At 39.3% G+C, this 135552-nt stretch overlaps 1 protein-coding gene and 1 pseudogene across 4 annotated transcripts; one reads left to right on the top strand and one right to left on the bottom strand.

Annotated features, from left to right (window-relative positions):
- Window positions 1–27565: 27565 nt before the first annotated feature.
- Ark2n (arkadia (RNF111) N-terminal like PKA signaling regulator 2N) lies at window positions 27566–117810 on the top strand. Of its 4 annotated transcripts, none has more exons than XM_076836785.2 (5): window positions 27566–27868; window positions 73355–74139; window positions 94554–94724; window positions 106313–106439; window positions 113822–117810. In XM_076836785.2, the coding sequence occupies exons 2-5, from the start codon at window positions 73425–73427 to the stop codon at window positions 114009–114011; spliced, it is 1203 nt and encodes a 400-aa protein (XP_076692900.1). In that variant the 5' UTR covers window positions 27566–27868; window positions 73355–73424; the 3' UTR covers window positions 114012–117810. The 4 variants fall into 4 exon arrangements, with proteins under 4 accessions (XP_076692900.1, XP_076692899.1, XP_076692898.1 ...); XM_076836784.2 differs by lacking the exon at window positions 27566–27868 and adding an exon at window positions 28183–28436; XM_076836783.2 differs by lacking the exon at window positions 27566–27868 and adding an exon at window positions 28183–28460.
- A 4817-nt stretch (window positions 117811–122627) lies between these two features.
- Window positions 122628–123010, bottom strand: LOC143382791 (ubiquitin-conjugating enzyme E2 D3-like; annotated as a pseudogene).
- Window positions 123011–135552: the final 12542 nt, after the last annotated feature.

The following is a 135552-nucleotide window of genomic DNA, read 5'->3' as shown; positions in this document are numbered from 1 at the left end:
GCTATCTATTTATTTTTTGAGGTAGGATTTCACTAACTTGCCCAGGTTGGCCTCAAACTTGGAATCCTCCTGCCTCATCCTCCTGAGTAGTTCTGATTACAGGCAGGCATCTCCTAAATAGTTAGGATTGCTGTGCCTGCAAGTTTCTGGCCTTTTTCTTAAAATTTATAGGAACTCCTTATAGATTAGATAAATTAATCCTTTGTGATTTGATTTATAAATACTTTTCCAAGTTTTTTTCATTTGATTTAATTGCTGTGCTTTTGCTAAATTAAGGCAATTTGGTAGGTTGATTACGGAAATGACCGTGTGACTTTTTTTGGCCAATGACACCATAGCAAATGTTACAAAAGCAAAGGAATAAAAGTTTTGTACATTGGAGCTTCTGAGCCCACCATGTAAAGAAGCTTGGACCAGCTGTGTGACTAAGACCTTCTTAGACTATTTAGACCTGATTGATCCACCAGGAGACTTTAAAGATCAACCAAACTGGCCCAAGCCAGAAGCTGAACTGATTTGGAATGTTAATTACATTTGCAAAATCTCTCCTACAGCAGCTACAGACTTGTGGATGGCTGAGTAACTGGAGAAAGGTAGGTACATGCCACAAAGTATACCTGCCATTCTGTGCCTCATTCCTCCCCCAGCAGTAACTCTAAGCACCTGTTACCTCGGCTCCTGGAAGTCTAAGCATGAAAATCTTAAGTTTGAGGCTACCCCGGACAATTTAGCACGACCCTGTCTCAAAATAAAAAACAAGGCTGGGTAGGTAGCCCAATGGTAGAAATGATAGTGTTTGCCTAGCTTGCATGAGGCCGTGGGTTCAATCCCCAATTACCACCACCCCCCCAAAAAAAAGGTGAAATAAAGATATCAGAGAAACAAAAATGGATATGGAGTATGGAGACAGTTCATTGTCAGCAGACTTACACCAATGGGAATTCTAAAAACAAAACAAAACAAAACGTAAGGAAAATCATTTCAGATAGGAAGCTTAGAGCACATAGATCTAAGAGCAAAGAACATGGCAAATATGTAGGTAAATGTAATACATACTGACCAAAAAAAAGAAAGAAAGAAAAAGATGAGTAGGAGATTAAAAAAATAAAAGCACTGATAAAAAATGCATAAATAGAAAGAGAAGTAGAAAAACATTGGTCTGAAAGGAGAGTGAGAGTTTATATTAAAGCCAGACTGTTGGTACATACCTGTAATCCCAGCAACTCAGGAGACAGAGACAGGAGGATTGCAAGTTGGAGGCCTGCATGGACAACTTAGCAAGACCCTGTCTTGAAATAAAATATAAAGGGGCTGGGGTTGTGGCTCAGTGGTAGATCACTTGCCTTGCATGTATGAGGCACTGGGTTTGATTTTCAGCACCGCGTATAAATAAATGAATCAAATAAAGGTCCACCAACATCTAAAAAAATAAATAAATACAATATAAAAAGAGGTGGGGATGAGCACATGCCTGTAATCCCAGAGACGCAGGAGGATCTAAAGTTCAAAGCTGCCCCAGCAACTTAGTGAGGCCCTAAACAACTTAGCAAGACCCTGTCTCAAAATCAAAACCAAAATGGTTAGGGATGTAGTTCAGTGGTTAAATGCCCCTGGGTTCAATGCCTGGTACCAAAAATAGGGGTGGGGGTGAGACTGAGGGACATAGCTCTGTGGTAAAGCACCCCTAGGTTTAATTCCCAGTACTGAAAAAAGAGTATGTTTTGATAACTTATGTATATGTCATAGTTTCAGTTTCATGTAATATGTATGTATACAATTTTAAGCTCATAAAAGTAGAGAATGAGATGCCAAAAATATTTAGACAGCCAGACCATGTCTCAAAGTGCTCCTAGGTTCCATCCTCAGTACAAAAAAATTCAAATGAATAGAAATAATACAAAGTGTTATTTCCTACTATGTGTCCCCACACGATTTTTTTTTTAATAGGGGAGGAGTAGCATTGGAGAGTTTTGATTTTGTTTTTTAAGAGAGACAGAGAGAATTTTAATATTTATTTATTTATTTTTTAAAATTCTTGGCGGACACAACATCTTTGTATGTGGTGCTGAGGATCGAACCCGGGTCGCATGCATGCCAGGTGAGCGCGTTACCGCTTGAGCCACATCCCCAGCCCCTGGAGGGTTTTGTTTGATTTTGTTTCCTCTCCTGACTCCTAGTCTGCATTCATGCAACCATCACTTGACTCATAAATAATCCCTCACTGATCTCCTAACAGAGGAATTGTAATTAAGCACAGTAAAATGATCAAATTCAGGAATCTATCATTGATGAAATATTACTACCTAATATATAATCCATACTAAATTTCTCCAATTATTTTGATAATGCATTGTACAGTTGTTTCTGTAATACACCAGCATATATTGTGAGTACTTGTGTCCATCTTGAGCCAGCTTTGAATGCTTGGCTTTGACCGCTTCAATTTTAACTGTTTCATTAAACCCCTAATGCTAGGTCTATGAAATGTGCCCAGATTCCGCTATGTGAACTAGTCAGACAGAATGGCACAAACTTAGGAAACATTGCATATTGGAGTCCAAGTCCTGAAGGGTCACTCTCCTTGGCCCCAACATTCTGCCCCTGAGATAGGCAGTACTATCAATAAATTATCCTGTAGCCGGGCACCATGGCACATGCCTGTAATCCCCAGGGCTCAGGAATCCGAAGCAGGAGAATTCTGTCTTCAAAGCCAGCCTCAGCAACTTAGTGAGGTCCTAAACAATCCAGTCTCTAAGTAAAACACAAAAAAGGATTGGGGATGTGGCTTAGTGGTTAAGTGCCCCTGAATTCAATCCCTGGTACCAAATAAATTAATAAATTTGTCTTTGCTTTTACTAAATTAAGAACCCTGACCTAGGCAGGCAGGGGCTTGAGTTACCAGCAGAATGGAATGAGCTGACAGCTTGTGCTCCTTGAGAAGCAAGCCAAGCTGGATATTGGGTAAGACATGCAGCATGAATGAGAAGATGTTCCTCGTGAAAATGTGTCTGATGCTATTTTAGGAGTAGATGGAGGAATGTACGTGGATGTCCTTGGAGCCTGTTTGATTGCCAGGGAAATTTTTCATATGGGTTGTCACAGGAACACGTGACAGATGGCTCACCCCAGGCTGACTGTGGCCCTGTGCCTGGACTGCTGATGTTGCGGGTTGGCTGGGACACCACCCAGAGAGGCCAATCTGCCGGCTTTATTTGGGATCATCACGCACACACGTCCTTCTGATCTTAGCACAGCTTCCTCTCACATTGTGCAGGTGTGTATTTTTAGGCTTATCTTGCAGTGCGCAGCTCCCACATTTACAGTTTTCTTTAAATTCTGCAGTAGCAGTTGTGGACTGACAGCTCGCTGCCTCCACAGTGCTGGGAGGGAGAACTGCTCTCTCCACCTCTTCAGAATCCAGATTTTCTGCAGCATGTTCAGACACTGAGCATGGAAACTAGCCCTATTGCTACCTAACAATGTGACCTTAAAGACACCATGTAAACTGCTAGGTGTCAAATGGATAGCACAGTTGCCCACCTTCCTCACCCCTCATACACTTCTTCCTGAACGGTATTGAACACTATGTGTTAGGTAGTGGGGTTATAAAGATAAATACGAATTCCCTTCAATCTCAGAGAGGCACTTTATAAATTCACAAACAACTGGATCAGTAATTTGTTCAACACAAAATTTAGTGTTATACAGCAGGAAAATAAGGCTCAAAGGAGGAAAATGACTGCCCAGATGTCACATCCAACCTGGATTGCTTATTTCCCAGCCCAAAGATCTTTCCTCTGTATTACTTGCTTTTGACTACCTATAAGGTCTCAGTTACCCTATTTAGCTTTTAACTACTTTAGAAATTTCAACTGGGCATGATGGCCCATGCATATAATTCCAGCGGTTCAGGACGCTGAGACAGTAGAATTGCAAGTTCAAAGCCAGCCTCAACAACTTAGCAAGCTCTAAGCAACTCAGCAATACTCTGTCTCTAAATAAAATTTAAAAATGGGCTGAGGATGTGGCTCAATGGTAAAGCGAACTGGAGTTGTCCAAGCTCCTCAAATGAAAAAACAGTCAAACAGGGCTGCGGAATATAGCTCAGTTGATAGAGTGCTTGCTTCACATGCACAAGGCCATGAGTTCAATCCCCAGAGCGCGCACACAAAAACACAAAAGCAGCAGAGCTGGGTCATAGCTCACTGGAAGAGTACCTGCTTGGCACGTGTGAATACCTGGGTTCAATCCCCAGAACCCAAAAAAGTAAATACATGAACTCTGAACTACTCTTTTCCCCCCTGTAGTCCTGGGGATTGGAGACAGGGCCCCTAAGGCTCTGAAAGAAAGGTAGGCAAGTGCTCTACCACAGAGCTAAATCCCCAGCCCCTTCTGTTTTTTATTCTGAGACAGAGACTTGCTAAGTTACCCAGTCTAGTCTCAAATTTGCCATCTGTTATGTTTTAGATATTGGGTGTCCCCCAAAAGCTCATGTGTTAGTGCAAGAAAGTTTAGAGGTAAAACGACTAGGTTAGGAGAGCATGAACATAATTAGTGATTTGATGTAGTTGAATGGATTAATTGGGTGGTAACTGTAGGCATGCAGGTGTGGCTTGAGGAGGTAAGTCATTGGGGTGGGCCTTTGGGGTATGTATTTTGTCCCTGGTGAGTGGAGCAATCTCTCTGCTTCTTGGTGGCCATGTCCTGATCTCCTTTCCTCTGTCGCACTTTTCTGCCACATGTCCTGCCTCAGAGCAATGGAATTGGCCATTTATGGATTGATATCATGAGACCCAAAATACACTTTACCTCCTCTAATTATTCTCTCAGGTCTTTTGGTTACAGCAGTCAAAAAGCTGATTAAAACACTATCCTCCTGCCCTAACCTTCTGAGTGACTGAGATTACAGGCTTATACAATTTGGGGTTTTTTTTCTTTCCCACATTTTTTTCTTTATTGATGCATGAAGGATATGGGAAATGACAACCCCCAAGACAGTGTGACCAGGGACAAGAGAGAGAGGAAGAAGGCAAAAACATTGATCCTTCCCCAATAAATCCTTTCCCAGTGACAAGACTGACAGCTCGCTGGGAAGGAGGCAAAAACATCAATCCTAAAATGGCAGTCCCTGGGAAGAGAGCAAACATTGATCCTTTCCCAGTAAATTCTTTCCCAGTGACAATGAAGCCACACATGAATCCTGTTCCAGTGACAACATGATGGCCCCCAGAGGGAAAACATGAGCGCTGAGCTTTGGACCCTCCATCCTTTGCCAGTAAGAAACAAGTTTCAAATTTTTACCACCTTTTTCCTGAATGCCCAGACACATACTGTTGAAGTCTCCAATGATTAAGTCACCTCTCAGTGCAACCTGTAAAAACACAGACCCCTCCTGTAACCAGTGGCCATTTTCTACCCAGAAAATGAGCCCCTCCGATGCCTGACTGATTGACTCTGCAGCTCAATAACAGCATCTCTGATCTGGGAGGTATGCTCTGTCTCTGTCATTTGTGCTTACAGTGCATTATAATTGTATATAATTATGTGTGTGTATGTTACATATATATATACATGTACATATTACATATGTATGTATATATTATATATATGTGTGTGTATGTGTATAATATATATATATATCACATTTTTGTACCAGGGATTGAACACAGGGGTGCCTAACCACTGAGCCACATCCCCAGCCCTTTTTTACATTTTTTAGAGATAGAGTCTCGCCAAGTTGCTTAGTGTCTCACTAAGTTGCTGAGTTTGACTTTAAACTGACAATCCTCCTGCCTCAGCCTCCAGAGCTGCTGGGATTACAGGCGTACACCACTGTGACAAGCTATTATTTGTATTCTTGATGACCGCCATTCTAACTTATGTGAGATGAAATCTCAGTATAGTTTTGATTTGCATTTCCCTAATAGCTAATGATGTTGAACATTTTTTTCATATATTTGTTGGCCATTTGAATTTCTTCTTTTTGAGAATGTCTGTTTAATTCTTTCCCCATTTATTAACTGGGTTATTTGATTTTTTTTTTTTTTTTTTGGTGTACAATTTTTTGAGTTCTTAATATATTCTAGATATTAATCCTGTCAGAAAAGTACTAGCAAAGATTTTCTCCCATTTTGTAGGTTTTCTCTTCACATTCCTAATTGTCAGAAGCTTTTTAATTTGAGGCCATTGGGGCTGGGGATGTGGCTCAAGCGGTATATACCCTATAAAGTCTCTCAGTCAGAAGGTGATCCCTCATCCAATTCATGTTTGAAAGGTAGGAGCAATGACATATATAATTTTAGCCACCAGAGGGCAGTCATATCTTTAAAATACTTTCAAAGGGTGTGTGTGGGGGCGGGAGGAAGGGGCACCTAAACCCAGTGCCTAAAGATCTGGAGCCAAAGTCAAATCACTGAGGAGACTCACTACCAGAGCGACACAAGCCTAGTACCCAAACCACTGTACTCAGGCCTAGGACTGTATCAAATTGTCCTGAAGTTCTGGTCCCTTAAAAAATGGAGGATGATATAATGAAACAGGAGGAACTAGATGATAGGGTCTCCCAAACCAAACACTTCCAAGGAAGTTAACTGCACAGGAACCCCTGGAGGAGGCCGAGGGCACCCACAAACCTGCCACCAGTCAAGTACACTCAGGTGTCAGTCAGGGACCACTTACTGAGCAACATCTATTCTATTCAATAATCAGCTCTGCCCTTGGGCTGGAGAGAAATAGATTTATTCCACAAGGAGAGGTCTGGTTTGCAAAACACTATAAGAAAGCAATAAAGGAGGGCCTGAGCTTCCAGCCAGAATGTCCCTTCCCTCCATTAGGTGGTGCACCTGCAAGCTGAGAGGTGCCCAAGACTCCAGCCTGACTAGACACCACACACAGCCCTAGTCCTGGGAGTCCTGTCAGCTGAGGATTGCCTCCTTCTCCTTCCACTTCTTTGCCTGGTATGGAGGATCTACTTTCAGTCTTTGGTTGGTTGGTTAGTTGATTGACTGCTTGGTGTTTCCTTATCTAAAGGGTTTTGTCAACCAGGCTCTGTGAAGCACAGTTGTAATCCCACTGACTCAGGAGGCTGAGGCATAAGGATCACAAGTTGGAGGCCAGCCTGGGCAACTGGAAGAGACCCTGTCTAAAAAATGGGGAGGCTGAGGATGTGGCTGAGTGCTGAAGTACCTGGTTACAGTCTCTATTACCCTCCCCCCCTCCAAAATTGGTGAGAACCTGAGAGAGAGAGAAAGTCCCACATTCTCTCTGCAATCTGGGACATCAGCAGCATTGGGAAAACAGGATCTGGTTGTGCTTGTCTCTAATCCCAACACTCAGGAGGCTGAGGAAGGAGGATCCCTTGAGATCAGGAGTTCAAGAACCACTTGTGCAAAATAGCAAGAGAGACTTGGGCTCTACCCAGCCTCTTCCCACCTCTATGTCAATGGTGCAGAGAGCCTACTTAAATGAGAGGAAGGGAGGGGGAGGAGATACAGGGAGGAAAGTGGTTTGTATGTCCAAAGTATTATTCCCCCACAGGGCTGTGAGAATGCAGCTCTATTGGCCCAATTTGAGCAAATGAACTCTATGAACATCAGTTATTATAGGTTCACAGTTCCTTACTGGAATTTCCAAAGCTCCCCAAAGCTCTAAACACCCAAAGATTTCTCATAATTCATTTGGCAAAATCTGATCTGACCTGAATTTATTTGGAAACAAAACCTTACCTGAGCCACCATTTGGTCTTCTCCAAAGCGTGTGAGGGGGACTGGTGCCAACCCAAATGCCAAACGTGGTTATGGGTTTATGGTATAATCATCTGCTTTCTAGACTCTGGTCTGAGGACCTGCTTCTACATACAATCGGGGTCTCTGCCTTATCTCTGCTGTTTTCTATCTGTGTGATGCTAGACATGGTGACAGATTCCAGGGTGCCCACAAAGTCCAGGTCTCCTGCTGCCTATGCCAGTATAACCCCTTCCTCTTGAGTGTGGGTGGATCCTTGTGGAGTTTCATTTTAGGAGTCACCTTGGCTAGATGAAGGGGCAACTAGAGAACTGGTAGAGCTCTGTTTCTGCTTGTGTCTGTGAGGCCCGTCTCCAGAGGAGTCTGGCACGAAGGTGGGGCACTGAGTGAGGAAGATCGGCCCTCACTGTGGGTAGCTACCATTCCATCCACCGAGGGTCCAGATAGAACAAAAAAGTTAGAAAAAACACTGCCCTCCTTCTTTTCTTCCTCCTTCCCTCCTCTTGAGCCAGGACATTCTTGTCCTTCTGCCCTTGCAGGATTCCAGGCTCTCTTACGCCAGGGTTGTCAGACCTTCAGCCTTGAGCTGAGAGTTACACCATCCTACCCTACTGGAAGCTTTCCAACTTGAACAAAGCTTTTGGGATCTCTGGGTCTATTGTGGGACTCCTCAGCCTCCATAATCACGTGGGCCATTTCCCCTAATAAATCCCCTCATCTAGCTAGGGATGGTGGCACATGCCCACAAACCTACAATCCCAGCTACTTAGGTCATTAAAATAACAGGGTCACTGGTTCAAGGACAGCCTCAGCAACTTAGTGAAACCCTGCCTCAAAATATAATAAAAAGGACTGAGTGGACTGGGGCTGGGGCTCAGCGGAAGAGCATTTGCCTAGAACATGCAAGGCCCTGGGTTTGATCCTCAGCACCACATAACAATAAATTAATAAAGGTATTATGTTCAACTACAACTAAAACATTTAAAAAATAAATAAAAAGAAAAGACTGAGCACTTGCCTAGCATGCATAAGGTCCCTGGTTTGATTCCTTAACATTGTATATATATATATATATATATATATCATTTTGTCTGGGGCTGGGATTGTGGCTCAGCGGTAGAGTGCTCACCAAGCCAGGGCGGGACCCGGTTTGGATCCTCAGCATCACATAAAAATAAAGGCATTGTGTTGAGTTCATCTATACTAAAAAATAAATATTAAAAAAAACATTGTGTATGTGTGTGTGTGTGTGTGTGTGTGTGTGTATGCCCATATATACATACACACATACACACACATATACACATACACATATTTTGGTGGGCCTGACTTAATCAGGCAAAAGCCTTTAAAAGAAGAACTAGGCCTTCTCTGAGGTTGAGACTCTTAGTTGTTGGCTCTGAATAAGATGCCATGCTGTGGAAGACCCATGGAGAGGCTGCTTGGCAAGGAACTGCGGCCCAGTTAAAGACCTGTGACTGCACCCAGATGAGCACCAGCAATGAAACAGTCCTAGAACTGCAAGAAGATGAATTCTGCCAACAGCCTGAGGGAGCTTGGGAGGAGATGTTCCCCCACTTCAGCCTCTAGGGAGCCTGCAGCCCCGGCTGACACTTGGATTGCAGTCTGGTGAAACTGGGAGCAAAGTCAGTCACCGCTTCAGGCTCCCCATTCACAACGCCAAGCTAAGTGTGTGTTGGTTTCCATTTGTTTTTTGTTTGTTTTGCAGTGCTGGGGATGGAGCCCAGGGCCTTGTGCATGCTAGCCATGTGTGTGTTGTTTTTTATCTGCTAGATGGTGATAATCGTCAGCAACATGGAAAACTAGTACCTTAGAGAAGTCACTTCACCTCCCTGGGCCCCAGGTGGTCCTCTGTACATGAGGGAGATGGTTGGACTAGGCCATACCTAGGAATCATCGGGCTCTAGCCTTTGCAGACTGTGTGTAGGTGACAGATGCTGAGCGCTGTACGGTTGAGACAGGGAGAATGGTCTTCCCCCGGGTGGGCGAGCAGACGGGCCAGGGCACTGTAGGTGCCAAGGAGGTTTGCTGTTGATGTGGCTGGTGCACAGACAGAAAAATGCAGGCAGCTGAGGACTCACTGAGTCCCCAGTGACCCATTTGCCAGGCTGGACACCGATCACAGCTGGCACGGGTCCTGGCTGCAGAGGCGATCAGCTTTCAAGAGCAGGAAAAACAAGCGTTCTCTTTTCCCAGCTTGTAAGGCAAGCTCCACCATGCTGGACCTCTGCACCTGTCTCTGTGAATTTAGGAGGGGGGGGAACAGCCCCCATTAGGCAATCTTCGTCTTGAGGCATCTGAAGCTCTTGGGCTTGTGACCTCTAGAACTTGGGGACCTGGTGGGGAGCTGAGTCAGGGAGGGCATCAGGTTTCCTTCTGGCTCTTGGCAAACTTGGAAACAAATGAGGTTGTGCTTCTGTTTTATCCCACCCAATCTGCCAAGCCTCCTTGCTTCCCATGTCTCCTGCCATCTGTCCCAGGGGTCCCCAGCGTACCCCAAGGTGGAGCATCCACGTTTTGCCCTCCCTCCCCCAAATCCTCGCTCACTTACACCCGCTGCTCTCATCTGACTGTCTAAAGGAATTGGCCCTTATTAAATTCCTTGGGGGATGATCTCATTAAGCCTTGTTATGGGTCACTTCTATTTCAGGGAGAATAAATGTGCTGCAATCTATGGGCAGCTAGTTAATTGAAACCTGAGGAAGGGGTCGGGGGGAGGGGGCCCCAGTGAGGTGGCAGAGAAAGCCTGAAAGTGTGGGGAGTGTCTGGCCCAGTGAGAAGCTGGGTGCTGGCTGGAAGGAGAAGGCTGGGGGGTACCTGTGAGCGAGCCAATAAGGAAAAAGACCCAGACCTTGGAGTGGGAGGGGGTCAAACTCTGGGTCAGCCTGATTCACTGAGGTAGCTTCAAGCCACCCCCCAGCCCTCTTTGCTCACCTCTGCTCAGACACACGAGTCCAGACTAGCGCCAAGTGATAAGGACCTGGGCCAGGATGTGGCCACAGTGATGGAAAAGAAGGAGATATGAGAGAACTTGGAAACAAATTTGATATGGGGATGATGGAGAGGAAAGAGCCCAAGATGACCTCTAAAGATCCCTGGAGAATGGAGATTGGTGCCACAATACAAACCCAGCAGAAGCCTCAGATCAATGCCAAGTTTACTGCTCTGTTTCAAGAATTCTTCTCCACTAGTTTAATTTTTTTTTTTCCTTTCTGCGGTTCTTCCAGCTCTTTCATGATTCATTTATTCCTGTGTACATTCAACCCAGAGAAACTGAGATCTATGGTAGGTAAGACCCAGTGCTGAGCCCTGGCAAATATTAAAAAACACATTTTTTGGGCCAATCACCTTAGTTCTTTTAGAGTAGTTAGGTGCTCTCAGTATCTCTCACTTGTTTTTGGCACTACCAAAAGTCACATGTTCATGTGACTTAAAGGCCCCCCTGACCCAAAGCTTTATAAACATCTTTGTATTCTTTTCTCGACATTAGCTCTCCGGAAGATTAGCACAACTGTTTGAAGAGAGGGCATTGAACCCAGGGCCTCAGTCATGCTAGGCAAGCACTACATCCTCACCATTTATTTATTTATTTATTTTAATTTTCAGACATGGTTTCACTAAGTTGCCCAGTTGGTCCTCAAACTTGCAATCCTTCTGCCTCAGCCTCCTGAGTAGCTGAGATTACAGGTCTGTGCCACTGCACCTGGCTACCTTTTCTTTCTATGCTCTTATTTTAAGGATGTGAAAGTGTTTTATGAAGTTTGTTTTCAGGTAGGTGTGCATGCCTGTAATCCCAGTGACTTGGGAGGCTGAGGCAGGAGGATAGCAAATTCAAAGCCAGCCTCAGCAACTTAGTGAGGCCCTAAACTACTTCGTGAGAGACCCTATCTCAAAAAAATAAATAAATAAAAGGGATAGAATATGGCTCGGTGGTTAAGCACCCCTGTAGTAAATCCCCAATACCAAAAAAATTAAAAGTAAATAAATTTTAAAAAAAGTTTGGTTTCAGGATGGGGATGGCAGTTCAGTGGTAGAGTGTGTTTAGCATGAACTAAACCATGGGTTCAATTTCAAGCACCAGCAAAAAAATAAGTTTGATTTCTAAGTAAATGTGGGGTAATTCTCTATTTCAGGAAACAATAACAATGTGAGTTTCCACAGAGTGGATGTGGGTTGTGACACAGAACCTCTACTCCTGACTCCTAGTATTTCCCTGGAGAGAGGGCTCCATTTGAACCCCATTCCTGAAATCTCTCTGGCCTGTCTGCCTTGGGAAGAAGAATGACTCTCCTGATTTGAGAGTTGCCAGGAAGGAACTGCGCTCACTTAGCTAAACTGCTGGGTCCTCTCTTTAGGACTTTGTCGTCTACAGAGAGGGTCTGTTCTCACTGTGCAAAACACCTGCCCTTTGTGGGAGAGCCAGTGTTGTTCAGCACCCGAGTACATGTCTGTCTGCTTTAGCAATGACAGAATAGGATATGCCTAGGGATTATACATCTACATTATGTCCTCCAGTGGAGCTTTATCTGCCATAAATTGACATTTAAATGCCCACCCACACCTGTAATCCCAGCAGTTGGGGAGGCTGAGGCAGGAGGATCATGAGATCAAAACCAGCCTCAGCAACTTAGGTAGCCCCTAAGCAACTTAGTAAGAACCTGTCTCTAAATAAAATATTTTTTTTAAAGTCAGGGGATGTGGCTCAGTGGTTAAGCTCCCCTGAGTTTAATCCCTGTACCAATAAATAAGTAAAAAAAAAAATTTTAAAAATATAAATGTTCACTTGTTTTCTATGTCTTATTTCTCAGTTGGTTGCAAACTTGAGGAGAGGAAGGGGGGGGGGTTATTTATTACACACCCTTCCAGATCATCAAGGAGAAAAGAAATACAACCCATCATAGTCCAAGTTGCCCATGAACCTTCCTTAGGGAGTTCATTGTTTTTTCGGAACTCCTCTCTCACCAGTGCCTCCAGCGACTCCCAAATGGGCATCTATCCCCAGGCACACTCATTTCCAGAATGGCCTGACTCTCATTCCACGTGAATCTTTCTAGTCCCCACTCCTTTGTGCTGCCAAATTCTCTTCATTCTTGGAGTCCTGGCTCAGAGCTCTCCTCCCAGGAGAGAAAGGCGCAGGCCACATTGGCACTTCCTTGTCTCAATTGCTAAGATTCTGGGTGCATATTTCTCTTATGCTGTCAGACAGTTCTAATGTTAGGTGACTTCATGACTGTCTTCCCCACGAGGGCAGACCAGGTTGAGGGCTGCACTGGAAGGACTTCCTATGGTTACATCTATGTCCCCAGTGCCTTACTTGGTGCTTGGCTCCAAAGCAGGTGCCCTGAAATCCCTGCTTCAGTGAATGAGTAGTAGATTGACTTTTTTTTTGGGGGGGGGGTTACCAGGGATTGAGCTCAGGGGCACTCAACCACTGAGCCCTGAGCCACATCCCCAGCCCTATTTTGTATTTGATTTAGAGACAGGATCTCACTGAGTTGCTTAGGGCCTTACAGTTGCTGAGGCTGGCTTTGAACTTGTGATCCTCCTGCCTCAGCCTCCTGAGCTGCTGGGATTCAAGGCATGTACCACCATGCCCGGTGGGGATGACGTTTTTGATATTTTAAATTAAATTTTTTCTCATAGCATTCTGCTCTACCCCTTCTATTTCAATCATACTGCCAGGCAGTTGATTCCCTGTGTCAGGGATTTGGACTTGGTATAAAAACAGAAGGAACTAAAGACCAATGATTCTTCTTGTCTTTTTAAAAAGAAAGAGAGAGAGAGAGAGAGAGAGAGAGAGAGAGAGAGAGAGAGAGAGAGAGAGAGAAACAACTAGGGCTAGGCATGGTGGCATACACCTGTAATCCCAGAGGCTTGGGAGACTGAGGCAGGGGGATAGCAAGTTCAAAGCTAGTCTCAGCAGTTTATCTAGGCCCTAAGTAACTTAGGCCCTGTCTCAAAATAAAAAATAAAAATGGGGGATTGGGGATATAGCTCAGTTGGTAGAGTGCTTGCCTTGTATGCACAGGCCCTGGATTCAATCCCCAAATAAAATAAAATAAAATAAAATAAAATAAAATGGCTAGAAAGATGTGATTCAGTGGTTAAATGCCCCTGGGCTCAATCCTCAATACCTACCCCCCCCCAAAAAAAAGAAAGAAATAGCAAGTACCCCCTTCTCTCTTCTCTTTAGCTTCACTCTGTCCCTAGTGCCCTCCTAGTGCCCTCAACATTGAGACCTAAGCTCTCAGGGATCACATGGAGACAGAATCTCCTTCTTCCTCCCATGCATTCTGCCCGGGACGCACAGTCTGTCTCCGAGAAGACCAAGGAGAAGAATTACACTGACAGAGAAGAGATCAGAGCCACAAAGAACGAAAGGCAGAGTGGAAACCGGGGACTAAAGGAGAGAAGGAGGTGTCTGTCTGGGTGGGAGCTGTCAGCCTGGGGGTCCCTCAGAAGCAGGCCTGAGATAAGAGCTTGCCAACTGGCTGCGACAAGTCCTTCTGTCACAGTGACTTTGCTGGCACTCCCTCTGGCACTCCGCAGGCAGGGATGGTTAACCTTGGCAGTGAGTGCACAGCCTCACCCCCTGTAGCTGGCGGGTAGTCTCTTTGTCTTCCTCCTGGAAAGACAAACTGTTTCCTTGGCATTCCTGGCTCTTCAGGTTCAACAGCATCCCTGGAGTTGTTCTGACCAAGGACACACCTCTCTGAAGGGACAGATGTGAAGACACATCATTACATGAAAGGATCGGGACCTGCCAGGACAGGAGCAGCTTCCTGCAGTTCTATGGCAGAGGGACCTCCAGCTTGAGTCCCGGTTGCCTGCTCCTGGTTGCCCTCATCCTTAGGTGGATTGGAGATAAGTTCTTAAAGGTCTCTGGGGAAATTCTGGGAAAAGTAAGTGTTCCCGGGAAACTTCTTCAGTGCTTTTTGAAAAGATCTAAACAGTCTATATTTGGATTCTAGCTATGCTTTATTGTTATTTTATTTAATTTTAGCAGAACTAGGGATTGAAAACAAAGGCACTATACCACGGAGCCACAACCCCAGCCCTTTTTATTTTTTTGAGATAGAGTCTCACTAATTTTCTGAGGCAGGCCTCAAACTGGCAATCCTCCTGCCTAAGCCTCCCAAGTACTTGGGATTATAGGAAGTGCCACCATACCCAGTACATCTATACTTTAAACCTAGTCTTATCCTTTCATAGAGGGAAAATTTGCCCCCACAACAGAAATCTTTTCCTTCTCTAAATTATGACATCAATAATTTTATATCAAAGATTTATCTGTGTTTTTTTAAAGTTATTCTTGTCTTCTTAGATTGTAAATACTAGAGCTTGTTATTTTCCAGCTTTGGAAGAGTTGGGGTTGAGGATTGATATGAATACACAGATGACTGTGTGTTAAATTGGCCTTTCTATGCCACCAGAATGTTATGATTTGAGGATTCTGTTTTTGGCATGGGGTACTGGAGATTGACCCCAGGGGTACTTAACCACTGAGCCAAGTTCTCAGCCTTCTTTTGCATTTTTATTTACAGACTGTGTCTCACTTAATTACTTAGGGCCTTAAATTGCTGAGGCTGGCTTTGAACCCCCCGATCCTCCTGCCTCAGCCTCCTGAGCCACTAGAATTATAGGTATGCACCAGTATGCCCAGCCTATGATTTGAGGATTCTGTAAAGCCTGGCTCAAGAAAAATATCTACCTCTCCCTGTCCTGTCTTATTATGTGAATTTCCTTTTTCTTTTTTGGTACCAGGAATTGAACTCAGAGGCGCTCAACCAATGAGCCACATACCCAGACCTATTTTGTATTTTATTTAGAGACAGGCTCTCACTGAGCTGCTTAGTGCTTTGCCATTGCTGAGTCTTGCTTTGAACTTGCAATCCTCCTGCCTCAGCCTCCTGGGATTACAGGAGTGTGCCATCATGTCCGGCTCCTACCTGTCTTGTTACATCACTCTGACAGATTTCAGAAATGTGTTTGTATTTGTTGAAGAAAAAATATTCCATCATGGGAGGGGTAATAGATAAGTCAGATATCACTCTAGTAAGAATTAGTTTCCATAATGAATTGCTTAAATATGGAGACTTGGAAGGCTTAGAGACTGGGTCCTAGGCCAGGAAGGTTTGGTTATTGAAAGGAGGAACAACAAGGAGAATTGAAGTTTTAGGGTCTTAAAAGATGAGAGAAAGTACTGGCTGGTTAAGTACAGTCTTGAGTATAGTGGGGAAACATACACTAAATAAAAACTTTGATTTCATAGTTTTGCCTTGGATAAGGATTCCTCAAGCAAAGGTAACTCATTTAGGAGATAATGTTCTATTTCATTAACAAAGTCTTAGCTCTCTGAGGGTAAAGACCAGCTCATGTACATCTTAAGTGTCCCTCAATGTAAACCAAAGTTTTCATAAGTGTATATTCTTTTTTTTTTGGTCGGGGGGAGGGACCAGGGATTAAACTCAGTGGCACTGGAACAGTGAGCTACATCCCCAGCCCTATTTTGTATTTTATTTAGAGAAAGGGTTGCTTAGCACCTTGCTGATGCTGAAGCTGGCTTTGAACTCTTGATCCTCCTGCCTCAGTCTCCTGAGCCAATGGGATTACAGGCGTGCGCCTGGTGTTCTGGAGGCCTGCCCAACTGGCTGGAGGCCCCACCACCCACCCTGCTGCCTCGCCCAGTTCTGTAAATCTCTGCTTTGTCTTTCTCTGGAGTGCCCATCCTGGTACCCCAAGGACTGACGCCTTTGCCCCAACGTTTCAGGAGAGGGCTCACATGAAATACTTTGCTTTTTAGTTTTAGGACATTGTTGCTATTTTTAGTCTATTGAAGTACTTCGATGAATGCTTGAATTGTTTTTATGCCAGGAGTTTTTTCAAATGATCAGCATATTATAAAACATAATAATGAGTCTAATTCCCAACCTCACAACACACACACACACACACACACACACCATGGCATTGCTAAATCATATATGTATGTATATATAAGTATGTATATGTATATATACTTTGAACCAGAGATTAAACACAGGGAGCTTAACCACTAAGCCATATTCCCAGCCCTTTTTCTTTATGTTTCTTCTTTCTTTCTTTCTTTCTTTTCAGGGGAGGGTACTAGGGATTGAATCCAAGGGCACTCCACCACTGAGCCACATACCCAGCCCTATTTTGTATTTTATTTAGAGACAGGGTCTCACTGAATTGCTTAGTGCCTTGCTGTTTCTGAAGCCGTTTTTTTTTTTTTTTAATACTTATTTTCTAGTTATAGGTGGACACAATATCTTTATTTTAATTTTATGTGGTGCCGAGGATTGGACCCAGTGCCTCACATATGCTAGACGAGTGCTCTATCTCTGAGCCACAACCACAGACCTCTGAGGCTGGCTTTGAACTAGGAATCCTCCTGCCTCAACCTCCCAAGTCTCTGGGATTACAGGCATGCATCACTGCACCTGGCTCCCCAGCCCTTTTATGTGTGTGTGTGTGTGTGTGTGCGTGTGTGTGTGTGTGTGTGTGTGTGTGGTGCTGGGGATTAAACCCAGGGCCTTGTGCATGCAAGGCAAGCACTCTACCAACTGAGCTATATCCTCAGTCCCTCCCCCAAGCTCTTTTTACATTTTATTTTGAGACAGGATCTCACTGAGCAGCTTAGGGCCTTGGTAAGTTGCTAAGGCTGGCTTTGAACTGGCTATTCTCCTGCCTCATCCTCCAGTCTCATCCTCCCAAGTCATTGTAGCATGCATGGGATTGTAGCATGCACCACTGCACCTGGCTACCCCCAGATATATTCTGTAGTAGAAAAAAAATTGGGAATTTGGAGGCACAAGAGAAAAGCTAGCTCTCCTATTTAGTGCTGGTGGCCCTGGACAAGTCATCCATTCACCCATTTGAGGCAGGATAGAAGAAATAAAAATAGGTAAAAAGGAAGCAAAAAGAAAGAGGTACTAACTGGAAATCTAAAAGCTCCATAAGCACCATGATCAGACTAATCTTCAAACCTGATTTTCCTTCAGGCCAGTCACTCTCAAATTTCTGGAAAATCTGAAAATCTTACAGTTACTATAAAATCACTTATTTATGAGAATTACCCCTCCTCTGCTTTTTTTTTTTTTTGCAGTACTGGGGATTGAGTCAGGGTGCTCTACCACTGGGCTATATGCTCAGCCCTTTTTATTTTTTATTTTGAGTCAGGGTCTTGCTAAATTGTTCAGCCTGTCCTTAAACTTGCAATCCTCCTGCCTCAGCCTCCAAGGTAGCTTAAATTTCCTTATTTGATGAAAGCTTGTATTTAAATAAAGCTTGTATTCTGTTCACCTATAAAATATTTTCAGATTAGAATAAAGGAGATGTATGGGGGGTGGGTACCAGGGATTGAACTCAGGGACATTCAACCACTGAGTCACATCCCCAGCCTTATTTTGTATTTTATATAGAGTCAGGGTCTCACTGAGTTGCTTAGTGCCTCATTGTTGCTGAGGCTGGCTTTGAACTCAAAATCCTCCTGCCTCAGCCTCCCCAGCCGCTGGGATCACAGGTGTGCGCTATGGTGCTGGCAAAGGAGGTATATTTTAAGAAAATTCATAATATAGGCATATTCTAAACCTTACTTAGATAGAGGAGACAATGCCAACTTGAAGATCCTGGAGAGTGCCAGACCACCATAAAAGTCTTGTGAACCATGATCAAAGAACTGAGTTTGCCAGGCTGACTCCTTCTCACATACCTTCCTTGGCCTATCTCTCAATCCCCACTCCCCATTCCCTGCCCCATTTTTTTTTCTTTTTTTGAGACAGGGCCTTGCTAAATTGCCAAGGCTTTTATACTTTTTTTTTTTTAGGCTCTCATACCTGAACTTGCAATCCTCTTGCCTCAGCCTCCTGAGTAGTTAGGATTATAGGCATGCACCACCATGCCTGGCTCTAAATTTTCACTTAAAAAAACTCAAGTTGGGTATGATGGCGCACACCTATACTCCCAGTGGTTTGGGAGGCCGAGGCAGGAGGATCATGAGTTCAAAGCCAGCCTCAGCAACAGTGAGGTGCAAAGCAACTCAGTGAGACCCTGTCTCTAAATAAAATACTAAAGAGGGCTGGGGATGTGGCTCAGTGGTTAAGTGCCCCTGAGTTCAATCCCTGGTATCCCCCCCAAAAAATGCCCTGAAGCTCCCCAAAATGTTTCTTGCTCCAGAGAGGGTCTGCATTCTTCTCTGGGAATTTAAATGCATATCTTCAACTTTTACTTTCTAATAAAGCTCTTGCTCTTTACTAAAATCTGATGCATCCTTAAATTTTTTTCTCTTTTTCCTCCCATATTTTACTGGTGCATTATAATTAAACATAACAGTGGGATTCGTTGTTACATATTTGTACATGCACAAGGTAGAACCAATGTCATTCCCCAGTGTTTCCCCTTTCCCTACCCACATTCTTCCCCCTGGTCCCTTTCCGCTACTGATCTCCCATTTTTATGAGCTCCTCTCTGGCTTTCTTTTCCTTTTTCCTATCTTGATCCCACACATAGGAGAAAACATACAACCCTTAACCTTCTGAGTTTGGCTTATTTCGCTTAACATAATGTTCTTAAGATCCATCCATTTTTCTGCAAATGACGTTTTATTCTTCTTTACAGATGAATGAAATTCCATTGTGTATATATAACACATTTTCTCTATGCACCATCCATTGATGGACACCTATGCTGGTTAAATAATTGGCCTATTGTGAATCTTAAATTCTTTTCTTCCAGGAGTCAAGAGTCTGGAAATTGCTAACCCAGCATGGTGGCACATGCCGGTAATCACAGCAGCTCAGGAGGCTGAGACAGGAGAATCAAAGACAGGAGAGTTCAAAGCTAGCCTCAGCAACAGTGAGGTGCTAAGCAACTCAGTGAGACCCTGTCTCTAAATAAAATACAAAAAATAGGGCTGGAGATGTGGCTCAGTGGTTGAGTACCCCTGAGTTCAATTCCCAGTAACCCACACCTCCCCCCTTCCCCTGCAAAAGAAAGAAAGAAAGGAAGGAAGGAAGGAAGGAAGGAAGGAAGGAAGGAAGGAAGGAAGGAAGGAAAGAATGGCTGGGGATGTGGCTCAGTGGTAAAGATCCCTAGATTAAATCTCACTTCCACACCTACCAGAGGCAGAGTCCCCAGATTATAATTATGTACAGAAGATTGCAAATCTGGGGGTTCCTTTGACTGCCCTCTCAAATCTGATAATTCAACCATTCTTTCCCCCAGCGCTGGGGCTGGAACCCAGGACCTAGGCCATGCTAAATTCAATAATTCTCTAGAATGAGTCAGGATTCAGGGAAGCACTTTACTTATTACCACCCACTTATTATATTTTAATTTATGTACTTATTTTTTGCAGTGCTGAAGCTCAATCCCAGGGTTTCATGCATACTTGTCAAGTGCTCTATCACTGGGTCACATCCTCAGTCCCACCAGTTAATTATAAAGGACACCACTCAGGAACCCACAATGACGTGATGAAAGAGGCAAGGGGGTGGCAGTGAGCCCGGGGACATGCTTGTTTGCTCCACCTGTAAGGAAAGAAGGCAATGAAGGAAATTAGGAGAGAGCAGAGGCTGCCCATCAATAACACAGGTTTATTCAGGACAAAGCTGCAAAGGAGGCCCAGGGGAGATTGAGACCCATCTTCTGCTTACAGCCTGGGGTAGAAATCGGGGAGATGTGGGGGTGGGGATGGTGTGGTGGTTAGGCCATTGCTAGTGGGCTGTCAGGAAAGGGTCTTTGTGGTGTCACCTTCATAAGGAACTAGGTGTTTTTTTAGGATTTAGCCCCAGATAACAGCTTCCTTTCTTATGATGATGGACTGTTTGGGATTTCTTTGCATGATGGTGGAGCATTGTCTGGGTTTAGGTCAGGCTGAGTCAGTGTGACCATGAGGTGACTCTTGTTCTAAGATAGAGGATATATTTCAAAATGGCGTTGCATATGTCAAGTTTTACCTAACGCCACGCACACCACCCTCCCAGCACTTCACCATGCTCACCTACAGGAAGTTCCCCAATTCCCAGGTTTCGTTCCACAGGCAGGCATGTGGTTGAATCATTGACCTTTGGTCCTTGAATTCAATCTCCATCCTCTATCTTTCCCACAGTGCAGGTTTGGGGTTGCAGATGGGTGTAAAGATGGGGCTGAAAATCCCAACCCTCCTCTGGTGACCATCCTCTCTCCCTGAATTCTGTGGGAACTTGCCAAGAATCACCTCATTAGCATCAACTCTGAAGTGGTTAAAAGGGGCTTTTTATGAATAAAAAGACTCCTGTCAGGGACTGGCAGTTGTGGCTCAGTGGTAAAGTGCTTGCCTGGCCTGTGTGGGGCCCAGGTTACATCCTCAGCACCGCACAGCAATCAATCCATCAATTAATAAAGATCCATTGACGACTAAAAAATATATTTTTAAAAAAGAGACTCCTATTAGGAAGCTCCTAGAGTGTGAGAAGCATGTGCCAGCAACTGGCATAAAATTCTACCACAGATCTTCTGACTTCCTTATTTAAATACCATAGATGTTAGGGATGGAGAGGGAAGGTGGTGGCCAGACTGTTTCAAAGTCTTTAAAGCTAATAGAAGGGACTGGAGATATAGCTCAGTTGGTAGAGTGCTGGCCTTGTATGCACAAGCCCTGGGTTCAATCTCCAGCACCATAAAAAAGAAAGAAAAGAAAAGAAAAAAAAAAAGCTAATAGAAGCCAAAGCTTGAACTTGGTGTCTCCTGCTGCTACTCATGTGGAAGCCTCCTAGGGCTGGAGATACTTCCCTCCTTCCCAGTGTTTTCTTCTTCTTCTTCTTCTCCAGCCTGTTTCATCCTTTTCTTCTCCTAGTAGCCTCCTGGGGTGGTCAGCATGAAGTCCTTCGCTTTCTTTCTCTCCAAGCTGTCAGTGGGCTAGGGGAGGATCTCTTTTTCTGCTGGTCTTGACCTTGACAGGTGGAAGTTTAGGTTAGGCTGAGTGCCCATTGTACACACTTGTAATCCCACGTACCTAGGCGGCTGAGGCAGGGGCACTGCAGGTTTGAGGCCAACCTCAGCAATTTAGCAAGACTCTGTCTCAAAAATTAAAAAGCTGGGGATGTGGTTCATTAGTAGAGCGCTCCTGGGTTCAATACCCAGCAGAGGGGAAAGTCTAGGTAAAAGTATCACAACCAGTATTTAAAAAGAAAGCCCAGGGACCAGTGGTAGAGGGCTTGCCTCATGTACTGCAAGGGCCTGGGTTCAGTCCTCAGTCCAGCCCTGGAAAAACGAGAAAACCCCGGGGGCTACGGGGATTGCTTTAGTGGTACAAGTCTTGCTTAGCATGCATGAGGCCTGGACACAACCCTCAGCATCAAAAATAAAAATAAAAGCTGGCCCTAGTGGCATACACCTGTAATCCCAGTGGCTAGGGAGCCTGAGGCAGGAGGATCACCAGTTCAAAGCCAACCTCAGCAACTTAGTGAGGCCCTAAGCAACTCATGGAGACCCTGTCTCTAAATAAAATATAAAAAGGGATAGGGATGTGGCTCAATGGTTAAGTGCCCTTGGGTTCAATCCCTGGTCCAAATAAATAAATAAATAAACAAACAAATAAAATAAAATAAAAATTAATTAAATAATTGAAGCCCAGGCTTCTTATGTTCACATTCAGACCTCAGACTTCCCTTCCAAGCCTCTCTTTCCTCATGTTAGGTAGGGGACAGACAGGTATGAATGGAGGGAACATGAGATAAAGAGAATAATTCTATGAAATGCTGTATTTTCCCAGAAGCAATTTATCTGCTGTCCTGTCTTGCTTAAGTGGTCAGGATATATCACATTCGGCAAACTGCTTGCTATCTGCAGGAGGAAAGCAGACCGGAAATAATGTTGATAAGAGGAACCCAAGTTACCATGAAGGGGATGAAAGGAAAGCAAGGAACCGGGAGTCGGGCAAGCAAAAAGTGAAAGATGCAGACCAGGCAGAGATACACATGAGAGTTTGTCAGAGCTGATAAATAAAGGCACAGCTCTCCATAGACAGGGAGAGGCAAAACAGGCTTGGGGTTTGAGACTTTTATAGGGCAGGCTCAGGGATTAGAGGTGTTCAGGTCCTAGTTGGGGAAGGGGTTAAAGGATGGGGTTGGTATGAAGGAGTGGCAGGCTGTTCTCAAAAATGCCCTTGGGTGGGAAAGGGAAATTTTTCTTAAAATAGTGGTTGTCACTTAAAATGGCAATCCAGAGGCTAAGCAAGGACCTTACAGGGGAGATTTTGTGACATTTAACAGACCAGATTCCAAAACTCACAGCTGTAATGGGGATGATTCCTCCCAATCACAAAATCTGTAAGAATTTATGGTTCCAATTAGAAAGGGTCAGCATGACCTACTTTAGGTCACTTTTTTCTCATGCTGACCCTGTCATGGCAGTGAGTATTTGAAAGTCTGATGTCATCTTGCTGTCAGTCAAAAGTCAAGAGGCGAATATGGGCAGGACTCTCTGGAAATTTCTCTGGGATCCCCAATAATACTGGGTGCAGGGCTGGACATGGTGGCACACGCCTGTAATCCTAGCAGCTTGGGAGGCTGAGGCAGGAGGATTGCAAGTTCAAAGCCAGCCTCAGCAATAGGGAGGCACTAAGCAACTCAGTGAGACTCTGTCTAAATAAAATACAAAATAGGGATGTGGCTCAGTGATCAAGTGCCCTTGAGTTCAATCTCTAGTACCCCTTCCCCCAAAAACAAACTAGAGTGCAGAGAGACATGATGTTCCTCTCTCTGAGAGAACCTGTTCTCTCCCTTGAGAGTGCCCCCTTTCCCTTTTGCTATCCCTTCAATAAACTTATTCCTGTTACTTTGAGCAGTATGTCTGAAATCTTTTTGACTTGATCGCAATAATTGGGGTTTGAAGGGGGATTCTTCCCTCTGACTCAGTTCCTCTGAAGTCCCCAACTCTGTAACATTGACTTCTCTGATCAGCCCTGGGCAGTCTGGCCCTCAGATCATTGTCCTCCAGATTTCCCAGGGACTCTTGCTCCCTCCTAAAGACATCAGCTGCTCTGCATATTAGTTTCTCCAAAGTGTATCTTTTCTACCAAGTCCTTTGCTAGACAGCGAGGGGCTGAGGAGGGGCACATTTAATCAGGTGGCTCAACCGACAAGACATTCCCTGCAGCTTCTTATCTACTTGCCACCTGACACTGCATCCTTGTAGTTTCTTTTCTTCCTTTCTTTTTCTTTCTTTCTTTCTTTTTTGCAGTACTGGAGGTACGTACCAGGCAAGTGCCCTACCATTGAGCTACATCCCCTGCCCTTGCCATTTTTATTTTTGAGACAGTGTCTCAGTAAGTTGTCTAGACTGGCCTAGAACTTGCAATTCTCCTGCCTCAGTCCCCTGGGTCCCTGGGACAACAGGAGTGTGTCACAGTGCCTGGCTCATCCTTGCAAGTTTCTGAATCTCAGACATATTTCTTCCACTGATCAGAAGTGCACTCAGTGTTCCTGGGACATGGTGTGAAGGCCTGAGCAGGACAACAGAGTCTGTCCTGTGGGGCTCTACTCTGGTTGTCAGAAGCATGAGAAAAAATAGGTCCCTAGAACACAGGAGGGGGAAAGTTAGGAGGTAAACACACAGGTGCTGTGATGGATAGTCAGGTGCGAGTTTGGATGGGATGTCAGGGGTCAGGTACCATATCATACAGATCACAAGGTCAGGGTCAGGTACCATATCATAAGGCTGATCCCTTCATTAAAAAATGAGAGGAAGCTTGGTACGGTGTCTACACCTATAATCCCAGCTCTCTAGGAGTTTGAGCCAGGAGGATCTTATTTGAGATCACTTTGGGCAATTTAGTGAGACCCTGTCTCCAAAAAAAAAAAACATGTATAGTGAACTGGCAGTGTAGTTCAGTTGCTAGGGTGCTTGCCTAGTATGTACAGGCACTGGCTTCAATTTTCAGTACTACCAAAAAAAAAAAAAATGCAAAGATAAAAGAGAGGTGAATTCATACTTGCTGATAAATTTATAACTGTTCTTTACATTTATTTCTACCTGTTTAAATTACAGACTTTTGCCAGGCGTGGCAAATATATGCCTGTAATTCCAACAACACCAGAGGATGGAGCAGGAGGATTGCAAGTTCAAGGACAGCCTCAGCAATTTAGTGAGGCCTTAAGCAATTTAGTGAAATACTGTCTCAAAATGAAAAAATAAAAATGGCTGGGGATATAGCTCTGTGGTAAAGTGTCCCTGAGTTCAATCCCCAGTACAAAAAAAAAAAAAAAAGTTAGAGACTTTCTATATGCACCAGGTTTTAGGTAGATCATCTGATTGGAAAGAGGACATCGGAGCTGGGTTCCAGAGTCCTTTACTCAAGACAGCAGAGACTCCAACATCCATCCCAGAGGACAGGAGAAGTCCAGGGAGATGCCCTTTCCTGCCACCTCCTGGCTCCGCTTTCATGACATCTCTTTGCACTATCCCATTCTGGTTCTGGTTCTAAGGGAACTTATTGCTCTGGAAAAATGAGCCTGTAGCTTGGCGCAGTGGTACATACCTGTATTGTAATCCCAGTCTCTCAGGAGGCTGAGGTAGGAGGACCACCAGTTCAAAACCAGCTTCAGTAATTTAGTGAGGCCCTAAGCAAGTTCAAGAGACCCTGTCTCTAAACAAAAAAGGGCTGAGGATGTGGCTCAGTGGTTATTTTCCTTTCTCTTTTTCTCCTGAAAGAGCCTGGGCCTTTGTCAGTACCCCACAACTTCTCAAATTCCTTGAGAACTAAAGTAGCAGAAAATGAATGAACGAATTCATGAAATAACACAGATGAAATATTTGTCTGGCACATAGTATATTCTCAGTGAATCTGAAGAAGGCAGTTCGTGGTTATGGTTTAAAAAGTGGGCTATGGAGTCAGACTGCTAGAATCCCATTACCAATGTGTCATCTTGGGCAGGTCACTCAGTGCTTCAGTTTCCATCTTTGCAAACTGGGATTAGTAATAGCTTCAAACTCACAGGGTTGTTATGAGGATTAAATGAATGAATCCATTTTTTGTTGTTATTGTGGTGGTGGTGTTGGGCAAACACTGATAGGCAAGCACTGTACCACTGAGTTACATTCCCAACTAAGGTGGATGTAACTTCTAATGTTTTGTAGCAGAGAAGTATGAGTATGATTGATAACAATTAGTTGAATATTTCAAAATAGGTACTAGAAGCCGTGAGCAGGCATGCAGGTAATCCCAGAAACTGGGAAGGCTAATGCAGGAGGATCAAAATTTGGAGGGCAGGCTGGACATGGTGGTTACATACCTGTAACCTCATAAGCTCTGGAGGCTGAGACAGGAAGATCCCAAGTTCAAAGCCAGTGTCACCAATGTAGGGAGGCCCTAAGCAACTTAGTGGGACTCTGTCTCAAAATAAAAAATAAAAAGGGCTGGGAATATGGCTCAGTGGTTAAGTGTCCCTGGGTTTAATCCTTAGTACTAAATGGGGGAAGGGGAAAGTTGGAGCCAGCCTGGGTAAAATAAAAAAGACAGGAGGGCTGGGGCCCTGGATTCAATACACTGTGGTGATGGTGGTGGTAGTGAAGGATCTCAAAATAGCTAGTAGTGAAGATTTTAAATGTTTTCAACACAATAAGTGTCTGAAGTAATGGATATATGATTTACCTGACCTGATCATGACACATTATTTTTTTGAAATGTCACACTGTACCCCATAAATAATACAATTATCATATGTTAATAAAAATATATTTAAGCCTGGTGCAGTGGCACACACCTATAATGTCAGTGGCTCAGCAGGCTGAGACAGGAGGATCACAGGTTCAAAGGCAGCTTCAGCAATAGTGAGGTGCTAAGCAACTCAGTGAGATCCTGTATAAAAGAAAATACAAAATAGGGCTGGGGATGTAGCTCGGTGTTTGAGTGTCCTGAGTTCAATCCCCAGTACCCAATCTCTCTCTCTCTCTCTCTCTCTCTCTCTCTCTCATATATATATATATATATATATATACACACACACACACACACACACACACATATACATACTAGAAAATATATTTAAATTCAGCTTATTGGGGTGAGGTGGGGATTCTGAAGGGCTAGGTCTAAAGAGAAGACTGTTAAGGGGCTGGAGAGTTGTGGGATTTTCAAAATTTCTTCCAACACAACACACTAACATTCCGTACTGGGGATAAAATCCAGGCTCGCTCTATCACCGAGCGACATCGCTAGCCCTTTTTATTTTTTCTCTTGAGACAGGGTCTCATAAAATTGCTCAGGCTGGACTCAAAACTTGGAATCTTCTTGCCTTAGCCTCCCAAGTAACTGGGATTACAAGCATGGGCCACCACATCAAAATCCAGCTGTTTAAAAGGGAAATGTATGAATGTCATAACGAACCCCACTACTATGTATAATTATAATGCACTAACAAAAAACAAAAATATCAAGGTAGGAATAATAAATGTAGCAGAAAAATATAAATGATAAAAAAAAGGTAAAGACTCTTGATATTTTCTCTCCAGTCGTTTATTTTGTCCCCTTTCAGAACTTTGTATTGCTTGTAGGGAGCCAGATATTGAGTAGTGAGGTTGTGCTTTGCATCTCCTTTTCCTCCTTTGGAAGTCTTCTACTCTCCAGACGGCTGTGATCGCTTCATCTTTCTCCAGGTCCCCCAACAGGAACTAACCCCTCCCCCGCCCCCCCCCGCTCCCCCCCCCGCCCGCCTCCCTCCTCCGCCCCATCTCTGGAACGCGCCAGGAAAACTCTGAGACAGCGCCATTGCGTCACTCTTCCCAGGACAAGCTGCAAATGCAAGGAATGACTCTGCAGAGGTGGAATTTGGGGCGTTTGGAACGAACATAGGGGCAGAGCGGGGTCTCCCTGGCGAATCCCATCGTACCAGCAGGTGGCGCGCTATCTGCAAGGCTCGCAAGGTTCCCGTGCAGAAACTTGAACAGGACGTCGGTGCCACGGCACCAGAGGAGCACAGCCTGGTCTCCCCAAGCCAAGGTGATGACTTCCGAGGAAAAGTGGGTAGAGAAGGGAGCCGGCTTCCTGCTGGAGTGATTCAAGGATTCAGATTTCGCTAGCATCGGGAAACCTTCGGGAGGGGGTGAGTACTGGGCAGTGCACGGGAATGAAAGCGCTATCCTTGGTTTGCACTGATTGGCTTTTCTACCCCCTCGGAAAGACATTTCTGGAAGGGAGCTGCCTGTACAGAACGAGAGCATGTGGGAAAGACGCCCGCGAAGCCGGCGCCAAGGCGCCGACACTCTGCAGCGGGAGGAGCGTGGATTCCCTCCCGCCAGACGGCGCTGTCGGGCTTTCCCCTGGCCTTCTATTACAGTCCTCAGAGGCTCCAGCCGCAGCGGCCGCTCTAGGCGACCCGCGCTAGCTCTGTGGTTCCGGGCGGAAGTGAGGCGCAGAGCGGAACGGCCTCTGGTGACATTTTCTTGGGGCGGCGCGGACGACTGAAGGGAATTGGTGGTGGAGGCTGCGGAGGCGGCGAGGTTCTCTTGGCCCCGGCGGGGGCGCTGACTGCGACCCTCTGCTGGTTGCCGGGGTTTGTGCCTAGAAAGAGAAGGCGGCGGCGGCCGACGCGTCTCTAGTCACCGCGACCGGGAGAGTCCCGGCCGGGGGTCCGTGCGTGCCCCGACGGGGCGCGCGGAGCGGGTGAGAAGGTACGGCGCAGCAGCGGAGCGCAGGTGAGGCGGGAAGGGGCGCAGGGCCGCGGCCTGGCTGCTGGTCTAGCCGCGGTGCTCGGGCTGCGTCCCAGGGAAGGGTCGGGGCGAGGCGGAGGGTTGCGGGCCGCGGGTGAGGGCTTTGCGGTCTTCGGGCGCGGGGTCGTCACGGGCCCGGTCGGCGTGTCGGAGGCTCGCTGGGGGCTTGCTCCAGAACTTGGGAAGCGCGGCCCGTACAGCTTCCACCCCGTGGCTTGCCTGCTGCTGGTGACCCCCGCGTCCTCCGGCGTCGCCGAGTTGCCCTCCGCGGCCGCTGGGGCTTGGGGCAGGCGAGAGGGGCCGCAGCCCCCAGGCCGCGTGGGGAAGCGACTTCTTCCCTGGAGTTGTCTTCACTTAACTTTTCGGCGCTCAGCGGGAAGGGGAAGCAGAGCCGCAGCTCCGCCAAGTCGGCGAGCCGGAGTCTGGCGCGGACACCTGCCCCTGCCGCGAAGAGTCCCGGCGGCCTCCCCAGCGCCGCGCTGCCGTGGCCTTGGAGAAAGGGCTGTCATAGGATTGGTGCTGCCTGCCTCTGAACGCTTCCACGACTGTCCGACGGCAGATGCCAGAAATCAATGGGAGAGATAAATCCAAAGTTGTCCCCTTCTTGGGAGTTTGCGATTTTCTTTAAAAGTAAGCTAGAACGTAAACTGACGATCCCCCGTTTAAAAACTTCTTGTCTTTCTTGATTTCCCAGGGTTCTATTCCTTTCCATAGTAGCATTTCATACTTTTTCTTATTGTACTGATTTGTGTGTCGTACCGATTATCTAGCAGTCCCTATTGGAACTGTAGGTCATTCATTCTTTCTTTTAAATTGCTGTGTCCTGGTTACAAAAGAAGAGATGCTTCTCAGGTTGAAGGAAGAGAGGGTTTTACTGGCCCTCTTAGATCCTTCACTGCTTGGCAGTTTATGCTTAAGTATGCTTTTCGGATTTTGCCTGAGCTTTTGCTTGCAGAATCCTCCACCCAGTTGGATGAAAATCCCACTGATGATGCTTTATCAAGGTTGGACTTCTTAATTACAAATGCATCTGGCAGTTTTGCTTAGGTTATTATTGTGTAGTATCGCTGGACACATGCTAACTAATAGTTTGAATCACTCCCTTCTCTTGGGGTATTTTAAGGGTGGAGGCTATTAACTTTTTAAGGTAGTTTTGCTGATCCTGGCAGTTTGGATTTCTCCAGTAATCAGAGCATTGCCTTTTGGTTTAACAAGCATTTTTACAGACCAACAGGATAATTGTTTCCTGGTGTCCTGAGGAATCACAATGATAATTTTTTTTTTTAGTGGAAAGTATAATATTTTGGCTGATTAATATGCCCAATACAATGTCTAGTTGAGTGCCTTGTGTACAGTAAATATAAAGTTATGAATTATATTTGATTCTAGGTAACCAGGATTGAATTCACTGCAGTGAGCTGTATGCTGCTTTAAAAAGAACCTGAATGAAATTTTTAGGCAGATTCATTAAATGAGAATTAAAAACACTTTACAAATTTATAAATCAGTCCCCCTCTCCCCTTTTTTCCTCCACCGCTATTAGGGATAAACACAGGTAAGCACTCTAGCACTGAGCTACATACCCAACTCTTGCTTTTTTTTTTTTTTTTTTTTTTGTGGTACTAGGGTTTGAATTCAGTGGTGCTTTACCACTCAGCTACAGCCGTTTTTATTTTGAGACAGAGTCTCCCTGAATTGCTGAGATTGGTCTGGAACTTGTGATCCTCCTTGTGCTTCAGCCTCCTAAATAGCTAGGATGACAGGCATGTACCACTATGCTTGGCTGAAATCTGGTTCCTCTAGAGTGCTTTTCACTAACACCTTTATTTCCCCCGCCCCCCCCCCCCAACCTACTGGGGATTGAACTCGGGGGACACTCGACCATTGACTGGGCCACATCCCCAGCCCTTTTTTGAATTTTATTTAGAGACAGGGTCTCACTGAGTTGCTTAGTGCCTCACCATTTCTGAGGTTGTCTGTGAACTCACAATCCTCTTGTCTCAGCCTCCCTAGCTTCTGGGATTACAGGCATGCGCCACTGTGACCAGCTCAAACCATATGTTTTTTATAATGTTAACATATAGTTGTAAAGATCAGAATAAGTGTTTAGGTCTGAAAGGCAAGGAGAAACTTCAAGGTACTTAAAAGACCAACTAAATCAGAATTTTTGTTACCAGGGATTGAACCCATTGGTGCTTAACCACCGAGCTACATTCCTGCCTTGTTTTATTTTTTTATTTTGAGACAGGGTCTGGGTAAGTTGCTTAGGGCCTTGCTGAGTTGCTGAGGCTGTCTTTGAACTTGTCCTCCTGCTTCAGCTTCCTGAGCTGCTGGAATTACAGGTGTGCATGAGTCTGGCCTAAATCAGATTTTTAATGGGGATTTTTTTTTTCCCCTGAACCTTTTTGTGGAAAATAGGGTGGACTGGATTTTGAAACTGGAACCTTATTCCCCATTGTTGGCTTCATATTAAGTTCATATTGTACTTGTTTGTTATGTTACTCACCAATTCAGTTTATTTTACTCTTTCATCCATTTATGTGAGAGTTACTGTCATAAAACTGTTTTATAGTTTTTATGATTTATTCAAGACCTATGTTTTGCTGGGCACTGTGGTGCACACCTGAATCTCAGCACCTTGGGAGGCTGAGGGAGGAGGATTTGCAAGATTGAGGCCAACCTGGGCAGTGTAGCAGATCCCTTTCTCAAAATGAGTGAAACCCTGTCTGAAAACAAAGGTGCTTAAGGGTGTGGTTGTGAACATCTTTAATCCCAGCTGCTCAGGAGCCTGAGGCAGGAGGATTGCAAGTTCAAGGCCAGCCTCTGCAACTTGTCGAGACCCTGCGTCAAAAATAAAACAGGCTGGAGATGTGGCTCATTGGTTAAGCCCGCTGGGTTCGATGCCTGGCACCACAACAAAACAAATCAAAACGAAACAATGTCAAGGGGCTGGGTTTTTTTCTTGGTGGTACAGCACCCCAGGTTCAAGTCCCTATTATCCTCTTCCCACCAAAAAACCCATATAAAGATAAATTCAGCTTTAGGTTATAATTTAATACAGCTCTGCTAGAACTGTATGCTAATGTATTTCTGTCAAAGGTTGTTTGCTTTTAATATTTATATTGACTTTAGACTTTAAAAATCTCTTCACTGTATGACTAGCAACTTCTTTGTGGATCTGCAATGTTATGTTTTTTTTTTTTTTTTTTTTCCCCTTTTGGTAGTGGAATTGAGCCCAAGTGTGCTTAGCAGCTGAACCACATCCCCAGGCCTTTTTTATTATTTTGAGACAAGGTCTCACTGAGGTGGGTAGGGCCTTGCTAAATTGCTGAGGCTGACCTGAACTTGTGATCCTCCTGCTGCAGCTTCCATAGTTGCTGGTATTAAGGCCTGTGCCACCTTGCCTGGCAAGTATATTTTATTCTGTGGTTCTGAGAATCAAACCTTTAGCCTTGAGCTTTGAGCTTACTAGGCAGATTTTCTACCACAGAGCCATATTCGTAGTCCTTTCTCTGTTTTTTAAACTTTGGAACTGGTATATTTTAGAGACCCAAAACTTACATATGGTAACTTTGATAAATTATCTTAGACTGTTTTCATTTTCTTGCATGTAACTAGGGACATGAAAATAATGTTATGTTGTGTTTGCTGAATTGACAATGCTTGAAACACCTATAACAGATTAAATTTTTTTGTGTGTGTGTGGTGCTGGGGATTGAACCCAAGGCCTTGTGCATGTGAGGCTAGTTATAATTGTGTAGGCAAAATGAAATAGACATATAATAACTTGAGTAAAAGGTTGTGAGACTATAGAAGGGGTAATAGCTATTGAGAAAGCGCAGAAGACTAAATATTCATGTGGAACCTCTTTTATTTTCACAGCACTAATTTATTGATTCCCTATTGTGTGCCAGTAGTGCTGTAGTTGCAAAAGCTGTGGAGGAAATTAAGACCAACAAAGTCCTGGTGCTTTTGAAACTTCAACATTTAAACCTGAGGTTTGAGATGGGTTTCTGGATGACATTCCAGTCTAATGAACAGGCTAGCCAAAGTCATGAATATCAAGCTTTTGAATTAGTCTTGTTGGGCCAGTGCCTTGAATTTTCAGAGGGGTGGATAGGGTAGATAGAGGTAGGGCCTTGTAAAAGGAAGGAGCAGGGTGAAATGAAAAGGTGTACCTCAGTCTGCTAACAAGTTTGAATTTTCTTATTTTAGTGAAGAAAAACTCAGGTGGTATATGAAGGATGAGATAGGCCTTTTTTTTTTTTTTTTTTCCTTGTACCAGGTATTGAACCCGGAGCACTTAACAACTGATCACATCCCCAGACCTTTTTATATTTTATTTAGAGACGGTGTCTCACTGAGTTGCTAAGTGCCTCGCTCAGTTGCTGAGGCTGGCTTTGAACTTGGGATCATCCCTTCTCAGCCTCCTGGGCTTTAAAAAGTAGAAATTGTACTGCTCCTATTTATATATAGGATGTGTGTGTCTGTCTCTCTATATAAAATGTATGTGTGTGTGTATGTATATATATCTATATCTATATATATATAGATATATATAGATATAGATATATATACTTTAAAAATTTTTTTTGGTGGTGGTTGTTGCTGGGGATTGAACCCAGGGCTATGCACATGCTAGGCAACTTCTATCACTGAAGAACACCCAAGCTCAGGTCTCATTTACTTATTTTGTGTTTTTTTTTTTTTTTTTGTACTGGAGATTGAACCCAGGGGTGCTTAACCACTGAGACACATCCCCAGCACTTTTTATTTTTTATTTTGAAACAGGTCTCAGTTGTTTAGGGCCTCACTAAATTGCTGAGGCTGGTTTTGAATTTGTAATCCTCCTGACTCAGCCTCCCCAGTTTCTGGGATTACACATGTTCATCATCATTCCGGTTTAGTTGGATTCATGATCACCAGATTAAAGAAATTTAATAATCTCCTACCCCCTACTGCATAATGGATGGAACCCAGAGATGCTCTATCACTAAACTGTATCTCCAGTAAGTACACTTTCCCCCTGTTTTTTAAAAGACAGGCTAGCTAATTTGGTGAGGCTGGCATTGAATTTGTGATTCTCCTGCCTCAGCATCCCCCGTAGCTGGAATTAGTCATGTACCACTTCGTCCCAGTATTCTTATTCTTTAATCCCACCCACTTTCCTTATTCTTTTAAAACTTTTAGTGAGCTTAAGGGAAAGAAGCAAGTGTTTTCTTCTGTGTGGGCAGCTTCTCTCATAAGAGGTGGGATTGATGTTTAGTCAGTCAGTTTTTATACTCAGCCTACGGGGCCTTGTAAAAGGAAGAAGCAGGGTGAAATGAAAAGGTGTTTTGCTTGTTTTAAATCTATTCCTTAACTGCTAGGAGTGGAAACATTTTATGTATATACTATAAACATTTATCAGAATATATTAGTAACAGCTGAGAATAGTAAAAATGATTTTAAAATATTTCATTTTTTGTGGTGCTGGGAATTTAATCCCAGGACTTTGTACGTGCTAGGTGAGCACCCTACCACTGAGTTATATCCCCAGTCCTAAAAATATTTTAAAATAACCAGACTCATAGTCTATTGGTTTTCTTATTTAGAATTTGTGCTTTTAATTTACAGTGTTTGTTATAAATTTTGTTTTTCATGTCTTTATTCAAAATAAGGAAGCTCATTTCTATTTGCTTAAGCTATCACTTAAAATAATAGGTAAATGGTGCAGATCTCTAAGTTATTAACTGGACTTATTTATTAGTGTACTTTAATTATACAGAATAATGGATTTCATGGTGGCATAGTCATACATGCAAATAACATAACTTTGATCATATCTATTCCTCAAAAAGGAATTCTTTAAAAAGTTTTTTTTGTGAGTACTGGACATTCTGTCCCTGAGCTACATCCTTGTTGCCCACCCCCCTCCCCTTAAAATGTTTTTTTTTTTTTTTTTTTTTTTTTTTGCCAGCAAGGTGATGCACTTCTGTAATCCCAGGGACTTGGGAGGCGGAGGCAGGAGGATTGTAGTTCAAAGCTAGCCTCATAAACTTAGGGCCTAAAGCAACTTAGAAAGACATTGTGTCTAAATACAATGTAAAAAAGGGCTGGGGATATGGTTCAGTGGTTAAGTGCCCCTGGTTTCAATTTCTTATTCCCAAAAAAAAAAAAAAAAAAAAAAAAAAAAAAAAAATTATTTTTCCTTTTTGAGATAGGGTCTTGTTGAATTGCCTAGATTGACCTTGAACTTGTGATTCTTCTGCCTCAGCATCCCAAAATACTGGGATTATAAAATTGGGCCACTCTGACCTACAACATTTTTCTTAAATGGGTCTCTAAAAGCTTAAAAGAATAAGATTGGAGACTTGAATGTGAATGTTCTTTTTTATACTGCCCATTCATTCCCAAAATATTCTTTTTTGAGGAGAGGGTAACCAAGATTGAACCCAGGGATGTTTTACACTGAGCTATATCCCCAACCCTCTTTATCTTTTGAGAAAGGGTCTCCCCAAGTTGCTGAGTCTGGCCTCAAATTTGTGATCCTCTTGCCTCAGCCTCCCAAGTTCCTGGGATTACAGCCATGCGCACTGCACCAGCTCCAAAATACTTTTTTCCTACCTGAAAATCAAGTCCACATTTTAGTTAATCAGTTCTGATTAGAGCAATAAAATTAAATCTGTTAAATTTATGTATTGGGAACTGAGCACAGTGTTGTATACTTACTACTGAGGAGGCTGAGGCAGGAGAATTGCAGATTCAGGGTGAATCTGGGCAATTTATCAATTTATTTCAAAGTAAAATTTAAAAGGAGGTCTGGAATGTAGCTCAGTGGTAGGGCACCCATGGGTTCAAATTTGCTTATAATAGTTATTCCTAAGAAAGATGTAAACTATGGTAGTCTAGATATTAAATTTTTATTAGTATGGTTAATACTTGAGAAATAAGCTACTAACCAAAGAAATCAGAAGTTATCTTTTTACTGTGTTGTCTGGGTTTTAAAAAAAAATAAGTTTCCTGATGTCTACAGTCACTATTTTGTTAAGTTCCTTATAATTAGAGAAGAGTATTGTTGGGGATAGGGAAGTTGGGTGTGGACTAAAACTCTAGGAAAACAGGATTGTTTTCCTTTCAGTATTAAGAACAAAAACCTCATGCAGTCAAGTTTTAAGCAGTATCCTGCCTGCCTTAGTTTAAACATAAACTAAAAACATAGCATAGAAACAGGTTTTCTTTTTTATCCAGTGCTGAGGGTTGAACTCAGGGCCTCCACTTGCTAGGCAAGAGATGAAAGTTTTATTTGTTTTTTGGTGGTACTGGGGATTGAACCTAGGAGCACTCTATCACCGAGCTATATCCCTCGCCCTTTCTATTTTATTCTGAGGCAGTCTTGCTAAATTGCCCAGGCTTCTCGGGTGCTATGGTGCAGGCCTGTAATCCCAGTGGTTCAGTAGTCTGAGGCAGGAGGATCACAATTTCAAAAGCCAGCCTCAGCAATTTACTGAGCCCTAAGCAATTTAGTGAGACCCTGAATCAAAATAAAAAGGGCTGGGCATGTAGCTCAGTGGTTAAATGCCCCTGGGTTCAATCCCCAGTACCAAAAACAAAAAGCAAAACAAAACAAAACAAAAATATTTATATTGCCCGGGCTGGTCATAAGCTTGAATTCCTCCTCTTTCAGCCTCTTCAGTAATTGGAATTACAGGTGTGTGCCATGTGCCCAGCTGAGAAGCATGTTCTGAAGTCAACATTTGGCAGGGTGGGCAGTACCAGGGATTGAACTCAGGGGCACTCGACCACTGAATCATATCTCCAGACCTGTTTTGTACTTTATTTAGAGACAGGATCTCACCGAATTGCTTAGGGCTTCACTAAATTGCTGAGGCTGGCTTTGACCTCTCTATCCTCCTGCTTAGCCTCTGGAGTCTCTGGGATTATAGGCATTCACCACTGCACCTGGCTTGAAGTCAGCATTTTAAGTGTTTCCCATTGTTTTTTCCTCTGCAATCCACTAAGCAATTTGTTGTGTATGTACAGTGGATAGATTTTTAGCAATTTGTCTTGGGGACTTCAGGTTCCAACATTTGGTGACCCTTCTTTATATGAATTGTTTTCTGAGGGAGATAGAAAAAGACCAGAACAGAAATCTTGGAGAAATTTAGACCCTGTATCTTAAATTATTTTTGATTTACACTAATTTTTTGAGAATTGGGTAACTCACCTTTTTTGCATTTAGTAACTTACTTGGATTTTTATTTGATGTTAGTTTATTCACAGTCCCGGCGCTGGGCCAGGTACATGCCAGAAGTGGTAGTATCTGCAGTAATAAGTGATTTGAGCAACTGTTATCACTTTTGGCCTATTTATAGGGCTTTAATCAGTGGAGAAAAGATTGGCTGGCAAGCAAGCAAAGCTGCTCTCTTTTCATATTTTCAGTCTCACAATTTATATTTCAGGTTCTCCGTTGGCCTAATCTAGCATATATTACTGTGGACAGATTCATTTAGCTTTATTTATTTTAGCATTTCCTTATGTTGGCCAATTTATATTGTTATATTGTATGCATATACAAATATGTAATAACATCCCACTGTATAATACACCAGGAAAAAAATGGAGAAAAAAGGAAAAAAATACAATTTTTAAGCATTTTTTTCTTTCTTTTTTAACGTCTGTATTTTTAATTGTAGATGGACACAACACCTTTATTTATTTATCTATGTGATGCTGAGAATCGAACCCAGGGCCTCACACCTGCTAGGCTAGCGCTCTACCACTGAGCCACAACCCCAGTCCTTGTCATTTTCTTTATGTACTCTAACCCTTTAAACCTCTTCTCAGTCATTTTCTTTCCTATTCCCCTTGCCCCCTTTAGTACTAGGAATTAAATCCAGAACGTCATGCATGAGTTCTTTACCATTGAACTACACTCCCAGCCCTTTTAATTTTGAGACGGGGTCTCACTTTATTGCACTGGGTGGCTTCCAACTTCACGACCTTCTGCCTCCTTCCTGAGTAGCTGGCATTTCAGGTCTGTCATTGGGCTGGGCTCAGTTATTCTTTTGTTTTCTAGTACTGGAGATTGAACCCAGGATCACTCTGTCACAGAGCTATACCCCCAGCCTTTTTATTTTTTATTTTGAGACAGGGTCTTAATAAGTTGTAGAGGCCTGCCTTGCACTTGCAGTCCTCTGCCTCATCTACTGAGTAGCTGTGATTATAGGTTTGGCCACTGAGCCCGACACAAAATTGTTTTCAAGTATTGGTGCTTATATAAAGTAGTAGTTGCCTCTCAGTGGTAGAATATCTTGCCTGGGGTGTGTGAGACCCTAGGTTCAATCCCCAGCACTGGGGGAAAAAAAGTACTAGTAGTTAATTAAGTAAGTTAAGTTTATATATCGATATTAGGAAAGAGGACCCCCCCCCAATATTTCAAAAGATTCAGAAACTTGTTTTGGCCAGCCTCAGCAACTCAGTGAAACCTAAACAATTTAGGCATAAGCAATTTAGTGAGACCCTATCTCAAAAAATAAAAAGGGCCTGGTGTGATAATCCCAGTGGCTTGGGAGGCTGAGGCAGAAGGATCACCAGTTGAGAGCCAGCCACAGCAACTTAAGCACTAAGCAACTCAGTGAGACTCTGTCTCTAAATAAAATATAAAAAAGGGCTGGATATGTGGCTCAGGGGTTAAGTACCCCTGGGTTCAATCTCTGGTACCTGCCTCCCCCCTCAAAAAAGTGTTTGCTTTATGGTGTAGGACAATATTACATTACATAGAATCAGTATGATTTCTCGTAGAGTAATTTCTCTTTGATTTTATATTTCTCCATAAAACATAAGACAAAAAGTGGCACAGTTGCTAATAGCCTAGTAAAGCTGTTTCCTTACTAGAATACTATAAATAAAGTGACTGCATATTTATGCATAAAGCAGCAAAATCAGATACTATAAAATTAAATATCTTAAGCCACATGGCACAAGAATAGGGTAAAAAGTAGTATCTTGTTAAATATCAAAAGAAAGTCCCTTCCCCTCAAGATCTAAGGAGAGAATCCATTATATCCATAACTATGAAGTTCCTGAGTCTTTTTTTTTTTTTTTTTTTTTGTACTGAGGAGTAAATCCAGGGGCACTTAGCCACTGAGCCACAACCCTAGCTTTTGAGTATTTTTATTTTGAGATAGGGTCTCTCTGAGTTACTTAGGGCCTCACTAAGTTGCTGAGGCTGGCTTTGAATTGATGTTCCTCTTGCCTTGTAGCCTCCCTAGTCACTGGGATTACAGGTGTGTGCCAGCGTGCCTGGCTACAGGGAGTTTTATTTCATTAGTGGCCATAGTGTTTTCTTTCTTTTTGTGTGTGTATTTGGTGGTACTGGGAATTGAAGCCAGGGGCACTCTACTCTGAGCTACATCTCCGCCCTTTTTATTTTATATTTGAGAAAAGATCTCTCTAAGTTGCTGAGGCTAACCTTGAACTTGTGATCCTCCTTTGTCAGTCTCCAGGGTAGGTAGAACTATGTATGTGCCATCAAGCCCAACTGGTCTTGGCAATTTCTTTTCTTTATTTCTTTTTTTTTTTTTTTTTTTTTGTGGTGTTGGGGATTGAATCCAGGGCCTTATACATGCAAGGCAAACACTTTACCAACTGAGCTATGTCCCCAGCTCTTGATAAGTATTAAGTGTTAAGGAACTGTGAATGAATGGAATTAACATGATCCTTGTTTTTATGGGATATTATAAGGTAATGGGGCTGAGGAGATGAGGAAAACATTTATACAAATAATTTGTTTCTTTTTAAATGCTTTTCTCATAATGTGCCATTTATTTTTCTCTTCCCCCAAGTATAGAATTAATCTTTTTTTCCCTTATTGTGGTACTGGGGATTGAACCCAGAGATGCTTTAACACTTGTTACATCCCCAGCTTTTTCACCTTTCCTCTTTAAATTTTGAGATAGAATCTCACCAAATTTCCCAGGCTGGTCTCAAGTTTGGGGTTCTCCTGCTTCAGTCCTTGGGCTTTGCCAGGTGTGGTAACACATGTCAGTAATCCCAACTATTTGGGAGGTAGACACTGTGGGATAGCAAGTTTGAGGCTGGGTTACATAATTTAGAGAGATTCTGTCTCAAAAAAGGGCAGGGTTGTGGCTTAGTAGAACTAATGTCTAGCAATTTGAAGCCCCGGATTTAATCCCCAGTACTACAAAAATAAAGTAGCATAAAATTCTTGGTTTTAAGTATCCTTAGTGTTTGTGTTTAATCTTTCAAACTTTTATTTAATTACATTGACCCAGGGTGGATTTTAGATCTTCCATGAAAGTAATCATGTCTAGGGATTGTCCTTAGTCCTCTTCAGCAGTGATGTGCTCCTCTAACATGTGTGTTCCAACTGTATCATGTTCAACTACACACTGTATTTGAAGTTTTTGTTTTTTTCCCAGTTTTATATTGGTGCTTTGTAGTTATACATAATGGAGTGATTTGTTATCTATTAGTTCATGCACACAATATAACAGTTAATTTGGCCGCTGTAATTCCCCTGTATTTCCCCTTTCCCTGCCATCCTCCCTGCCCATGGTCAGTTTACTCTACTGATCTCCCTTTGACAGTATTTGAAACTTTAAACTTCATATCCCACCAGAATTAGTTTTAGAAGTCCCAAATCAAGCTCTCTGTTTGAATGCTTCTAATACACTTCTAATTTTGCCATATCTGTGTCATCATCCCAATGTTTCACATCTAGTGAGGGGGAAGACTTGGCAAGAATTATAGATTTTTTTTGACTATCTTTGATTCTGTACAAGGCATTCTTCCTTTAGCCTCCTGCTTCTTTGCTTATCCTCAGATCCAAAGAGACCAGTATCTTCACCATCTCTACTATCAGTAGTTCCACATCTTATGTCATCTGTATTGGTAGAGCCACACTTGCCTAAAGCTTTCTTCACAAAAGGAAAAGGCTGGCCTTTTCCTTTTCACAAGTCTTGATGTGCTTATACTGATGTAGGCCATGAAAGAAGTCAACAGGTGATGGGCTGGAAACTGCTTCAAATACTTCCCACATCTGTTTGTAATGGTACCTACCCCTCCATGTATCTCTTGTCTGCCAGGGAAATGCTGAGTAACTGGAGGCTGGCAAGATTTTTCATATCTCCAAAACCACAGGCCTTGGCCATGTCTGGGAGCTGGGTAGTAATAGAGCGAAACAGTGTAAGAAATCAGTGACCAGCTCTAAGAACAAAAAAGTACTTATTTTTGTTTGCTTTAAAAATTACCTTGATGGTACACACCTATAATCTCAGCAATTCCGGAGGCTGAGGTAGGAGGATGGCAAGTTTGAGACCATACTGGGCATCTTAGTGAAACTGTCTCAAAATATAAAAAGGATTGGGGACATAACTCAGTGGTAGAGTGTCCCTGGGATCAAATAAAGAAAAGAAAACTATCTTTTTTTGTACAGTAGACAGTGGAATGTATTTGTGTGCTATGGTCAGAAAAATCAGGTAATAATAGGTGTTAATTTTCTTGGGTGGTTATTAGTATTGTGATTCTCCCCTTCCATTGTATTTCACAGTATTCTATTTTGATAGCTAGCTTATCTAACACTGTGAATATTAATAACTTTAAAACTTTTCGAGGCATTGGCTAAAACCAGCAGGAAATAGGCACACAATACTGTTTGAAAGCTTTCATCTTTCTTATTTTCATGTTACAATTTGTGTGTTGCTTTCCAGTCTGTGTGTTTCCTATCCCTGGTTTTTGGTTTATTTATTTATTTTTTGGTACCAGGGATTGAATCCAGGGGTGCACAACCCTCCACATCTCCATCCCTTAATTTAGAGACAGGATCTCCCTAAGTTGCTTAGGGCCTGACTAAGGTGCTGAGGCTGGCTTTGAACTTGTGATCCTCCTGCTTCAGCCCCCAAGCTGCTGGGATTATAGGTTTATACCACTGTGCCTGGCTATTTGTTTATGTTTAAAAAATAAAACTAGATAGAACTTCAAAATGTTTTTTTGGTTGTCCGTTTTTCTTTTCTTTTTTCTTTTTTTTTGGTACTGGGGATTAAACCCAGGGGCACGTCTACCACTGAACTACATCTACAGGCCTTTTATTTTGTGTTCTGAGAGAGGATCTCACTGCGGAAGTTGTCTTGCCACAGAAGCAAGAAGCTGGCCTTGAATTTGCAATCTTTCTGCCTTAGCTTCCTTAGTAGCTGTGATTATAGGGGTGCACCACTGTGCTGAGCTTGAGCATCTTTTTTTTTTTTTTTTTTTAAAGCATCTAGGTATAGAGTAGGCACAGTTGAGCTAAGGCAAAGTAGCTAAATAAGTGATTTCAGAGCCCCACAATTATGGGTCTGTAGCTCAGTGATTAGGCACTTGCCTAGTGTGTGAGAAGCCTTACCGTTTAATCCCTAGCACTGCAAAAAGCAAAAGCAAAACAGAAACCTTTTTGTCTCTAAAGATGATTGATTGCTAATGGATTTCTTTTAAAAAATCTTGATCCAATTAAGTATGGTAGTGCATACCTGTAATCCTAACAACTTGGGAGGATGAGGCAGAAGGATTGCAAGTTTGAGGCTCATCTGGGCAATTTAGTAAGTCCTTATCTGAAAATAAAAATTTAAAAAGGCTGGGGTTGTAGCCTAGTGGTAGAGTACCCCTGGGTTAAATCTCCAGTAAAACACACACTATCTTGGTCTCAACTGATAGGGAAATTGCTACTGGTTTTAAAAAATGAATTCGCAGTTAGCTGAACATGTTGGCGAACCAGTAAATCCCAGGTACTGGGGAGACTGAGGCTAGCTTGGGCAATTTTGTGAGATCTTATCTCAAAAATAAAAGGGCTGGGGATGTACCCTTCGTGGTAGAACACTTCTGGGTTCATATCTCCAACAGTAGGAGGAGAAAAATCTATTAAAAATTGGATTTTGTGTTTTTAGGGAAAATTAAGAAATCAGTAGCATAGCTTTTAAATTTATGAAGTGGCTTGGTATTTGTTGTTAATACATAAGTAGAGAGTGCACCTCTTTAAGCCCAGGGACTCAGAAGACTGAGGCAGGAGAATTGCAAGTTTGTGATTTTTTTTCTTTTTTTGGTACTAGGGATTGAATCCAGGGGTACTTAACTGCTGAGGCACACCCCAGCTCTTTTTCTTTTCCTTCCTCCCCTGCCCCCCCTACTTTTTGAGGCAGGATGTTGCTGAGTTGCTTAGGGTCTTCTAAGGTGCTGAGGCTGGCTTTGAATTTGGGATCCTCCTGTTTTAGCCTCCTGAGTCACTGGGATTACAGGTGTGCACCACTGCAGCAGGCGAGAATCAATTTGCTAGGCAAGCCTTGGCAATTTAGTAATACCATATATCTAAATAAAATATATAAAAAATAGGATTGGGGGGTATAGCTCTTATTGGGGGTAAAGTGCTTGTGGGTTCAACCCCCAGTACAGAGTGCAGGGGAAGCCTTAGATTGTACTAATTGAGTCATAGATTCCCCCCACCCCACCCCACCCCACCATTGTATGAGGGATTGAATCCAGGGGTGCTCTACCACCAAGTATATCCCCTAACCCTTTTCAAATTTCATCTTAAGACAGGGTCTTGGGGCTGGGGATGTGGCTCAAGCGGTAGCGCGCTCGCCTGGCATGCGCGCGGCCTGGGTTCGATCCTCAGCACCACATACAAAGATGTTGTGTCCGCCAAAAACTAAAAAATAAATATTAAAATTCTCTCTCTCTCTCTCTTTAAAAAAAAAAAAAAGACAGGGTCTTGCAAAGTTGTCCACGGTAACTTCCAACTTGCTTTCTTCATTCTTATAATCCCTAAGTTGCATATCCTGTGTTTTTTTTTTTTAAAATATTTATTTATTTTTGTTCTTTTTGTTTGTTTTTGTGGTGCTGGTGATTGAACTCAGGGCCTTGTGCAGATGAGGCAAGCACTGTACCAACTGAGCTATATCCTCAGCGTTTTTGTTCTTTTTTGGGTATACATGACAATAGAGTGTATATTGACACATTGTACATACATGGAGTATAATTTATTCTAGTTAAGATCCTACTCTTGTGGTTGTACATGATATGGAGTTACCCTGGTCATATATTCATATAAAAGAATAGGAGAGTTATGTTCAGTTGTTAATTCTACTGTCTTTCTGATCCCCTATCCCACCGTTCTTTTCATTTTTTTGTCTAATCCAATGAATTTCTATTCTTCCCCTCCCCACACTCCCTTGGTGTGGGTTAGCATTAACATATCAGAGAGAACATTTGGCTTTTGGTTTTTTGGGATTGGCTTATTTCACTTAGTTTGATAGTGTCCAGTTCTATCCATGTATTAGCAAATGCCATAATTTTATTCTTCTTTATGGCTGAGTTGTATTTCATTATATATATATCACCTTTTCTTTATCCATTCTCCTGTGAAGGTCACTTGGGTTGGTTTCATATCTTGGCTATTGTGAATTGAGCTGCTATTAACTTTGACGTGGCTGTGTCTTCGTAGTATGCTGATTTTGAATCCTTTGGGTATAAACCAAGGAGTGGGATCATTGAGTCAAATGGTTGTTCCATCTTAGTTTTCTGAGGAATCTCCGTACTGCTTTCCAGAGTGGTTGCGCCAATCTGCACTCCCACTAGCAATGTATGAGTGGCCATTTTCCCCCATATGCTTGCCAACATTTATTGTTACTTGTATTCTTTTTTTAAAAAAATATTTTTAAGCCATTGACATTTATCTATCTATCTATCTATTTATTTATTTATTTATTTGTGGTCGTGAGAATCCAACCCATTGCCTCACATGTGCCAGGCAGGTGCGTTACCGCTGAGCCCCAGTCCCTTGTTACTTTATTTTTTTTTATATATATTTATTTTTTAGTTGTAGTTGGACACAATACCTTTATTTCACTCGTTTATTTATTTATTTATTTTTTTATGTGATGCTGAGGATCGAACCCAGGGTCTCGCATGTGCGAGACTAGCTCTCTACCACTGAGCCATAACCCCAGCCCCTTATTACTTGTATTCTTGATAATTGCCATTCTGACTGGAGTGAGGTGGAATCTTAGTGTAGTTTTGATTTGCAAGTCTTTAATTCAGTGGCTGCTTATTTTGAAAAATTAATTAATTTCTAAAGCCTTTTATCATTGTTATGTTCTTCTGGGAGGCTCATATTATGTTAATAATGCATCTGTTGGTAAAGTGAGGTAAAGGATAGCTGTTTACTTATAGCAGAGTTTGTCTTTACCGTTTTTAAATGGTTTGGGAATTATTAAAATGAACATTTATAACAAATAATCTAACATTTTAAAAATGTCATCATAATGTTTAAAGAATCCAAACATCATAAAGGCTGGGAGTGGTGGCACACACTTCTTATAATCCCAATGGTTTGGGAGGCTGAGGCAGGAGGATCATGAGTTTAAAAGCCAGCCTCAACTATTTACTGAGGCCTTAAGTAACACAGTGAGACCCTGACTCTGAATAAAATGCAAAAAAGGATATGGAATGTGGCTTAGTGGTTAAGCACCTCTGAATTTACTCCCCAGTACCAAACAAACAAACCCATCATAAAAAAATCTATTTTGATAATTTTTTTTTGCAGTGCTGGGGATAGATTCTAGGGCCTTTCAGACCGTAAACAAGTACTGTAGCACTGAGCTACATCCCCAGCCCTAATAAAACATTTATTTAATATTTATTTTTTAATTGTAGTTGGACGCCATACTTTTATTATTTGTTTTTATGAGGTGCTGAGGATCTAACCCAGGGTCTTGCACATGCTAGGCGAATGCTCTACCGCTGAGCCAAAACCCCAGCCCCCCTAATAAAACATTTTTAAGGAACCAAATGTATAGTCAGGCATGGTGGTGCATGCCTATAATACCAGAGATTTAGGAGGCCAGTGGGTCAGAAGTTCAAGACCAGCCTCCTAATCTTAGTGAGACTGTCTCAAAATAAAAAGAGCTCTGGGGATGTAGCTCTGTTGTAAAAGGCCCGGGATTCAATTCCTAGTACCAAAAAAACAAACAAACAAGTAATAAACCAAAACAAAACCCAAATGTATGTGGTGCTTTGTATCTACAAGGCCTAGCAAAATGTCTTACGTTTAATATTTTTTGTTTGCTTGGAATTGAACCTAGAACCTTGCACATGGGTTCTACCACAGATCTACATCTCTAACCCTGCTTAAATATATTTTGTTCAATAGATATTAAGGGTCTCCATCTGGGTAATTTTTCTAGTTGATTCAGATAAGTAATCAATGAGACAGAAGCCCTGTTCGCTTGTATCTTATATGTTGCAAGGCATGTAGACAGTAGTAAACTAATCATGAAATCATGACAATTTTTTGAGGGGATGGGTACTGGAAATTGAACCCAAAGGCACTTTACCACAGAGCAATATCCCCAGTCCTTCTAATTTTTTATATTTATTTATTTAGGTACTGGGGATTGAACTCAGGGGGGCTCAACCACTGAGCCCACATCCCCAGCCTCATTTCATATTTTATTTAGAAATAGGGTCTCACTGAGTTGCTTAGCTGTCACTTTCCCCAGTGACAAAAACACTCAGGGTCACTCCAGGGGAACTGGGCTGCGTGAAATAACCACTCAAGAGACAGAGATACCTTTTTCTTTGGGGGTCTTGTGATGGCTCCTGTGACCTTAATAATAATACCAGAGATTATTATCCAGCAAGGGAGGGAGGGAGGGAGGGACTGACCCATGATTGGACAGTGCCGGCCCCTTTTATTGAGGGGAAGCCATTCAAATAATGCAAAGGGTTAGGTTTCAAGGGGCTGAACTCATAGCTTCATGATGTCTGCTGTCAGCAGGTTGACTGACATCTAGGAAGGCCAAACCCAAAGGCAGAGTAAGAGAAGGGGACACACAAAGGGCATTTCCATGAAACATTCTATCCCAAACAGGGCAAAGGGTTAATATCACCAAGGAACAAGTGAGCATAGCTTGACCCAGGGAGCTACAGGAAAGCATGCCTAGGCATGAAGACACATTTGCTACATTTTTACAACTCTCAAGATCTGGGCCAACCCTACAGCCACTTTGATGCGGCCAGATCACTGGAAGTGACCGTCAGAGCCTCACCAATCAGGAGAGGAAAATGCTGGTCACATGATATGGCGGCCTCCCACACTTAGCCCTCAGCTTTTGCTGAGGCTGGCTTTGAACTCTTGGTCCTCCTGCCTCAGCCTCCTCAGCCACTGGGATTACAGGTGTGTTCCCCCGACCCAGCCCAATTTTTAATTTAGAGACAAGATCTCTTTAAGTTGCTGAGGGTCTCACTAAGATGCTGAGGCTGACCTTGAATTTGTGATCTTTCTGCCTTAGCCTCCTGAATTGTAGATGTATACCACTGTGCCTGGCTCAGTTTTAGAAACTTTTTTTTTAAATTTTTTTTTTGAGAGTGAGTGAGTTTTTAATATTTATTTTTTAGTTTTCGACAGACACAATCTTTGTTTGTATGCAGTGCTGAGGATTGAACCCGGGCCGCACGCATGCCAGGCGACCATGCTACCTCTTGAGCCACATCCTCAGCCCAGTTTTAGAAACTTATTAAAAACTAGAGAATAATGGATTTTGAGGGAGAGGAGCATTGAGCTATGGTCTGAATACGTGTCTCCTCCAAATGTGTATATTGAAATCCTAACCTCCAAGGTGAGATATCAGGAAGATTGGCCTTTGGGTGGTGATTGGGTCATGAGTGCCTGCCCAATGGAATGGCATTAGTGTACTTATGAAACAGTACAAAGAGAGATTTATTACCCCTTATTACCATGTGAGGTTGCAGTAAGAAATAGTAGTCTGGCTGGGCCTATTGGACCACTCCTATTATTGCAGCAACTTGGGAGTGGAGGCAGGAGGATGACAAGTTCTAGGTCAGTCTTCTCAATTTATTGACACCCTGTCTCTAAACATAAAAAAAGCTGGGGATGTACTTCAGGGATAAAGCACCCCTGGGTTCAGTCCTCGTCCCCCCCCCCCCCCCCGTTTGATTTTTTATACTTTGTTCCTTGTATCAATAGGTTAAGAAAGTAAAATTTTCCCAGGTACTGATTTATAGATACTATTTATTAGTAGAATCAAAAAGTTCAGTTTCAAAACAGTAACATGCAGTGATCTCTTTAAATGCAATTTTAATCCTTATTTTAAGCTAAGGGCAATAATTAATGCAGTAAGCTAAATTCACTCACAACCTGTATACTCTGAACTACAAAAGTGGTTTTTGTAGCTACTTATGGTTTTAGTCAACTACACATTTCCACAAGTACTTACAAATATGTTAAAAAAATACTACCCCAAATGCTTATCTTACCATTAGCTCGTTAAACATTGCCATTCCTGCTACTGAAAGTAGATGATTGGGAAAATGAGTTCTAAAACTTAAAAAGTAACCTAAGTCCCAAAAGGTTTTAAATCAAGAAAGTCTTTCAACATGGAAGCATCAACATGAAACTTTAATTTTCTAAAAAAGAAAAAAAAAATCACTCTTTAAAAAATATTAAAACAAATTATTGTTTAAGACACATAAACATTCTTACAAAAACTAGTTTCAAATATCATCTCCTTAAAAGAAAAACCAGTTCACTATCTTTAATAACATCTCAGACCACTGTTTACTGAAAAATTCAGAATATGTAAGGCATATGTCTCAGCTGTCATAGTCAAAATGACACTTAGATTTCACATATTAAACAGCTATAGTATAGCTTATAATGGCACAAATATACCTAACACATAAATACTACTTCATCCTTCATCATAATCAAAAGTCAGAAGGAACTGCATAATTTGTAAGGTACTTTAACTTAATGTGTAGTCATTAAAACTCAGTAAGTAATTCAAGTATAGTCATGTAAAGGCAGGCAATTAAAGGCTCAAGGATCACTCTAAAATCAAATACATGAAAATAAAGGCTGAAAACTTTGTTTCTCCATCTTTCATTTACATGCCTAGGTATTAGGACATTACTTAACAAAATATACAATTATTATATATGATTTCCACAGAAGATAATGAAATTTCATGAAGTACAAAAATTATCAAGATCTGTAGTTTGCTTCATCAAATGCTTTTCTAGCTCATTTCAATTCTTCATTCATGGTAAGCAAGTCTTTAACCCTAGCAAACTTCCTTGACTCCTTTTGAATCAAGAAGACGATATCTTCAACTTGTACTCAACCTTGTCTTCCAATTGACATTGCCTTGTGAGTCATTTCATTGATGAACTCTATGACAAGGTCTTCAAGAATATCCACTGACTCAGTGTAAGGATTCTGGTCATCCCCAAACCCATACATCATACATCGTAATTCTTTAGAAAAAAAGTCTTTCTTTTACCCTGTCCACCTTCTGCACTTCCTCCAATTTCTTATTTTCCTCCTCAAACTAGGTGTTCACTCACGGTCAGGTCTTCTTCCTCATCTGCTATCCCACTAGCCCGCCAGCCCACAGTGCTCAGTCCTCGTGTTTTTGAACCAGGAAATATACCCTCAACATGAACCTAATCTACCAGTGCCTTGAACTCAAATTTCCTAACTTCCAGAACTATGAGGAATACCTTTCTGGTTTTAAAGCTATTCAGGTTTTTTTTCCCCCTTTATACTGGGGATTGAACCCAGGGGTCTTAACTACTGAGCTATAAGAGCTACAACCCTGCCATTTTTTTTATTTTGAGACAGGGTCCTTCGAAGTTCCTTAGGGCATTACTAAATTGTCAAGGCTGGCCTTGAATTTTCAATCCTCCTGTTTCATCCCCCCTGCAGCAGAATTACAGATATGCACCACAGGGTACAGCAGGCTGGAATTTTGATCCCCCTGCCTCAGCCTCCCAAATCCCTGGGATTACAGGCATGGATACTGAACCTGGTTAAACATGTATATCTTTAATGTGGATAGTCTAATTTATTTTTTGTAAAGATTTAGATTTGCCGGCCTGGGGTTGTGGCTCAGTGGTAGAGTGCTCGCAGGTGAGGCACTGGTTCAATCATCAGGCGACATAAAAATAAATAAAAAAAAAATAAAGGCATTGTGTCCACCTACAACTAAAAAAAAATATTAAAAAATAAAGATTTAGATTTTGCCAGGTGCAGTGTAATCCCAGTGGCTCTGGATTGCAGCTGAGACAGGAGAGTCACTAGTTCAAAGCCAGCCTCAGCAGTTTAGTGAGTCCCTAAGCAACTCAATGAGACCCTGTCTCTAAATAAAATCTATTTAAGAAAATGAAGGGTTCAGTGGTTAAGCACCTCTAGGTTCAATTCCTGGTATTAAAAAAAAAAGGCCGGGGAGCTGGAGTTATAGCTCAGTTGGTAGAGTGCTTACCTCATAGGCACAAAGCACTGGATTCAATCCTCAGCACCCCCCGCACCCCCCCTCCCAATTCAGATTTTCAGAACTTTCATGTTTGGTTAAAGAAGACTGTTTTGTAGCATGATCCAGTCTTAGCCTGTTTATATTTTTCTAAATATATCATGGTCATTGACCTACATATTCTTTTCTTAGAAATGAGGATTATTCATTGTAGATTAACTATGAGCAGTAATTAATAAAAATAATTAAAATGTTCCTAAACCCTAAATAGAATTGTTTAGTTTTCAGTGTGGGTAGCCATTTATCTTGGGTAGTGCTTTGAAATTACGGTTTTTTTTTTTGCGGGGGGGCAGTATATGGATTGAACTCAGGGCCTTGAACATGCTAGGCAAGTACTCTATAACTGAACTACGTACTCAGTCCCTTTTTAAAATTTTGATTTTGAGGCAAGGCTTTGCTAAGTTTCCCATACTGACCTAGAACTTGGGAACTTCCTGCCATAGCTGTCCCCAGTATCTGGGATTACATATGTGTACTACCATGCTCATTTTTTAGTGCATTTTAAAAACGAAATTGCATGTGTTTTTTTTTTTTTTGTGTGTGTGTGTGTGTGTATGTATATATTTTAAATATTTCTTGGAACATTGAAAACATTGAGGTCTTGGCTGATTCATGGTAAGATTAGTTAGGTTGAGCTGGGTGAGGTGACACACGCTTGTTGTCCCAGTGGCTCAGGTGTCTGAGGTAAGAGGATTGCAAGTTCAAAGCCAATCTCAGCAATTTATCGAGACCCTAAGCATTTTTGAGAGACCTGGTCTCAGGGCTGGCACATGCCCATAATCTCAGCGGATCCGGATGCTTAGGTAGGAAGAGGCTGAGAAAGGAGGATCGCAAGTTAAAGCCAGCCTCAGCAAAAGCAAGGCACTAAGCAATTCAGTGAAACCCTATCTCTAAATAAAATACAAAATAGGGCTGGGGATGTAGCTCAGGGGTTAAGCACCCTTGTTTTCAACCCTCCCCCCAAATTTAGATTTAGATTATGATTCATATTTTATTTAGATTGTGTTTAAAATTTACTGGGATGGGAGCAGGTTACCAGGAGCTGACACTTTAGAGTGTGGCTTAGAGGCACTACTTTTTTTTTTTTTTTTTTGGTACCAGGGATTGAATCCATGGGTGCTTTGCCACTGAGCCGCATCCCCAACTATTTATAATTTTTTTAAATTTAGAAATAGGGTCTCACTGAGTGGCTTAAGTCCTTTCTTAAGTTGCTGAGGCTGCTGCATATTGCTTTTTTGAACTTCATTTTCAGCCACATTTTCCTCTCATGAGGCAAAGTTGGCAGATGTGAGGTAACAAGTTTCCTCAGCATTTTGCCCCAGATCCTGCAACTCCTCCCTCTGTTCCACCTCCCAAGGTTGTAGTTTTGTTTTTTCAGTGCTGGGGATTGAACCCAGGACCTTGCACATGCTATGCAAGCACTGTATCAGAGATAGATTCTCAGTTCCTGAGTTTCTGGAATTATAGGCATGAACCATGAGGCTTAACTTTTTTTTTTCTTTTTTAAAAAATACACATTATTTTATAGAGCAGTTTTAGTTTGTAGAAAAATTGAGCAAGGTACAAAGTTCCTGTATTACCTCCTTTCCCCCTGCCCAGTTTGCCTTTTTATTAATTAATATCTTTAAATACATTTTTTTTTTTTTTGGTATTAGGGATTGAACCCAGGGATGCTTTACCATCAGGTACAGCCTCATCCTTTTAAATTTTATTGTTTTATTTTGAGACAAGTTCTCACTAAGTTGCTGAGGCTGGTCTTGAACTTGCAAGGCTTCTACCTCAGCCTCCAGAGTCTTGTAATTACAAGAGTAAGCCACTACACCTCATACCTGACTTTATTAACATCTTGACATTACCTTGATAGTTTTGTTTTAGTACATGAGGCAGTATTGATATATTTTTACAATTCATAGTTTATATAAGGGTTTGGCTTTTTTTTAATGTTCAATAACTGAGATTCTATGTTAACTGTTATGGTTTAGAAATGAGGTATCCCCCAAAAGTTTATGTGTAAGATAATGCAAGAAAGTTTAGAGGTAAAATGCTTATGTTATGAAATTCTTAACCTAATCAGGGTATTAATCACCTGATGACTGGGTTGTAACTGTATGCAGGTGAGGTGTATGGAGGACATGGGTCATCCAGAGAGTGTGCATTTGGAGTTTATGTTTTTTCCGTGGTGAGGGGAGTTTTTTGTAGGCTTCCTGATTGTTATGTTCTGAGCTGCTTTCCTCCTCCACACCCTTACCATCATAATGTGCTACTTTATCTTGGGCCTAGAGCAATGGAGTTGGCTATATGAACTGAGACCTCTGAAACTGAGAAACAACTAAACTTTTCCTCCTCCAAAGTTGTTCTCAGATCTGTTGGTTGCTACGATGAAAAAGCTGACTAAAACATTTTACTGAATAAACAGTTCCATGGGTTTGGCCGGTACCTAATGTCAGATATCAATGATCTCCCACCACAGTGGTGCATTTGTTACAATCCATGAGCCTACATTGACAAATCTTTGCCACCCAAAGTCCATAGTTTATATTAGTTCACTTTGGGTATTGTAGTCTAGGAGTTTTAAGAAGAGAATCATGACATGTATCCATTACAGTATCATACAGAATAGTTTCTCTGACTTAAAAATATGAACTCTTATCTCTTCTTCATTCTTTCCTTTCCTCTAACTGCTTTCAGTCGCTGATCTTTGACTGCCACTCTAGTTTTGCCATATCTAGTATGGCATGTGGTTGAATTTGTACAGTATGTAGCTTGTTAAAATTGATTTCTTTTAGCAGGTCATATGTCTATAACTCCAGCTACTTGGCAGATCGAGATAGGATGATTCCAATTAGAAGCCAACCTGAGCAGTTTAGTTAGAACCTGTCTCAATATAAAAAAGGGCTGGAATGCACATCTGTGGTTGGGCAACCCTGGGTTCAGTCCCTAATAACCAATACACACACACACACACACACACACCAGAATTAATTTATTTCACTTAGTAATATGAATTTAAGTTTCCTCTTTTTGTGGCTAGATTACTCATTTTTTTCATCACTGAATAATATTCCATTGTTTGGATGTACCAGTTTATTCGTTCACCAACTGAAGGATATCTTTGGTTGCCTTGAATTTTTGGCTGGATATTTTCAGCGTTTTTGAATGAAAATCAATCTTAGGAGAATTATTTATAATAGAAGCACCCTTTATTTTGACTTTATTATCATCAACAGCATTTACTTATTGAGCAATTCATGATTGCAGGAAATAATGTTCTATGGTAAATGCTGCAGAATGGAATGTGGTTAAGAATTTGGAGTCTGATACCATTTTGGTTTAAATCCTGATTCTCTCATATTCTGGGAATTTGTCCAAATTTCCTTACCTTGATTCTTTGGATAATTAAATACCTTGAAGTTATCTCAGATGATGGGGTTTTTGAGATCTTTTCTTGGGTGCCTATGACCTTTCTTGTTTTTTTCTTTTTTCTTTTCAGTACTCGGAATTGAATCCAGAGCCTCATCCATGGTAGGCAAGTACTCTACCACTGAGATACATTCCCAGTCCTTTTTTGAAACATTTATTTTGAGACAGGGTCTTACTGAATTGCTGAAGCTGGCCTGGAATGCTAAGCTACTTCCTTAGCTTCCAGAATAGCAGGGTTTACAATTGTATGCCATTGTCCCCAGCTCTTTTCTTTGTTTTTTCTTACATTTCTCTTGCTTTGTAATAGAGGTTTAAGATTCTGTAGTTGTCCATTAATCATTTTTATTTGCTTATTTATTGCAGTGCTGGGGATGGAACCCAGAGCCTCATGCATGTTCTAGGCAAACATTCTTCCACTGAGCCATCCCAGGCCTCACCACCTCCTCCTTGTTCTTCTTCTTTTTTTTTTTTCCTTTTTTCACTGCTGACTCTCACCTTCATTTTTTTTAACATATATTTTTAGTTGTAGATGGATACAATATCTTTATTTATTTTTATGTGGTGCTGAGGATTGAACCAGTGCCTCACAGGTGCTAGGCGAGCCCTCTACCACTGAGCTACAATTCCAGCTCTCACCTTCATAAGATAGCTTTGTTCAGGATATAGGATTTACACTTTTGTAGTTTCTTGTTTTCTTTTTCTTTTTCTTGATACAGGGAATTGAACCCAGCAGGGTGCTTAACCACTGAGCCACATCTCTAGCCCTTCTTATTTTTAGACAGGGTCTCACTAAGTTGCTTAGAGCTTTGAACTTGTGATTCTCCTCCCTCAGCCTCTTGAGCCTCTGGGATTACAGGCGTGCACTACTGCACCCAACTAAGATTTGCAAATTTGTGCTATGCACAACTGTGTGGCCTTCTTCGTTTCTGTTGAAAAATCATTTGTAAACTTTTTGGGGTTCTTGTATAGGTATTTGGTCATTTTTCTCTTCTTGCTTTGTAAGATTTTTTCCCCTTATTTTTGGCTTTCAGCCTCCCTTGGGTAGGGAGGCACCCATAATTGAGGATTGAAGCCAGTGCCTTGTGCATGCTAAGCAAGCACTCCACCACTGAGCTATGCTGCCAGACTTTTAAAAAAATAACTATTTTTGAAATAGGATCTCAGTAAGTTGGCCAGGGTGGCTTTGAACTTGAGATCCTCCTGCCTCAGCCTCCTGTGGCCTGGGGTTTCAGATATGTGCTGCCAATTTCAACCTAAATGTAGTTTTTAAAGGTGAGTTTTTATGTTGGTTGATAAAATAATTAAGAGATAATATAATGAAAAATGTCTCTTCTTCATCTTCTAAACTTTCTACTTTCCTACCCTCCACTATTGATTTCCTGTTTCCTTGTAATTTTTAAAAAATGCACAGATACACTTAGGTTTTCCTCTCACTATTACACAAATGGGACATTATACACGCTTAATTCTCCTTAAAAATGAAGCTGAGAACTAGACATATTGGTGTGTACCTGTAGTTGGCAGCTACTTGGAAGGTAATGCAAAAGGATCACTTGAGCTTAGGAACTTGAGAATAGCCTGGACAACTTAACAAGGCCCTATGTTAAAATAAATATATAAAGGATTGGGGATATAGTCCAGTGCAGAGATCTTTTCTAGCATGTAGGAAGCACTGCATTTGGTACCTACCCTGCTGCCAGTGGCATGGATTTGATAATGGCCTGGGAGTTGATGAGATAAAACAGAATCCAATTTGAGAATGGCCACTAGTCAGTATTGATGATGTTCTTCCTTGTCTTGCATTCCTAGACTACATATTCTATTTGGCTTTCTTAATATTTATGTTATCTTCTACATTGTTGTCATAGAAGTTTATAATCTCTCAGTTGGATTAGGCTATATTGCCTTTGCCAGAATTTCCTTTCCTGTATGTTTCTAAAAAGATTGGACGTACAGATTATTGTATAAGATTTGGAGGGCAGAAATGAAGCTGCAACAATTTTGTAGTTTATGCACATTGTGGCCTATCTGTTGACTCATCTTTTTGTAATGAGATACCTTCTATGATTGCAGCTCTTCCACCTTCCCCTTCTTCCTTTTGCCAGCTTCTGGGTCAGGCATGAGTTTTATCTGTTTGGCAGGGTCTTAAATTTTTAGGACCTCTGTATCATCAAGGTGGCAGGGCAACAAAATTTATACCAATTGCAGTGGTACTTGCCTGTAATCTTAAGTTATTCCTGAGGTTGAGGCTGGAGGATCCCAAGTTCAAGGTCAGCCTGGGCAATTGAGCAAGTCCCTGTTTCAAGATTTAAAAAAAAATTTTTTTTGTGTGTGTGTGTTGGGGGAAGTAGTTCAGTGATAAAACCACTTGCATAGCTTTCTTGAGGCCCTGGATTCCACTCCCAATACTGTGCGCGCGCACACACACACACGACACTAATTTTTTTTTGTCTGTAGTTTGCCAGAACTAGCACTTGAGTTAAGGGGGGGGAAATAAGATATTTTCAAATAATTGCCACATAAGGTAATATTTTAGTGTCACTAGAGTGATTATAGAGAAGGAAGAGAGTGCATTTGGGTGGAGACATTTTATTAAATTTGTTTTTTTGTTGGAGACACTGAAATAGAAATATCTTGGGCTGGGGTGTAGCTCAGGAGTAGAGTGCTTGCACTAGGCCCTGGGTTCAATCCCCAGTGCCACCAAAAAAAGTAAATGTCTAGATTAGGGTTGTATTAGATCTGGTTATGTCTATTGAATAGGAAACACTTAGAAGGGAATATTATTTTACTTTCAGTAGAATGACTAAATGTTTAAAGCGAAAACAAGAACAATGCTGATATTCATGAGGATGTGGGGGGGATTAAGATTTCTCAGACATTGTTGGTGGGAAGGCAGCCTACCCCCCAAATCAGTGGTGGGATGGAACCTAGGACCTTGAACATACTACACAAGCACTTTATGACTGGGAGGGAAAATTGACACAACCATTTTAAAAAACTTCTTCTGAACATTCTATATTGCTCATGGCAGCACAAACTGAAAACAACCCAGATGTTCATCAGAATGAAATGGACAGATAATTAACTATCTAATGGATAGATAGTTATAAAATGGAATACTTTGGAAGAATGAAAATGAAATGCTGGTATATGATTGAATGTATATATGAGACATGATGTTGAACTAAAGTGGTTTGACACCAAAGAGTACCTGTTAATAGCATTCTCTTTAGGTGAAAGTTGGGAATAGGCAAAACTTGTTTATGATGATAAAGTTTGAAATAGTTTGTTCTTTGGGGTGGGTAATTGTTTCTGGCAGCTTAGCCCAGGGACCCTGCTGGAAACCCAGCTGGTTGGATTTGGCTGCCCTCACAAGAAATAGGCAAAATGATGGAAAAGGAAAAATATGCTTTATGTAATTTGATCAGACATGGAAGAAGCAACTAGATAGATTTTCCTCCAGTTCCACAGAAGTGATTACACCTTATGGAAATAAAAGCCAGGGGTAGCCGGGCAGGATAGCACATGCATATAATCCCTGCGGCTCTGTAGGCTGAGGCAGAAGGATTAGGAGTTCAAAGCCAGCCTCAGCAAAAGCGAGTCACTAAGCAACTCAGCAAGACCCTGTCTCTAAATATAAATATAAAATAGGGCTGGGGACTTGGATAATCCCTTGCCCCCCCCCCCCCAAGAAAAAAGCCAGGTGGTAAATACATGCAGATCCAGCTAGGCAGTCCTAGACATTGTGGTGGGAATAGTCTTCAGTCTCCACTTAGTGTCCTTGGCTTCTGCTAGGTTAAGAGGGGCAGCCTTCTAGTCTTTACTCTCAGAATGAGGAAGTATGGGGTGTGAAAAAAGTTACAAGGAAGTTCTCCTTAATTTCAGTCTGTTTTATAATGATTAGAGCAGGCATGAAAGATAGTTCTGGAATGTTGGAAATATTCTCTGTCATCGTTGCATAGATATGTTCATTTTGGAAAAAATATCCATCAAATTGCACACTCCTAATATGTAATATTCTCTGTGGTGATGTTTCAATTTAAAAAAGAAAAGAAAAAGAGATTTAAAGAGCAGAGAGCTCAGCCGCTTAAGTTTTATTTTTTTGCTGGTCTGGAACTGCTGTTTTTTTTGGGGGGAGAGGGACCAGGGATTGATCTCAGGGGCACTAAAACACTGAACCACATCCCCAGCCCTATTTTGTATCATATAAAAACAGCCTTTATTTATTTTTTTTTAAAGAGAGAGAGAGGTAGAGAGAGAGAATTTTAATATTTATTTTTTAGTTATCGGCGGGCACAACATCTTTGTTTGTATGTGGTGCTGAGGATCGAACCCGGGCTGCACGCATGCCAGGCGAGTGCGCTACCGCTTGAGCTACATCCCTAGCCCCAAAAACAGCCTTTAATTTTACTCACACACACTACTCTTTCAAGGGGGATTGGTGTAAGCCATATCACTTAGTATTTGAAGTTATAGTAGATAAAATATAAGATGTCTTGTTTTGACAAGTCCTGCTTTGAAAAGGCACAGATAAGATCAACTCTAAGTCTCTTTTAAAGCTTAAATTTCTATGACAAATTTTGGTAGTGGCATGTATCTGTAATACCAGGGATTTAGGAGACTGAAGCAGGAGGATTGCAGGTTTGAGGCCAGCTTGGGCAATTTAGTGAGGCCCTAAGCAATTTGGTGAGACCCCATCTCTCAAAATAAAATATAAAAAGTTCTAAAAGGGCTGGGGGTTTGGTGGTGGAACACTCCTGAATTCTGTCTCCAGTATGACAGGAAGAATATAGCTTCTAGTGTAGTGGACAAAAACATTCTTGTTTGTCAGTAGAAAACTGGCCCTTTTTAAAGCTTTTTTTTTTTTTCTTCCTGATTAACTAGAAAGCCATATTTAGTTTTGTGCAAAAGAGCAAAGCTAGAACTCATGAATTTGTCTAATGCTGTAGCTTATACATATGGAGCAGCAGTAGTTGACTAGTTCACATAGATCCTGTTTGAGACAGTAGCTGCTTATGTTTCTTACAGTTCAAGGGTAGTGATGTATAGATCCAGAAGGGCTAGCAATTAGAATGACGCATTCTATATGACTGGAGCAAAATTTTGTCTAAGAAACCATATTATTTGTCTATTGTAGTGCTGGGGATAGAACCCAGAGCCTGTGCATGGGAGGCGGAGACTATCATGGAGATAACATTCCATCTTAGGAACAGTATCATTTAATGGGCTGTGCTTGTGTCAGCTTGTGGTTTAAATGGAAAAGTCCCTGTGGCAGCAGTCAACTTGTAACACCAAATGATTTCAATTTGCATTTTGTCGCCAGAAAGAGCAATAATACAATTAGTTTTTTTATTTATTTTAATGAAACTCTCATGTCATTGTTATGAAGGATGGTTAACGACAGTTATTCATCAAGTGTAAAATTGAAAGGTGTAAAAGGCAAGCCTTTTTAATGTTGAAGGGTTAGTGATTTTATACACTGTTACATCAAAATCCTCAGGAAAGTTTCTGGTAGTAGTTGGTCTTAGGTAAGACTCCATTAATCATGGTCCTTGCACACAATTCAAGTCTACATGAAGCTGTTAAACATCGAAGAGCATTTAGAGAAGGAAGGCTTCTCTATGTATTTTATGTCTTTTTTTTTCCTCCAAAGATAACTGTCAACTACTTTGTACATGAAAGCGACTGGTTTATATCTTTTTAATTTTTATGGGGTACCAGGGATTGAACCCAGGGGTGCTTAACAACCCTGATCCTCATCCCTTGCCCTTTTTGTATTTTATTTAGAGAAAATGTCTCACCGAGTTGCTTAGGGCCTCCCTACATTGCTGAAGCTGGCTTTGAACTTGCAGTTCTCCTACTTCAGGCTCCCAAGTGGTTGGGATTAGAAGTGTATGCCACCACGTCCCACAGTTCACATCTTTTTTAATATTAATGTCTGTTAAAATTTCTTCATCCTGTGCTTTCTTGCTAGATGTTTTCTGCCATCATGTATTGATGATGTTCAAGTCTGTATTTATTTTTGCACTGTGGTGGGTATGGAACCTAGAGCCTTGTGCATGCTAGGCAAGCTCTGTACCATTGAGCTATATACCTAGTTACATTAGTTTTCTGTGAGGCTTGTATTCTTTTTTTTTCCTTTTCCTTTTTTTTGGTGCTGGTGATTGAACCCAGGGCCTTGGGCTTGTGTGACAAGCACTCTACCAACTGAGCTATATACCCAGCCCCTAGGCTTGTATTCTTGTGAGCTAATATCCATTTCAAATTCAAGTTGATTCTTTCTCTACCACTAGACTCTTTTTTGGTGGGGAGTGTGACCCGGGGATCGAACTTGATAGAAGTTGACCCCTGAGCCACATCCCCTGCCGCAGTCTGGCTGGGCACAATTCAGGAGCCACTTGTCAAAAGAAACGAACTTTATTTTTAGAACCACACAACTCCAAACAAAACAGCTCAGGAAAAACCTTTAGAGCCCAACTGCCGCCACAGGCTTCCCACAAGCCTCTCCCTCCCCCACAATCCCCCTGCTCTTGAGGCCGATTGGCTGGGTCGCATGGGTGGAGCCAAAAAAGTCCCCCAATGAGCAGCTCCGTGGTCTGAAATGGTGGGGAAACAGCCCAATGAGCATCACCGTAGAGGTGCCAATCAGTTGGCAGCTAGAAGTTGCTGGGGCCGCTGTGAGCCAATCATCAGCTGGCAGCTGGAAGTTTGCTGGGGCCCCTTTGACTGTGGCTCTCAACAATCCCCAGCCTTATTTTGTATTTTATTTAGAGATAGGGTCTCACTTAAGTTTTTTGCTGAGGTTGGCTTTGTACTCACTATTTTCCTATTTCATCCTCCCAAGCCACTGGGATTACAGGTGAGTGCCACTGTGCCTGGTTTAGACTTTTTACCTCTTCTGTAGTCTATTCATAATCACCCAAGGAATGGTCTATCACTGATCTACATCTCCCAGTCCCTTCCTTCTTTTCTTTGAACATATTTTTTTTTAAATATTTATTTTTTAGGTGTAGTTGGACACAATGCCTTTATTTTATTTACTTATTTTTATGTGGTGCTGAGGATCGAACCCAGGGCCTCACACATGCTAGGCGAGCGCTCTGCCACTGAGCCCCAGCCCCAGCCCCTTCTTTGAACATATTTAAAATGAGTTTTGAATTTTTTGCTCAGCCCAACACTCGAGGACACTCATTTTTTCCAACTACTTTTTTTTTTCTTCTGTGAATGGGTCATAATTTCCTGTTTCTTTGAAAGTGTTCATTTTTTGTTGTTGAAATGGGGCATTTTAGATAAAGTATTGTAGCCATTTTGAATTTTGATATTTTTCCCTTTAAGTATTATTGACGGTTCTTCCTCTTAGATCACTAAGACAAATCTGTGAAATATGTCTGCTGCAGTGTATAGTTACTTGATATCTCTGCACAGTTTATATACTTTCTTCCTTTTTTAAATATTTTTTTTGTTTTATTTGAAGATGGGCACGACTTATTTATTTATTTGTTTGTTTATTTATTTATTTATTTTTATGTGGTACTGAGGATGGAACCTATGTGCCTTGCATATGCAAGGCAAGCATATGCATGTCCACCACTGAGCCACAACCCTGGCCCCCTTTCTTCTTTTTAATCTTAAACTTGACTTTTTTTTTTATACTTACCTTTTTACAGAGAAATTCTTTCTTTTTAAAAAATTTTTTAATTCTAATTTGTTATGAATGATAGCAGAATGCATTACAATTCATATTATACATATAGAACACAGTTTTTCATATCTTTGGTTGTTCACAAAGTAGAGTCACACCATTCGTGTCTTCATACATGTACTTAGGGCAGTGATGTCCATTTCATTCCACCCTCATGTGTGTTTCCTACCCTCATGTGCCCTCCCTTACCTTGCCTCCCTTTTACTTTGTCTAGAGTTTGTCTAATCCTCCCATGCTCCCCACCCCCAACTCCATTATGAATCAGCATCCTTATATCAGAGAAAACATTCGGCATTTGGTTTTTTGGGATTAGCTAACTTCACTTAGCATTATATTCTCCAGCTCCATCCATTTACCTGCAAATGCCATGATTTATTCTCTTAATGCTGAATAGTATTCCATTGTATATATGTATATATACCACATTTTCATTATCCACTCTTCTTCTGAAGGGCATCTAGGTTGGTTCCACAGTTTAGCTGTTGTGAATTGTGGTGCTATAAACATTGATGTGGTTATGTCCCAGTAGTATGCTGTTTTTAAGTCCTCTGGATATAGACCGAGGAGTGGGATAGCTGGGTCAAATGGTGGTTCTATTCCCAGCTTTCCAAGGAATCTCCATACTGTTTTTTCATATTGGCTGCACTAATTTGCAATCCCATCAGCCATGTATGAGTGTGGCTTTTTCCCCATTTTCTCCCCAACACTTATTGTTGTTTGTATTTTTAATAGCTGCCATTCTGACTGGAGTGGGATGGTATCTTAGAGTAGTTTTTATTTGCATTTCTCTAATTGCTAGAGATATTGAATATTTTTTCATATATTTGTTGATGGATTGTATATCCTCTTCTGAGATGTATCTGTTCAATTCCTTGGCCCGTTTATTGAACATAATGAAATTAAACCCCTATCTTTCACCATGCACAAAACTCAGTGGATCAAGGACCTAGGAATTAAACCAGAGACACTGCACCTAATAGAAGAAAAAGTAGGCCCAAATCTCCATCGTGTTGGATTAGGCCCTGACTTCTTAATAAGACTCTTATCAGAATTAAAATAAAGAATCAATAAATGGGATGGACTCAAACTAAAAAGCTTCTTCTCAGCAAAAGATACAATCAGTGAGGTGAAAAAAGAGCCTACGTTTTGGGAATAAATTTTTGCCAATTGCACAACAGATAGACCACTAATCTCTAGGATATATAAAGAACTTGACTTTTTAGAGGTTTCTCCTGTAATTTCTTACAAAGTTCACTGGATTTTCAGATCATTGAAATGGTTTTATTTGTTAATTTTGACTTGCTTTATAATAGTATTTTGGGGAGGTTTGCACACTCTAGTACTTGCCCTTAGAATTCCTGTCCTTCCAATACGTGTGTGTGTGTGTGTGTGTGTGTGTGTGTATGTGTATGTGTGTAGGAGTGGTGTTGGTGGTAGTGGTATACTGAGTATCAGATCCAGGGGCACCTTATCACAGCACTACATCCCCAGCCATTTTTATTTTTTATGTTGAGACAGGATTTTGCTAGCTTGCCCAGGTTGGCCTTGAACTTGATTTTCTTTCTTTCTTTTTTTTTTTTTTAAAGAGAGAGTGAGAGAGAGGGAGAGAGAGAGAGAATTTTAATATTTATTTTTTAGTATTTGGCGGACACAACATCTTTGTTTATATGTGGTGCTGAGGATCGAACCCGGGCCACATGCATGCCAGGCGAGCGCGCTACCGCTTGAGCCACATCCCCAGTCCCTGAACTTGATTTTCTTGCCTCACACTCCTGAGTTGCTGGGATTACAGGCAGGCACCATCATTCCCTGCTCTGCTAATACATTTTTTTTTTTTTTGTGGGGGTACCAAGGATTGAACTCAGGGGCACTTAACCACTGAGCCACATTCTCAGCCCTATTTTGTCTTTTATTTAGAGATAGGATCTCACTGAGTTGCTTAGAGCCTTGCTTGTGCTGAAGCTGGCTTTGAACTCGAGCTCCTCCTGCCTCAGCCTCTCAAGCCACTGGGATTATATGTATATGCCACTACACCCAGCCACATGGCCTGTCTTGGGGAGTGCATCTCCTTGAACACCATCAAGCCATGCCTGTGACATATGCCCTGTAGGTCTTTCTATACAAGATCCCAGTCAAGATACAGACACCTGTGATGAGGACCTCAGGAGCCAGGTGAAACCTCTGCTGCACACAAATACAATTAGACAGCATAGGCCATGGGGAAGAGTCCTGTGCTGGCCAACAGTGTAACTGAAAAACTGTGGTCTTCCTCTCCTAATATTTTTAAAGCTCTGTCTATTCACAATCTTTCCCAATTTTTCCACTTACAGGTAATCAGTGTTCTGACTGACATTTGGGGAAACCCTCCCCACCCCCCGCCATGGTACTGGGGATTGAATCCAAGTGCATTCTACCATAGAGCTACATTTCTAGCCCTTCATTTTTTATTTTGAGACAGCATCTCCATAAGCTGTGGAGACTGGCTAGCCCTGAATGTATGATCCTCCTCAAGGTTTCTCTTACCCACCCCAGGAACTAATGTTATAGTCCTGTGTTACTCACTGACTTACCATTGTTTTTGAAATTCATCCATTTTGATTAATTGATTTTCACTTGTCTCCATTATTTTATGCTACTTCATTGTAGTAATGTACCATAATTTTCCCATTCTATTTTTAGTATATGTTTATTTTTGTTAGTATCTCACAAAACAAAGATGACATGAACATTATTTTACCTGTATATGAGTTTCATTTCCCCTTCCTCCTCCCACCCTCCTTTCCTTCTTCTTCTTCTTCTTCTTCTTTTTTTTTTTTTGGTACTGCGGATTGAACCCACGGGTGCTTAACCACTGAGCCACACACCCCCAGCCCTTTTTTATATTTTATTTAGAGACAAAGTCTCACTGAGTTGCTGTGTGCCTTGCTAAGTTACTGAGACTGACTTTGAACTCCTGATCCTCCTACTTCAGTCTCCTGAGCCGCTGGGATTATAGGTGTGCACCACCAAGACCAGCTGTATATGAGTTTCTTTAGACAGTGTTTTTAAAGGTTCAGTTGCTACCTGTTGGTTGTGAAATAAGCTAATTCAGTCATGATCTGAGTGTATTACACATGTAAGGGTATCTTTTTGTTTCTTGAATATCACCAGAAGACACCCCCAACTCCTAAGATAACCCTTTTTCTTGTATACTACCATCTCTAGAGAAAGCAATGCACCATCCCTATTCTGTGTCTTTCCTTCTGTAATGCCCTTTCATGTTGTCCAGTGAAGTTCTTCATCTGCAAAATCATAAGTACTATATTATCAACGTATTCTGAACTTTACCTTCTTACACTAACAGTGACCTGATTTTTCACTGAGGAAATGGCTTCGCCTTGCTAGTGGTGGTTTGTTTTTTTTTTCTCTTGCAGTCTCCATCTTGTCTGGCCTGGAGGATGGATAAGTGGTTTTCTTGTTTTTCATTGCCATTTATTTCCTTCCTTCCTTCCCTCCCTCCCTTTCCTTTCGTTTCCTCAACTTCCTTCCTTTCTTTCTTTGCCCTCCCTCCCTTCTTTTTCTTTCCTATACTAGGGATTGAACCCTCACAGTTTGGAGTCTGAAAATTCAAATGGCCTAACACAGACTCAGTGAGAGCTGCCCCTTGGCTGTATTTCCTCACAGCATGGTTAGCAGTGGTGGAGAAAGTAAGCAAGTTAGAGCAGAGAGCTGGGTGGGACCAAAGTCAGGCTTTTATAACAACCCTTTCTTGAGAACTACCAGAACTACTTTCTGAATGCCCACTCTCAGTGACCTCAGGACTTTCCCCAGTCCCCACTTATAGAAACTATCCTGAGACCAAGCCTTTAATCACATTGGACCCTTGGAGACTCTCAGACCATACTGTGGCATCATCTCCTTCATCTTCACCTTTAACTAATAATCCTGCTTTCTACCTTCTTGGAAAATTTGTAGTCCAGAGAAAACTTTCAGGGATTCCTGTTTTGTTTATCATTAGGCAGTGAAAGATTAGATAGGTTCTTGTTGCCTTGATAATAGTTTTTGCCTGAAGGTCTGCTTTGCTTGTTGCATACAGAGGTAAATAAGCTGGGGGGTCGGGTAGGGGTTGATTATACAGTTTTTTTCCCTTAAAATTAATACATGTTCTTATATTTGGGTGATGGACAGTTTAAAATTGTGCCAGATGCTGTGGAGGAACATAAGGCTGAGAATATACACATAATAGGGGTACTAGTCTGTATTGTTCTGGTTTCTGTGAAAAGTATCCAGCAAGAGGGCAACACAAAATGAGTGTGAAAGGCCAGAGATCTGAAAAAACTCTGTTTTTGTGACATTCTTTGTAGCTGGAGGGAGCTAGGGTATGTGATGTCCCAGAGGAAACTGGAGAGGTGAGCAGGGGAGAGCAATCACATTCTCCTCCCTACCTTTAAGTTTATGTTAATGGTTCCTACATAGTTTGAAAACTGAATATTTCAAATTGTTCTTTTTGACTCTATATAAATTAATCTACCCAGCAGTTTTATTCTCTTTCCCCTCTTGTCTTTTCTTCCCCAGGGCTGAGGATAGAACTCAGGGCCTTGTGCATGGTAGGCAAAAAGTGTTCTTCCACTGAGCTACATCAGGTTCCCCCTTTACTTGTTTTGCAAACCCCCATGCCTACCTTTTTTTTTTTTCACTTTGTATTAAGCTTTGCTGGCCAAGAAGGACATCTGACCTGAAACAAACTCCCTCAACTTTTCTCCTAGATCTTCACAATAACCTCATTCAGCAGGATACTTTCTTCTTCCTGTCTCTTCCCATGGAGGCAGTTTATTGCTTCGATTCTATTAACTTTACCCCTGTATTCATCTTCTGTTGCCTTAGTTTCTTAAGGTTTACAACATCTAATAAAACAAGCACATTTTTGTTGACCAGAATTAAAATTAATTTAGCCTTTTAGATTACTGCATACATTATTTTATTTTTTTGCCTTACTGGGGATTGAACCTAAGGCCTTTGGATACTAGGCAAGCACTCTATCACTGAGCTACATATATACTTAGCCACTTTAAAAAAAAAAAAAAAAATCAAGGCAGGGTCTTGCCAAGTGGCTGAAGTTGGCTTGAATTTGGCTTCTTTTGCCTTAGCCTTCCTGAGTAGCTGGGGTTATAGGTGGGCACATGCTCTACTCAGCATGTGTGTGTGTGTGTATGTATGTATGTATGTACATATATATATATGTATGTACTGGGTATTGAACCTAGGTACTCTACCACTGATCTACACCCCCAGTCTCCCCCACATTCCTCTTTAAAATTTTGAAGTAGGCTCTTACTGCATAGCAGAAACTGGCATTGAATGCATGATCCTCTTGCATTACCCTCCCGAATTGCTGTTATTACTGGTATGTGCCACCACACACAGTTCAGCTAAGTCCTTTTTTCGTACCAGGGATTGAACTCAGGGACACTCAACCAGTGAGCCACATCCCCAGCCCTATTTTGCATTTTATTTAGAGACTGGATCTCACTGAGTTGCTTAGCACCTTGCTTTTGCTGAGGCTGGCTTTGAACTCACTATCCTCCTGTCTCAGCCTCCTGAGCTGCTGGGTCTAATTATTTTCTTTTTTCTTTTTTTTTTAAATATTTTTCTTAGTTGTTGATAGACCTTTATTTATTTATATATAATGCTGAGAATCGAACCCAGTGCTTCACACATGCCAGGTAAGTTAACTAGTGCTCAGCCCCAGCCCCAGCCTCTCTAATTCTTTTTTAACAGGAGAGAAAAACATCTACCAGGCTTGGTGCAGTAATGCCAACTACTCAGGAGGTTGAGACAGAAGGAACACAAATTCAAGGCCAGCCTTAGCAATTCACCAAAAATCCTGTCTCAAAAGAAAATGAGAAAAGAAATGGGCTAGGGATGTAGCTCTGTGGTAGCCCCCCCACCTCCCGCCCCAGGGCATGCAGTAATCCCTAGTAACCCAAAACAAAACAAAAACACAAAATCCCATGTTGCAAGGCTGGGGATGAGGCTCACTGGTAGAGCCTTCACCTAGCACAAGGCCCCAAATTAGATCCCAGCACCACACATGGCACAAACAAAAAAAGCTTGTGTTGTCTTTAACTTCCCCTCCTCGTGGTCATCTCTCCTCCATCCCAATTTTATATAGGACATTTATTCATTCATTTATTTTGTAAATTCTGGGATTGAACTCCAGGGTTTCATGCATTTGAGGCAAGCACTTTACCACTGAACCACATCTCCATCTCCTTCTAGGACATTTAAAATACCTTTTTATATAAAGATGTAATTCTTTGTGAAAGTATCGTCCAGCCTACCTTATGAGAAGAGATTTACACGTAGGATCAAGATGGAAGGAGCATGAAGAGGGACAGAATATGACATCATTGCTTTCGTTGAGAAATACCTGACAGAGTTTCTGTCTAGAGTGGTGAGAGTGGACACTGAGACTAATGGACAGACTAGAAAGCTATTTAGAATTAGTCAACCTGAAGTGAATGTTAGAGATACCCACCTTTCAAAGCAAAGAGTTTGAGAGTAGTAGGAAATTATAGTCTTGATAAATGTGCTGTGGAGGACTGTAGGTATCCAAGGGGGTGATGGCAAAGAGGAAACTTTAAAAAAAATTATTTATTTTTAGTTGTAGTTGGACACAATACCTTTGTTCTTATTTATTTATTTTCATGTGGTGCTGAGGATCGAACCCAGGGCCTCGGATGCGCTAGGCAAGCGCTCTACGTCTGAGCCACAACCCCAGCCCCAAAGAGGAAACTTCTAAAGACAAAAACAAGAAGTTTATGTAAACTATTTTTTTGAAACAGAGACCATTGGTTGTAAACTTTCATTGCAAGAATTGACATTAGCTCGTTGGTGGAGACTGCATTGTCATGGAAGTATCCTTGTGAAAGGGCCTTATCTGGAATACTTTGATTTTTGAGGAATTCTTTGTATTATTTCCATCATAAGTACATATGAAAGAGGGCTATTCCTTTATCCCACATACAAATGACTCCATTTTGATATTGATAGTTGTCACATTTTCCTCCTTTGATGAAGAAATTTCTCTGAAAGCATTTGTTGATCAACCATTCTGAAATTAGGTTTGATTGTTGTTGGACCTGTCATGGTGGTTCTCATCCAGGAGGATAATGGAGGGTAATGGCTAGCCATTAGGAATTGATTTAAAAACTCTTTATTGCCACATTGGAGCAACAGGAACTTTAGAAAGCGAAGCTCTCAGGCTACTCCACCTGGATTTTACTGTCAAGTTTAGTTTTATCTACTCTATCATTGTCAGTTAGCTATCATTGTAAAGTGTTTGGCCAGCACTATTCTGTTAGTAGTTGTATTTCTTCAGAAATTTGATAGGCAACCAGGTACCATGGTCAATGGTAGAGCATTTGCCCTGGCATGTAGCACGCAGTCCTTGAGTTCAGTCCTCAGTATCACAAACAAACAAACAAACAAAAGCAACAAACAGAAACAAATAACAAAAGATCAAGGGGGACTGAGTGAGATTAGTAGCCATGTGCCTTGTTCTTTTGTCTGTTTGGGTATCATCTTGCCTAGAGGAATGATCCAAGTACAACATGTAGTATTAACAACACAGACTTCACCTTGGTCGGCCAGGAAATAATCATGAGCTGTTCTGTTAACTAAAGTCACTCTAGCAAGAGAATTGAATGAGTACTGCTGTGGAGCAATAACCTCTGCTCCAGATTCCTAGGTCTGGGTGCAGTAGCGCACACCTGTAATCCCAGTGGCTTGGCTCTAGAAGATTGCAAGTTGAAAGCCAGCTCAGTAACTTAGCGAGACCCTGTCTCAAAAAAATCAAACTGGCTGGGATGTGGCTCATTGGTTAAGCACCCCTGGGTTCAGTCCCAGTTAACTCCCCCCCCCAAACAAAACAAAACAAAAAACAAAAAAACACACAAAAACAAAAAAAGATTCCTGGAGTAACAAACTAAATTCTGTAATCATTTTTTCTTTAGTACCTACATTATACCATGGTAGAAAAGATTTTCTGTAGTTCTGTGCTTCACTAGGTAACTCAGGGTTGGAACCTTTAATGTGGTGAAAGAGGGTTAGTCAAATGATTACCCCAGTGATCAGTTTGGGATCTTTTGTGTTCTGACAACAAAATAGTGAAATATCTTGGGAAAAAAGAGAATAATACCTGGAGAAGGAGATATGAGATTGAAGTGATGGTAAGAATTTCAGAGATGAGTGAATGAATGGTTGATGAGAACCAAGTAACAATAATGATGTAAGGTTATAGGGACATAAGTAGTTGAACTCTAATACCTGTAGAAGAAGGGGTCTCGCCTTTAGATTGATGGGAAGAACAGCATGGGAGAAAATGCTGTTCTAATAAGAAATATGTTGCATATTTAGAAATTCACTGCAAACATTAACCCAGAAAGTTCAAGAGCCTTTTAACTCATTTACCTGATGCAATTCCCATTTGATAATATTATCGCTTTCTATTGCCATCTACTTGACTATCCCTATCAAAAACAGCCTTCCTCAACCAAACCGATCTGTGCAATAAGTAGTCTGGTGATTGGGAAAAATTAAACTCTGTATATTCCTCTTGTATTTAGGGAATTTCATTTTAATTCCACTATAGGGAGTTTTGTCAGAGCTTGGTTTTCCACCTCTGATGACTTTCCCCTGCTTATATTTAATTAAATTTGTACAATAAGGAGAAAGCCTAGTAGAATTCACTGAATAAAATTGACCCAAAAGTAGTTTGGTGTCAGGGCCAGGAAAAAAAAGCATAGCTCCCTTTTATTCAGAAGATTTTTTCAGAAAATTTTTATGTCAGACAGAAGTAAAAGACGATTTTTTATAATACAGAATTCAAGAGGTACAAAACTAAGTACAGTACCAAATCTTCTATTCCTGTTCCTTTATCCACTCTTTCCTTACCAGAGCAGCTGGCATTACCAGAGATTCTGTGCTTCTACAAACAAATTCACATAAATAAATATAATTGCCTTTATACAAATTGTATAATTATCTCCTTTGTTCCTTTAAATTTTGTTCATGAGAATTGCTCCATGTTACTATATAAAGAGCTTTCTCATTCTTGTGGCCCTGATGTATGGACATGCCATAATGAGCTAACTGGTATCCTGTTTATGGTTTGTGTTAGTCTTCTGTGATTGATTTGGGCAAATGTGAGTGGTTTTGACCACAATTTGACAGCAGAAATTTAAATCTCATTTAATACTTAAATTGAAGGAACTTGAAAGATCATTTGATTAATGGGCCTTATTGAAAATAATTGGTATTATAATTTTTATTTTAAGAAAAAGTCTATATTCATTTGTCTACCCACACAACTTGTTTCCAGAAGAAATAAGAGTTATGGTAGTTCAGCAAATTTATTTTTCATCTTTTTATTAAACATTTACAAAAGAAATTTGGTTGAAAAGACCAAAGCCCATGTCATCATGAGACTCCTCAGATTCTTTATTTGTTTCCACTTTCTTCTTCTCACCTGGAGGAGGACTTGCTGATGTAGCACCAGAAGCTGGAGCAGGTTTAGCTTCACTTATGTTACCAAGGAGGCTACCAATGTAGACTTTGGCCAGGGCGTTTGCAAATAAGCCAGGCCAAAAAGGTCTACATTTCTACTAGCTGCTCTTGTGACAGCCTTGATGATATTCTCTGTGTAGATTACCTCATTGTCCTGCATAAGGAGAATAATGTAGATCTAGGTGATATGGGGGATCAGAAGACCATGGTGGGGCAGTGCCGGACTCCATGACACTTATCTCCAGATTAAGTGAGAGCCCCAACAAGGTCTTAGCTTCTTTTGAAGGACCGACCCCCTTGGCAGTTTCTGAATAAATGGGGCAGTAAATTTTATTTTTCAACATGACATTGTATTGTGATATTTTGAAAAGGTCCATCCTTGAAAAGTGCTGCCTTCTTTAAAAAAGTAGAGGCTTGATGTTTGTTATTTATGGTTGATATTAATTTCATTTCATTATATTTCTCAGGTATTTTAACTTTAAGGAAAAAAATATGTATTTCACTATATATATATGGTCTCAATTAGCATCCACAGAAAGTGACAAGCCGACAACCGGTCAAGTTTATTAGAGTGATTCCTCTAATCATTGCATGCTTTCCCCTTCCTCTATTGGTCACCTGGTTATAAATCAACAGAAAAATCAGTTTTCTTTTTTTGTTGCTGGGAATTGAATCCAGGGCCTCATATATGTTAGGCAAGTGCTCTACCACTGAACTTTTTATTTTTATTTTGAGACAGAGTCTTGCTAAGTTGCCCAGACTGGCTTTGAATTTGTGATTTTCTTTATCTCAGCCTCCTGAGTTGCTGGGATTACAGGTTTGCGCCACCATGACCAACATCAAACACTCATTGTTAGAAAATCTAGGGTTAATTCTTTGTGTGTGGGAGGTATTTTAAATCGACAATTTTTTTTCATGTTTGTATTGCAAACATACTTCATTTATGACACTTTAAATTTGTTGTTTTAACTTTTACTCTGTTGGCTTTCAAAAGTGTTACATTACTTTTGAAACAGTGTTAGGAAAAACATTTATGCTTATTTTTATTTAATTGAAAAATTAGTAATGATACAAATATGCTTATGAAGTAGGCTATCCATGGGAGTATTTTTTAAAATATTTTTTTCTTTAGTTGGACACAGTACATTAACTTTATTTATTCTTATGTGGTGCTAAAGATTATGGAACCCAGTGCCTCACACATGCCAGTCGAGCACTCTACCACTGAGCCACAACTCCAGCCCCCCATGGGAGTATTTTAAACCTAATAAAATATTCCAGTAGCTATGAATGTTCTGGTTTTCATAAAAGTATTAAGGAAACCTATCAGAATTCCTGTTTTATTAGCAGTTGAGAACAGGGCTATGAAAAATAAAAACAGGTATAGAATATCTCTGTTTGTATTAACAAAAAGGCTTAGCCTGTTAGACCAATAAAAGAATTTTTCAGATTTTTTTTGATTATCTTCTATTATAAGTTGAACCATCAGGTAACTTGGTAGAGTCAACTGATAAATTTGCCACAGTGCACATGACTAGCATTAGATTAATGTTGTGTCTGTGATTTATGGAACATGATGGTTTTTGCCCTCTGTAATGTTCCATGGGCAGGCAAGATATTGACTTGTGTTGCACATTCTTAGCATCCTCTTAAAAACTTACCAGTTAATGAAATCTGCACTCTATAGGTCCACAGATTCTTGTGGTTAAAGATTACTTATTCCTGCCTCTTTCCCTCCCTGCCTTCCTTCCATTCGCCCACTTCCTTTGGACTGTTTCTTCATGATTAATTAGAGATATATTATTCACAGTGTTGGTGTGGGTGTTAAATTCTAAATTTAGCATGTAAGGTGTAAAATGTGTGTAGGATGCCTTCTCTTAAACCCTTTAGAATCATTCATAGAGTAGAGTTTCCTGGATTCACAAAGTAGTTGAGGGGCTGGGGATTGGCTCAAGTGGTAGCACGCTTGCCTGGAATGCGTGCGGCCCGGGTTCGATCCTCAGCACCACATACAAACAAAGATGTTGTGTCTGTCGAAAACTAAAAAAAATAAATTATTAAAAAAAAAAACAAAGTAGTTGAACTGTATTTAGAGGCCATTATTTATTGGGGAGGGGGATTTGCTTAGACATTATACTCAAATTCAGCATGAGAGAGAGATGGGAACTAGGAAGGACCGAGGGAACAGTGAATGTGGCCATTCATTTTAATGCTACTTTTGAGCAGTCTTACTTGGAGGGTTGTGGGTACAGACAGGTTTGATATGCATACTTTGGTTGCTCATTTGCCAAATGCATGTAAAGCATGCATTGTTTTGTAAAAAAGAGTTTATCTCGCTATTTCTTTTTTATTTATTTTTTGTTGTAGATGGATACAATACCTTTATGTATTTATTTTTATGTGGTGCTGAGGATCGAACCCAGTGCGTCTCACATGCAATGCCGGCGCTCTGCCACTGAGTTATAGCTTCAGCCCTCAGACTACTTTTTATTTTTTTAAGGTGTTCTTTTTCATTTATATTAAAGTCAAATATACATATTAAGTACATCAGAGTTTTGAAGATCCTTTTTCTATTTATTTAAAGTTCTGAACTTGAAAATTCTTGTTTATTTGCTGGCTTTGTAAGTTTAGTAATAGTGGAATAATGTGCCCTTCTTAGTAGTTGAATTTGCTAGGATTTTGCTAAGCTCTTTGAATTTTCAGACTGTTTAAAGCAAATGGATAAGGACATATAATATTTTAAAGGCCTTCAAAATGGTAATTTTGATTAGAAATCTTAGAAAGTGGGCATGTTTGTTGAATAAATAATCCTCCATTTCTTTTTATTGATTTTGTGTGTTTTTGTACAGGTTGCTTTCCTGTTGCATCTTTGATATCGTTTCCTAGACTCTGCTCCATGATTTAACTTGAAATTCTGAAATGAAGATGGAAGAGGCAGTGGGAAAAGTTGAAGAACTCATTGAGTCTGAAGTCCCACCGAAAACATCAGAACAAGAGACAGCCAAGGAGGAAGATGGATCTGTAGAACTGGAATCTCAAGTTCAGAAAGATGGTGTAGCAGATTCTGCAGTTCTTTCTTCAATGCCTTGCTTGTTGATGGAACTGAGAAGAGACTCTTCTGAGTCTCAATTAGCATCCACAGAGAGTGACAAGCCGACAACTGGTCGAGTTTATGAGAGTGACTCCTCTAATCATTGCATGCTTTCCCCTTCCTCTAGTGGTCACCTGGCTGATTCAGATACATTGTCTTCTGCAGAAGAAAATGAACCCTCCCAGGCAGAAACAGCAGTGGAAGGAGACCCTTCTGGAGTGTCTGGTGCCACAGTTGGGCGTAAGTCTAGGCGATCCCGTTCTGAAAGTGAAACATCTACTATGGCTGCCAAGAAAAACCGGCAATCCAGTGATAAACAGAATGGCCGAGTTGCCAAGGTTAAAGGTCATCGGAGCCAAAAGCATAAGGAGCGGATCAGACTACTGAGGCAGAAACGGGAGGCTGCTGCGAGAAAGAAGTACAACTTGCTGCAGGACAGTAGTACCAGTGACAGTGACCTGACTTGTGACTCAAGTACAAGCTCCTCAGATGATGATGAAGAGGTTTCAGGGAGCAGCAAGACAATCACTGCAGAGATACCAGGTAGAGGATGTTTTTTAAACTGACTGTAAAGCAACTGATGGCATTTCTCAGCTGTCAGTCTCAGTTAGATGAGTGACACTTGAAAAAATCCAGGAGACCTGCAGCTCTGAGTAAATTTGAAGACTGCAGTCTGTTAACAAGATGTGGCCAATTAAAAAATCAAAAAACACCAAACCTTTTCTGAGGTTTCCAGTGCACTTTAGCACATCAGCAGAAAAATTATTTAAGTTGTTACTGGTAGGGACAAGATTATTTTTTAAGTAATGGAATATCTCACAAGTCTCTTTCTCTGTAATACATTACCTGAACTCCCATCTTTGCCTTTCTAGCACGGCTTAGATTTAACATTTACTATTCAGCATTATTATGAAGTATGTTTTCCTCAGGAATAGGCAACTTGCTTTATTATATAGTCACTGCACTTATGGTGTCTGAAATGACACGTTCTGTCTTTCATTAAAGTTTTCTAAGAACTGCTCCTCCTAAAATGGTAATTTTATGTTTTCCCCCAATTATGAATGATAAACTAGTTATCTTTGTTGCATACTCACATTGGACAGATTTTTTTTTTTTTTTGGCAGAATTTCCCGTTATTCCCCAAAGCTTTAAAAAGTTTGTTGGAAATTTATTTGTTCCAGCTGTCATTGGTGTAAGGGTCTGTAATTTATTACATGTTTGACATTTCTACTTTCCCTGTATTATCACATCTGATACTGTGTACTATGACAGAGACAGTCTTGAAATTTCATAGTGGAAGAAAGATGATATATGAATGATTTTGAAGTGGGAAATTCTCACTGGTCAAGACTGATAATGATTAGAAAAATTTTGTAAACTACCTAATGTTTAATAGATCATGATAATATTGTTTATTGCTGCATTAAAGAGGGGGAGATTTTGGTTTTCTAAAGTTTTATAGGTGACTATGCTTCCCCCCCAGTTTTCTGTTTCTACACACAAAGACAGCATATTGCTGATATAAAAGGATATTTCAAGAAAAATCATATTGGTTAATTAAGCCTATAACTAACCAAACTTATATAAATTCATCAATAAGAATGATTGGTTTTAGAAGCACTTTATAGGTGTTCAACTTACAAATAAAAGCTTCATCCATATGAAATATTAAATATGAATTTTAAACAGTCTTTAGAAATGCTTTTTATTCTTTGAATATCTCTTGAAAATTCTTTGGTAGTTCCTTGTATAAAAAACACTCAGAGGGAATTTACATAAAGCTCATTAGAGAAGCAGACTTCAGGGTTGTTCTAAGGTAGGTTCTAGGTATATTTCAATTTTAGAGTTAGTAATATTTTTAAGAAAGCCTTATTAACACCCATAAACTTGTTCATGAATTTTTATATCCTGTTCTCATGCATTCTTATATCCTGTTCTGATGTATTAATCAAGATCATGATAGCTCTCTTGAACAGTCTTTCATTCCACTAACCAAATACTTTTTATGTAACTTCCCAATACATGACCCTTTTATGGAAAGGGAGAAGATGAGTGGACAGAATTCTCTTTGAAGGTGGAACCCCATTGTAGACATGCCATGATAAATATCTTCATGGGTAATTCTCCCTGTTTGGCTTATTTAAATAGCTTAGGTATGCTTTAGTCATATTTGACTACCTTGACCATTGTTTAAAACCTCTAAAACACCAGTAGTCTCTTTCTTATCTATTCTGAATTGTATACTAATCAAACACCAAAGTAAATTAATCTGAATCTATAGTTTCTATTTTTTTTATACTATTTAGTGAATTTTTGGCTTTTGGAAATATGTAGAGTTTTCTAAGGTAATGATGAAGAATCAAATGACAGTTTAAGGTGCAGACCCACGTATATGACTACCTATGTTGGGCACTGCATAATTTTGCGGGGGAAGTGCCATTCATATAAGACAACTATGAATGGTCTTTTCTGTTATTATGCAAAGCAGCAAAAATGGAACAACCTAGAGTTTAAATATTAGAAACTTCAGGTCAGCTGTCTATATTGTTATCTCTGAAAAAATGTGCATCATGCATTTTTAATGTAAATTAGGTATACTTTAGTTTCCTGAGTTGATTATGACTTTGGGCAAGAGGGGAGACATGTTCAACCATATAGCAAGAGCAATTGTTGAAAAGTTGTGTTATGAACTAACTTGAGTGAATAACATGGACATTCAGGGAAACTTAAACTGGATGTGCCTAAGAGAATATCTTGGATGTTGAAATTTGCATCCAGCTGTTTACACAGAATGGAAACCAAGGGGAAAAGTAAAAACTTCTTACTACATGCTGTTTCATCAAGGTATAACTAAGTCGATAATTCAGAAAATGCTTTATAAGATTTTGGCAGCAGCATAAAAGTTGAAGGAATTATCTTGAATGTACTCTTATGCCAAGTAATATAACAATTAGTGCATTTTCTTTTAAAAAGTGCAAATAATGATGTAGACTAATATACTGCATGATCAAGCTTAATAATTTATTTTAATATCTAGGCAACAGATGCTTATTAAGGTTTTAAAAAATAATATCAGTTAACTGACAGGTGGCTTGTTATTAGCATTCGACCATTTTCTTCTCAAACGTTTTGGGAATATGGATGTTATAATAATCTGTTTGGAGATACCATACCAAGATAATTCTGGCAATTCTTTCATTTGGATGACTTAAAAATGAGCCAAGAATATTTTATAGTAAAATTTGTAGTATTTTGTAGTGAATTAATGTCAAAATGGTTATTCATGATTTTTATCAAGTGTCTGATTCATCTTTATAGATTTTTTGGTGTGTTTTATGTATTTCCATGATTGGAGCATTATTTTTCATGAGGGGGCAGTCTCTCTGTAAAATCACTCCTTAACTCTATAAAATAAGCTGTTGGAGGGATTTTGATTTTTTTAATATGAATAATGGGCGTTAGACTCCATTCAGTTCAAGAAATTCATTCTGTGAATAGACATGTACATCTGTGTACATGGGCAGCAGGAAAAAAAAATTCATAATTAACATAGGGTGAACCCCAGGTAGCTTCATCTTGTCTTGGCTATAATTGCTTGCTTTTGTGTGGTCTAATGGTATACCAGATAAAATACCTAGAGTAGGGTTCCAAAAATGGTACCCATTGTAACAGGTAAGAGACAGTTGTCTCATCTAGTTTCCTCTCTTGAAGAATGTCAGAGATGATGTTGAAGACAGCTGTTTAAGGTCACCTGAATTCTCTCAGTCCACATGAGCAAATCAGAGTAGCTCAGTCTGCTGAAGCTAGGATCCCAGCATCCATTATTCACCAGATTTATGTACTGAATGTATCATGACAAGCTGTTGTCTTACCTCACACTTTTTCCTGTGGTAGAGATTATTATACTTGATCAATTTACTGTTACTTGGAAGTTAAAACAATAACAACAACAGCATTTCTTTTGAAGTGGTAAATTCTTTGTAGAAAGTTTTGGAAATGGAAAACTGTGAAGTAAAATATTAAAGTCACCCATAGATTCACTTTTGTCAACATTTGAGTATGTTTCGTTCCATAATATATAACAAAATTTGTCACTAGATAATGCTTCTATTTCCTTTTCCTTTTAAAGTTATATTTTGAGCCTTTAACCTAAATGCTATTATCTAGGATATTTGGATTTTGAATAATTGAGCTAACTATAACTTCTTCTATGTCGGTCATTTGGGCTATTTTTACAGCTTGCTATCATGAGTAAGAGTATGAACACCTAGGGCTCTTGACCTTATACTTCCTACTGCTTTTTAAATGTTTAGGATGGAAATGTGGATCAGTGAGCACTTGCTTAGCACGCATGAGACCCTGGATCGTTCCCCAGTAGCACACAAAAATAAGTAAATAATAAAATATATTTTATTCTATCCAGGAATTTTGGATGTCTGTCCATTATATTCTTGCTATTGAGTATTTATTTTTAGAAAATCTTGCTGATGAAGTAGAAGAATTGTATCTTATAGTAATTTGCATTTCTTTGATCAATACAGTAAAGTTGAAAAATCATGTTTGGTCATTTGTATTTTTTTGATAAACAGTTTATTCTTGTTCTTTTCACATTTTCCTCTGGCGTGTGGTTTGTTGCTATTGTTTTTCCTTATGAATCTGTGAGGGTTCTTAACCTATTGGATATTTAATTGTTTGGAATAACTTGAGCAGTGTGAACTCATAAGACCCTAAGCCCATAGAGAGAATTCCATGAAGCACATTATTGGCCTTTTCCTAGATTGACTATAAAGTTATTCTCTCAGTGACAAAAGCTCCATGTCCCTAATATAGGCCTTTTGTAATCTGGATATATTTTGATAGCTATTTAAGAGACTTACTAAATAAAAAAACTGATAATAAAACACTGAAACAGAATAATCAGGTAAAAACTATTCAGTAAATGCAAACCAAGTGGATAAAATTCATCCACTTTAACCTGGCTATATGTTAAAATCACCAGGGAGAATATTCTGATGCTTGGAACCCACTTCATCCCAATTAAACTAGAATTTTTGGGGTCTGATCCTATGGCATTAGCAGTTTTAAAGCTCCCCAGGTGATGAAAGTGAATAGCCAGGATTGAGAACTACTCTCAGTTAAGTGAAAGGTGAGCTGGGTGCTGTGGCATGTGCCTTTAGCTCCAACTACTTTGGAGGCTGAGGTAGGAGATCCCTTGAGCCCAGGAGATCAAGCCCAACTTAGGCAACATATCAAGACCTTCATCTGAAAAATTAAATAGAATAAAATAAAGTGATATGCTAAGTCTCTCATAGCAATGGGTATCAAGTTCTAAACAATGCAGCCTTGTTTTTTTTTTATTTTGAAATTGTGTTATTATAAACCATGCATTGTCTTATATTAATTAACAAGCATAAGCATCTTTTATTCTATTTAAATGAGTAATTTAAAAGCATGAATTTTTAAAATGTAGTTTTCTGTATATTAAAATATGGATGTTAACTTCAGTTTACAAGCTTTTAAGTTTGGTAGGTATCCTGCCTTTGGCAGTCTGTTGGGTTAAAGCAGTAAGATACTATTTTTGACTTGCTTTTCCTATCTTATTTTCTAAAATGAGTGCCTGCGTTAAGTTTTTATATATTAAAGCATAATTGTTGCTTTTGATATATCCTATTTTGAGAAAAAGACATATATCAGTATTAATAAAAGTGGTCTGTGTCTTTAAAGTGAAAATATAGCCGCTGGAATTTTTTATATGCTTTTCTTTAGAGCAGTTTTAGTTTTATAGCAGAATTGAGCAGTTTCTATATACCCTTGCCCTTATAAAAAGCCTTTCTCACTCGCACCATCCTGAACTAACATCTAGATTTGTTACAATGATAAACATATATTGACATGTCATTGTCATCCAGAGTCTGTCTTTTACTGTTAGGGTGCCCTCTTGTTCTGGGATCTGTGAGTTTGGGCAAATGTGTCCCTCTTTTTAAAGCCTCAAAAATGTCTTGGTTATCAGTGTTTATTGCTGGTAGTAATCTTTATGAGGCTGCAACTTATTTCGTTGCCCCCTGCACAAGTGTTTGTACACTGTAGGGTTTTTTTGATGTTGTTTTGTTTTGTTTTAAAGTCAAGACAGCATAGGGTAAGGAATAATCAGAGGAAAAGGAATAAGGTGAAGTTAGAGAGGTGTTAGAGGCAAGCCTTTCTGAAATTTTCATTTGCTGGGTAGAATTGGGCTAAAAAGTTGTGCCATAGCCTAAAGGCATGGAAAATAGGTGATGTGACTGATTAAAACATTCTTGTTGTATCTAACTATTCTTGTGAGGTTGATATTGAAACATTCTTTTTTATCTTCATAAACAGCCACTGGGTGATAAATAAGCCATTTTTTCAAAAGTACCCTGTACATAAGAGCCATTTCATAGGACATTCTTTATAAAACTTCATGCTAAGTGTGGTGGCATATGCCTGACTGAATCCCAGCAGCTCAGGTGGCTGAGCAGAAGGATTGCAAGTTCAGCAAATTAGCGAGGCCCTGAGCTGCTTGGTTAGGCCTTATCTCAAAATAAAAAATAAAAAAGGTTAGGGATGTGCCTCAGTGGTAAAGAGCCTTTGGGTTCAATTACTAGTATCTTCTCTCTACCCCCAAAATGACGTCTTTATGTAGGCAGATGGTATAAAGCCAAGATTGATTGATTCCATTGATCATTTATTCAGTGAATTTTTGTGCACATCTAATGGGCAGCATTGGGGATTGACTGGGAACAGAGTAGTCAGGAGTGGTCTGAGGAATGAATACTTTTAATAGGTCTCTGACAATGAAGAGTTTAATGTTAATTTTGTTAGAGACCTAAATTAGCCTAACTCAAGGATAAACAGTATGGCTTGGGACCGTATCCTAAATTAGAATCCTATGAAATCACTCCTCTACTGGATATTAATAGCTATATACATATTTACATGTTTGGAACTAGCTGCATTATATGTAAACAGGTTTTCTTTACTGCAGGACAAATCAGAGCCATACTTCTCCACAGGAGTAGGATACAATTTGTATCATATCCCAATTAACCATAAAACTTTTTTTTGATTGCATATATACATTTGAACATATTGCGCAGATCATTGCTTATATAAAGCTAACCCAAAGGTACATATGGATTCTGTATGCCTTCTATGTGTTTTTCCATAGGTTTTTTTTTTTTTAAAAATGAAACTTTTGATGAAAACCAGTCAGCTGAGAATTATTATATAATAATTTGTTACAGATCAGCTGCCAAAATAATTCTTAAGAATTTCACAGTCAAAGCACTATATTCAAGGATATAGTGGTTCTGGATCAAGACTGTTCATTAAAATCATCTAGGGAGCTTAAAACAAAATAAACCTCAGATGCCTTGTATCCATCCCAGGTTTTGGTATTGTTAAATTATTGCAGGTCTTAATGTTCAGCAAAGGCTAAAAACTACTGTTATATATTAAGTCTGTTGTATAGTAACAGAATACATGCTCCCAGGCAGAATCATTGAAGCTATGAAAAATGATAATGTTATCTTAATCTTTTTTTTTATTATTTCTCTTGGAATTGGTTACTTTCATTTGGCTAATGAATTAAATGCTATTTATCAGTGCTGTATTTATCAGGCTTTTCTTAGCAACATTTATGCTGTTTTTTTTTTTATGTTTTATTAAAAATACAATTTTCAGAATTAATATTGTTTTTATCAAATGACCTCAATGTCTTTAAAGCTGACTTCATTCATGCTGGGGTATCTGAAGGAGCACCCAAGGAAATTCCAGGATTACTTGATGGGGATTCTATGTGTGATAGCAACTGCATAGGCAGTGTCCTAGAAGAGGCCCTGTATGAGCTGTTTTTCCAAGATGCAGAAGCAGACAGAAGAAATTCTGCATACGAATGAAAAAACTAACTCATCTTGATGCTGGTGAAGAGATCAAGCGGCTGCTGGAACCCAGGGTACCTAAAATGCACTAGTTGGTCAAAGAATTTCCCCTGTCACCCTATCAGGTGATATCCCCTTATAGATGGATGCCTGATTCCCAAGTACAGCCACAACAACCCTTTGTTGATTCTTATTTGTGACTTGTTGAAATGTTGACAGTAATGTAAGAATTCCCAGAGAAACAACAATTTTCCAGTTAATATTTCTAAAAATGGGAATAATACGGAACAGTTTAAAGGTCTATCACAAAATTGTTAACTGTCTGCTTCTTTGGATTGTGCCTGTTGTAAGTTGCATTTCATAATGTTTTGAAAACTAAAGTAATAAATGGTTTATTTAAAAACATTTTAAAAACAGCCTCATTATCTGGCCCAGGCTCGCCTTAAATGTGAGATCCTCTTGCCTCAGCTTCCTGAATAGCTGTGGTTATAGATGTAAGCCACTGTGCCTCGCTAAGGTGGATGCCAATGTGCCTGGCTAATTTTGAATACTTAATTTTTAAAAAAATTAAGTATTCAAAACAAATTACAGAGGGTTGTTTGTTCTCTCTCTCTCTCTCTCTCTCTCTCTCTCTCTCTCTCTTTTTGGTACTGGGGTTCAAACCTTGGACTTCATGTGTACTAGACAAGCACTGTCACTGAACCATTATATCTCCAGTCCTAAAGCAGTAGAGTTTGATAAATTTTAGTCTATTTTTGTTACGTAGATTGGAATGTAGAATCGTATTTATATAATAATCAGAGCAATTCTCACCTTTATACTCGTTCAGGCCAAAAAAAATAGTAACATTTAAAATTGGGAATTTATTGAATTAAAATAGGAAAATAGTTAATAATTTGAGACTCTCTTAGCATTAGCATTTATACTCTACCAACACTGGACTCCTTCTGATTCAAGTCTTATAATTCAGTAAAGATGAATGAAAGTACAGAATGAACGTTTTTATATCAGTGTTACCTATTTCATTTAAATGAACCTGTTTGTTGCTAGTCTTTATTTAGAGTTAAAATATTAAATAACATTTGAAATAGTAAGAATACATTAGTTTTTTTGAGCAAATATTGACTGTACCTACTATATAAGATATTGTAGGGAAAAAAGATTAGATTGCAGTGTGATTTTTATGTATGAGAAAAATAGTACAGTAGTCTTCCCTTATTGGCAGAGGATTCCAAGACCCCTTGTAGATGCCTGAAATTGTGAATAGTAAAAAAACAAACTCCACAAAAAATAAAACCTTATATATACCCTATTTTTCCTATAACTATTATAATGTTTAATTTTTAAATTAAGCACAGTAACAAATTAATAATAGAAAAATCAATATACTGTAATAATATTCTCAAAATATATTTTATTGTACACATCGTTCTTGTGATGACACGAAATGATATAATGCCTACATGAGGAGACAAGTGAAGTAAATGATGTAGGTATTGTAGCCTAGAAATGGGCTACTATGTAAGGGTTACTTGACAAAAAATTGTGGTACTGAGTCACTCAATTTTATAGCCAATATTTCTATTAAGTGACTTATAGACAGATAACATATACATTGTGGATACACCGGAAAAAGTGATAATTCATGTCCTGACCTGGATGACAGGAAAAATCACACTACTAAGAATAGTACACAGTTTAGAATTTGTGAATTGTGCATTTCTGTAATTTTCCTTTTACTATTTTTGGATCGTGGTTGACTTTAGGTAACTGAAACCACGGGGGAACTACTAACTATATTTTTCATCACTAAATGGATGAACTAATTTGCGCTTTAACTTAAAGCCCAGTACCCAAGGTAATAATCTAGCAAATATCATTCAGTGGTACTGTCTGGTACTGTAGTATAAAGGTACCTCTAGAGGACAGACAAAATGGTTACTCTATCAAGTATATGTATTCAGTGGGTTTTTAAATTGCTGATGACTAAGTTTGTTGGTTTTCAATCTCTGTACTGAAAATAAATCTCTTAGCTATGTTAAAGACCTATGGAGTGTGTCAAAGGAAAGAAATACCACAGGATTGAAAGTCTTGGACCATATGTTTTTATTTGAGGCCTATAGTTGAGAAATACTGTCTCCCCTCCCCGCCCCAGGATTTGTAGGAATGTCATGAGAAACAGCTAAATTAGAATGAAAATCTTCAATAAGAATATGTAACTTTGCTAATGTAACTGGCTTTTAAAAATTGTGCTTTGTACTAGTTTCACTTAAAATAGAAATTTAGGCTTTCTTTTAGCATTTGTTAACTTAATGACTGTATTAAAAATGTTAATTTTATTACTTGATGAAGTTGTAACTTCTGAAAAATCTAAACCTCTTTTATAAGAGCTGGTCTATTTAGAGTTTAATATAAAAACAGTTTTTAATTTTTCTTCGTATTCGTCAGTAACTATACTTAGGAAAACTGTCATTGCTTTATTTTTTTTCTGCTGGGAATGAACCCAGGGCCTTTTGTGAATGCTAAGCACATGTTTTACCACTGTGCTATATCATAGCCCTGTCATTTTTAAATTCAGTTCTATGTCCAAATATTTACAGATTGTAAATTAACAGTAATAGACTAAGCCAAGTTTTTTCCTTTTCAAGTCTTGAATTGAAAAATAACTATGATTTAGTTTTTTCTTTTCAGAACTTGATGCATGAGAATTGGGAGTTATCTTTGGGGAAGACTTATTAATGTGCTCACTTACTTAAAAATATATGCATAAGTAGAGACTTTTATTGTCTAATGACTGTCAGAATTGCTGAACTTTGTATTTGACCAGTAAGCATAGGTTTTTAACATCAAGACTTTTCACCCTAAAATATATAGAAGCTTATTTATAATGATGGGTATTTCTTTGAAATGATAATACAACACTTGCACTCTGTGTCTGCTAATATATATGTATTTTAAGTCTTACGTCAAAAAGAGCATATGGTTTTGGATGGACTGAATTTTAACTAATCTGCCATCTTAAAAGCTTATGTTTATTCTGTCTTTACCTTTCTCCCAGGATCACAGATTTTACTAGACATGAATTTTTGGACATTAGAAAATATTACTTTCATTTCAGCATGTTAATATGACATTAAAAAATGACTTTTAAAATGCATGTATAAACTGCTTCAAGCACTTAATACAGTTTTCTGTTTCGTGATAAAATGTTTAATATATTAAGCATGTCTGAAATGCTTTTTATTTTTAAATTAGAAAGGTTATTTATCTTTTAAGAATAACATCTAAACAAATTATTGCCGATATTGTATTGACTGGATATATTCTAATTTTTCTTATCATTGTATAATTGGGTAAGAGCTCTGTAGATATTTTTCTTTAAGAAAAATACAATTTCAGTGGAATGGAATTTAAAACAAGTTTGAGTATTTGATATTCCAGATAAGAATATCACTTTAATATTTTACAAGGTTAGTTAGTACTAATAATTTTGGAGCCCTTTTCTACACAATTTTGCTTAAAGATGTAGAAACAGGTTTTGGTAGAAAGGAGTTCCATAATACATTGATCTTAATTAATAGATTATATGTCAGAAACTTACTATGAAGTAAAATTTGACATTCTAGTTTGGAGTTTAACCTTAAGAATAATTTTATAGCAAAAACATATATAAAGAATTTTTAATTCTGATTTTCATTTTTGTACAGTGCCTTAAAGATAATGTTACTGTCATAAAGATTGTTGTTTTGAAAAGCAGTACACTTGGCTTAAAAATATTAACATCTTTTCCAGATTGCACAATTAAAATTTTTTTTCCTGCCAAAATAATTTGGTTTTGTATTATGGACATTTAAAGATGTACTGTTACATGTTATTGAATTCTCCTTCACAGAGGCAACGTCTGTATTCCTAAGATTACAAGTACTGATACTAGTGAGAATAACTTTTGCATTATGTGATGATGACTCTGTAATTTAGGTGTTAAATTTAAGTGCCTAGTGGTCCTTTCTTCATTTCCTTCATTTCCCTTGAATTCCTTTAGTTTTTCTAGAATTTTAAGTAGGATTAAGAATGTTTCCTATTTGGATTTATTTGCAGACTATGAAGGACTAATGCTGACAGGAAACATCTTTAACCTATAGCACTAATCCAGACATGGCTGAAGTGCTTTCTATTTAAGAATAAAATACTATATTCTGAATATTTCACTTCTCTAATATGTGCATTTTATCTAATATATCAGAAGATATTTTCACTTGTAGCTTTTAATTAAATGACTGTTATAGACTTAAAAAGTTAGTGCATTAAAAAAAATTACTTTTAAATAAACACTTGAGAGATGTTAGGGGAAAATTTTAGTTATAACTATTACCAGCTGTTATAATTTATTGATATTTCATCATAGTATTTCTCTTTAGTTGGTAGTATTTAGATGGCCTTATCTAAAGTTAAGTGTATTTTCTGATAATCTGTCCACAGTCGCCTTCTGCCTGGTTTTTACTAATTCGTTGTTTTAGAACATTAGATACCTGATCATTTTAAGAGAATTTAACCAGCAGATTAGATGGTCTGGTTATTTGAGCCACTTTCGTAAGCAGTAATAACTTTCTTAGTCATATTAATGCATATTTTATGTGTATTAAAATTGATTATAACTTTAAATGTACAAATAAAAATTTAGAACATAACATGGTTAAATTAATAGTTTGATACTGAATATTTTGCATTTTGTTTTTTAAAATTAGAAGCTTATCTGTTTGTTGTTTTTCCCAAGTCAGAGAAATGAGCCTAATCTCAGGGATTTGTATATGAGTATGTATATGCACGTGCATACCCATGATCAGAATTCTGAAATAATTCTGGCAATTTCTTTAATGTTATGTTTGACAAGTACTGTAGGCAGTTAACTATGCTTTAGTCTACAGTGATTCTAATGGATACAGGTCACTAACATAATATTCATTCCCAGGTATGTGAGTAAAAAGTTGCCCACATGTAAACCTAGTTATGGTAATTAAATAGGAGGAAAGGGCTGGGGTTGTAGCTCAGTGATTGAGCGCTTGTCTTGCATGTGTGAGGCACTAGGTTCTAAGATCAGCACCATATATAAACAAAAAAGGTCCATCAACAACAATAACAACAACAAAAATCAGAAAAAAAGTCTTTAAAAAAATTAACCAAATATTTTGTACTTAATTTTTTTTAACTATCAGATTGAATAGAAGAATATATGAAAACTAATTTATTTTGCTTATTGTGTTTTTCATTACTATTCCCCTACTAATTAAATAGATTTAACACCAAGGGTTTCTGGCTATAGTTGTCTCTGTTTACATGAGATTTACATAAAAGCTATATGCAAAATCATTTGAAGTGCATTAAGTCTGTTAATGATATATATATATATATATATATCATTATTTTTTTGTGGGTGGGGGGTTAGTGGTGGTACTGGGGATTGAACCCAGGCTAGGGGTGCTCTATCACTGGACTTGACTCCTAACCCTTTTACATTTTTTATTTTGAGACAGGATCTTGCTCATTTGCCAAGGCTGGCCTTAAACTTGTGATCCTTTTGCCTCAGCCTCAGAGTAGCTGGGATTACAGAAATGTGCCAGAACACCCTGGCAATGATATTTTATTTTTAATATACAGTTGACTTTGCCTGATAATATAGGTATTTTAAAATTATAAGAAAGAAGGTAAGCGGACTTCATGCTATCATCATTTGTTTAGACTAGAAAATTTATAAGCAAGTTACTTGAGTAAAAAAAGTGACATTTTATTTTGGTTTTTGTACTGAGGATTGAATCCAGGGGCATTTTATTAGATCCACACCCTCAGCCTCTTTAATTATTTTTAATTCTGAGATTGGTGTGTGTGTGTGTGTGTGTGTGTCTCCTGCAAAGTTGTTAAGGCCTTACTGAGTTTGCTGAGGCTGGCCTTGAATATGGGATTGGGATTCTCCTACCTCAGCCTCCTGAGTCTGGAATTACAGGTGCTTGCCACCATACCCAGCAGAAGGTAACCTTTTTAAAGTAATTGTACCTGTTATATTTTATTGAGCTCATGTTGATTTCCTTCTTTTAAAAGTTATTTGTATAGTACATTGTGGGCACGATGAAAAAGATTTTGTGGAGTGCCACATGTCAGAACATATAACATCAGAAGAATAATTCCAGCTGGGTGTGGTGGCACATGCTTGTAATCCCAGCGGCTTGAGAGGCTGAGGCAGGACAATCACAAGTTCAAAGCCATCCTCAGCAACGGTGGGTGAGGCACTAAGCAAGTCAGTGAGACCCTGTCTCTAAATAAAATTCAAAATAACATGGGGGATGTGGCTTAGTAGTTGAGTGTGATCCTAAAACTTTATTTCCATGTTGAGTGCCCCTGTGTTCAATCCTGGTATACCTCCCCCCTCAAAAAAAATCCAAGTTTATTAAACTTAACACATTCATAATATAGGCTTTACTTTTTTGGTGAAATTTTGAATATTATTTTTAAAAATTCTTAACATCCTCTTTAAAAATGGCATATATTATACTTAAGTACAGCGAAGTAATGTACCATTTTAATTTGCCTAGAAGTTATATGGACTTATGAATTGTAAATAATATGAAAAACTTTAGAACTCTATACTTTTCATTTTTTTCTTTCTGTTCCTATTCAGAAGTTTGGGAAAATTAGTGGGAATTGGCACCAAACTAGTAGTTTATAAGTATTGAGTAGATAATTTCATATTGTATTAAGTTTCCACAGTATAAAATAGAGGATGTCATAAAAAATGAAGGGATGGTGCATTAAGTGTATTTGGTAATGAAGTCGTCTTATAACTTTTAAGATCTGGGAAGAATATTATCAAATTATTGTTTCTTTCTATCTTCCACACATCTGTGCATTTGGAAGTGTAACTAACCGAGATAAATAAAAATTTTGAAAAAGAAATGTTTCTTGTTACTCTTTTGAGGACAATGTTGTTCTGTTAGTGATTTCATATTAGGTGTTCCTGAGTAAAGAAACCTGCTTTTCTTTAATGAAATAAATGGTTTTATAATTAGAATAATAGATAATTGATTTTGTCTGACTTTTTTCGGATGATTTTCAGTTTTACTATTTTTACATTGAAAAAAGAAATACCATCATCAACATAGAAAGTCAAGATTCTTTTTTGTTTAAAGTATATGCCCTACTAAATTATCCTATTAAAAATTAAGGAATATTTGAAAAATGGCAAAATTTAGACTATGGCTACTTCAAGGAGTAATAAGAAAGCTGGAAAGGCTGTATCTTTAGCAATGTAGGATACCCAGGAATGTGGCTAATCTAATGTCTGATTTTTGTACTCTTAGGTATATACACTGTAGTGCATTTAAATTTTATTCTCTACACATGGTAATTCTCAAAGCAATAGGTCCTGGATGGTGATCTCTTCAAATGCCCTATTTCTGTATTTCTAGGTTCCCTTAAATATTCAGATATGTTATTTAGTTATCTTTTGAATAACCACTTGATTCATAGCTTTTCTAACTTTGTAGCTTAAAGGTATGTTAAAAAGTATGTCTTTTCATCAACTTTCAGCTATTCTGAAAATCTTGAGTCTTCTACTTCTTTTGATTCTTTCAAAATGGTAAATGAACTCTTCATTTAGATCATTCATATATAGCTTTTCTGGGTATAATAAAATGACCAGTTATTTACCATTATGACATTAAGACCAAGTGTGATCCTAAAACTTTATTTCCATGTTGGAAACTTTGTCAAGTTTAAATTTTTAATAGTTGAGATAAGTGCAATGGGAAAAGTACAAAACAGATATTGATTCAGTTTTATTTTTAAGGTGACTTAACTCCTAAACATAAAACTTAAGTACATATTGTTGCATTTCGTTTTCATTTAACCCTTTGTTCTTGTTTTGTTTTTTGCTAAAATAGCTTTATGATATTATTCTAAAGAAAATATGTATGTTTTTAGTATTTAAGATTTTTTTTTAAGGACATGGAACTTTTCTGTATAAGTTATTAATGCCTTTGGTTAATGTAGTTCATTTGTTTAGAGTTGCTTTGATAATGATTGCTTTCTGTTTTTTCAGATTATTATGCGTGTATTTTCTATTTGACTTATTGTACTGAAAATGTAGCAGAAGTATTTTTGCCATTTGCAAATATAAATTTTCACTTTAGTAATCATTCTAGTATGTAATGAAAATGGCATTTTTTTTTCTTATGTAGTTTCTTCTAAAATGCAAATTCCCTTCTACATCTCTTGAGGTTTGCCTGTTTTCTTCTGTGCCTCATGCCCACCATTGCACATGTGTGCACATAATCCCCTGTCTTAGGTCCCTTTGTTAATTTCTAAGAACCCTTTTTCTGATTAACATTTTTGAGTCTTACTATCTAGATCAAGGCTGAGTATAGTATCTATCCTTTCCCCCTTTCTCTTGATGTTCTTTAGTTAATTAGCCCTGGGCCTAGTTCCTTTGAAGATTAGGGAGGAGGAGCTTTTATATGGTTCTTCAGTAGGAACAAGACAGAAATTTCATTTTCTGGTGAGGGGATTGGAGAGCTCAGGTATGGCAGAGAAAAAAAGGAATTTTCTTAGAACTTATTTGTGTGTTACTACAGCCACAGAAATGACGTCAAAGGAGCCTTGAACCTAAGATGTCACAATAGGGAGGGAGAAGTGATGTTTTTAGGTGTCTCTGTGGTACAAGATCTAATTCTGTTCTAGATCTAATTAGATTTTATAAAGGATGATGCTAAATATGGACAAATGGAAAATTGTTTTCTGTTTTTTTGGGTGGGGCATGTTGTTAATGGTAATTGAACTTAGGGCCTCAAGCATGCTAGGCAGGTGCTCTACCATTGAGCATATCCCCATCTGTTTTTAGTTTGAGACAGGTTTTGCAAAGTTGTCTGTGCTAGCTTCAAACTTGCCATTGTTTTGCCTCAGCCACTTGAGTACCTGTGATTTGGGTCGTGCATCAATACTCCCGGCTTCTATTCAGTTTTGAAATCCTAGGTCGTGTCCCCTCTCAATCCCTACCCCAGTGCTGGGGATTGAACATAAGGCCTTATGCATGCTAGGCAAGCCACATCCCCAGCCCTTGAAATACTTTTATATGAATACAGTCTAACATGTCACTTCAAACAAAAATATGTCACATTTGTGATGGCCTCATTTTGTTTAATCCCAGAAAACCATTTATTTAACAATTTGGGTTTATGTATGTGCAGTGTAAAGTATCAGTCCAGGCAATTATGTTTCCTCAAAGCTTTTTGAACGTAGGCTGTATTCAGCAGAGTGTATATGCAAGAAGAAGCAAACAAATAATGAAGTGGGCAAGCACTACTTGTAGTCAATGGAAAGGTAGGGCAGTGGGACCAGTATTTGAAGTCCTGTTTGATCCTGTATTAGGACTTTCTTAACCCTCATAATAACCTTTGAAGAAACTGAGGAGTGAAATAATTTATCAGAGTCACACATTTAAGTGGAGGGACAGGGAAGGGCTTCAATTTGTGTATCTGCTTACAGAAATCTGTAGCTCCTGTGCTGTACTTCCAGGCTTTAACTGTATGCTAGTTTTTCTTTCAACAATAAGAACAACTGTAGTCTCTTTTGGTTCTACCTAATTGGAACTCGTATTTCTCGACTATACATAGGAGTAGCAAATTGATCATTATCTTGTATAGTTTAAAATCCTGTACTTATGGTCATCAGATTTGAACAGAGAAATGTGTCATGGATAAACATAGTAAAGGAAAAGTTAGGTTTTGTTTTGCTTTGTTTTTATTTTTCTTTTTCAGGCCCCCCCGCCCATTAGAACATATTTGTTGAGGTAACTAATTTCATTAAACATTTAATGACAATAATGTACGTTTGGATCATAAAAGAGGAAAACTGTATAGGAATGTGTGACCCAACAGATACATTTTGGTATTTGAAAAGTCAGAATTTATTTTTGTAGGCTAGGAGATTAGTAAGAGATTACAAACATCTAGCATAGTATATATGAATCGATGTTCTTAAATAAGAAATAGTTTTTAGATTGCTTGTCTTTTTTTTTCTACTTTGTAATAAATGGCAAAAATGTTTCCAATTAGAGAAGCATTGCCTGGATTAACTGTAGATGAATAGTAATTAACTAATTGTGTTAAATTTACCTTTAAAGAGAGATGTTTTTAATGATTTAGGAAAGCTAGTAAGTTCATTTATATTTAAAGATTGTGACACATATCAGAGTTGGCAGCTGGGAGAATGTGCAGATTGGGTAACCTTAAATGTTGTAAGCATGGAATGTGTTTATGTTAATGACTAAATCTTAAATTGGACATGTTTTCATGTAAAATTTAAATGACTATTTTGATGTTCTTGAAAGTCAAAACAGTCTGTTAGTAGCAGTGCAAATGTTTTAACAGTATAGAAGAATAATCAAGTGAGTGCAAGGATGGTGTCCTCACGTTTGTTCTTTCTTGTAATGATTTGAGAACTCCTCCTGTTAGTGTTGAGTTTTCCTAGTTACTTCTTTGTGGTTTTTCTTTCTTTTTTTTCCTTCAAGAGCACTTTTTCTTAAAAGCAGATGAAATCACTACAAAATATCACCTATCTCATCATTCTGTGTAGCAGGAATCTCCTTTTTTAAAAGAATATCACAGCCAGGTATGGCATACACCTGTAATTCTAGTTACTTGGGAGCCTGAGACTGGAGGATGACAAGTTTGAAGCCCTCCTGGGTCATAGTTAACTGGTATTCATGTATTTGTTGAGAGTATAAGCCCTTGATGCCAAGTGCTTTAAGCATGCTGTTTAATCTTGGTTTGCTAATGATAGGTATGAGATGACCTTGAAATATAGGATCATTAATTGTGATTTATCTTTGAAAGTTGGAAAGGCAACCATTACCCTTTTTTTTTTAATTGAAGTTTATATAGTATTGCCTTGTCATTGTTTGAATATGTTTGAAATGAAAAATGACAGTGGTCATAATTTAACTGTTATATGTTTTTAAAATATGAAAATTTTGCTGTCTTTGTTTATGATAAACACTAAATTTAAGCTAAGTTATAAGGTATGCTGTTTGGAAATATGGAAGATACAAGAATGAAGCCACATAACAAGTTTTTGCTTGTATTTTCTACTGATGAAGACTTTCAGACAAGTTATTTCCTTGGGTAGGTGATGTCACTCTGCATGGATATATACACTTAAACCTTTTTGCATGATTGTACATGTAGGAGTGGTACAATTTTGACTTGACTGTTGACCTGGTTCCTCAATTTAGGGGTGGAGGTGGGGAATGTGAGGACAAGAAGTTCAGAATGGTAGTAGTGATAAATTTAAAATAAATCACTAAATAACTTATTGCAAATTCCTGAAACATCCACAAAGGCCACTTAAATTGAATGTATGGTCAAATAGTCAATATTGTACTTGGCCCTCATATCTTTTGCACCTAAGTATTTGGACATCACACAGTATCTTGATTCCATAATAATCATTTTGAACTCTGACGAAAACTCCATGAATTATGAAACTTTCTTTTCTTTCTTAGAAAAGAAAAATCTCAACAACAAAAATAAAAACCAACAGTTTGTTTTTTTTTTTTCTATTTGAACTAAAATCCATTACTAGCTGATACCAAGACCACATGGTCTTTGATGAACTTGATTGACCCTATTAGGGGAACTGGAAATTATTTTTGAGTAGCCAACTAAAATTGCCATGATCGTCAGAATTTCATTTTGTGACATGTCTGTTCTTTATACAGTGGCACTTAACAATTCATTTGCTTTTATGTTTGGTCACCTTTTGTTTTAAAGATGTTGCTACATAAACCTATGGTTCATTAGGTGCTCAGTTGTAAGTAATAAATACCTCAGGTGTGTTCTGTGTTATTGTTCAGTGACAGTTTACACAATGGATGTATGTATTAAAACAATAATTCTTCATTGTTTATATTTTCATTGGCATATACATTTCTTAGACAAAGTTTCATAAAGTAGGAGTGTTTACTATTATTATTTTTTGGATGATATTAGAAAACCAGAAATAAATGATGGTTTGCTTGCATTTGATAAATAGCTGTTGAGAAGGAAACAGCATTCCTTTATTTTATCTTTATTCTAAAATGGGGGTAGTAGAGGATGTCTTGAACGAAAACTATTTTTGCTTTTGCTGTCATGTTAGGAAAAGGTAGCATTAGCATTTTAAAGCATGTATGTATTTTACACGCATGAATATTGAGATATATTAGCATGAATTGCTGCAGTGTAATTACTTTGAAATTCAACTGTTTATTTTTTTTCCCAACTAGTTAAGGTGATTTGGGGATTGGAGAGATCTCTTATTTTTCCAGTAAGAACTTTTATGTCTCTCTCTAAAATCATTCATAAAATTCCATATCATTTACTTGGAGTATGAGCTGGTTGTCTGTCTCAGGAACTATACATACATACACATAATCTATATAATTTTTTTCTGTGGGTATTGCTGTTTTGTAGAATGTTGTAGAGTATATAACATTACTATAAAAGGATTTTACTAGATAAATAAGTAGAGCTCTAGTGTTAACTTTATTTCTTTAGTAAGTAGGAAAATATAAATTTGATTTTCTTCTCTGAATCTATTAGTGTCTTTTAGTTATAAGGAGAACTAGATTCATTTTCTTAAAATAATAAATTGGATTTTAATAGTCTACACCAGATTTTTCCTTTAAAAAATCACTTTCACTTTCTTTGTGTAGTCATCCCTTTTTTCTTAATCTGTCGCTCTTTAGGAGTCTGACAGGAATTCAGTGTAACATTGTTCAGTATAGTCTTGTCTTTTGTTCTTCATAATAACACTCCTTTTCCTCCTTCCAAAATGTGTTCCTCATCTTTGTAAACTTGGATTATCTTTTTCACTTTCACATCATGACAAAATATTAGATGTGTAAAGTTCAGCTTTTCTAGTGAGATAATAATACGGTAAAGGTAACTGACATTTAGAAGATTCTTGTTTAGTTTCAGAAGTATTTTTCACCCCACAAGTTAGATACAAGTATACATTTTCTTTCCTCCGTAGATGGACCTCCAGTTGTAGCTCATTATGATATGTCTGACACCAGCTCTGACCCAGAAGTGGTAAATGTGGACAATTTATTGGCGGCTGCAGTAGTTCAAGAGCACGCTAATTCTGTAGGCGGCCAGGACACAGGAGCTACCTGGAGAACCAGCGGGCTGCATGCCAAGGCAGGTTGGTCTCTCCCTTCTCCCTTCTCTAATGATGTAATCTGCATGTGTCCTGGTAGCTGTATCTCCTGGTGGTGGACCCTGCTGAGGAGAGCAGGCCATACCAGAGCCATCTAACATCAAATGGTTGTGACTAACGAGGCTGCCACTGATAACTGAAAAAATTGGGGAGCATATCATCTTTTTTAATCAGAAGGAAGCAAAAATAAGAATATATAAGACGTTAATTGTAGGCATCAATAGATTTCAGTAGGCGTATTTCTTGTGTTAAAAATGCCCAACATGTGTAAAAACAATCCACATACTCTTGTACTCTTCGGTTAGTTCTTTTTTCGTCACTTAACTCTGAATAGTAATCTGTAACAGGGAGTTTTTCATCTGCAATGCTGTCACTGTTTCTTCTGTTTGATGGGGAATGTCTCTGTTAGTTTCTTTTAGTAAGTTCTCTTTGTCTCTTCTAACCCTTTCTTTCGATTTCTGCTTCTGTTATTTCAGGGGAAAAAACTCTTCTCCTTGTCCTTATCTCTTGCATTATTTATCTTGGTTCTGTGATTATTCTTAAGAGGATTTATTCACTAAAAAGCCCACCACTATTTCCTTTGGAAAATTCTCACAGTGTCTCCGTGTTTCCTTCAATGTCATCCTTAAGCATTCTTTCTAACTTAAACCTTAAAAAAAAAAAAAAAAACTTTAGTTAAAGATAAAGGGAAGAGGTAATAAGAAAACAGACTGCTTATATAGTGTGTATTTTCTTCAGTCCTTTTGAAGGATCATGTGCATTGACTTAAGTACTAAGTCTGCTAGTTTAATCATTGTTGAAAATATTATTTTTATGAAAAATGAATTTTATTACCCAAAAAATGAGTAATAGTTTAGAATGTACTATAGTATAGCAGTGTGCCTTTGGTCATTGTCCTGAATTCTTCCTCTTATAATCTTTGTTGACCTTTTGATTAGTTTATTGTGGCTGATTTTGAACCTGTGCCCAGATTTAATTTTGGCTTTGTTTTGATTGCTAACTTGCTCATTGATTTTGGATCAGTCATTTCTCCTCTTGACTTTGGCTTTTATAAATAATTTTTTTTTTGGTCCAAGCAGGGTCTTTTTTAAGGATTTACTAATACAATGAATATGTGTAAGTATTTTGAAAAGTATTCAATGATAATAATACTTTATATCAAAGGACAGTAGTTTAATCACATTTTGTACAATATAGGTTTATAAGCTATCTAATTTGTTCTGTATACTAGATGGTTTATCTTTTTTTTAAATCCATTGATAATCCAACCAATCATTCTACTTCAGTTTTATTTCCCCATTTCCTTAGTGTGTCACTTAATATGGACCATGTTATAGTAAAGTTCTTGTAGGAAAAAAAATGAATGACTCTCAATATTTTGCTTTTCATATAGAGAATTCTTAATAGTAAGTAGAACCATATAGAATTACTAATTTAACTTTTTGATCTATTACAATCCTAGCAGTTTTATTTGTTTCAACCAAATAGTGAAGGTTTGAGGTCTTAAAACATCATTAAAATTACCATTATCAGGGATAAGGATAGCATTTACATTTTCAGATTCAAATATAGTCCTATAGTATCTATAAGAGATTGGTCTCTGAAAGTTCTGGGACCAAGGATGCTCAAGTTCCTTAAATGAAATGGTACAATATTTACATATAACCTGTGCATATCATCTGTATACTTTCAATCATCTCTAGTTTACTTATAATACCTAATACATTATTAGAACTTTGTAAATAGTTTTTATACTATATTGTGTAACCTGAACACACTGTATGTGTTTAGTACAGTTACAACACCCCTGCCCCCAATATTTTTCATTTGCATTTGCTCGAATCTGTGGATGTGAAACCTGTGAATATGGAGGTCATACTGTAATTGTTAGCTTGTTTATTTAAAACATTTTACCCTGGTACTCACCATTTTGTGTCGTCCCCCCCCCCCCCGCCACCCATGGTGCTAGGGATTGAACCCAGGGCCTTGTGCATGGGAGGCAAGCACTTTGCCAACTGAGCTAAATCCCAAGCCCCCTACCATTGTTTTTAAGAACTATAGCATGGCAAAAGTATGTGAGGAGGGAAGCACCAATGGTTTCATCTCTGTTCTTCCATTTTCCCCAGAGCCGTCCTAAATTTGACATGTAATGTTTGATGTTCCTATGTATTTCTTGGTGTATTTTTACTTCATGTGTTATGTAATTACAAGTGTGTTTTAAAACTTTGTAGTTCACACTGCAGGTAATCATTTGAAACTTTCATTTAGTTCATCATTTTGTGAACTTTGAGCTTGTTTTATGTGGTCTAGTTCATTGAGTTTTCCCTGCTATTTAGTATTCCACTATATGAATATATTCCAATTTACATATTCTCGTTGGATGTTTGGGAGCTGTTTTAAATGATGTTGTTAACATTTCTTGTGTGTGTCTTTTGATATGTGTGTGTAATAATTTTTCATAGTGTATAATAGAGAGCACATGTCTGTATTGGGCCATTAATTGTGTGGAGGTTTTTGTTTAGGCTATAGAATGTAGTCACCATTGTTTAGTAGCTCCAGGTGATGTTTTCTAATGAAGCCATTTGCTGTTTCAAATAAATTAAAATTTGATGATGTAGGAATGTGAATAATAAATAAAACAATATTGTTGTTATTTATAGAGGGAATCCGTCTTACGAAGCTGAGTATATTTACATTGTCACAACAAAATAGTTAAGAGTTTATGCTTGTCAGTTTATAATTTCAAGATTTGGCCTATTAAGATTTGAATTTAAGATAAATATTCTTTTTTTTTTTTTTTTGGTCGTGCTGGGGATTAATAAAACCCAGTACTTGCCCTGTGTGAGGCAAGTACTCTACCAACTGAGCTATATCCCAAGCCTTAAGATAAATATTCTAATGGTTAGTTTGGATCCTCTGTGTTCCCTTCATAATGAAGTAGAATCCTAGTGACTGAACAGACTAACTAAGGGTTCATTTCAATCAGTAGTAGCATCTCAGAGCAGTTCTACAGCCTTTAGGGTCATGTAAGTAGTAATTGGAGATAGAATAACTTGCTGCTTTTTCAAAGCAATTTGATGAAGTTCTTACATCCAAAATAGATGTTGCTATTTAATAGTTTTAATTTTAACCTAAAAAAAAGTTGAATAGCAAGCAGATTTAAAAAATAAGTTGAAATCAGGGAAGCCTCTGGTCAACAAAAGACTTAAAATTTCAATTTCAACTCTTGCCATGTGTTTACTTTTTCTTTACTTGATGCTAGAATTGTATAGGGTGGTTTTCAACAAGCAGCCACTTAGAAACTGTGTGACCTTACTTAGGCAAACTGTGTAAAGCCTTAGTTTTCCTTGTGTGCAAAAATTGGGATAAAAGTATTATCTATTCTAACTGCTGGGTGCAGTGGCACACACCTGTAGCCCCAGCAGCTTGGGAGGCTGAGATAGGAGGATCTCGAGTTCAAAGCCAGCTTCAGCAAAAGCGAGGTGCTAAGCAATTCAGCAAGAACCTGTCTCTAAATAAAATGTAAAATAGGGTTGGGGATGTTTCCCAGTGATTGAGTGTCCCTGGGTTTAATCCCCAGTACCTAATAATAACAACAACAACAAGAACAACAACAACAAAACCAACAACTAGTATCCAAAAGATTATTGTTGCTGTTAAGTGAAATAATATAACAGTGTGCTTAGCATGGGACCTAGCACACAGTAGCATTTAAAGCCCTCAGGAGAGCATTAGGTTAAGAAATACTGTGCTGAAGTAGACTGAATAAGAAAGGGATTGATGGGTCAGTCAGTACATTTCTAGTTCACTGTCCTTCCCTGGCATGAGTTGTTCCTGCTACAATGTTTTCTCAACTTTGCTTGAGCATAGACATTATCCAGTGTTCTAATAAAATTCAAAATCCTTCACTTCTCCCTGAAGATTTTATTAATAGATATGAAATGGAGTCTGGGAATCTGTTTAATAATAACTCCCTGGTAACTCTTGTGTCTAGCATATTTAATGAATGGACCTGCATAGCTGAAAAATGGCTTTATTTTAATTGTTAGTAATCACCTACTATAAACGTAATTATAGTTGGAATTACAAAAAGAAGTCTGAGTTATACTCTTGGTAAGAAAGATCTGTAGTTGTGATGATAAACAGAATTTGTTGGTTTTGTCCTGGGAAATGATAAATTCTAAACATCTCTATTTTTCCATCATGCTTTTCTGGTCAAAGTTAGGTAGGCTGTGAACATTTTATCTTATCCTTAAAATAGGGATAAAAATAGGAAATAGGAAAAATTGGAAAATAGGAAAAATTGCATAACAGAAGCATAGTGACAGAGAAACAAACCTTGATTTTCCTGTCCCTAATGTAGGATTTTTTTTTTTTTAATAATCTGACCAGAATGGCCCTGTTTCTGTTGATAGCAGATCAGAGAAGTATGAGTCTTGTGAAGGAGGTGATGTGGTCAAGCACTTTTGATCATAAGTAATAAGTTTAGGTTCTCATCTCCCCTTAATGTTCTTGTTGAAAGAAGTAAGCACATAGTAATAATTAGCATGTTTTTAAGGCTAAAGTGATTTAAGGTAGTAACCTTGTTTTACCTAGCCTTCCCTTTGTCATCCAGTATGTAATACTTTGCTTTAATGAGATGCAAACAGGCAAAGGCCTAGTACTTGCCCATTAGACTGAATAAGAAAGGGATTGATTAAAAGTAGCTGCATTATTTCTTTTGAAGACAAAAGAAACTGTTCACCAGTTCACCATGGTATTTTAGTTACTACTTTTTCTTTGCTGCTGCTGCTCTCTCTCTCTCTTTTTAAAAAAGTCCTGTCTTAGTAACTCTTATTTATGTCTGTAGTGGGAGGACAAAAATTTAGAATTTTTTCACAGTGAATGAAATTCTCCCAAAGATCTACACAGGCAAAGACCTACAGGGAGACAGCCAGCTGCCACAATAGCTAAATATGCATACTCTGCTTTATTTTCAGTTTAATATATGGTAATCATGTATTCATATTTTTTGCTACAGGGCTTGTTCTTGTCTTAGAACTGACAAAGATAGTACCACTGACAGTATGTGCAGAACCTCATAGAATCTTTGCTATGCTTTTGTTTTTATGTATGCTCTAGAGACTGTTCTACCATTGAATTCTTAAGAGTTCCTAGAGGGGCATGGGATACAGAGGAACCCCAGCTGCAGAGAAAGTCAGGTTCCACACAGAGGTCCAAAAGGAATGTGTTGCTTGCTCTAGGAGGGTTATTTTGAGAGAAAAGGACTATTGTCCTACCTCTGAGATAGAACAGGGGGAGGCATCCATGAATGCCTTCCATGTCTCTTGTAGAGTATGACATGTTTTTGTTGAACGAATTAAACACAAATTAATAATTGTTATTTTTTAAAGCTGATACTATTTTTTTTTTAAATATACCTAACAGGCCACTAATGTGGTTTCCAGCCCACTTGTTATCTGTATAGCTTTGTGGCCCCTTTTATCTAATGACTGTGATGAGAAATGGTGCAAAAATCTTGCACCATTAGTCTGAGGGTTTCTTTTTTAATTTATTATAATTATTATTATTATTATTTGTTTTGCAGTACTGAAGGTTGAACCCAGAGTACTCTCCCACTAAACTCCATCCCCAGCCCTTTATCTCATATGATTTTTTGACTAAATAATGTTAGCTATAAGAACAGACCCTGATTTTAAATGATCAGTTTTAGAGCATTATGCAGATTTATAATTCTAAATGCCAGCAGTATTGGGTTGCAATTCTGTGGCCACAATTACACTGTCAAATTTGCTTGGATCTAATAATGGGAAAGGAGGGCATAAGTTAATAGTTTTTGGATATGTAATGGACGAATAAAGTTAGAAAAATCTGAAATATTGGTGATAGGTACCTTGTTTTTCTTAAGACAGTGTAAGATGAATACACAGCATAGTGAATTTTCTTTTCCATTCTTTGAAAGCAAGAAAGCAAGAAAAATAAAATGGAGTGATGACATTTCCAGCTCTGGAGTGAAGTGTAGGTTCGGGGTGAGGGGCCTACTCAGTAAGATTGGTTATTCAGAAATATTGATGACTGAGACACATCAGAAAATATTCCTACCAAAAAAGTTGGAATTATGAATTAAAACTGTGGTGCTAGAACTGGGGATAGAAATACTAAATTCTGGTTGGGCTCCGTAGCACATGCCTGTAATCCCAGCTTGGGATGCTGAGGCAGGAGGATTGCAAGTTCAAAGCCAGCCTCAGCAAAGTTGAGATGCTAGGCTCAGCAATAGAGCACTCGCCTCGCACATTCAAGTCCCTGGGTTCGATCCTCAGCACCACATATAAATAAATAAAATAAAGTTATTCTGTCCAACTACAACTAAAAAAAAAAAAAAAAATTGAGATGCTAAGCAACTCAGTGAGACCCTGTCTCTAAATAAAATACAAAATTGGGCTGAAGATGTGACTCAGTGATTGAGTGCCCCCAGTTAAGTTCAATCCCGAGTACCCCTGCCCCCCCCCAAAAAAAAAAGAAAAACTAAATCCTGTTGTTTTCTTGTGTTTACCTAGCTACTATTGTTAAGAGCATTGAGTAATCAAGGAGAAAGAGTTTGGTTATAGCAACAGTGATTCTTCAGATTTGCATTTTAAGCTTGGTTTAATTTAATTCACATTGTTATTTTTAGGATCAAGGCAGACTGAACCCCTTGATACGAGTGTCCACAAGTGACTCTAAGTGGCTTTTGGAGCTCACCTCCTTGCTTCTTAGTGAGTAGTCAATGACAGTTTTGAAGTTGTGTACATAAATAATTATTCATGAAGCAGGATTGGAAAGTAGAAATAGAGACTAAGCCAGGTACCAATAATGTTTAATGATGAAGTAAAACTGTCATGGGTCACTGTAAGACAGTGAAAGGTATCACGCTGGAGCATATCAACTGCTAGTGTTGGTGCAGTAGGATGGATGATAGTCATTTACAAGTGATGTCAATCCCAGAATAAGGGTCAGAAACAGTTTCCTCTTAATAGGACTGCAGGGGAGGCAGCATTTTCAGGAAAGGCTGTTTCCACAGGGAAGTAGAACATTTAGTTCAGTTTTTCAGTTTACCATGGAACTGGGATTCCGAAGGGCAATGGAAAAATTGTAGGAAGGTGAGTTGCAGGTAGTCACAGCAAAGAACAACAGAGTGGAAGGAAGACAGGAGAAAAGGAATGGTCCCAGGACTTGGATTTTTGTGGGTAGCTAAGAGGGTGGAAATATGTTTTTCTCCTAACCACTAGTTTCCTCCTAGCTCTCTTGACTGTGTTCTCTTTTTCCACTGGAGGGCTTTTCTGTACTCTCATACTTTTATTTCCACTATACCATTTTTATTTTTTCTGTACCTCATTGTACCTGTCCCTAAAGCCCTTTATTAGTCCCCTTCCAGCTTCACTTTCTTCTCTGTCAAGCCTGCATTTGGGCCAACTCTGCTTTACCGGTATCCTTCCTCCGCTGTCTTGTAGAGTTGACTTTCCAGATGTGCCCACCTGACAAAATCTGATCCCTTGATGAATTTTCAGAGTCTTCTTTCTACACTGCTAAGCTAAGCTGGAGAAAATCACATATCTGCAGCTTCATTCTTATTCTCAGTGCTGCCCAGTAATTACCCCTTTTCCTTAGGGGCATTCTCCTTTTAAAATGACTCTTACTTTTCTAAGCTCCTGCTACCTTAACCATATTTGTGCTTTGTAGATGGCCTCAACGCATTCTTCACAGGTGACTATCACTTCAGCTTTCTGCCATCAAACCTATTCTTTGCCTTTATTCTTATAAATATGACCAGGTCTCTCCCATCTTTGTGTGTTGGATGCCGGGAGGGAGGGAGAGAGCGATTTGGAGATTTAACCCTAGGGTGCTCTACCACTGAACTATATCCCCAGCCCTTTGCCTTGAACTTGTGATTCATCTGCCTTAACCTTCTAAGTTGCTAGAATTGCAGGCATATACCACTGTACCTGTCTCACTGTCCTATCTTTAAAAACTGTACATACATACACATCTCCTTCTCTCAAACCTGCATTCTCACTCAGTACTACCTGTATCCTTCCTCCAACTCACACTTAAACTTCTACTTTTCCTTCTCTTCCATTATTTTTCAGCTTGCTTTGCCACATTTGACTTTGGGCCCTATTACTCCTGAGGCTCTGCTTATCAAGGTCATTTATGATTGTCTTATCATTGATTCTAGTCAGTCTCCTGGATCTCTTTTCTTACCTGATTTCTCAGTGGGTATTATTAATCACTTCTAGAAGTGCTCTTTGTTATCCATGATGTCATTCTTAGGTTTTTGTTTCTTTGTGGGTTCCCCTTCCTCTGCCCATCTCTTTAATTATTGCTGTTCATCAGGGTTCTGTTGTAGGCTTCCTGCAGTCCTGTGGATGAAATTTCTCTTCCCACTGTTACCAAAGACTTATCAAGTCTCTTTTTCTTCTCTAGACCTCTGATCTGAGCTTTAGAAGAGTACCTTCAACTGCCTGCTGGACATCTATCTTAAACACATAATTAGCAGCTCCACTTTCATTAGTGCATTGAATGGTACTATGACTCTATACAGTTACCTAAATCAGCAATCTAAGCATCATTTTTTCATGTCCTGGTTTCTTCTTTCATTTGCCCAATTCCCAGTACCTCTAACCCTCTGAACATACATACACACAGTTGCCTTTTCTAATTTAGTCACAGTCATTTGTCCCCCAGGAGAATGCAGTAGTTTGTTTGGTTCCCTTGCCTCCTGTTTTGCTGTTAGTTTCATTTCTATGTTCCAGAAGGAGACTCTGAAATACAAAAACAGATCATGTCACTTCTCAGCTTAGATCTTTCAGTGGCTTCCCACTTCTCAAGATCAAGCTCAGACTGTTTACCATGCTGTTATCTTTGCTGACTTTGCCAGCTTTGTTTTTCATTGCTCTTTTAGTACTATTACCCCAAATCTTGATAAACCTTTGGACCCTCAAGGACAACAAAGTGTTCCTTGTGCTACTTCATATCCTCACCTGTGCCTAATTTCCCTGAGAACTTAGCTTCCCAGATGGCCCACAAATCTGGGGACTGTGCCTTTTCTGTATGTTTCTGGGCTATTCTTTATCTCCATATCAGCAGTTTTTTTTTTTTCCCCCAGCAGTTTTTAAGTCACAGTGCAATGGACTATTTTTTACTGTCCTTGAATGTGTTGTAGTTTCACATAGGATAGAGATTATGCCTGCCCTTGCCCTGTAGTCTTAGAGCACCTGGAGTAGTGTAGAGCATGTCACAAACAAATGCTTTTTGAGGAACAAACAGATGAATTAGAGAGTAAAGGGCTGGGGATGTAGCTTAGTCGGTAGAGTGCTTGCCTTGCATGCACAGGGTCCTTGGTTCAATCCCTAGCACCGCAAAAAAAAAAAAAAAAAAAAGAAAAAGAAAAGAAAACAGTAAAGACCATGGATAGGTTGAAGGCTTGACAGAAGACTATCAATATGTATTCCTCTAGCAGTACATTTGGAATAGTGTGCACAGTGGATAGCCATAATTAAAACATCAAGGTAGAGATTGGATAAGACTTGGCTATATAGCAAGGTGTTGGGAGCCAGAGCAAGAATTAAGTTATGAATTCTTGACTTAACCAAAGTCCATTTAAATAACCACACTGGTCTAGATTTTAAAAAACTGGGTGTTTTTGGATGTACCTTTTATGTGCTTATAGGGTTCAAAGATTTGTGTGTATTGCCTGTGCCACTGTACAGGATTCTATCTAGGTTATAGACCCATATATCTTAGTCTATCTATGTAGGTGTGTCTAGGGTCCATTTTAAGCTTTCCAGTTTTCTGTTTTCTCATATGCACATCTTTGTCAATTAAAGAAAAACAGGTAAACGTAACATTAAAGAATGGTGAGCTATGTGCAGTGGTGAATGTCTATAATCCCAGCAACTTGGTAGGCTGAAGCAGGAAGATTTCAAGTTTGAATCCATCCTGAGTAATTCAGTGAGACCCTGTCTCAAAATTAAATAGGGCTGGGGAAATGTAGCTCAGAGGTGGAGCACTGCTGGGTTTAATCCTCAGTACGGGGGGTTGGGGGGAGAATTGTGAAAAAGACCCACAGTCTCATTCATTTTATTCCACAGCTTTACTCCTCATCTACACATTTTTTAGTATGTGATAATTTGTATTTTATGTGTAAGACCTTCCCAAGTTTCCATCTAGTGTTACAGTGAATGTCTTTGGACATAAATGTATTGCTTATTTAAAATCTTTTCCCTTAGGGTAAATTCTCAGGGATGGGTTTACAGGGTCAGAGAATATAAAAATTGTCAAGTTTGCTTTGAGACTGCCTATACTTTTGCAGAAGTATAGGAAAGAAGTATATTGAAAGTTGACAGGAGGAATATGAAAATACAAGATTTCTCAGTGACATTGAAGTATTGGAAAAAGTGAAAGGAGGGGAAAGGGAAAGTTGTATGGTAAACTTCCTTTACATTGATATAGTTTATGTAAGGTGTCATGAAGAATTTTTTAAACATGGAAAAATCGCATTGTATCATGTATCAATATGTAAGTACTCTTTAAAGGAAGTGAAAATTTGTATCTATTGCAACTCTGTTTATTTCGTCTTAACTTTTAGACATTTCCATATTCATGTTTTTAAGTTAAAATAACTCAGCTTATATGCCCAGTGCTTGAATGTTTTAACTAAAATTGTTTGTAGAGCCATGTACTTTGATTTTATGCCATTATCCTTTATTGAAAGAGAGAGGTCTGTGAAGCTCATGCTTCTGTAATGTTGGAGAATGTATTTTATTTCATCATGTAATAAATAACTTTATGAGCTTTTGTGCTTTTCCAGTGTGTGTGATTTAAGTGTAATAAGAACTATCAACAATATACAGTTACTGCTTCAATTGCTCAGAGCCAGAATTGTAATATACCTGTAGCTTTCCCTTTTAGATATAGTTTGGGGTCAGGATTTGTCAAATCTTCATTCCTTTATTACAGAGAAAAATGTTAAGTCTTTCACAAAGCATCCTAGTATAAATATGGTACTAATGAAAACTTGTATTATTTCATTTATGCCTTTATATTGCCTGGTTTAGAATTTTATTCTATTACAATAAACAGCAGAGAACTACCCCATTGTCCTCTTGGTGGTTATGTAGGTCATTAAAAAGTAGGCTAGAGTTGAATACAAAAAGCATTGTGAAATTTTATGTATTTTATATATATTTTATATATTTAGATAGAGACATTTACTAAAGTATTGAAAGTTTTTTTTTTCCTCCGAAGGAATAAGAGTGTAGAGTGAGTGACTTTGAGTTCATGCCTTTATGTACTGACAAACTGTTAGAATATATGTGATGAGCTTATATTTTATTTGTGTAAAATGAATTTAGAAAATGATAGAACACTGCTGAGCTTATTTGACATGGGTAATAGTTTTGCTGAGGCAAAAACTGTCATAGGATTATAAGGTTACCATTTCTTTGATTAAAACTGGTAAGAAATCTGTCAAGTTGTTTCTGCTGTTTGTAAGAAATTAAACTGTAGTGCTTCTCTCCCCTCTTCTCTCTCAGGTCACTTGGATCCAGGATTCCTAGCAAGTGACAAAACATCTGCTGGCAATGCACCACTTAATGAAGAAATTAATATTGCCTCTTCAGATAGTGAAGTAGAGATTGTGGGTGTTCAGGAACATGCGAGGTAGGTTATTAATTGAAAAATTCTGGTGTTTTATGTTGTGAATTTTATTTTAACCAGAAAATAAGTGATAAGAAAAGGGCAGATCTTACAGTATGGCTGGCATGAACTGTTGGCCTCTCATCTTTCTTTGGTTTAAGAAATGCTTTTTTTTTTTTTTTTTTTGGTTTGGTTTGGTTTTTGAATTTTTTTAAAGTTCTCTGTAGGTATAAATGGCATAAAATATATTTTGACATATCATACATACATGGAATATAACTTTTTCTAATTAGGATCCAAGAAACACTTTGTTGAAAATATGACGTGAGCCTCAGAATGTTGCATATTGTTACATCCCAACATCCCAGGCTTCAGTGTCTGTTGAGCTAGAGCTGATTTCCTCTTATATTTTAAGCAAATGTCTAAATAGCTTGACAGATTTTTCTCTTAAGGCAGAAGTGTTTCTGCTTTCCTGCCCTATCATTTCTGTTTTCTTTCACCCTTATCTTGAAATATATTGAGAACAAACATCTGGAAACCATGTGTCTGATATCATATCCCTTTTGTATGTTGGGGTGTCTCCACCACCACTCCCTTCCCCTGTGCCAGGCATGGAACTCAGGGCCTCATGCATGCTAGGCAAGTCCTCTCACTGAGCTAGCATGTAGTATTACACACATAAGTTTGGCATTCTGTAACATAGGGGTCAGCAAACTATGACCCACAAAGCCAAATCTGACCTGTTGCCTGTTTTTGTATGGACTGAATGCTAAGAGTGGCTTTTCTAGTTTTATTTATTTATTTATTCATTCATTCATTCATTCATTCATTCACTTATTCGTTTATTCATTCATTCATTTATGTATGTATGTATGTATGTAGATGGACACAACACAATGCCTTTATTTTTATGTGGTGCTGAGGATCGAACCCCGGTCCTGCCCTTGCTAGGCGAGCACTCTACCACTGAGCCACAATCCCAGCCCCTCTAGTTTTAAATAATTGGGGAAAAGTTATATTTTGTGATGTGAAAATTAACATGAAATTTAAATATCAGAGTCTATAAATAGACTTATAGAGTTATGCTAGTTTGTTTATATCATCTGTGTCTACTTTTTGCTCTCCAATTGCAGAGTTGAGTCGTTTCAATAATGTATGGTCCCCAAAGCCTAAGATTTATTGGTTGGCTTTTTGCTAGAAAAACATTTGCTGACTCCTGCTTTTATGTTCATAAGAATTGGTTATAGCCTTCTCAGAAGTATTCTTGATATTTAACATATACATGTAGCTACAAATGAAAACTTTGACTTTAGGTTGTATTTTATGTAGCAGAAATCTTTTCTTCCATGATGCAAGGGTTAAGTTGTGATTTTTCTGATAAATAGGCTTATAATACAGTAACTCTGTTACTTTGCTGTTTTATTGTACTCTTTAATTAGTAAATTAATAAAGCATTTAGCAGCATTTCTTTCATTTCTTATATATAAAAAAGGTGAACTTAGGAGTACAGAGGGAGTGAAATACAAATTGCATATAAATTGAGGTTACCTTTTTCTAGTGATATCAGATTATACTTTATGAGACACATTATACTATCTTCAGTTGTTCTTGGAGCACATTTTCTATACCCACTAACCCTTAGTTACATTTCAAGAGCGTTTTTCAATTAAATGGAAATCAAGAATATAGAGTTACTTTATAGTTTAACATACAAATTCCCTGAGTGCCCAATTCTTTCTTTATTGGAACTAGTGTTGTTCTAGTACCTCATCCTTGATTCTACAGCAATGCCAAAAGTATGCCTGAGTAGCTGCCCCCCCACCCCAATTTTTGTTTTTAATGGTTAGTTTTTTTTTTTTTCCTGTTTTGATGGGGAAGAATTTTTTGTTCTTGTTCTGTGTGTGTGTGTGTGTGTGTGTGTGTGTGTGTGTGAGAGAGAGAGAGAGAGAGAGAGAGAGAGATAGAGAGATAGAGACAGGGGATTGAGACAGGTCACTTTACCACTGAGCTTTTTTTATCATAAGGTAGACTTACTAAATTGCCGAGGCTAGCTTAAACTCATGATCCTCCTACCTCAGGCTCCCAAGTCATGTACCACCATGCCTGAAAAGAATTTTTATTATTTTTTTCTCTTAAATATTTTATTCTTTATTATTTGAACATTGAGGCAATAGTATCCACTAAGTTGAAATTCCTTATAATTATTGTGTCAAATGTTAAACATTGATTACATAATGTGTTGAAAACTAAAAATTTCTTAAAGATTTATTATATTACTTTAAACATTAGAAAGATATACACCAAATTTACTATCCTATAGCATGATATACAACCCAGTACATATATTTTGACAAAATTCATGAAGATCGACACTCAAAGAAGTATTTTTAGTTTTAAGTCTTTTAAAATAATATAGAAATTTTATACAAAAATCATAAGTATTAGCTGTTTGGGCAGTGGTTTTCCTACAGTGTTGTTTTTAAAATAATGTATTATTGGTATGAATAAAAAAATTTCCTCAGTAGCAACAGAAATTCCTACAATCTATGCTACTCTGTTATGATTCTGCCTGGGTCATTGATTCTATTGTTGTTGGCCTCATTAAGTTGTTACCATTATGAATTTTTTTTTTTGAGGGGGAGGGTACCAGGGATTGACCTCAGAGGCACTTGACCACTGAGCCATATCTACAGTTCTTTTTTTTTTTTTTGTATTATATTTAGGGACAGGGTCTTACTGAGTTACTTAGCGCCTCACTTTTGCTGAGACTGGCTTTGAGCCTCCCGAGCTGCTGGGATTGCAGGTGTGCTTATCATATTTTTATGAAAACTTGGAAGTTGAAATTCTGGATTCCATTCTCTCCCTCCTTCTCCACACACATACACACATACTCACTCCTATACACACTCCTTCTCTCTCTCTCTCTCTCTCTGTCTCTGTCTCTCGTACATCCCATCTCTGAACTGAAGGTCTTTTATCCAAATTGTTGTTTCATTCTGGAGACATGTTCATTCTACTCGTGAACTAATGACTTTGGCTACATTTTAAATACCATGCTATATCATGACTTTCAGGGACTTTTTCTTACATACCCTGGATATAAAGCTGTACTTCATTCTGATCCATTGGTTTGAAACTTGGGAAAATAGTGTGTTACAGGTGACCAGTCCATTTTGAAACCTCATTGGTAGCTATCCATACAATGGGTTGTAGAATTTACAGAGTCTATTGGAATATTTTTAACTAAATTCTCTATCATTTTGAGGATAGATTTTATATGGTCTTTGAGTCTAGGGCTGGGTAGAGGCTTACTGACTCTGTTCTTTTTAATTTTTTTCCCAGCAGTTTCTTTAGAAGTAACCTGATAAATCTTTCAGACATTGAGATTCAAACACTAGGAAGCAGGTAGGGAAGAAGCTTTCTTCTTGGTAGCTTTACTCCTTTGGCTACCTGTGTCTCATCTGGAATTTCTTTTTTTCACAGGTCTAGGGTTGCAGTTGCAAAGTACTGAGGTGCTCCTGGCAGGGCTATCGCTTGGAAAAATGCTTTAGGTTTTGATCCATAGCTTTTAGTTCTCATTTGATTTGAATGTATAGATGTTTTATTTGGATTAGTTGCACTGTTATTTTTCTTTTGATAGTCTACATTGTTACGGGCTTTCTGAAAGTTTTAAAAACTCATACTTGGTCTTTGTTTTCTTTAGGGTTGTATTCTCTGACTTGTGTTGGGTGCCATTTCTTTATATTTAAGAATTTAATTCTGGTTGTGATGTGCATTCCCCCTCCCCTATAAAGTTTTTCTTGTATGCTGGTATTGTTCTCTATTCTTTTATTTCAGATTTTGATATGTTCTCTTGACTTCTATGTTTCTTCTAGCCATAGATGAGAGGCATGCTTTCTGAGTTAATGGTTGAATGCATCTTGTATATCTGCCTTGTAGTGCTGTAGTGACCTCCTGGCATCTAAATTGTTATTTCTAGATGTTAATTTTGGGACAATCCAGTTTCAAAAAATATTGCTAGAAAGATGAAGACTTTCCCGAGATGTCTAGTTGTTCTCTCTAGTGCTTATTCTTGCCACAAGTTTCTGATCCTTTGTCCTTTTCTTCTGTTAGCCTCATTAGTAGTTTTCCTAGGAAGATGAATGCACATAGCATAGATCTTTGTTAGGGAACTATTGGGGAACAGTTCCTTTGATACCTGTTCTAAGACTTGTAAATAAGCAGGCTATAAATTTATTTGAGTTTATTAACCCTGTGGTCATCAATGTTAATGTTGGTTAATCCCTCAGTAAATGAATTGGTATATTAAACTTTTGTATTTAAGAACTAGTTGATAACATTAACACTAAAAGCTAGGAAGAAAACAAACTTTTCCCTAAAGTCAAAAGAATTCATTTCAGTTAAGAAAACTAAGTAGGAATGTTATCTAAGAGGTCACCTTCATGATCTGTAAACAAAAGCAAAAATAATCAGTTTAATTAATTAATGCATACATACTGGGGATTGAACTTAGGAGCACTTTACCACTGAACTATATCCCTAGCCCTTTTTATTTTTTTTATTTTGAGACAGGGTCTCACTAAGTTGTTTACGGCCTTGCTAAGTTTCTGAAGCCAGTCTCAAACTTGCAATCCTCCTCCTTCAGCCTCCCAAGTTGCTGGAATTATAAGCATGTGCTACTGAGCTTGACTAAATATAATTAATTTTTAACTTTTTTTTTTTTTTTTTTGAATGGTAAGCTAGCCATGGCAAAAGTTGACTTAATCATCTATAACTAATTAGAGGTAGGAAAGCTTTGGTCCAAAAATGGTATCTTTTCTTCAGAGAATCTTTTTTTTTTTTTTTTTTTTCCCCCTGTGGTGCTGGGGATTGAACCCAGGGCCTTGTGCATGTAAGGCAAACACTCTACCAACTGAGCTGTATCCCCAGCCCAGAGAATCTAAAATTTTAAGGAGAAACAGACATGAGTTGGGGCTCATTCTGTCATCTTTAGGTTCTTTCAGGTGCTTCAGTGTCCTTTTATTAAATTTCCTCTTTTGCTCAAGAGGCCTAAGTTGGTTGGTGTAACTGTCACCACTTGTTGTATAACTTTAAAAGTGATCTGTTTTAATAGTTGAAGAAGTGCTTCATCTCCTTATTTTTTTCTCCTTCATCCATTCATCGGTAGTAAATACGGTCTCTTTAAACCTGTTATTCCTAATTGTTTTCCTACCAGGTGCTCTGTACAGTCTTCTTTGCTGTTGTCATATGGCCCCAGGACCATGCATGCAGTGCTCCTGTCAGTCACACATAGTATAGTCCTTTAAGCTACATCTGAGGAAAGCATAGTAATTTAGTGGAAAACAAACCCCTGAATGGAGACATGATTTTGTTTTAGTTCCCATTGCTTAAGATCTAGGGCAATTGTCTTTTGGCTCTGGTTTTCTCTTCTGTACTATAAACAGATTAGATTAGATCTTTTGTTAAAAAAATACTGCGTTATATATTACATATAGTGGAAAGCAGTGCATAGTAACAATTGGGATTTTTAATTCCTCTTTTGCTTCACAGTTTCTAAGATTCTGCCAAAGATAACATTAATTCTCTTGGTAGCCATTATCTTTGAATTCTTACTAGGTTTCTGGATAATTTGACTTCAGTTAATGCTTATGCAAATAAGCTTTTGAATTGTTGAAAAACTTTTTTTTTTTTTTTTAAATTGTTAATCTGGGGGAGAGGGATGTAGCTCAGTGGTAGAGCACTTACCTAGCATGTACAAAACCCTGGGTTAGATTCCCTAACACTGTTGGGGGGGACCCAAATTATTAGTTTGGACCCATCTTTGTACTCTTCTGATATCTTGCAGTTTTACTCCTCATATAATACAATACATACATTTGTAAAGTGACAGAGCATTTTGGGGCCTGAAATCAGTCAGACTTGCTTTGAAATTCCTTGGCCTACAACTTTCAAGCAATTTGACCTGTGCAAATTATGTAATCTATTTAAGCCTTAATTTCCTTACCTATAGAGTATGGATAATAACTTCCATGTCTCTCTCACAGGTCTGTTGTAACTGTCCAGTGAAGCCATGTGAAAGTACCTTGTAAACATCACGTTCTGTTGGTCATTGGTCATTAAAACCATCTCCATAGATGCTGAATAGACTCCTTTGGTGGACATTATTTCATGACTGTAGTTTACTTAATGGTTTGGACAGCAGTGGATTAGATATTGTCCCCTACTTTAATGCTTTTTACTAGGTAATCTAGCCTATTACTATCCTAGCCTATTCTGGCCTATTACTAGCCCATTTCTGAACAGATGGCGGGCCTCTTTCCAGGAGTCCAAGGGTCCTTGGGGGCAGTGTCTTCACTGAATCGTGTTTGTTGTCACTTTCATATTCTTTTAAACCTTGTGTGATACAGGCAGCATTTAAATCAAAATTGGAATTCTCAAGTGACCTGCATTACTCACGATACACTTATTGACAGAATAACTAGTCAGAAGCCACTTCAGGAGTTCAGTTAATAAAACTCATGCCACTTGACATTTCTCACATAAGCTGCGAGGGTACTATTCAGTGATATAGATGTGAGGACATAAGTGGCAGTGGTAGCTCGAGCTGCCTGCTTTCCACTCATTTGAGTCAGAGCTTACTCACTGCTTCATCTTGGAGGCTCAGAGTTTTCTCATTTGACTAGAATGTGGTGTTTAAGCTGTCAGTGTGAAATGGTTTTGATTTTTCAGCAAGGCAGTTCTGAGTCTCTGATAGGTCCTTTTAGGGGATATAAATTGATTACTTCAGCCTTGTTTGGTTTTTTTTTTTTTTTTTTTTTTTTTACCGAACCAAACCATAAGCATATCTAATTAATGAGCTAAGTGTTTCTGTTTTAACCTTCAGGATGAGATGGGTAAGATGATGCTTTCCTGGATGCATTTGTTAAGTATGACTTAACAAACATTTAGAAGTCTGATCTGTAACTATCTTAAAGGTATTATTACTCAAATATAGAAAAAATTTACTTTAAGAACAAATTTTACCTATTTTGCTTACTCTTTCATTTGTTCTAACTAAGATTTGGAATCTTAATTTTGTTGTGGATTATGTATTGTCCCTTGATGAAGATGCCAGAGATTTAAATGCATCCAGGAAAGCATCATCTTACCCATTGTTAGTTAATTTGGACACAGAGTTTATGACTGAGACAAGGCACTTGGCCTTTTTACTGCTAAACTGAGAGACAGAGAGGGTTGGGTGGTAGGCAGATGTGGAGGAGGAGAGAAAAGGAAGAAGAATATCGATTATGGGTTTCATGAAACTTGCATAATAGTAAAAATATTGATCAGTACAACTAAAGTAATGTTGTCTTTTGGATTTCCTTTGGTGGGGTTAATGATGCTTTTATTCTTCATCTTTGTTGCAGGTGTGTTCATCCTAGAGGGGGTGTGATTCAGAGTGTTTCTTCATGGAAACACGGCTCTGGCACACAGTATGTTAGCACCCGGCAAAACCAGTCATGGACTACTGTGACCCCCCAGCAGACTTGGGCTTCACCAGCAGAAGTTGTTGATCTTACCTTGGATGAGGATAGCAGGCGTAAATACCTACTGTAATACAATGTCACTGTGTTTCCTCTGCACTGTTTCCTCCTACTTCCCACTTCCTCCTCTTCTTTGTGACACAGAAGTTCATTGTCATAGCTTCAGCTTCAGAAGCTGTTTGTGACATTTGTAGAATTGAAACTCATGGAAACCTCTCCACACCTTTTTTTTTTTTTTTTTTTTTTTTTAATTAAAAGAAGTCACTTAGGAAAATAACTTATCACAGAGAAAATAATTTCTTCTTTCCCTCAGTAGGAATATGAAAATGATGAATTTCATTAGATAACTTCATTTTACTTGGTGACTTTTAATCTTAGGAAAGTTGCCTTCCTTTTAGAATAATAGTTTAATTGCCAAGTAAAGTGTTTCAGTTTCTGAATCTTGTATTTATTTTTCTGTATAATGAAATTAATATCTAGACTTGACCACTATCTGCCCACTTCATTGTCACTCCCACCTTAGGGCATTCGCACACATATCACTCAGGTCCTTATTGGCACCTGATAGGGCATGTGTATTTTAAAATCTGTCCTTAAAAATAGAAGACAGAAGTATTACAAGTGTTTTGTTCTTTCAGCTTAAGTCTTCTGCCTTCTTTCCTGACTTTACTCCTGGTTGACTTCCTCACAATACAAATAATTGACATGCCCCTTTGTATTTCTAAATACTGTTAAGGTGACTTATTTAGTCTCCTTGCTGCAATAATTCATAATGTTCTAAAGAATGTCTCCTTTGGAGCAGAGGCATTCTGGATTGGTAACCATCAAGAGGTTTTCTGGGCATGTGGAGAGAGTATTGAGAGATCAGTGGGAGGTCTTTTTTCTTTAACTTTTCCCCCTGATTTATTAATATAATGGGAGAACTTAGAAAACTATTACCTAGGAAGACTATGAAAAACTGTGTGGCTTCTGAGTCTTCAGGCGCTTGCAAGTCTTAAGAGAAAAGTACCTTCTTTCAAAGCTGATCTCTCCATAAGGCATGTATGACAACTGTTTCAGTACCTACGCTGAACTGGACCTGATTTCATATTTGGGTTTTTTTTTTTTTCTCTACCTTCTAAAAAAATATATATCATAAGAAAAAACAAGACATAAGAAGTCAGTGCAAACCATATTAATGGCACTGTAAGTCTCACAGTATCAAAAAGTAATAATAGCAAAGGGTAGTTGAAACTTCAGGGAATTCAGGAAATGCCAGCATTGGAGTTTTGTGGCATTAATTACTACCTTTTTTCCTATAACATGTAGATACTAGTGAATTATTTTAAAAGCAATACCTAGAGTTAGAACACTATGTATTATGCACAGGGAGGTGTGAAGTAATATTGGCTCAGAAGACTTCACCTTTTGTTTTTCAGTGTTTTTGTTTGCTTCTTAAATTGTTTTTTGTTTCCATTGTTATGATATGAAGTTGCTATGCCCTTTGCTTTTTTCCCCAAATACCTTGGTAGCTCTTACTGATCATAAGACCACGAGATCTGCCGTTTTCAGTTTCCATTCAGTGAACACACATTTACCAAGTGCCTGCTCTGCATCAAGCACTGTGCAGGGTGGGTGCATGGAAGCCCTGAGATGAATGAAGGCACAGCTTGCATGTGCATGCATCAGAGCCTGCCTGGCTCTACCTGCCTGGCCTTTTCTTCCTTTTTTTAAATATAAAGACAACTTTATTCCTTTACCCTACTTCCTGTTACTTGAGTTCTTCTGTATGCCCCTTTTTCTACAGAAATGTACTTCAGCATGTGTTCTTTGATTTATCTATTAGCCTCTCATTTGATCTGGCCTCTGTTCTTCTCCAACTTTTGATTTTTTCCCAACCTACTTTTAATTGGTCAGGCCTTTAAGATCATGAACCTCCAATTCTAGCGCCTCATGTATCATTCTTTCACATGGCTGTAATCCTAGACAAAAACCAAAGACCCAGAGGCCAGAGCGAAACAGGACCTTCTGAAGATTCACTACTGGTGTATCCTTGGACCTTCACATCTTACTTTAGGATTAATTTATTGAATTTTACTGTTACACATTTTTTTTTTACTTGAATTAAAATACTAGACAAAGCAGAAATGTACAATTTCTGGTCTGTGTTTTCCAGGAAAATCATTGGGAAAAGAGTAGAGTGGAGTATATAACTTGAAGTTCTTGCAGCTTATTCCCACCCCCCCCCCAGTATCAGGTCACAGCCCCATTTTAAAGAATGTTTCTCATATTATCTATTTTAATGTTAATAGTATGTTTTGTCCAGTTATTTCCCATGACACATTTTCTTTAGCCCCTAATAGTCATCCTCTAAGAAGAATACTTACTGGTGTGCTTTGTGCACTGTGGATTGGGGAAGAAGTTGAACTGCAACCAAGCCCTTTTCTGACCTTTTGCTTTTACATTAGGTTGCAGTTTTTTTTCTCACTTGTTCTGTTTCCAGCTTCTTCATTACCTCTCCTGATGTACCAGAGCAGAGATTTAAGCATTAAGATGCAAAAAGGGAAAGGGAAGGGATGTTAGAGGCAGTGAGCTTTTTCCCCTACCTATTAGGTTGGGACTTTTCCACCTAACAACTAGAGGATGTTTCAGCTCTTCATTCATTGCTATTTCTAGAAGAGTGGAGATGTGGTTTCAGGCAAGGTATTAGTGATAAAATTCTTTGATACCCAACTCACGTTACATTTGAAATTTCTTTTAAAGGAATCGTTTTCTTAACCAAACTTTTGCATTTGGTGATGTAAGTAGTTCTTTGTTCAAAGTAATATCTCTGTTACAGTCGTACAGCTGGGTCATAGATTGGCTGATCCCACCAACTTGGTTAAATTCTCTGCCCCTCCAATTTGAAAAAATAGACCAGCAATCTAGCTATTGCATCATCATGACTGCCCTGTAATTTTAAATTGCTGCTTACCAGTAATTGTCTTTTCATTTTGATGGTGGGGCCAGACTGAGTGGACTTCAGTATTTACAGTTGAGCATCCCATAAACTGTTTTTGTTGTTACCAGTTGCGAACACAAACCATATGATTTGATAATTTAGCCATTTGTTCATCTTTACTTTTACAGATTAACACCATATATAACTTAAAATAATTGTGTTGCCTGCTTTTTTTATACCACGTACAAGGTTTTTGAAAAAGCTTGGGACACAGTTTTGTCTTTTAATCTTTTTGTTTTCATAAAGGCAAAGAACAGAGCCCCTAATCCCTGTTCTCCAGTATGTGTATATATAAAAATGATTGCACCCTAACCAAACTTCCTCATATTGTGCACTGTTTGTTTAAAATAATCACGTATTTTAGTCCAATGCTGTTGTAATTTTTCATTTTATTTAAAACACTACTTCTTATTATTTTAACAAATTTTAAAGGGTAGTGATCTTAAAAAAAAATCACTGGATAACTAGGAAATATTTTTGTTGTTGTTTTGTTTTAAAAAGAGTACAAGGTCATCGAACCTTTTACTCCCCTTACAGTGAACTCGAAATGTCAGCCATTGTATGGCTAGGAACCAATGCACTTGGCGATTAACAGATCTGCTGTTGCTGGGGTGTGAGCGTGGACTTGATGCAGTGACGACAAATCATTGCGTAGAAGTAATGTTTTCAAATGTGCAACTCTAGTTTTTAAAATGAAATTTGGTTCGTTACATTCATTATTTAGTTTTTGTTTCCATTTAGTATTTAATGGTCTTTGGAGAAAAAATAATAAAACAGAGTGTTATATATATATTTTTTGGTGCAAGATAAGATTTTCTGTTTTTTGAAATAAGTCTGTAGCATAAAGGTTAAACTATTTTAAGACAAAATAAAATAGAGTGTATTTAAACAATGATATTTTCTGAGGATTTTTTTTTTTTCTCTTTGCTTCAGTTAATTACATGGTTCCTGGAGCAGCTCCCAAGTTACCTTTCGGATGTGAAAGTGGATGTTTTGTTAATAGATCATAATAAGATGCCTGATTTTTTTTCCAAAAGAGATCTGTATACTACTACCAAGATATTTTGCCAGGTATCCTGTTATCTGTCAGATCTAGAAAAAATAGCTTTAGAGCTGCTTTCCTATAGACTTTACTTCCCCTCCAGCTAGGACCAGGTTTTAGAAAGGGCTGAAAGCTTTGCAGTGCTGGGGCAACTGTGCTCCTGGGAACCAAAGTCACCTGCTGATCACTTTCCAGAGACCGGCACATCTGGATAAGATGCATTGACTTCCTACACTTGACATACCGTGTAGACTGTTTCAGAAATAACTATGAACTTTCCCCCTAGTTTGGCCCAACTTTCAAATTTTTTGTTTATCAAAATGATAGGGGCTATCATATTAACATCTCATGATTCTATGCTACACATTCAGAGGAGTAGAGATGTGGTTTCAGGCAAGGTATAAATGATAAATTCTGTGATATATAATTCCTATGACATTGGAAATTTCTTTTAAAGGGGTTTTAACTTCACATGAGGGAGAATTAGGAGGCAAGGAGAATGAAACCTATCTTTATTAAATCACCCAACTCCTGAATCTTTTATTTACCTCAGGAATTTTTAGTTCTGGCTGCACTGAAAGAGATTGTTAACAATTAGATTTTAACAACTGTTAAAAGTAGGAAATGTTTTCAGTTGTTTTTTTTAATGCTTCTTTTATACTTCATTGTATTTGAGATCTAGGCATGTTAGTGCCTATGGGAAACTCTTCTTTGACTCTAGAATAAAATTATTTATCTGGGACCTTACTTTTTAATTGTTTCATCCTTGAAAACTGCCTTTGAAGGACAGATTTAAGTAAGTAAAGTCTGTGGATAGTTGTTTTTTTTTTTTTTTTTTTTTTTTTTTTTGTGGTGCTGGGATTTAACCCAGGGCCTTGTGCATGTAAGGCAAGCACTCTACCAACTGAGCTATATCCACAGCCCTCTCTGGGTAGTTCTTGATCTCACTTGGACTTCTCCCTTCTATTCTGTTGGCTCTGGGCTTTTTCTTCCCTCAGTGTTTTTCACAGTAGATGCCAGCTATTTATAACTTTAGTCTAAACAGAAGAAAATTACAAATAAAACTCTTACCAAATACATACGTATTTCTTCAGCTTCATTTTTGCAACCAGAGTAAGGTGAATTTCTTCTAGATTTTATTTCAACTTTGTTATTTCTCTGTGAAGGAATATTCCTTGACTTTATTGGTAGGTTTGATTTTCTTTACTTTCCTGACTCCATCTTTGAAAGCAGTGATGCACAGAAATAGAGAAGTTCCCCAGCTATAGTGGAACTTTGGGAAAATCTGGAGCAAAAGAAGGCAGTAGAAGGTAGCAGATAGAGCAATGAGCTCATAAAAAGATGCAGATGATTGTCATGAGTGTCACAGAGTCTGGAAAGAGCTTTTACTTGCCCAGGATGTAATACGATGCTATCTTGTTTGCTCACTCCAATACTGCTTATATATAGCTCTACAGGTGAAATGCCCTCTAGGTGGAAGTGGCTGTAGGCAGGGATCCCTTTGTGTGCTAAGGCTTCACTGTTTCTTTCTGCCAAACCTTGAAGTCCCATTTGGTAGGGTGGATATATAAAGGATGGGAATGAAAGTGAGCAAAGTCAAACCTCAGTAAGGAGGGGTGGCAGCAGTGACAGGTGTGATCTGCTCCTGGCCTACTGGTTGGGACTATCCCTTGGTTGTAAATTGAACTTGTCTACTTTCTTACTCTCTGGTGAAAGAAGCTATTTGATACCAGTTTTATCCTTTGTGCTTTGATGAAGGGGTGTCAGATCTGTTCCTTTCTGTGACTGTTTCATCCTGGGAGTGGGAAGGTGAGGTATTGAGTTCTAATTCATTTGGCTGATTCCTAAAGCAAAACTGACTTTTGGGTGAAAGGGGATCAGACCAGAGGGTGGATGAGCTATAATAGGCCTTGATCCAGGAAATAGGAGACCCCAGAAAGGCTATGTGTCTGCTATAATGGATTTAGCAGACACATGTAAAATTGAGACTCTTAGATTTCTAGACTGAAAATTCAGGCTGTGTAATTTTAGGGGATAATTCATTGTTCTACAGAGCCATTACGTTTTCAGGCTAGAACTCAAGAGAGCGACTCACTCCAAAAAGCTGTTCAAAGGGCTTCAGTTTGCTCCTCTTGCTTAAGCTTTTGGAGGGCACTGAATGACTAACACCCACACAACTTTGAATTTCTGTGAAGTTTTTATTTTCAAAGTTTTAAAAAACTGTTTCAAAATTTCTACGTGGGATAAAAAATGGTATAGATTATTACCCTGATTTTACAGATGGGAAAACTGAAAACTTAACAGTAACAACGTACCCCTTGAGCAGATTTTTTTTTTTTTTTTTTTTTTTTTTTTAGTATAGTTCAAGGGAGGACTTAAGAAAAACAAAATCTCACTTCTCTACCTGGTTTTTCATCATTCTTTTAGCTGATTTTGCTGTCTTCTGGTCTGAGAAGAAGTCTTCCTAAGTAGGTAATGCTTGATTAGTTCTCTTTTTTCTTGGACAAGTGGTCACAATTTTAAACATCATAGATCAGAACTACACATCTGAGTGTTTGTTCCAGCTCTCTCTCTGGAATAGCCATGGAAACTTTTCATAGACAGATTCCCTATCTCATAGTTTATGGAATAGGAAAATACAGACAACCAATAAACAGGAAAAGATGTTCAGGCTCATGATTAATTATGGAAATACAAACTTATATTTCACATAGGTAGGACTACAATTTAAATCCAATAGAAGTCAGAATAATGGCAACTTGCTTGTCTGTCGATGGCAGCATACGTAACTTTTTTCAGCAATTAAGAAAATTGAAATTGTCTAGTCAAGCTTATTAATAGTGTAGCCCCATAACCTAGCATTTCTACTTTTTGGCATAATAACCATTGGGCATTGTGGTTGTAGCCTATATAGGGAAGTCGTGATCAATTCATTATCTACAAATCCACTTTCGCTTAGGGAAATAAAATAGTAGGAAATAATTGTGAACAGTATTATTATATGAAACTTTCGTTATATACTGATATATATCTGTACAAAAAGATTGCACGCGCATAGCACACTGAGAGGTAAAATATACTGTGGGTTGCAGTAAAAAAAAAAAAAAAAAGAAAGCCATGGTTTTAGGGACACAGTGTGCTCAAAATGCTTGATGTCAGTTTTTGCATTTTTTGGCAAATTCATTGTGGGTCCATTAAGAGGATACATAAAGTATTTATACAGTGTTAAGCCATTGTGGAAATTAATGAAATAGAACAATATTTATACACATGTATCAGTTCTACCAACATGGATTAATCTCAGCAATGTAGACTGGAGAAAAAGAAATTGTAGAATATGTACTATATGATACCATTTGTACAAAATCTCAGAAGACAAAATAATACTATATATTGATATAGGATACATACATCATAAGAATATAATGAAATACACAAGAAGAATAAACAATAAGGTTTGTGTTCCCCTTTGGGAGGGGGAGATGGAAGGGACACAGGGACTTCAACTTTATTAGTAAAATTTCTTAAATTGGAAAATGAAAACATAAGATATATGTTATTATTTGTACTTTTTCTATATCAATTATTTTATCATAAAAATCAAGTTTTTCCTGTCTTAAACAGAATAAAAACCATTTTATGACATTCCCAGTTCGCTAGTAGAAATAAATAAAATCTGAAACTGATTCCTTTTAGATGCCTAGAACTTTGTAGATGTCACTCAAAACTTGAACAACAACAAAAGTAAATTTGACAAATTGGACTTTATTAATATTAAAAGCTTTTATGTTCTAAAAGACACCATTAAGAAATTCAAAAGATAACTTATAGAATGGAGGAAATATGTGCAAACCTTAAATCTGATGAGACTTTTTTAAGGGATGGGGATAGCTCTGTTGATAGAGGGCTTGCCTTGCAAGTACAAGGCCCTGGGTTTAATCCCCAGCACCACACACACAAAAAAGACTTTATATATTAATATACTAAGAACTTAAATATTAAGAACTTCTTAATATATTAAGAACTCTTACGAATCAGTAAAAAGAAAGCTTAATTTAAAAATGGACCAAGGATCTGAATGAAAATTTCTTTGAGAAAAATATATACTGGTTAATAAACCCAGGAAGGGATGTTCAACATGGAAACATGTCACCAGAGAGATGCCACCGTGTACTCAGTAGGATGTCTAAGAGTAAAAAGTCAGAACAGCAAGCATTGTGGAAGTAGAGAAACTGGAACCATTGTACACTGCGAGTGGGAATAGAGTTGTACAGCCACTTTGGAAAACATTTTTGGCTCATGGTTAAGCAATATTATTTGGTCATACATAATACTAATTACATGAATGGTCCTTGAAATTACATTAAAGAAACCAGTTATGAAAGACCACATATTCTTCCATTTTGGGAACTGATTAGAACAGACAAATCAATAGAAACAAAGTAGATTAGTTACCAGATGCTGGGGGAAGGTAAAATGGAGTGACTGCTAATAGGGGGTTTCCTTTGGGGGTGATAAAAATATTCTGTATGTAGTAGTGATGGTCACGCCCCTCTGAGTAACTAGAAATCATTGAATTGCACATCCTGAAAAGACAAAAAATTTTTTAACAGCAATTTAAAGTTTATTCCAGCTATAATGCAGTTTTTTCTGACTTTAAGGTAGCATCACATGGCATATTTCTGAGTCCATTCCTGAGATAGTCTTATACAGATAAGTCTTGTACTTATCTGTATTTTATAGATCTATGCAGTCTCCAGCACTAAAGGGTCATCTGGGTTTGGATCACATAGCAGTGAACAAATGGATAAAAGAACTTTAGAAATAGTTAAAGCAGGAGACCATGGTGATCTTAGAATATGGAGACAAATGCCTCCATTACTGTTGATATTTGGATGATAAATTCTTGTTGTAAATGCAACCTTAGATGGTTTGAAGGGATAGACTGTAGGAAAATTAATTGTCAAAAATGCACCACCTTGACAGCCCATAGGCTGTCATTAAGTCCCATAATTGTGGCTTGCCAATGACGCATATTATTCCTAACTGGATCTGCAGAACATTGTGCTGGAGGGTCACAGACCAAATCACTAAGTTCCTCATTAACCATTTCAGTGTCATAGTCTGTGCTTTTCGTCTGGCTTCTCTCTATCTCCGTGTATACTCAAAAGTTCAGCCAAAACTCTTGATTATCCAGAGAAGGATTGTCTCATTGTCTCACACCAGCTGTGCCAGACACAATCACTAATCGTAGGTTGGACTGGGAGGGTAAGGGATGGAGGCCGGTCATGGGCTGAAGGGGTGGGAGAAATGAGTGGGGGAAACTCTTAGACTCTGAGAAGCATTGAGAACCGGAGGAAAGGATGAATTTTATAGTATGTGAATTAAAAGATACCAACAACCTTTTCAATTCAAGTTACTATGCTTTAAACTATTAATATTTTGGCATAAGTGCCACACACTTTTCTAAATATAGAAATAGTGGGGACAGGGGCTGGGATTCTAGTTCAGTGGTAGAGCACTTACCCAGCATGTGTGAGACACTGAGTTCAATCTTCAGCATCACATAAAAAAAATGAATAAATAAATAAAGGTATTTAAAAAATAGTGGGGACAAAGGTAGTAGGAAGGTACATCCTAGTTACATGAGACTAAGAAGACTAAGATGGCTGTAATTGAAGGTGTGACCAGCTTCCTCACTGGTTACAGACTGGTGGAGACCTCCCTCTGTGAAAGAGATGTAGCTTGCTGGGGTTTCTGTGCCATCTGTATTTGTCAACCGACATTGAAGATTATTCAGGGAAAAACCTAACGTCTATTCCCTCCTGAACTATGAGTGCTGACCATATTGCAGCAAAGGCTTGGAGCAGGCTTTCTGTGGGAGGTGGGTCGATGAGTACAGGTGTGTCTACCTCAGGGACAACCTATGAGCTCCTGAAACCTGCCTCTGGCTCAGACCCTGGCTTTTCCCAGAAAGTTTTGTGGCCATTCTGAGAGGGCCCATTATGATTTAGGTTATGAAGTATTCCCCAAACAGTCATGTGTTGAAGGCTTGGTTCCCAATGCAGCAATGTTCAGAGGTGGGAATTTTGGGAAGTGATTGGATTTTTAGGACTCTGACCTTATCAGTGTATAATCCACAAAGGGATTCATATTTAATAGCATTTTGGGGAGGTGGTAGAAGCTGAGGATCAGGGCCTTGCTGGGGAAGTAGGTCATTGGCAGTGTGCCCTAGAAGGGTTTATCTTCTCTTTGACCCCTTCCTTGTTCTCCCTCATCTTCCTGGCTGCCAAGATGTGAGCAACCAGTGTTCCACCATGCCTTCTTCACCATGATACTTTGCCTCACCACAGCCAGGAGACGATGGACCCAAACCTTTGAAGCTGTGAACTGAAAATAAATCTTTCCTCCTCTTAGTTAACTTTCTCAGGTATTTGTCACAGCAATAAAAAGCTAACACAGGGGCTGGGATTGTGGCTCAGAGGTAGAACGCTCACCTACCACGCATGGGACACTGGGTTCGATTCTCACCACATAACAATAAAATGAAGATGTTGTGTCCACATATAACTAAAAAATAAATATTTGGGCTGGGGATGTGGCTCAAGCGGTAGCGCACTCACCTGGCATGCGTACGGCCCGGATTCGATCCTCAGCACCACATACAAAGATGTTGTGTCCGCCGAAAACTAAAAAATAAATATTAAAATTCTCTCTCTCTCTCTTTAAAAAAAATAAATAAATATTAAAAAAAAAGAAAAAAGCTAACACAGGATCATAGGTAACAGCTGACATTCTGCCAGAATGGCTGTAACTGCATCCATTGGGTGTTAGGTTGGGTTGGAGATAATCTCTTTCTATACTTGACCCTTCCCACTCGAAGATTCTGCTGTGGCGTTTTCCCATTCTTTCACTTGGTTGTAAGCTCTGGAAAGTCACTGTTACTGAGGAGAGTTTGTGGTACCTGTCAGTGGTACTGAGGCAGAAAATAGGATGTTGACTTTAGGCAGTGTTGGGTACTTGACTTTCACCTCTGTGGTGGTCTTCCATGATCTCCTTTAAGTCTTGGCTAAATTCTGCTGATGCTCTTTGGGTACTTGCCAGAGTAAATTTGTTTGTTGTTACATTAAAAATGTATAGTGTTAAAAATGCAAACTGATGAGATGTGCAAAATCTTTGGGTTTTTTTTTTGGAGGGGGGGGTTGGTGATGCTGCAAATTGAACTCAGGGTGCAACCCCAGGTTGATTCTTTTAGCATTCTTTCAGGCACCAACCAGTTAGAACTAACACTGGAGAGATGGCAGCCACATACTCATGGGACCCAGTGTGTGGCAGATATGATATCAACCCTATCACTGCTAGACAGTGACCAGTGGAGTGGGGAAGACACTTCAGCAGCTTAGGGCAGGGGCTGTTTGTTAATCAGAATCAAAGGGCATCACTAGTATGATAGAACCCACACTGGTGCATTCACTTAACCTCTTTGTGCTTCAGATTTCCTGCTAAAAATGGGAGTAATAGTATCCTACTCCTTAGATTGTCGTAAAGAGTACATAAATGGTAGGGCACTGTGGCACATGCCTGTAATTCCAGCAACTTAGGAGACTGAGGCAGGAGGATCACAAGCTTGAGGCCAGCCTCATTAACTTAGTGAGACCCTGTCTCAAACTAAAAAGGACCAGGGATATAGCTCAATGGTAAAGCATCCCGGGACTTAATCCCCAGACTGAGAGCGGGTGTGAATGAGTAGAGGCCAGGTCCATGTCATGGGTCTTTCAGCCTTGCACCAAAGCTTATTTGGCTAGCTCAACTGAGAAGTATACACCACATAAAATTTGTCTGTTGGCCTGCTGATAATTTCATAGCAACTACATGATGGTATTACATGTGTTCTTGGAAATATGAGTGAAATATTTTATTAAAGGAAATAGTAAGCCAGATTTTGGGATTGTGATAACTTGCATGGAGTAGTGAAAAGTCCCAAGAATAGGGGCTACCTTCTTTACTGATAAGCTGAGACCTACAAGACCTCATCTTCATCTGTGCAGGGGGCCTATTTGTAGGCCTCCCAGCATCCCTAGACTTTGAGGAGATTGAATAAGGTAATAGGATAGCATAAGATAATTGACAGCATTACAGCATTTTTAGAAATTGCAAACTCATGACTACAGAAACAAGCCTTGTAACAGAAATAATGCATTGGGCCAGATAGAAGAAGAGAGTGGCAAACTCTAGAGAGAGCATTTGTTTGGCCAAAGGGGAAAACTTCAACTCTTGTTGGGAGCCAGTATAGTTCAATGTTGCCAGATCTATGACTTTTTCCAAAGAAAAACAAAGTCTGGATTTTCAAAATGTAAATGTGAAATTTCTGACTCATAAATGTGTGTATTTATTTGGCCACGGTCAGGCCTGTGGATGGACAGCTTGATAGATTCATTGGTTGGAAGAAGTCAAAATAGGGTGGATCCATCACTGACTTGCCACCTCCCCAACTTCCTATCCTCAAGCCCTCCTGGTATGGGGTCAAAAACGAGTCTGGAGTGCCTGCAGTTCCAACCTTCATTTTTTGTAGGCTTCTAAAGTTTTGAGCTATAGATGAGCCACTCCAGCAAGGGACAGAGTGTACTCAATAAGAGCTATGGCATCTTATGTCCTTGATCTGATGTATTTCCTGAATACAGCTTTGGCTTTTTAAAGAAACATCCAAAGAGAATGGAGGCCAACTGTGTCATAAATCTTGCCAGCCACATAACCTGAATAAATCCTATTTGGCCCAACTCGGGAACTGTATGGGCCAAATAAAACGTATGAAGGCCTCATTTAGCCTGTGGGCTACTTGTTTGCTATCTCTGTACTGTACAAATTTCACTGGTTCCTCCAACACTTAATTGTTTGCTGTTCTAGGTATTGGGCCAGACCCTTGGGTCAGTCCTCATTCCTCATGTAACTGGCCTTGTGCAATAAACCATTGTCATAAAACCTGACAAATGCTAAGTTTAGAGCTTGATGCATGATGCAATGGGAACAAAAAGAAGTCTCCCCAAGTCAGTTGGTGGGATGGGGTGAACGAACGATGGAAAAGCTCTTGCAGAAGGCTGAGATTTCTTCAGCTAAGTTGGTAGGAACTATGGTTTCTGGCAAAATAGAGGGTCTAGGGTGTGGGCAGGTGTCATTCAGGTACAGAGCTCAGGCAAGGCATGGAGGTGAGAGCATAGAATTGAAGAACTTCTAGTTGAGAGAAAGGTGAGTAGTAGGGAATAAGCTGGAGATCTAAGAGGCTTGTGGTGAAGGGCCTTGGATGCATTTTGAACACCCCACGGGTACACTGGCTGTGGAGACTTTATTACCCTGAAAAAGCCTAAATTTAGAGATAGGAATTGGACTTCAAAATACATGACTACAATAACCAAGCACTTAGGAAATGATGGAGAGTACTAAGGTATTGTATGGAGGAAGGAATAAGAGCAGTGCTTCCTGACCCCAAAGTGAATGAGAAGACAGTTAGTATTTAAATGTGGAAGATTTTATTAGGAAGCTTCTACAGGAATCAAACATAAATGATAAAGTGGAATCAAAGCAGTGAGGGGGAATGGAGCGAAGAGCAGAATGAAGAAATATTTGAGAGTTTGAATCTACAGGACTTATGATGCACAGGCTGGAGAGATGCAGAGCATGTGGGTGAAGAAGAAGTCTGCCAGTGTTGCATCCACCATGTAGGAAATAAAAGGGATCAGGTTTGGAGAGCCTTGCAGATGCTTACGAGTGTCCCATTTAGAGCCCTATTGCCTTTTGTACCTTCTACTTTAGGAAGACATTGAGTGCCCTTTTTTTGGAGGGGGGGTGGTGTGTATGCTGGGAATTGAACCCAGAAGTACTTTACCACTGGGCACATCTCAAACCTTTTTCTTTTTTTAAATTTTGAAACGGTGTCTTGCTGAGTTGCTGAGGTTGGCTTTGAACTTGCTGTCTCTGGCCTCAGCCTTCCGAGCCACTGGGATTATAGGTGTGCACCAGTGATTGCCCTTTGTCTTTGGAGCAAGTACATACCTTATTTAGAAGTACTGCTCTGACCCATTCACTGGGTGACTTGGAGCAAGGGTTACAGCAAATCCAGGCTACCAGCTACTTGGACCACATGACCCAGCAAATTCACTGGTGCTGTAGATATTTGTGTGAGACAATGTAAGAAGGTTTAGAGGAGAAATGATTGGGTTATATGAGTCTTAACCCTGTTAGTGAATTAATCTCCTAATGGGATTAACTGAATGGTAAGTGTAGGGTGTGGCTGAGGGAGGTGGGCATGTGGTGGGTGTGGTCTTGGAGTATGTATTTGTACCTGGTTAGTGTAGTTTCTCTGTTGCCTGATCTTGTGAGCAGCCTTCCTTCACTAAACTCTTCCACCGTGATGTTCTACCTCACTTCAATCCCCCAAGGAATGGAACTGGCCTTCTATGGACTGAGGTGTCTGAAACCGTGAGCCCCTAAATAAACTTTTCCTCCCTCAAAATTGTTCTCATTGGACTGGGGTTGTCACTCAGTGGTAGAGTGCTTGCCTTGCATGTGTGAGGCAGTGGGTTCAATCCTCAGCACTACATTAAATAAATAAATAAATAAAGGTATTGTGTTCATCTACAACTTAAAAAAATTTTTTTTTTAAATTGTTTTGGTTGGGTCTTTCAGTCACAGCAGTGAAAAAGCTGACTAAAGCAGTGGACAATGATGCAGAGTGGAGTCTGGACACCTAAGGACTTTGGAGCAAGGCTATGCCTGAAAAGCAGCTCCCAGTATGCTTTTTGGTCCCTGATAGATACAGAGCATCTGACCATGGGACATTAGTTGACCAAAGCATCAGAGTTGTTCATTGTGGTTATATACCACTCAGATCATAAATTCAGACTGACCTAACACCAATCCTTCTAAGATGGAAGAGGAACATCTAGGGTTGGGCCTGAGCGGGTTCAGAAGGCACAAGTAAACTGCATGAACAGATTTCATTGCACATGCTTCTTCCTTGGCTACCAGGCCCTTACCCTGTTGAACTGAAGACTTGCCTTCAGATCATGCCAAGGATTTTGTTTTCTTGTGATCAGCTGATGGAAAAATAACAACCCTGGACCTGGTTTATGGTGTTGATATTGGCCAAAAATGGACTATTGTTTTTTATTTCAGCCCAATTAAAGTAGCCCTAAAGACAGTGGTTAGGGGAACCCCTCCCTGTGGGTGTAGTTCAAAACCTGCTCAGGTATACCTATTCAACTCAGTGTAGAGGGAAAAGTAGCCAGGGGCACAAAAAGAAGTCTCTCTAAGCTAGCTGGTAGGATGGGGTGAATAAAAGATACACAAGCTCTTGAAGAAGGCTTCTGTAAAGGTACAAAAGGAGTCTTGGGCAGTAAGTGGTCATGGTCCTGAAAGACAAGAGGATGAGAAGAAGGGCTATGAGGTACAGGGAAGAGGCATGTGGATTATCCTATGGGTATAGGCACACATGCCTATCAGAGAACATTTACTGTAGAAGAAGTGCCAGGTAACCAGGTAGACATGTGACTCACCCTGTGGCAGTCAGCCTTGTCCTCAGACTTAAGCCTTGAACCTATGAATGCGGTAGCCATGGTGATAAGGATGGAGGTTAGGCATGGGCCCAGGGATCAAACTACTGCCATTGCTGATGGGTCTGTCATCACAGACAGGCCCTGAGCCCTCCACCAACCAGCCACTGAAGGCATATTGATTACATTAGGCCCTTTCCACCTTGGAAAAGGCAGCTAAAAACATTTCCTAGGGTTGAGAACTACTCTGGTTTTAATCTAAGATTTTCTTGGATGTTTTGATTTGTCCACGTACTATGTCTCCACCATCTTAGATCAGGAGGCCCATTTTATGGCAAAAGAGGTAAATCAATGGGCACATGACCATGGAAGCCAATGGTCTGGTGTATGTCAAGTTGGTGGAAGTAGTGGACCTACCACAATGAGAGGAGAGCTTATGGACAACAACTAAGGTATGCACTCGAGGATAAGACTGGGGTTGGCTACTGTCATCCAGAATACAGCTGATACATAGTTCTAGGTCCCCAATTGTCTGAATATACAGGTTCAGGAAGCAAGTAATGAATGTACAACTGGTCCCTCTTATTATTATTCTGTGATCCACTTGCACCAAGTTGAAAAAAAATGCCTGGAACTCAGGGAATTTGCCCAAAAATTATGCCTGAAATTCAGGGGAATGTCTTTTGGGGGCTTCTGTGACTAGTGACAGCAGAGAATAGATCCTTGCAGCAACCATGGTGTGATCGGGCAAGACAGAGGAGGGCTCAGACCTCTCAGGGATGTAGGTCTGGGTCAACAACCCAGTAAAACAACCTGGATCAGCTGAAGTGCTGGCTGACATTGAGGAAATTGAGTATGAGAGATGGTAAAGGAAGATACTGAACAGCAGTTTCAGCTTCTGGACCTGCTACAGCAGTTAGTGGGTTATAGCTTGTCCACTGTCTTTCTTGTACAGAGCATTTTTACTAGATGTCTGTACCACATTGAAGACAGTGACAGGATGGACTTCCTGTGGGTCATGAGTGAACTGTCTGGGTTGTCTGCATTGCATCCCCTTCGTCAGCTCCAGGTTCCAGCTGCACTACTGTGTGAGCAGACACAAGGCTGGCAGCACTCCAATCCAAGCACATGGAGTATCCATCCAATTTCTATTCAGGGCCTTCTCCAAAGCCACAGGAGTCTGTTTGTCTTTTGTGGTTCAAGCCCAGAAGTTAGGGGAGTTAATGGCCCTGGGACAACCCTCAACAATGGAAGATGGGATGGGAGCCAGATGATAAGTGTCCCAGCCTCACATGCCCCAATGATGGGATGAATGTCCCAGTCCTCTCTTGGTTGGACAGTTCTGAGAGGCATTCTGTATGCTGCTTGGAAGATCCCAGTGGAATTGAGCCCTCAGTGTGTAGTGTGGAGACCTCAGTGATGGGCCTTATATTGGCTTTTCCTCCTTCACTTTCATACTCTCCTCAGTTCCTCACTTTTACTTCCCAAGGCCATCCCCAATTAAACCACCTACACTCAAGTCCTTGCCTTAGGCTGTGTGTCCAAGAGAATCAAACTAAGACAGGAAGGAAGAAGTGGCCTTCACCCTGAGCTTTACTGGCTGAAGAAAGATCCACTGGAAATGGGCAGCAGGCAGTGGCCACATGACTTCTGGAGATGTACAGTTATATATTAGCATGGGGTGGCAGATATAAACCACAGACCTAGGGAAAACTCATCTGTAAGAGGCTAGTGGAAATAAAGCACCCTTCTAAGATACTGGTTCTCAACCAGGGGTCATTTATCAGTGCCTGAAGACATTTTTAGTTGTCACAAGAGGGGAATATCTGCTGCTGCTGGCATCTACAAGTATAGGTCAGGAACACACCATACATCCTCTAACACACAATGCACAAGTCAGATCCCATAACAGAGAATTATCCAGGCAAAATGTCCATCATGCTGAGGTTGAGAACAGCTGCTCTAGGAGACTATAAAGGAGCAGCAGGAGGGCACTGTGAAAGCCAGAGTCCAGAGGACTAGCAGGACTGTGCTGCCCAAGGGATCCAGGGAAGTAAAACCCAGTAGCAGCCCATTAAGTTAGCAACCCAGACCCTTTGCCAAAGCAGTTCCATTGGCTGTTCGGCCAGTTTGGAATGGGAGAGGCCATGACTGGAAGGCAGTTAATGGAGGTGAGGACAGAATCTTCCTGGGATCTTGGAGGTGAAGGAAAGAAGTGGGTGCTAGGATTGTTTAAGAGCTACTGGGTCAAAGAAGAGTTTGAAAAGAGTGGAATGACAAACATCCTGGATGTGCCATTATAAAGGGACACAAGAAGGAGGATGATTGATGGGGACAGAGAGTAGGGACATATATGGTACTAAGAAGCCGAGTACAGGCAATATAGCTTGGCCTGGGGAAGGAAAACTTGCCCTGAGGCTGGAAGCAGACAGTCAGGTGAGTTGTATCTGTGGTTGTGGGAGGGAGTGTCCACGTGAGGAAATGAATTGCAGACCTTTTTTGTTCTCTGCAAGTCCAGGAGATGGATCTGTAGGACACAGGGGAGAAGGTTAGAGCAGGAGGCCTATTATTAATAACTGCTTGTGGATTCATTACACATGGTTGTTTACTGTGCTGAAATTTTTATTGCTCTGCTCTCCCAGAGGGTCTCCAAGATGTTTGTCCTTTTTATTGCCTGATGAGTTCCAGAGACTAGCACAGGGCTATTGGTAGCAGCTCAGGTTTCCTCTGAGACATCAGCTGAAACACCCCTGCTTTGTGGCATGCCCTATAACAATCTAGAATTCTCTCCAAGATGTTTATAAACTTGGTTTCGGTTCTTGGGGTCATTTCTGTCTCTGGTCCCTGTGTCTGCATGTGCTGTTTTGCCTTCGACTTAAAACTGAGACACAAAACCCTCTGTTCTACAGAACCCCGTTTTTGCTGGGCATGGTGGCTCACTCCTGTAATCTCCAATTACTCAGAATGGTAAGGTAGGAGGACTAAAACTTCAAGGCCAGCTTCAGCAATTTAACAAGGCTGTGTCCCAAAATAAAATATAAAAAGTGTTCTGGGGATGTAGCTCTGGGGGGTAGAATACTTGCCCCCCCAAAGCAAAACAAAACCCCACATAGCTGCCTCCTGCCTCTTCAAGCCTCCTGGTGAGTAGGGGTCTAGGGTCTTGGAGTACCCACTCTGTCCTTTTATGAGCACCTTGCTCATCCTTTTCCCTTTTTATCAGTTCCTCATTTATTGTCTCATGTCCAGATCCTCTGTTTACCCAGCTCTCCTTTTTTTTTTTTTTTTTTAAAAAAAAAAAAGGGTTTATTTAGCATGTAGGTTTGAGAGTTCCAAGGGCATGGCACAAGTATTGGCTTAGTTCTGGTGAGGGCCACATAGCTGATGGTAGATGACAATGTAAGAACGTGTATAGAATTAAGTGAGCTCAGCTCAAGCCAGGAAGCAGAGAGGATGGGAGAGGTCAGGCGTCCTCTTTTTATAACAACACTCTTTTTTTTTTTTTTGAGAGAGAGAGGTAGAGAGAGAATTTTAATATTTATTTTTTAGTTATCAGCGGGCACAACATCTTTGTTTGTACGTGGTGCTGAGGATCAAACCCGGGCCGCACACATGCCAGGCGAGCGCGCTACCGCTTGAGCCACATCCCCAGCCCCTACCCAGCTCTCCTGATCTCCACACCTGGAAACAGACTTCACTCAAACCATCATGGTACACAGTACACAAGATGGCCTTCTATTAGATTCTTCACCAATAGAAGGCAGTTATGGTTAAAAATAATGACAATGTGCTCTCCATAAGATCACAAATTAAGCAGTGGGGTTTTCAGAAGTTTAAGAGTTATGCCCAAATCTACTGAAGCTACTCACTAACTGGGAAGGCGCCACTCTACCAAGACCACTGTCTTGTCTTCTAAGGTATTAGAAGGGACTGTGTAGGGAGAGATTGAAAGGCAAGCACAGCTGGGAGAAGGGTCCCACCCGACCCCAACCCTCCTATCTCCAGTGGGCTAGCCTAAAAGTTGCCAGCTGCTCATAGGCCTTGTAATGGGACCTCAGGCCTGCTATTTGCATCCATAAAGGGAAAATAGGGAGGCAGGAATGAGGGTTTAAAGAAGTAGGAGATCGGATTACCTGCCTCAAAATGTCTACCTAATATATTCTAGACATCATATTCCTTCCTTTGCTTTTGCAACATAAAAAAAGACATGAGCTTTCATATTTCCTGCCTGCTGGTTGAAAATCGTCAGCTAAGTGATTCTCTGTGATTAGCTCAACTATTGGACAGCCACCTTTCTCAGTGCTCCTGGTTAGTGGCCACAGTGGGGATGTAAGAATCCCTGATGCTCCTCAGGAACTTCTGCTGTACCTGGGAAGGTGAAATGTTAACGGACAAAGCAATTGTGGACAGACCACAGTGAAGACTGTGGGACTGATAACCAGGGCATGATTTATTTTGGAAATAAATAATATTTGTTTACCATTTTGTTTATAAGTTTGGTTTGTGCCTGGAGGAAACCGGTTTACACGCATGACCAGACAGGGTCTTCACTTCCTCCTGGCTTTGCTGTAATGCTGAAGATGCCCAGAAGAGGGCAACCTAACTCTTTCCCAGCTTCTGCCTGGCTGGAGAACTGCTGACTTGCATGGAGATCTGATGCAGGCTTTTTCTCTAAGGTAGCATTTTAAAACTTTTTTGACTGTGATCCACAGTAAGACATGCATTTTACATCATGATGCCCCATGGATTTAAGCTCATGCTTACTTTTACTGCTTGGGTGCACTCGCCTGTTTCCATTCAGGACTTTTGGAAACTTGTTCATTCAAAAAATTACTGCAAGTCATTTGAAGGGCAGTGGTGCAAGCCTGTAATTCCAGAGTCAGGAGGCTAAGGAAAGAGGATTACAAGTTCAAGGCCGGCCTCAAAATTTAACCAGACCTTGTGTTAAAAGGTAAAAGGGGAGGGGCTGAGAGTGTAGCTCAGTGATAGAACTCCTCCCCACTGCTGCCCCACCAGCCGATGGCTCAATACCCAGTACCACCAAAAAAAAAGAAACAAAATAAAGGAATTTTGACTCTGCCACTTTGTCCATCTGGAGATCTGATCTGCTTTCCTTGTCTTTGAAATTGAATGATAGCACTTGCCTCCTTTTGGTGCTTGTGAGGATTCCAGGAGCCCTGGATGTGAGCTGCTAACCACAGTACCTGGCCCCCAGGAGGCTCTCAGTAAAAATGAACACTGATTGTGACAATGGCTCCTTTCCACTCAGAAACAACAATAGCTGAGAAGCACATGCTCACCTGGGTGTCTCATGGATTCATTGACCTGACCTATGTCGACACTTATTACCAAAGGTAGCAACTAAGTAGAAAGCTCTGGGCCTGGGCAGTGTGGGAGGAAACACAGACAATTACAACAGAGTGATATGGATTTAAGTGTGCTTAGTAGCACTGAGTGCTCTGGGAGCACATGGGCACCTGGAGGACACCTTAGCTCCTTGGCTCTCAGGATGTGGTTTCTGGATCCAAAGCAGCAGCACCCTTACCTGGGGACTTGCCAGGTACATGTTCTGGGTCCATAACCCAGGTCACGAACTCATGGGATGGCCAGCAATCTGCATAGTTCTCCCAGAGACTGATTTCTGCTCCAATCCCAGCAGACTTTGCTGCACTGCCTTCTGGGGATTTTGTCCAGTACCAATTTAATCACAATGTCTAGGAATAGGAGTCAGGCATCATTATTTGGGGGCAGGTATCAGGGACTAAATTTTGGGGCTCTCAGCCACTGAACCATATCCCCGGCCCTATTTTATATTTTATTTAGAGACAGGGTCTCACTGAGTTGCTTAGCGCCTTGCTTTTGCTGAAGCTGGCTTTGAACTCGTGGCCGTCCTGCCTCAGCATCCCAAGCTTCTGGGATTACAGGCATGTACCACTATGCCCAGCATACATCAGTATTTTTTTAAATATATTTTTAGTTGTCGATGGACCTTGATTTTATTTATTTATTTATTTATTTTTATGTGGTGCTGAGACTCGAACCCAGTGCC

This window comes from Callospermophilus lateralis, chromosome 17 (assembly GCF_048772815.1).
Source record: "Callospermophilus lateralis isolate mCalLat2 chromosome 17, mCalLat2.hap1, whole genome shotgun sequence".
Classification (NCBI taxonomy): domain Eukaryota; kingdom Metazoa; phylum Chordata; class Mammalia; order Rodentia; family Sciuridae; genus Callospermophilus; species Callospermophilus lateralis.
This window is presented reverse-complemented; position numbering and strand designations above follow the sequence as displayed.

Bases quoted from the DNA above. Each gene is read 5' to 3' on its own strand.
- Ark2n (XM_076836785.2), top strand. From the start codon at position 73,425: ATGAAGATGGAAGAGGCAGTGGGAAAAGTTGAAGAACTCATTGAGTCT. The intron at 74,140-94,553 runs GTAGAGGATGTT...TTTCCTCCGTAG, and splicing joins AATCACTGCAGAGATACCAG to ATGGACCTCCAGTTGTAGCT. The intron at 106,440-113,821 runs GTAGGTTATTAA...TCTTTGTTGCAG, and splicing joins GGTGTTCAGGAACATGCGAG to GTGTGTTCATCCTAGAGGGG.